The 114,249-nt window shown below is 36.6% G+C and overlaps 2 protein-coding genes and 1 pseudogene across 3 annotated transcripts; 1 reads left to right on the top strand and 2 right to left on the bottom strand.

Moving 5' to 3' along the window:
• Positions 1–19,536: 19,536 nt before the first annotated feature.
• Positions 19,537–57,128, bottom strand: DSC2 (desmocollin 2). Of its 2 annotated transcripts, XM_015121771.3 has the most exons (17): positions 56,570–57,128; positions 47,849–47,933; positions 46,372–46,571; positions 45,286–45,405; positions 43,709–43,864; positions 41,772–41,916; positions 40,681–40,847; positions 37,076–37,210; positions 36,314–36,499; positions 33,855–34,111; positions 33,606–33,748; positions 28,478–28,702; positions 25,457–25,693; positions 24,267–24,391; positions 22,431–22,688; positions 21,833–21,878; positions 19,537–21,746 (listed from the first exon to the last, which is right to left on the bottom strand). In XM_015121771.3, exons 1-16 carry the CDS (start codon positions 56,636–56,638, stop codon positions 21,843–21,845), a joined length of 2,544 nt encoding a protein of 847 aa, XP_014977257.3. In that variant the 5' UTR covers positions 56,639–57,128; the 3' UTR covers positions 19,537–21,746; positions 21,833–21,842. The 2 variants fall into 2 exon arrangements, with proteins under 2 accessions (XP_014977257.3, XP_001102096.4); XM_001102096.5 differs by lacking the exon at positions 21,833–21,878.
• Positions 26,341–26,453, top strand: LOC114673907 (small nucleolar RNA U13; annotated as a pseudogene).
• Positions 57,129–71,397: 14,269 nt separating the features above from the next.
• On the bottom strand, positions 71,398–97,102 carry DSC1 (desmocollin 1). Its single transcript, XM_077975098.1, has 16 exons — positions 97,094–97,102; positions 96,107–96,191; positions 94,144–94,346; positions 92,837–92,956; positions 91,573–91,728; positions 90,029–90,173; positions 87,138–87,304; positions 85,185–85,319; positions 83,554–83,739; positions 81,589–81,848; positions 81,296–81,438; positions 76,133–76,345; positions 75,441–75,680; positions 73,816–73,937; positions 72,844–73,092; positions 71,398–71,990 (listed from the first exon to the last, which is right to left on the bottom strand). The coding sequence occupies exons 1-16, from the start codon at positions 97,100–97,102 to the stop codon at positions 71,793–71,795; spliced, it is 2,631 nt and encodes an 876-aa protein (XP_077831224.1). The 3' UTR covers positions 71,398–71,792.
• Positions 97,103–114,249: the final 17,147 nt, after the last annotated feature.

Here is a 114,249-nt window from a genome sequence, read left to right as displayed (position 1 = left end):
TACAGAGGTCCTGCCTGAACATTTAAAAACTGAGGAGCTAGTAATAGTTCAAGTAGGTTTGTAGGCATGTATCAAAAAAGCTATTTTGTTCCCCTTTCTAGTAAGATTACAGTGTTCTTGACAAGTTCCATAAAATCTCCTGCTTAGAGACTAACTGAAGTTTTGAATTATTTGTTGACTTGTCTGATGTAGTTGCCTTGGTGTAGGTCCACGTGTTTTTCAAATCTCTGGCCTCTTAATCTTGTAAAACTGGATAATTTTGAAAATTATTTTTCCTTCTCCATTTGATCCAATTATGGTGATCCATACACCTATTCCCAGTCAGTTGGCCAAAGAATAATATTCCTGACCTTTCCTTCTTTCTTGAGTAATAATTTATATATAGTAAAATTCATAGGCCATAAATGTACAGTTCAATGAGTTTTGACAAACATATACCCCTATGTTACCATCATTCAGGTTAAAATATTTCCTTCACCCCAGTTCATACTCATCCCTACCCTGGGGCAACCAGTGTTCTGCTTTCTGTCACAAAAGAATAGTTTTGACTTCTCTAGAATTTCACATCAATGGAATCACACATTGAATTAGTTACCTATTGCTGCCTCGGTTTTTATCCACTAGACATCACTTGTGCATTACACCAAAACTTAGTGGCTTAGAGGAAGGACTTTTCTCACAGTTTCTGTGGAATCCAGGCATGGCTTAGCGAACCATATGTGGCTCAAAGGCTGTCATACAGGCTGCAATCAAAGTGGTTAGCTGGGGCTGCGCTCATCTCAACGCTGGATGAGAGAGAATCTGTTTCTAAGCTCACTCGTGTAGCAGTTGGCAGACCTCCAGTTCTTGATGATTGTTGACCAGAGACATCAGTTGCTTGTCCCAAGGGCCTCTCTAGGAGATCAAACAACGTGGATACCTGGCTTCCCTAAGAACATGTGAGAAAAATAGAGTTTCAAAAATGGAAGTCACAGTCTTTTTGTAACTCAGTATCAGAAATGACACCCTATCACCTCTGCTGACTTCTATTGGTAGAAGTAAATCACCAGGAACAGTCCACAGTTAAGGAAAGAGCATTACACAGGGAAGTGACATCCAGGAGGCAGAGATCATTGGACCCCATCTTCAAGGCTGAATGCCACATGGTATCGATGCTTTTGTGTCTGGTTTCTTTCATTCAACATCTTTTAAATTAATACAATATGTTTGAATATATTAGTAAGATATCAGTTTTCATTTCTTTTGTATTTATATCTACTTGTAGAAAATCCCAGTCAAAGGATAGATGCTGTACTCAACTTTATTAGAAACTACCAGACCAATTTCTCACTTCTTCCTTAGTAATATATGTGAATTTCAGTTGTTCTACATACTTGCCAGCAGATTTTTGTCAGTCTTATAATTTTAGCCATTGTGGGTATCTCATTGTGGTTTAAATTTGCATTTCCCTGGTGACATTATGTTTCATTGTGCTTGGAATTTTCTCTGATGGCTATTGATGTTGAGTAATATTTCCTATGCTTATTTGCCATTTGTAAGTACAATTGGGTTGTTTGTTTGTTCTTTATTGTTTTGTAACAAAAATGTTTATTAAATGTTAATGAAAATTTATTTGTTATGTATACATTATTTAAATGTTTATTAAAAGAAATTTCAGCATGGCCAACATGGTGAAAACCCATCTTTACTAAAAATACAAGAAATTAGCTGGGCTTGGTAGCGGGCACCTGTAATCCCAGCTACTTGGGAGGCTGAAGCAGGAGAATCACTTGAACCTGTTGGGGGGCAGAGGTTGCAGTGAGTTGAGAATGAGCCATTGCACTCCAGCCTGGGCAACAAGAGCAAAACTCTGTCTCAAAAAAACAAAAAAATTAAGTTTTGTGCACTTTGAATGGAATTATCTTTTATTTGTTAAAAACACAACTTGAATTTTTATTTCTATTCCTCCTTTTCATAAGAACTGTGAAAGTTCTTGTTTCACAGGGTGAATTTGTAGGTAGAAAGAAGAAGGCAAAATTATCTTCTCTAGAGCATTACTATCTAAACTTTTAAACCAAAAGACCCTTTAAAGTTTTGTTGTGGATGCCAAGATAAGATTTATTGTCATGAAAGACAAAGGCCCAGCTCTGCAAATGACTCAAAGGTGTGGGAAGTTTCAGCTGCACCTGGGTCAGAACTGACTATGGCCTGTTATGTCCACAAGTGAAGCTACACATTTAGGAGCATTATCATCAAGAGGAATATTTTTTAACTCTGGTTGCATGTTGGTGTCTCTAGGGAGCTTTTAATAAACACCAACCACCAGGCCCCACCTCAGAATCCGCCTCAAACCAATTACCTCAGAATCTTTGGGGATGGGGGCTCTATATTTTATGTTTTACATTATTTAAAAGCTTCCCTGGACACCCTAATGTGCAGGTCAGGGAGGCAATTCTTGCTCTAGATAAATTATTCTCAAAATGTGGTTCCTAACCATTAGCCTGTGCACCACTGGGAACCTGAAGGTTCTTCATTTCCTCTGAAATATGATGACAGAGATACAAACCCATGAAATGATGAGACCAATTTTGGAAGAATTCAGGTCTCTGGGTTTTTGTAAGAGGCAGTTTCTTAAATAACCCTTTAAAAAAACTGTTTTATTTTGACTTAGAAGTAACATCTCCATTCACCATTTCTTAGCCTTCTTTGCAGCACTTATATAATCTGTCTAATCTGTGTTTTAACGAGAAAGGCTTAGATCTACCTTTGCATATTTCATGAAGTTCTTTCATGGTAGGCATAACAAAATGTACTGCAGTTCTACCCCTTGTACTGCCTGGACTGTTGTTATCTGTACTCCATTATTCTTACTTGCAACATCTTTCCTTTGATTCAAGCAAGTTTCAGTAGAAACCTACATCAAGAAAGTATTTCTCCCACATAACCATTCATGTCCAGATCTTTCCTATCTTTAGTGAAATATTTATGGCTAGAAAGCTTTTAATGGTTCTCTTGCCTAGGTGAAGGAAAAGAGTATTTATTCTAATCCCTGCATCTTGATGTTTTATATGACTTCCAGATAGACTGTACTTGCCATTAAGATTTTCCTCTGCTTGCAGTAGACAAAACTCTCACAATTTACTTTGATGTCCACAGTCATTAGCAAGAAAAATATATCCCCACATTATTTTGGTATTCTTTTCTTACTTGGATAGCCAAAATGATTATCTAAGGCTTGAGTAAACATGGAACAAAGATAGGTGTTTTGACTGTCTTCATACTAAATGGGGCAATACAACACCTTATTAGTAAAAGGTTTATGCCAGTCTTGAAATCAAACCCTACTTCTCTTTGAAATAGTTCTATTCATCTCTACTTAGAGGTTATGGGGTTTTGTTTTTGTTTTGATTTGTCTTAATTTCTTTCTTTAGCTCAAGCTTTAATTACTTCTTTGTCTTTCTAGCTCACACTCTCAACTGGAACATTAATAATGTTCTCAGGCCACATGTAATTAACAATGATGACTGCATAATGCCTGAAACAACAATTGTCTGACACACCTCTTTTAGGAAATCCAAACAGCCCTGACAACTGAGCTAGTTTAAATAGCCTGAGAAATGGGTATTTTAGAGAGGTTTCCTGGGAAAGGTTTACTGAGATGTGAACTTTGGTTGGAGACTTGAATGATAGAAGAGATTGATGATCTGGAGTAAAAGTATTCTAGCCTGAAAGAACTGCAAATGTAAAAGCCCTGTCCAAATAGCTGGGTATGTTCAGGGAACACAGAGAAGCCCACAGATGCTGGAGCAGAATGAGGTAATGAGGGGTACTAGAACAAGAAGTAGAAAAAAAAAAAAAAAAGATAAAAAACAACTCAATGGCCTAAAGAGGTTAGGTTTTGTTTTAATCTCATGTGTTCTTAAAAGCGACTGAAGGATTCAGAGGATGGTATGATCTGATTTATACATTTTTAAAATCACTTATGGTTGTTGCAAGAACACAGGTTGTAGAGGGCAACAAATGGCAGATGAAGTAAAACTTGGATTTGTAATACAACATGAAGTTAGACCTCACAGGACTGGCTTATAGATTGGAGATGCATTGTGAGAAAAAGAGAAGACTAAGACTAAGGCTAAAGGGTGCCTTTCAAGGGTTTTGGACTAATTTTGTGAATAGAATGAGTATTAAATAGGGAATATTATGAGGGAAAATAATTTGGGCTAAGAATCGAGGGATTTTATTTGAACATATGAAATTTGAGATGCCTATTATTGATCCCAGTTGGCATGTATATTTTAAAACTTTGGGAGTGGAGGAGAAAAGCTAGGCAGTGAATGCAGATAGAGGTCATGGGTACTCCAACTCCTAGAGTCGGGAGGGCAAGAGGAACCAGCTCTACCTAGACTAAGGAGGAGCAGCCAGTGATTGTGGAGGAGCATCCTATGAACGTGGTGTCCCATAAGCCAGAGGACAGTTGGTCAACAAGAGAAAGTAATTACCTGACTTCAAACTATACTACAATGCTACAGTAACCAAAACAGCACGGTACTGGTACCAAAACAGAGATATAGACCAATGGAACAGAACAGAGCCCTAAGATATAATACCACACATCTACAGCCATCTGATCTTTGACAAACCTGAGAAAAACAAGAAATGGGGAAAGGATTTCCTATTTAATAAATGATGCTGGGAAAATTGGCTAGCCATAAGTAGAAAGCTGAAACTGGATCCTTTCCTTACTCCTTATACGAAAATTAATTCAAGATGGATTAGAGACTTAAATGTTAGACCTAATACCATAAAAACCCTAGAAGAAAATCTAGGTAATACCATTCAGGACATAGGCACGGGCAAGGACTTCATGTCTAAAACACCAAAAGCAACGGCAACAAAAGCCAAAATTGACAAATGGGATCTCATTAAACTAAAGAGCTTCTGCACAGCAAAAGAAACGACCATCAGAGTGAACAGGCAACCTACAGAATGGGAGAAAATTTTTGCAATCTACTCATCTGACAAAGGGCTAATATCCAGAACCTACAAAGAACTCAAACAAATTTATAAGAAAAAAACAAACAACCCCATCAAAAAGTGGGCAAAGGATATGAACAGACATTTCTCAAAAGAAGACATGCATACAGCCAACAGACACATGAAAAAATGCTCGTCATCACTGGCCATCAGAGAAATGCAAATCAAAACCACAATGAGATACCATCTCACACCGGTTAGAATGGCAATCATTAAAAAGTCAGGAAACAACAGGTGCTGGAGAGGATATGGAGAAACAGGAACACTTTTACACTGTTGGTGGGACTGTAAACTAGTTCAACCATTATGGAAAACAGTATGGCGATTCCTCAAGGATCTAGAACTAGAAGTACCATATGACCCAGCCATCCCATTACTGGGTATATACCCAAAGGATTATAAATCATGCTGCTATAAAGACACATGCACACGTATGTTCATTGCAGCACTATTCACAATAGCAAAGACTTGGAATCAACCCAAAAGTCCATCAGTGACAGACTGGATTAAGAAAATGTGGCACATATACACCATAGAATACTATGCAGCCATAAAAATGGATGAGTTCATGTCCTTTCTAGGGACATGGATGCAGCTGGAAACCATCATTCTCAGCAAACTATCGCAGAAACAGAAAACCAAACACCGCATGTTCTCTCTCATAGGTGGGAACTGAGCAATGAGATCACTTGGACTTGGGAAGGGGAACATCACACACCGGGGCCTATTATGGGGAGGGGGGAGGGGGGAGAGGAGAGGGAGGAGGGGGGAGGGGGGAGGGATTGCATTGGGAGTTATACCTGATATAAATGACGAGTTGATGGGTGCAGCACACCAACGTGGCACAAGTATACATATGTAACAAACCTGCATGTTATGCGCATGTACCCTAGAACTTAAAGTATAATAATAATAATAATAAAAAAAGAGGAAGTAATTAACTCTGGCACCATCTTTTGAGGAGTCAAGTGAGATTAGGGCTAAACACTGACCATTTGATTTGACATGAATAAAGTCATTGGTGATAACAAGAAATTAAGTTTTACTGGAGTGATGATGAGAAAAATGTGACTGTGGAGAGCCAAAGATAGACTAGGTAAAAGAATAAAGAAAAGAAGGCAGAGCCAGATGTTTCTCAGATCCTTATTCCCTCACGCCTGTCACATCTTGGTTCTCCTGAAAGCAGAACCTGAAACACAGATGTGAGTGATGCTATTCTATCAGGATATAAACCCAGAGGCAGAGGCAGAGAATGGGAAAATATAAAAATCAATAAAAGGTGTGTTATTGAGCTGATTTATGCAGTATAATCCTGTGGGCTATACCCTCTAAGATATGATGTAGAATCCACCTCAGAGTTATATTCTGAAACAAAAATTTTTTACTAAGTAACCCTAAGCTGCCAAAATCTTCTATATGTGAAACAGCACATATTTATTGTCCACAGTTTTTGTATAACAGAAGTCTAGGCATGGCAGAGCTGGGTCTTCGGCTTGAGAATCTCACCAGGCATTGGCTGGGCTGTGTTTTCATCAGGACGCTCAACTGGTGAAGGACTCACTTTCAAGCCCAGTCATGTTCTTGGCAGATTTCCTCTTGCTGTATAACCAAAGGCCGGCTTTCTGCAGGCTATTGGCTGGAGGCCACTGTTTAACTCTACAGGCCACCTGGAGTTTCTAGAGGATTTTACCACATGTACTTTCTTAACATGGCTATTACTTCCAAGCTAGCAAGGAAAACTTCTTCTTTAGTCTAAAATAGAGTCTTATAAAACACAGCCACAGGAATGACATCCTATTACCTTTGCCATGTTCTATTGATGAAAAGCAACTCATAAGTCCTACCAATGTTCCAGAGAAAGAAAATTACACAAAAGCATGGACACTAGAAAGCAGGAAACCACTGGGGGGTCTGCTCAACAAACTGAAACCTAGGACACATATTCATTGACTCCTGTTTCTCTTTGTTTGAGAATGGGGCCTGAGGAACAATAACTCTTCTGATCTCCAGGGCTGTACCTACACACAGACCAACAGACACTTCACAGGTGCTGTGGGTGAATGCTGGCAGCATAAAAGGAACCATCAGCCTCAGCTATGCCACAACCTGGTGAAGAGGGGTTGTGGTGTGCCACACAAAAGGCATTTGTGACAGTGTCATAAAGGGAACTGGAGAAAATTTAAAAATAACTGAAGGGCAACTTAGTAAAGAAGTTTTATTCATATGAAAGCAGCAAATTGCATAGTGGTTAAGAATTCAGACTCAGAAGCCAGACTGCCTAGTCAAATATTGATTCTGTCACATCAGAGTACTGTCACTCTGAGCTAGTTACCTAACCCTCTGTGCCTCAGTCCATAAAAGAGTAAGAAAAGGGCCGGGCGCGGTGGCTCAAGCCTGTAATCCCAGCACTTTGGGAGGCCGAGACGGGCGGATCACGAGGTCAGGAGATCGAGACCTGGTTAACACGGTGAAACCCCGTCTCTACTAAAAAATACAAAAAACTAGCTGGCCGAGGTGGTGGACGCCTGTAGTCCCAGCTACTCGGGAGGCGGAGGCAGGAGAATGGCGTGAACCCGGGAGGCGGAGCTTGCAGTGAGCTGAGATCCGGCCACTGCACTCCAGCCTGGGTGACAGCGCGAGACTCCGTCTCAAAAAAAAAAAAAGAGTAAGAAAAAGAATTCCTAATTTGAGTGAGAATAAAAATAAGTAACATGTGTAAAATTTTACTACAGGATACGGCACATAATAACTACTATGTACATGATACCTATCATTTTTATTAGACATTTCTGTTTATTAATGAGAATGATCCAGGCAAAAGTGAATAATTAACAATGTAGAAGACAGAGGTTTCATTTCATGAACAAAGGTCTCGAGGAAGCAAAAGTTCATAGAAACCAATGTAGTAATAGAGTGGCTGCCTTAAATAGGAAGAGAAGTTCATTCAAAAAGGATGTAAGTCAGTGTATATGGTACAGATGTTGATAGTCTAGTATTGTTGGTGGTGGAAAGTTAAGGGAGTTTTCTTCTCCTATTTTGTATGTGAAATCAGGTGTGAAGTGAGGAAGGTAGGTTAGAGATTTGAGAGAAGAGTAGTTGTAAAATAGAAAATTGACTAGGTCAGTGTTTTGAATTGTTGACTCTAATCCATTATAGGAAATATTTAGAATATTGTGAACTCTTCTGCAATTCATATATGCAATCTTGAACAAATGTTTTGTGAACAATACTTATCATTCCTATGTCTAATATACTCTGACAATTTCTGTTCTTGTCTTCTAATTCATTGATAATGCATGTTGTCACCTCTGAAATTAATCTTATGTCCCTCCACTGGGTTGTGTCTCACTGTTTGCAAAATCCCTGAACTTACATAACAGGGTACAATTGTGGGTCAGGAATGAGAGTTCCAGGGCCCCATGTTCCAGGGCTCAAGTAAAAATCACAAAGTAGGTAGAAAATGGCATTTATCGAGCAATGGGGTCTTGCCAAGTGATTACAAAGGAAGGAGAAGGGGGAGGGAATTGAGAGTTATGGGACAATGGACGAAAGCAATGAATAAGTAAATTTAAGCTGAGAAAGGAAGAAAATGAGATCAACGAGCCTATGAAGTGATAGAGCTTTCCAGTTTTGATAAATATTTGGAATAGAAGTGCTAGAGTAAGAGAACTAGAAAGCTAACAGGAAGTTTTTAGAGATAATGATGCTTGAAATTTCAATTTTGGATGTCGCACAGTTAGAGGTTATTGGAAAATCAAAACTATAGGCATGAGAATAGATAAATGAAGGGAGATGGTGCAAAAAGATCTTTGTAGTTGAGCTATCAGAGAATTTGGATGGTTATGTTTTGAAGAAAACAGAGTGGATTGGTGAATTAAATAAAAAATAGTGCACTAGGTGCTGAAATATTTAATGAATGAGGAGGAGTATCTTAATGTCTATTAATTTCTAGACACCAATAGGTGTCTGCAAGAAGTTATGATGGGTGTTGTGGTCTAGTGGCACTCACACCAAAGAATGTGAGACTACCTTTTTGGAGAGAAGGGAGGAGGAATGGTCTTCATTGCCAGTGACAATGATGAGGGAGGAAGACATCTACCTGTCCCAGGAATGTGGGAAGGAAAAATTGGCCACCACTTGATAGGTCTCTGGCGAAAGTCATACTCAGAGGGTAGCCTGAAGGTTTTTCACTCAAGAATAACAGTAACAAGGTGAAGAAAATGGTCAGAAAAGAGACTAAGGGTCTAGGGTGACTTTTTTGGATTCAGACTATGTATTTCAGAAGGCGGAAGGAAGCATATGAGGGCACAGAAATGGATGAAAGATTCCATCATAAATTTCAGTTTGTCCTACACAGTCGTGGCTTATTAATGTCATTCCAAGGTGTCTGTTTCTTAATAGCACCCTGTTTCATTCTAAAAAGTGTTCTACTTGGAAGTTAAATTATATAATTACCATACCTGAGAGAATAAGGATTTCAGACAATGGATAACCTGAGAAGTTTAGATTTTTGGTGGTACAAGTCATGACATGAGTAATGCTGAAGAGCTCTTAGAAAGTTTGAGAGTAATGTGTTCTAATGCCAGCCCTTTTCTTGGGGTTGGTCTCTTAGGCAGCTGTGAAGTGGTGATGGGAGATATGTGCTCCCTGATCTTGGTCTTTGCTCGTTGGCATTAACATAATAGAAGAGAGTAGACAAGCATTTTGTGTATTTAATCAATGTTCATGCCCCACCTACTTTTGAAAAAGAAGGTTTAGGAAATTTAAAAATATGAAGTAGATAAAAATAATAAGGTATCAGTAAGGCAACTGAGATACATTAATTGCTATCATTGAGTTTTGAATTTTGCTTATTATTTCTTGGCTATTCAGCCAAAGTAACATACTTTTAGTTTTAGAGCAACATCGTTGTCATTGTTAAATAAAAGAAAATATGAAAGTTCATCTATAGTGTTGTTTTATCTTAGCATTGTTTTAGAATGCTAAGAAGACAACTAGGTGCAACATAATGAATCTAGTTTTCCAGTCTGCTTTTTCAAAAGCTTTAGAACATTATTTAAATATGCTGTTCCAAGATGAAAGATATTTTAATGCAGAGGGCACAAATGCCTAATCCCCAATCCCTTTCTCTTAAAGAACATTTAGAAATGTTAATGTTTTAATAAAAAAAATGATTAAAACTGAAAGTGTTTCATTTTGTGTATTGGCAGGGTTTAAATTATTAATGTTATTCTTGCAAGAAATAGCATATCTAATTATAACTGTAGAAAATGAAGTGGTATCTGCAAGTTAAATCTTGCTCTGGTCTCCAAGAAAGCATCCAAATTATTTCATTGCTTTGACCTTATTTTTTACAGCCTTGTGAGACTATGAATCCATCAACCATATAGAGGGTCTCAGGATTATTTTTATTATGTAGAAGTGTTCTTATAATCATATATATCCTCATAAGATTTCTATGTGTTAGGCCACAAAGAGGAATTTAAATTAACCGATGATTATATAAAAATTTTGTGTGAGATAAGAATTGCGTTAGCATAACTGAAAATGACTGGTATTTGGGATTTCTGTTTCTTTCATTTTTGCAAAGAAACTTCAACCGCCATAATGAGGACAACTAAAATAGGAGATTATCTGTATTGCCCTCATTATAAGACAGTATCTATTGTTTCTGCTTCCTATTTCACTGTACACCTATCGAATCTGTAAACTTCTGATATTCTTCCAATACATTCTCTCACACTCCCAAGATAACCAAATTTGTCTTCTGTTGCCTTTCAGAAGCTTTGCTATGACATAAGTGTATTAACTTTGTGTTTTCCTGCTAGAAACACATTATTAACTCTGTGTTTTTCTGCTAGTTTTCTTACTAGAAGACATCTGGCAACGGCATCGTGTTTTTAAAACTTTTGGGTTTAGGTTTGTATTTCTTTCAGATATCACACCACACTGAGACTGACCTTCAAACTGGAATAAGTAGGACTTTGAACTTCACTAAACCTGAATCAGCTCTTCTAATAGGAAATTTTTACAGAAAGGGAGAGTTATAGTGGAAAAAATAAACATCTTATTGCCTTTAAAATGTTAATTTCATCTGCTGCAGTATTACTAGTATGGTAAAGATGGTTATTAACTACTAGAAGTATTGCCTGAAGTTCCTTTTCCAAGTGCTCACTTGTGTTAATCCTATAATTCAGATTCAGATGAAATAGGCTGTGTCCCATTCCCTGTGTGGAAGGATATTAGAGTGCTCTTAGACTGTCTAGGTATTCTAGATAGCCTGTCGTAGTTTTCTGCCTACACACCACTCTGATCTCTTCCTCCCTCTTGATTAGCTCAATTTTCTGCTACATATTCCTACAGAGCACTGCAGCACACTGCATCACCCCAAGTGTGAAATACAGCCTCCATTTCTTGTTTTCCACAGAAAGTCCCATGCACATAAGGCATCTCGGTGAGTAGCAAGCTTATTGAAGTTTGAGGCAGTGGAAAGGAAAGATTTTCCTCTGAAAACTCTGGACATTTGGTGGAGCCACCCCTTAGCGTAGGACATAAGTTAGCCCCAAAGTCTCCACCAAACCTGCCCTAAGAAAACTTAAGAAGCTTCAAAAGGACTCAATTTATTTATTTAATAAATAACTTAAGCTGCCTGCCAGAACAATGTTCAACAAGAAATGAAATGGATTTTGTTTATTATAATAAGGTAAATTCCCAATAAAAATTTGTTTATTATAATAAGGTAAATAACCTGTTTAAAATTTTAAAATGAGTAAGCTTTTAACAGCTTTCTTTCCTGAATGATAAGAGAAACTCACAGGATACCTGTCTCCCCACAGGAGGATACTTGCTGTTGATTCCAAAGGAATGCTGTAGTGATCAAAATGTGAAAGGATTGAGACTTCTCTTGCTAAAAAAGGATCACACACACACACACACACACGTGTGTGTGTGCACACTTAATATTTGTAAGAACATTCCATTACAGATTTCTTGTGGCACTTATTAATACATCTCTGTGAACATTTTGTATCATTTCTGGGACTACATATTTTTGAGAGCAGAGGCCATATCTAACAAATAGTAGATACCAAATAAATTTTAACACCTAACATTTACATAAAACTATGTTCTAGCAATTTTGTAAAGCAGATGAGAAAACTGAAGACTAGGGAGGTTCAGGTTACACAGATGGTTTGTGGTAGATCCCAGATCTGAACCTTGCCTGTTGGGTCCCAAGGGATCCAAAATTCAGGTTCCATCCCAGACTGCTATGTTATATTGCATAGAAATGCAATTCACTGTGCAAAGATTAACTTTAATTGTGTCTACTACAGGAGAAATGGGGAGCAGCTTAGCTTGCTAAAAAGTGAACATATTTAATTGGCTTTAAGTTGTTTCCATTAAGCAAACTTTGCTTGAAATATTTCATTTGACAATTCTAATAAATTAATACCTATTTTTAGTCTAGATAGTGCATAACAAATTACTGATGACAAATCCTAAGTGTGTTAAAGTAAAATTTTAAGACCAAAAGAACATGAATGTACTCAATTTTGATAATGTGAGATGACACAGTATTTTCTTTTTGCTTTCAATTTAATCATTTACTGTGAATATAATATGTTCAGTGTAAACTTTACTTATTAAAGCTAAGATGAGAAGTCTTTTCTTCACAGGTCTGTAAGCTCCCCAAATCCTAAAGCCTATGAGTTTTTTCTTGCCCTGTATTTCATTTATATGAACTTTTCCCTCAGTTTTATAAATAATAAATGCTTGTGGTAAAATGAAAACTTGGAAACACACAAATAATACATATTTCCTTCATCAAGGATTTATCATTCAGTATCTTAGTGTATTACAGATAGTCTCATATTTAATTAAATGTGAGATTATAATAATTTAATATAATATAATAATTATAATATCCCAGTTTTAAAATACTACTATATTTTATGTCTTTTCCCATTTAATTAAAGTGTTCAAAATAAAATGATTGCATGATATTCCATCATCATATCACAACAGTGATAGCTGCTGCTTATTGATATACTGATGAGTCAAGCAGTAAGCTAGGATCTTTATGTGAATTATATAATTTATTCCTAATTTGCCTTTATTTTATATGCTAGAAATTTGAGATTTCTGTGATTTCCCAAGGTAACACAGCAAAAACAAAGCTGAGATTTGGATCCACGTCTTTCTGACTAGGAAGTCTGTGTGATCGTTGTTTCCATTGTCCTCAATTATGGTACATGGTATCACAGTAATGTATCATACATCATTTAATTACTTCCCTGTCACGAGACATTTAGTTTATTTTCAATTATTCACATATTTAATGCCACTGAGACAAACATCCTTGCATGTGAGTAGAATCTTTATACTATTCTCTTACTTCTTTTGGATAAATCCCTTTTACCTGATTTCATTGGTAACTCTGCATCACATCTGTGTATATTGACACCCTCCACTCCTTTCATCTCTGGCTTTCTGAGCCTCTCATTCCCTATGAGTTATCTCACGTCCTTGGTGCCTGGGAGTTTTCCAATTGGCCCTGTTCCCAGGGGAACACTCCTTAAACTGAAAAGTCTCGTCTCTACCCTCATCCCCCATCCGTGATTCACAGGCCCCTCTGAAGCTCCTGGCCACCACAGTCAGTGAGCATGATCTGTTACCCAACCCGACACAGGTCCCACATAACAGCACAGTGATGCCAAACAGTTGCTGCCTTCTGGACAGTCACCTATTCCACCTGCTGTTGACCTTTCTAGCTCTATCTATGTCTGGAGATTTGACAATTCTGATTTTTAAAAATATATGCAACTTACTTTGCATACATCTTCTTGACTAGCAGCATTTATGTGGCAAAATTTGTTACTTTTTATTAAATGTTTTCTATGTGGCTTGATCCTACCTTAAGAGTATTTCTCTAGTTCACATCTATGTAGAGAATAGAAACCACGGGGAACAACGTACTTTCTGCAATGCTTAGTTTACAGACATTGTGGAGTTTTACTAATCAATGTGTTTCAACTCTTTGGTACATTTCTAGCATTTTGCTTAATGCTTTATATGAAAAAGCAAACTTAAAATACTTAAGTTTCATAAACCACCAAATAATCAATAAACCCAGTTATTAAAACCCTATCAATGATTGTCAAACTTTAGAGTATGAAAAAATGACCTAGGAAATGCATTAAAAAGTGAAGGCTTCTATACTTTTCCCCTACCAGCCTGTTACTCCTGTCACTCTGATTCATGAGGGGATCTCTATTTTCAGCAACACCAGGAGTGATTCTGATGCTGATGGTCAGTGAAACACACTCTAAAAATTATACAAGCAAATATATCAGCAAGTTTGCCTTAATATTTGTTAACCGAAAAGCAGTGAGTGTTCTGGTCTGTCCTCTCCCTTGAATCCTAACAAAATAAGTAAACAGAAGAGAGGTGGCTAGCAGAAACTCCACAATTCTAACCTCTCAGCTATGCCCAGATTTTCTGTAGGGATACAAAGGTACAGTCACAAAGGGAATAGAGAATGAAACAAAACAGCCCTTGTCATTTCCCATGCACCAACTATCACTCCATGTGGAGGCACATCAGTGAGTAATCTCTTCTTTAGTCTCACATATATCTAGAATTTAGGATAAACCAAATGGCTTGAGAAGTAAAGAATATGCTCCAAATCCATGACACAGTAAAATTCCTCTATAAAACAAGATTTAGGGTGTGTGTGTTTTTTAAAAATACGATCAAAGTGCTCTGTTTACCTAACTAGCTAGTTCAAAGCTCTAGCTTCCTTTTTGTTGCCTGTTTTTTAGCATTATGCTCTTTTGTTTTACCTTAAGACTCTATATTGCATGTCTTATTTGAAAATCTAAAGTTTAAAATGCAGCCTCATAATGTATCTATTTGCTTAATTTAAAACATTTAAGAAAAAGTGATAGATTCTGCTCCTTAGCTATTGATGGGGTAAAGAACACAGGGACAGGTGGGGAGAGAAGAGCTTCTTGGAGGGAAGATCAGATCCTACTTCTCAGGATTTCAGTCCTCAAACCTAGAAAACCAGAACTGGTGAAGAGGAAATAATAAAGGGAGGCATACAACTGATACCCTCTCCCCAGAAAGCAAAACACATAGGTTTGTCCTACGTGTCCTACATGAGACGAGCAGGGCTGGGAACTACCTCTTATGTGTTATCTTCCAAGTGACGTTATCAGCTCACAACAAATATAGGTGTTGCCTCTGAGGTTCATTGCTATGCATTTCTTTCCCTATTCTCTACTTCTTGTGTGAAGATTTTCTTCTCTCTCAGGGCACACATGAGCACGGTGGTTTCCTGTTACAGAATGTTCTCCCAGCCTAACATGGAAGAAGCTCATAGATGCATGCCACTCTCTTTGCTTTGTGGTTTCTCAAGATATTTTTTTGAGGGAAGGCCTGACTTATAACATTTTATAAATAACTAATGGGAATTTTGGCAAACTTATAAGAAGCATTTCTTGAATTTCTAAACATAAGTGGTTTTTAATTGCTTTTCCTCAGGTGGTTAGAGAGGAGCCTTTTGGTTAAAAAAAAAAAATCATTACAGTGTTTGAACTTGGCAGTGATGAAGTGACAGTCACAAATATAATTTTCACATTGGTTAAAAAGTTTCAAGTTGAGAAAAAGAATTCTTTAGGCAACACTGCAGTCTGATCTTATTCAGGTATCTAATACACATGTGCATTTATTCATTCATCCATTTATTCATCACACACCAAATATAATGTCTACTACTCTATATGTTAGGCACACAGTGGTCAAGAAGACAGATGAGAACCCTTGGGGGTTGCATTTCAATATGAGGCAATTATTGGTGGCTACAAGTGGGTTCATGCAATTATTGGTGGTAGGATTTGAGCTGGCCTGAAGCACAATACTCAGACCCTAGCCCTTCTGTCTGCCACTCTCACTATCCCAAGGGAGAAGAAGGGATTCCAAAACCTCAACACTTCATTTTCCTGTATTAAGTTGTGAATGCAAATGATTGATGTTCTAGTCACTCAATGTCTCATGAGAAAAAAAAGAATTCAGTGCAGAATCTAATATACATCATGTGTATAATGTAAAATTTATGCCACAGAAAACTAATATGTGCTGAGAATAAAAAACCTAACTTTTATTCTTTCTTTTTTCCTTTATGACCTGGGCAATACAATTTGATGAATCGAAATTTGGCTGGGCTCAGTGGCTTATGCCTGTAAACCCAGCACTTTGGGAGGCAGATAGATCACTTGAGGTCAGGAGTTCAAGACCAGCCTGGCCAACATAGTGAAACCCTGTCTCTGCTAAAAGTACAAAAATTAACCAGGCATGGTGGTTAACCAGGAGCCTGTAATCCTAGCTACTCAGGAGGCTGAGGCAGAAGAATCACTTGAGCCTGGGAGGCAGAGGTCGCAGTGAGCCATGATCGTGCCACTGCACTCCAGCCTAGGTGACAGAGTGAGATTCCGTCTCAAAAAAAAAGAAAAAAAAAATTAACGGCCAGAGTTGTATAGGCATGCAATTGTGAACACTTTTCTTGGTCCTTACTGTCCTACAAGACAGAAAAGAAACACACACACATAAACCTATAGATGAAAACTTGACAGCAATATGCTCTAGACACACAAATGTCTAGGAGGTAGTGTTTGTACTAGATCCTCAAAAAGTCATATTTTTACAAAGAAAGAGATAATGAGTAAAGACATCGTAAAAAGAGAACTAATCATGAGCAAGGCACAAATTGAGAAGTGAGGGATACAAGGAGATTGGGGAAATTAGTACAGAAGGCCCCCAACTTAACATGGTTTGATTTATGATATTTCAACTTTATGATGGTGTCAAAGAAATATGCATTCAGTGTGCTCCTACACTTATAAGATTACATCCCAATAAGCTTATTTTAAGTTGAAAATACGGCAAATGGAAAATGTTCTTTTGATTTATAGTATTTTCAATTTACCATGAGTTTATCAGGATGTAACCCCACCATAAGTCAAGAAGCATCTGTATTTAAATGTGATTTTTGTGTTTAGAATTTATCCTCTGAAACCATAGGAAGCTCTTAGGCAGAAGAATGGCATGATCACATCTGCTCTTTGGTGGCCCTTGAAAAGAGAGAAGAGGAAAGAAATTTCCCAGCACAAACACCACTGGAGCTAAGTGATGCTGAAGATTTAATCTGGGGTACTGGTGGGGGGAATATTGATCAGGGATGAAGTGAAGAGTGAGAACAGCTGACATAGGGTACACCTCAACCTCATGAACGCTTGGATTGGGAGTAGCAGAAGCAGAAGTACATTCACCAGTGTCCTGCAGTTCTTTCAAGTCATCTGAAGCTTTTTAAAAACATGCATTATGGGCCGGGCACGGTGGCTCAAGCCTGTAATCCCAGCACTTTGGGAGGCCGAGGCGGGAGGATCACGAGGTCAGGAGATTGAGACCATCCTGACTAACACGGTGAAACCCCGTCTCTACTAAAAATACACAAAAAATTAGCCGGGCGTGGTGGCGGGCGCCTGTAGTCACAGCTACTCGGGAGGCTGAGGCAGGAGAATGGCGCGAACCCAGGAGGCGGGGCTTGCAGTGCACTGAGATCGCGCCACTGCACTCCAGCCTGGGCAACGGGCAAGACTTCATCTCAAAAAAAAAAAAAAAAAAAAAAAAAAACATGCATTATGTACTTACTGTGTGCCGGGCATCGTGTGATGTGTTTTACAGGCATTAGCCCACTCCTTACGTCCACTGTGTCTTGACTTGCATTCAAGGGTGTGGGTGGGGAGAGTAGCTGATTCATCTTGCACTTTCTCATAGAAGCACAGTCCTTCTAGTCTCTGTTTTAAAAGGCTACATATGACTGCACTGGGAAGGCATCAAATGACTACAGTACAAACAAAGTATTTAATGAATGAAATTGTATTTACAATTCTCAAAAGTATGGCAGTTTTTGGCAACCAATAGAGGATGCTATGCAAAGAAGAGAGAGAAACCAAGGATTCTCTGTTTCAAGCCGAAGTAAGTAGAAGAAGGGCACCATTGTTTAAGTAACGCAGGAGAACCTGATTTGGTTTGGTAGTAAGTGTTTTTCTTTTTGCATGAGTTTAAAATGCTAGGTTAACAAGGAGCTCGCAGGAGAGCTGATATAAGAGCTGTAGGTTTATATGGGTATCAGGTAACTTCTTAGGACTTTGAGTATTTAAGGAGGTAGAAAACATGATGATTCTAGGCACAAAGAAGGGAAAGCATTTTATTTGGAGGATGGTACTAAAGGGGCTGACCAGAGCAAAGTCAGTGGTCAAGACTTCAATCTGGAGTCCAGGAATGGAGATGGAGACAAAAGGGAAGCCTGTAGTCAAAGTCAGTGGTCAAGACTTCAATCTGGAGTCCAGGAATGGAGATGGAGACAAAAGGGAAGCCTGTAGTCAAAGTCAGATTTGGCAAAACAGAACTGAGATCCAAGATAAAATGTCTTAAGATAGGAATAAAGAAAAAGTGATGATCACCAGGAGCCCCCAAACACACACTGCACGGAACAGAAGATCTTGTTGCTTTCCATTTGCTGAAGAAGCACCAGCCATTTCTTTGGGAAACTCTTTATTATTTTGCCTCCTTGAGCATTTTACTTGCCTTTTCAGTTAAGCATCAAGATTCATCACACTGACTTCTGGCTATGTAACTTCCTGAATACTACAAATGAGAGACCTGGAAGCTACTATGAGCCATGAAATTCCCAAAGGCCATCACTGGTGAAATACTGGTCAGGCTTCTGGGAAAGATGAATAAGAGCATCGTGGCAAGACGTCAGCAGTAAAGCAGAGTGGAGACTGAAGCTACAATTATTCCCAACTCAGGCATTTTCTTCTCATAGAACAATAGCAGTGGCTAAGGTACATGATTGAGTGCTAACTCTATGCCAACTCTTTTCATGGATTAACTCTGACCAAGCCCTGTCAAGTAGACTCCTCTACCCTCCTCAGTACAGGTCCTACAAGTAAGGAAACTAAGCACAGAAAGCTTGTGACTTCTCAAATCCCACAGCTGGTAACGATAGAGCCGGGATTTGCATCAAGATGCTTACTCGGAAGTCTTAGCACTTAGGGTTACTATGACGACTGCCAAACAGCCACGACCTCCCAGGCAAGTGACTGCTAATGTTTAGCTGGACAGCTAGGGAAGAAGCTGAGGAAGGGATTGACAGGGAGAATCTAAAATACACATAATTTTCACAGGGTGTTAGACTCAGTGCCCATTTTAAGAAGCAGATGTTCTGCTTTTCATCCAATTTGAACCTAATAGTTTCACAGTGTTTCAGCCTAGGCAATCCCATGCGAATGCCTTAGCAATCTTTGCACTACGTATTCTGGAAAACTGAACATCTAAGACCCAGTCATCAGGTGATCATTATGAAGAGACATGTTCTACGGTGAAAAGAAAAATCTTTTCAGTATCTTATTTTCTTAATTGACCTCTTGTTAACATGAAATGAGTTGTACATGTGACTTGTTTAAAATCATTTATTATTATCAGGAGTGCCTTTTAGGTGGACCACTCCGTATGACTCTCATGCTTCAAAACTATTTTTTATTCAAGTGACTTACAATGGCCCTAGGAAACAAGTTCTGCTATTATCCCCCATTTTAAAATGATGAAAATGGACAAAGAGAAAGCAGGCAACTTAACCAATACCCCATGGCATCACAGTCTTTAGAACAGTCATATTATATAAATATGGCAATAACAATGCACTGAAAACGTCTCCAAAACAAACTTTACATTTTAAAAAATGTATAACAGGAATCTAAGGAAGGAGTCTTACTTCTCTAACTCAGAAAGTGTAAAATCCCTTAAACTCATATCAGACCTGTGATTAACAAACTCACACTAAGTTTTAAAAACTGCTTAATTTACTTTATCATGACTAGCAATATATAAGAATTTTGTAAATAGTTTATTAAAAACAACTTTGGGAAACTATTTTTGCCTGATCAGCAATACAACTACTGATAAGATAAGCTGGTCATCAAATAATTACCCAATGTTAATCTTCCAAATAATTGTTATAACCCAATCTTGTGAACTCAAGACAGGCACATTATAGATAATCACAAATATTAGAAACACATTTAAAATGTCCATATGTTTAGTATACCTAGAAAATTCATTGACTAAAGTAAGTCATGAAACCTGGACTGGAATTTGTTGGGTATTAAGTTTCATTTTGTCTTACTGTTTTAAAATTTAAATAGTTTGGCTCATTTCTATATTTGTTAAAATTGTAATCTTAAAATATTAAAAAAATAACTTTTCACACACATAGATATGACTAGCCATTTTATCTAAGTTATAAAATAGTTACCCCAGGGAGCTTTCAAGATCCCTGTATTTTAAAGCTTATTTCAAAAACCATCACTACTTTGCATTTTTAAACTACATCCTTGCATTAAAGAACTGTAAATGTGTTGTCATACAGTAAATATCCACATTCCAATTCTAATTACACCATTCCTGTTGTTAATATAGAGCATTGCTTCTAATAAAAGCATGACGTAGTTCTACAGTTTCAATGGCAAAATTAAACGTTCTTTGTTGAAGAGATAATGAAGCAATCACCAAGATATTTGAAACAACAAAGTTAACATTACAATGATTTCAAGAAAAAACAGAATATATACACTTACATAAAACAAAAAAAGGAATAATTCACTTTATGAGAGAAGAGAGACAGATTTTTAAAATATTTGGATTCTTTAGCTCATATAGAAATCAAAAAAAAAAAAAAAAAACAGGAGAGAGAAACAGAACAAGAGAAAGAGAGAGATGCTACTTGACATTTTAAAGACCAAAAACTTGCAGTAGTAAAAATACATTCTGAAAGTATTTTAAAACTTACATTTCACTGGCAAAAGCAGGTAATGAGGAGACATAGATTCAGTGCAGGATTTTATATACAATAAAACCTAAAACTAAACTCCACCAAAATGAAATTGCAATAATAGTGCCTCGCTAGAAATCTCCCTTTGCACTATGAAAAAGGCCATAGTACAAGAATTAAATAATAGCAAGAATGCAGTCTACACACTTTAGATGTTTAGGAAAACAACAGTTTCCAAGCACCGCATGAACATGTAATTAACCGGAGAAAATGTTAAAGCAAGGTCTCTACAATTTTGCATTAGGTTGTGCTTCAAATAGTCTATAATATGGACTTGAATTAATTACATTTTATTGCACTATAAATTGGCTGTTGTCATTATACCCAAATGTAACAAATAAGGTACTTTATCTGTAGATCTCCTTGGATGGAAGATAATTTAAAAATACGTAAAAATTAAAAAATTTGTGTACTTGTTTATAGTGTCTCTCTGTAAATGTGCATTTGACCAAAGAGATTCTATCCAAATAATGAGAGAAAAATCCCCACAAATAGCATCTGCCGTTTTAACAAATTCTTGGTTTGTCATTTTTTAAAAAGTCACAAAGCCACTGGCTTTCATAGACTTATTAGGACACACTCATCTCTTCATGCATGCTTCTGCTAGTGTCCTAAATTTGGGCTCCAAATTATCCAAAAATTCAAGCCCATCTTCTTCTTGTCGTTCACTGCAACACCCTACAGACCCAGCCACCGATCCTCTTCCTTCATAGTTGTAGGTCAGGACGTAGTCTTGGGCATGCTTGTGATTTTCATCTTGATTACACAGATACACTTTCTGCCAAGGGGAAAAACACAACGTTTTTATTATTATTATTTTAAACACCAAAACGTACTAACATAAAAGTAATTGCTTTGATTTACCTTTCATTGTTTAATTTTTAATCAGAGTGTGTCCTCTAACGGATTCCTACACATAAAAAATGCACATGATTGGTCTGTTTCATACATCACACTATAAATTCAGTATAGCATGTTTCTAAAAGTCACGCATGTGGCAGCTAGTATACAGGTGTTCATTTTACATAGTCATTATTTTCCCTTTCAACATTTTAGCTGAAAGTGACATGCATCCATTAAACTGAAGACAAATTGATGTGGGCTCAGATCTTCCCAGACAGACACAGTGATGGTACATGCTGGTCTTGCTGGTACCACATTTTTGGTTTCTAAGGCACAAGTTGTCAGATGGGAAATATTAGGACAAAGCCATGAGACAGTAATTTAAATATCATCACACACTATTTAAGTAATTCTTTCAATTAAAAAAAAAATACGAGGGAAAGTAAATAACCACTTAAATCTGAATATAACTAAATCAAAATTGAGGAAAAATAATAGCTTTCAATTAGTAGAATTAGTAGATTCATAATTAATTGAAAATTATGGTCAGCATCCAGTTAGTTATTTATAAAGTTTAAAAGAAATTAAAATAGATTGTAGGCCACTTAGGAAAACTCACTTCACCGAGACGGGGCTGAGTGAAACTGTGCCACTCCGAGTAAGTGTATCTGCAGTTGTCCACCTCCGTGTGTCCTCCCTTGCAGGAGTCCAGGGTGTGATGGTGCCCAGCCCCCCGGCAGGATTCCAAGGTCTGATGTCCTCCTTTCACCATTTCGATGGTCTCCTGACCTCCATTTTTGACTCCTGATCCCATGGTGCCACAAACTCCCTGAGCAGAAGCACCCACAGTTTGGGTTGTGAAGCCATTCGCAGAATACTGAAATGAAAACAATTTACATTAGGGATAATACAGAGAGAAACAAAAAATTATGAAAAAGAACAACATCAAGCGGATAATGCCATTTTTGTGTGTGTGTGCTAGAAGATAAGCTCTCTGAGAGCAGGAACTAAATCTATTTTGTCAATCCTGTGTACCCAACTATGGAAATCCCGTAATTTAATGTAGTAGCCACACAAGCAAACTGTCAAGTGGTTGGTACCTGGAGATAAATTAAGAAGCTTGATGTATATTCCTTCTTTAAAAATCTCTTAGAATACCTGCCCAGTGTGGTGGCTTATGCCTGTAATTCCAGCACTTTGGGAGGCCGAGGCGGGCAGATCACTTGAAAACAGGAATTCAAGACCAGCCTTGCCAACATGGTGGAACTCCGTCTCTACTAAAAATAAAAAAATCAGCTGGGCATGGCAGTAGGCACCTGTAATCCCAGCTACTCGGGAGGCTAAGCCACAAGAATCGCTTGAACCTGGAAGGCAGAGTTTGCAGTGAGCTGTGATTGTGCCACTGCACTCCAGCCTTGGCGACAGAGTCAGACCTTGTCTCAAAAAAAAAAAAAAAAAAAGCCTCTTAGAAAACTGTACAACTTTAATTCTTCAATCCTTCTACATCTCACACCTCAAAATAAACACTGTTGTCTCACATATACTTACTCCGCTTAGTTTAAATTAATTCCTTTTTACCTGACTAAAGCAGAAACAGAAGTAATGATCAATATTTCCATTTAGTATCTAGTCCAGTTACACTTCAACTACATCAAAAAGAATAAAACTATAATTGCCACAAAAATCTTGACTGCAATAATAAACCCTTGCCATCTAAATATATATGAATAAACTAGGCAGGGAAAATAACGAGAACACTAAAGCTTTGGCCACTAGTTATTTACATTGTGTTTCTGGAAACTCTAACATTATTTGAATTTTTGTTTTTCAGTACCTTCCTGGATACTGTCATGCTTTTGTTTTTTAAATCTTTCTTGCCCTAGTCATCAATTATACTTCTTATAGGGTATTTACTTGTTCCTCTTCCACATACTGAGGTAGAAAGCAAAGTTGGAGAAATGGCCACTTGCTAGCATTGCTATTTCATATATTTGGCCTCAGGCTCTTTCCTAACCCATATTAGAGCCAGAAAGAATCTATTAAAGTTCTTCCCACGATGATCAAAGCTTGTAGTGATTTTATTGTTGCCAGAAAAAGTGTAAAACCATGTTGGTGAACCGTGAATAATTAAAAGCAGCATTTTTACAGCACAAACAGCAGTTGAAATACATACAAAAGACGAGGCTTAAAGTTGAAACCATGAATCATTTGAAGTAGAAATAACAATGACATATTAAAGCATTTTCACCATTTAGTAACACACTATGGTCAAATTTAAATACCATATATCGCCATGTAAATCAAAGTCATTTTATCTGTTTCAGGGGACCCATGACATTCTATGGTAAATTGCCTGATACCAAAAGAACTTTTCTGAGAAAAGATAAGTTTAGAAGGAATATGCATTATAAGCAAATTCATCCTTTGTATTTATTTAAAAACCCAGATTACTTACCACTTTGTCATCTCCAGGAGCTTCTGTGTTTGATACAATTAGGTTCTGCTGGGCTAAATCATCAGGAATTACTTTCGGTTGTTTAGATATCCCAGAAGCCCCACAGACTAGCGTAAACAGGATGCCTGGAGGAAGAAAGAAATATACGTGAGTTTATCATAAAATAAACTTATGTTATGTACAATGGTTAATACACAGATAAATCATAAATTTAAAAGTGCATATTAAAAGGAGACAGCTTGGCCGGGCGCGGTGGCTCAAGCCTGTAATCCCAGCACTTTGGGAGGCCGAGACGGGCGGATCACGAGGTCAGGAGTTCGAGACCATCCTGGCTAACACGGTGAAACCCCGTCTCTACTAAAAAATACAAAAAAAAAAAACTAGCCAGGCGAGGTGGCGGGCGCCTGTAGTCCCGGCTACTCGGGAGGCTGAGGCAGGAGAATGGCGTAAAAACCCGGGAGGCAGAGCTTGCAGTGAGCTGAGATCCGGCCACTGCACTCCAGCCTGGGCGACACAGCGAGACTCCGTCTCAAAAAAAAAAAAAAAAAAAAAAAAAAAAAAAAAAAGGAGACAGCTTTCCTGGGATTGCTTATGTCAAAGCAGTATACAATAGAAAAGTTTAAATAGATATGCTATTTAAACTTTTAAACAGATATGCTATAATTATGTTACATGTTCTGTTTCTGCATTGAATTTTATGTCTATGATAACTGGGAAGACACTAGAACTATACATAAATGCACTTAAAATATGTAAATTAAATATATTTATATATTAAATAAAAATGCAGCTACATGCAAATGATCAGCTATAGGAAATAGCACTGATTCTTAGAATGTGTCTTGAAAGTTGCCAGGCATGCTGGTTCACGCCTGTAATCCCAGCACTTTGAGAGGCTGAGGTGGGCGGATCACCTGAGGCCAGGAGTTAGAAACTGGCCTGGCCAACACAGTGAAATCCATCTCTACTAAAAGTAGAAAAAATGAGCTGGGCATGGTGGCGCACACCTGTAATCCCAGCTACTCAGGAAGCTGAGGCATGAGAATCACTGAAATCTGGAGGCGGAGGGTGCAGTGAGTTGAGATCACACCACTGCACTCCAGCCTGGACTCTGTCTCAAAAAACAAAAAGTGTCTTCAAAGTTACTTTAAAGGGTATTGTTTGAATTTAAGAAAAGACTTAGGACTTACAAAAGAGCAATGCTATGCCCAACAATATTGCAAGGATGGCCCACTTTCCAAGTTGTACTCCTCCACCGCCAATCCTTGGATCTGCACGATGTGTGCAGTCATTTTCGGTAATGCAGTCACACAGTACAACATCCAATGAAGTGACACTAGACATGCCAAGTCTATCTCTCACTGTTATAGGTACTACATATGAGCCAAATGCAGGGTCATTCTGATAGGAAAGACGTGCTGCTGTATCTGAAAACATAAATAAATAAAACCAAGCATTATACAATGTCACTGATTTCTTCTGAGCATAAATAACTCATTATCTGATAGTTATCATGTTTTCCTAGAAACAGATATTCCTGATGGGATGGCACAGCTACTAGAAGATGCTAAATGTGAATGGATAGAGTAGTTCCAATCTATACCCATTGCAAATATATTGCATATAAAAATTTGTCTATGCTGCCTCTTAAAGTCTTTTGGCTCTTGTAATAATATATTTTATTTGTCTGTAAACAAATCCTTCCTTTCGTAACTAATAGACTTATTAATAGTTTCTACCATATCTTGAATATATTTAATTAAAGCAGTGAGTGTACATTTGCTTTTACACATGCTTCATTGAAGTAATAATCTGAAATTCTGGATGTTTTCCTTTACTTTGTTTTCAAAAATTGTGCCAAATAAACATAAATCCTTGTGACTTACTGTCAGAGACTGATTCTGACAACTTAGAACACCCCTGACAGTGACTACATTAGCAGGTCATGAGTCACACAGCTGGAGCTGTATCTCCTGGTCCTAAAGGATGAAGGGACCAACCGCACATGTCTTAGTTTTGATGTAGTTTTCTTAGATAAAGGCTAGAAAATATCTAGAACCAAAAGCTCATACCGATTCTTTTATGGCTTTTATGGTGCATAAGCATGATGATAGGGTTTTTACGCTCATGTGTTAGACGCACCTCTCTCAAACCTTATTACAACATCAGTACATTACCTGTATGACATGAATTTAGAAGAAGAAAAAAATAATAAAAACTAAAAAAATTTTAGAAGTCAACACAATCTTGGTTTTGGAGACTAGATATACTACTACTCTAAATGCAGATACCTGGTGCCATAGAATAATCCCTCTCTCACATAACTTCCCAGCATGACATTCTTATTTTCTGCATAGTATTTGAAGCTCTAAATACAAATTTGAGTGCCTGGGTAAAAACACATTGAATTAAGTCAATTTTAAGAGAAGCCACAGTTAACCCATTAAGTCTATTGTGTAAGAAATTATAATGAGACTAGCAAAACCAAAACTTATAATTCCTAATGTGCCATGATGTATTACATGCATTATCTCATTTACTCCTCCAAATAATCCCTTTTGAGTAAATTGATGCTCAAAGACAAAAGATAGCATGGTCAGATTTACATAACTAACAAACAGTGGAGAGCCAGCATTTGACACTAAGCTTATCTGACTTCAAAGCCTCTCTGGGGTATGTTCTTCTTAAAAGTTGGGTGTTTCCCAAGCTTACAAATGATTACCCAGACAAGTAAATCTTTAAAATAAGAAAGATTTTGACAAACATACAGCTGCCAAAGTTTTATTTTGCTAAGTAAGACTATTGGGAAAAAAGTGTCCACCTTCTATCAACACTATTTAAAAATGAATATCATGACATAAGTAGAAAAGAAAAAAAAAAAATCTAAGAATAAAGTTAATTCTTCCTCCCAACCCCAAAATAAACTGATAACCCCCCTGAGACACACACACACACAAACACACACACACACACACCCCAGAATATTGTTTAAAAAGCTGAAAATCCTGTTAGTTCACAGAGCAGGATCCAAGACATAGTAGCTTAGCTTATTTCTACAAGTCTTCATTTTTCTTTCCTCATCCTGTTCTCCCTTTACGTTCCCTCCCAACCTTTCTTTTCTAATTTGTCATAACAGGAAATTGAGGGATATTCACTCAAAGCATGGGGCTGAAAAACATTCAAGGGCATTTGAAAAGCAAGCCCCATTCAGTGGTTCTACAGTCACGAAAGCTGGTAGACCATGATGCCACGGTCCATAGGCAGTGTGAGCGGGAGATGGGGAACATGCTGAAGAGTTAAGGGACGACTAGGGAGTGAGGCAGTGGTGATAATGTAGACAGGTTGCCTTCATTTTTGCCATACTTATCACTGTAGATCCTTCTGGGCTAAAGACAAAAGTACAGATGGGGAACCAAGTTAGGGGAGAATCCCAAGGAGAATACAATAGATACGAAATAGTCAGAAGTCAATACAGTGGCAGAGAGGAGAGAGAATGTGGTGGACACTGTGGGGTATATCAGATCCCTTTTCAATGAAGGACTTACATCCCAGCTGCTTGGGAGGCCATCAGCACCTTCCGTGATTGTGCCTTTTTGCCATGGGCAGCCCACATACAGTGATGGAGCAATAAGAGAGAATAGGGGACCGATTCAGCACCACTCTGAAGGCCCATTTAGCTCAGACATCCCCTGGGGTTCACCAAGGTTGTCATTTGGCTTGTGCTGCAGCTCAACTTCTCTTTTTGTCTAATCCTACTTCTCCTCCTTTCAAAACTACTGATCCCAAGCAAATTCCTTAGTCATCATTCTGCTTGAGATGCCCTGTCTCAGGGTCTGCTTTCTGGAGAGCCAACCAGTAACATCTGAGGACTCCCTTATGACCTAGGAAACTATAAAGAAACCTATGCCAATGGGAGGTACACAAGTTAGGAAGTGATTGCATTAGACCCAGTCTAAGAGAGAGAGTGTGTGTGAGTGTGTGTGTGTGTCTGTGTGTGTTTGGAGTGGGAGTGAGAATTCACAACACATCTAAGGGAATCTCAGCATAGGATTAGAGACACACTAGAGAGACCTACTCCCAACACACAAAAACTGAGAAACTTTCATTGGTGGTTCCCACATGGTGAATTTTCTCCTATTTCATACAAAAAAAAATAGTATTGCAGACACCCTGATGTTGAAAAGGACAAAGCAATTTTCAAAAATATATACCATTAATTTTGTTCAGTCTCCACATTCTCTGTACGTCTGAAGTAGAACTCTCCAGACTAAAGTCAAAAGGTGGGCCATTGATGGGCTCATCAGGATCAACCGCAACAATCTCCGCAGATGACATGGTGGGTTTGCAGATGATCACTGTCTTCTTAGGTATGAATGGGCCGTTATCATTCACGTCTTGAAGTATAATGCCCAGTGTCCCTGTACATGTTCTCCCTGCTAGATAAATGAAAATAAAAATACTTTTTTTATGTTTTGAGTTTTCACCACAAAATTATGCACTGAAAACATTGAAAAATATGTATTAAGCACCTATGATGTATAAGTTACAATGATAAGCAGTCACAAGCTATGTCCTCGGGGAATACTAAAGGAAAAATATTATTACTTTCATATGGGTTGCACAATGACTGCTATTAAGATGTGTTTATTCATTCGCTAAATTATTACTGCATTTTATTAGAGGCAAGTTTTGGCTGATTTGTGAGAAGAGGAAGGAAGAGAGTATGAACGAGGACACTTCTGACATATTTAAAAGCACAAGGAAATTCAAGGACATGGAAACGCACGTTAAACACACCCATGATCTGGAGACAATGACAGGAAAGGTAGACCAGTGGAAGCTGACACGGAGCAGGAGCTAAGGGTCTTTGAAAGCCAGACTAGGGAGCTTAGAGTTTGTTGGATAAATAGGTAGCACTTAGGTTTTGGAGCAAAGAAATTAAAGTTATATATTTGAAAGATTGTAACAAAAATAGTACATGGGAATATTCGAAGGGTGGAAGACTCTAGGAGAAGAAAATTACTTGAAAACTGAAATAATCACTGTGGGGTATAGCCTAAGTAATTCATCTATCTGTATATTCAATAGAAACTTACAGGATAGGTGGGGCGTGGTGACTCACGCCTGTAATCCCAGCACTTTGGGAAGCCGAGGCGGGCAGATCACCTGAGGTCGGGAGTTCGAAACCAGCCTGACCAACATGGAGAAACCACCATCTCTACTAAAAAGACAAAATTAGCCAGGCATGGTGGCACATGCCTATAATCTCAGCTACTCGGGAGGTTGAGGCAGGAGAATCGCTTGAACCAGGAGGCGGAGGTTGCCGTGAGCAGAGATCATGACATTGCACTCCAGCCTGGGCAAGAGAAGTGAAACTCTGTCTCAAAACAAAAAAAAAGAAAAGAAAAGAGAAAAGAAAGAAAGAAACTTACAGGATAACTACTTTATATAAAGAACTGCATTGGAAAATCTGGGGGATTCAAAGATGAAACAGCCATGGAGCCATGCCACTAATTAGTAATGCAGTTATGAAGTCTGAGGCCGAACACAAGCCCAGGAGTTCTGTCTCTAAATCACTCATTCTTTCTGTTTCAAAAGAAGGCTTTCGACACTACAGGTGGAAAAGAGAATTAAAAAACCCCGCGCCACCCACTGCCTGGGCTGTGTCTTATATGAAGCTGCCAACCTCGGGAAGCTCAGAGATCTGAGCACAGCCCTGAAGTCACAACCTCAGCCAGAGCACCTGCAGCACAGCGATTAGATTCATGATACAGCCAGCGTCATCACGGGTCAGGAACACTAGGCCACCAAGTTAAGAACTGGTTCTAAACCATGGGCCACAGAAAAAGAGCAGGTGAAGGCAACTAAAGGACTAGTAGTTAATAAGGGCAAAGTGGGAGAGAGGGAAAAAACAAAAACGGAAAGCAAAGCAAACACTTCTCATTTAATATAAGCCTGCAAACTAAAATTCCCAGATATTCAAGATTAACAGGAAGAAGGAAAGCCAACAAAAGCACCAGTCAAAAGATTAATTTATTCTATGCAAGACATCTCTGAAACAGGTATGTTTAGAATCTTCAAAGACATAAAGAGGGGTAACCAATTAAACAAGAATGAAATTACAGCTCAAATTCCAGCAGAAAATAAACAGCAACATTCACCTACCAGGGATTCTAGAAAAGAGAATAGACAGAATGGCAGAGAAGCAATATTTAAAGAGATGAATAGCTGAGAATACTCCAAAATTAAAGAAAAACATGGCTGTTCAGATTGAAAGTTTTCTGACTGCAGAACTAGACAAATACAAATAATTCCACGGCATACACTTTGTACTAACACTGTAGAACTCAACTTATGGTCCTATAAGAGCTACCTAAATATATTACCTACAAAAGGACAATCGCTAATTGACAGAACAAGAAGCATCAGCAAGAAGAGATGCCAGAAGATAATGGGTTAATAGCTGCGCAGTGCCATGGGAAAGAAGCTGTTGACTCAGAATCTTAAACCAAGTCAAAGTATCACTTAAGTATGAGGCCAATATTAAAATATTTTTCAGAACAACAAAACTGAGAGCGTTTAAAATTCACATTCCACAATTGCAAAAAAAAAAAAAAAAAAAAGTAAAGGACGTACTTCAGCAAGAAGAAAAAAGAACTAGGAGAGAAAACAATGAGAAGCAGGAAACAATGCAACTACCTTCCATTTTTGGACAACTTCAAAAAAGAGTATTTACATTAGGAAAAGGAAGCAGGTAGATATATATTTCATCTATCTGGCATATGTTTCTATTTACTAGAGCAGAATAATTTCGTCTCTCAGCTTCTCCTGTTCTCATGTTAGGTGGTGCTACCTTGCTCTCTCTGAAAATTGGGACTGCTGGTTGTCTTGAACATTTCTTTCCCTTTGAGTCCACACACACAATTGAGAGCACATGCCTTACCTATTGAAACTGGTTAATTGTGCTATCTTTAAAAATTGAAGTCTATAGTGCTTGCTCTTCTACAACTGGGATAAATGCTTCAATTTCCTTCCAGCAGATGTTTACAGCTGCTCACTGATTAAACTCCAATTTTTTTTTTTGCACATTGTGATTAATACTGACATAGAAGAACATTTAAGACCTCAGATATCTAATCCACTATTTCATAGCTGTTTTTCGTCTGTTGATGAGTTACATACTGTTTTATTCGTTGGAATGTCAGCATAAAATGCTCATCTTCTAGTACTAACATAATTCTATATGGGCAAATGCTAATTCCAAACATGAAGTCACATGAGATGCACTATCCATGGTTTCACACTTTATGTGCATGACACTCTTCGGTCAAATGTTTTAAAACAGTTGCAAGTAACCGTATTCTAACAGCTGGAATAATACAATAGAAACATTAATCTCAAGCTCAACTAGATAAAGGTGATTCCTGGGTGAAACTGCCAACAGAATTTAGATTAAGAAGTTAAGAAGAAAAGATAAATTGAATTTAAAGCTTAAGAAATATATATGTTTAGGAGAGGGGAAGGCAGTTAAGACCAGAAAGCATGCAGGAACGTGTGGGCAAGTTTAGACATGGAAGCCTTGAGAGAGTTTTAAAAAGAGGAAGCAATTGCTGTGGAGATGTAGGAGGGCAGGAAGTGAGCACCAGCCCAAGAGAGCAGTATCCATGAGGAGAGGTTTCCATTAGGGAGTGGCAGGGAGAACCCAAATGAAATTAGCCAGTATAGATTTTAGAAAAAGGTTTTTCAAAAAATGACACACTTTTGTATGATCTCAGTTCATTCCATTTGCAAAGTAAAAAGATGTGGAATTACTGATTCACAATTCCCTCACAGACAGTAACACAGTGACGCCCACCCTCCTCAAAAGAGATGGAGGGCAACAGCCTCATTACACATTTATTCTATATCACAGTGATGATGAGCAGTGCCCCATCTCAATTCCCTAACAAATACTTGATTTCTCAATCATTTGAACTCCTCTGCAACAGAGGAGAAGGTAGAATAAAATTATAGGCAAAATTTCTAATTTCAGACAGCAATTTTTATCTCAACTGTCAATAAACTATTTCCCAAGTGCCGTTAAAAAAATAATGGATTTGAGTTTCATGTTATTTTGTTTTTCTTTTCATTTGCCTTTGACCAACAAGTATTTCTTGGCAAAAAGACATGAGAATCTGAGGACAGTCTTTAACTAGTTAAAGATAAATCAATAATGATTACAACTTTAGCAATTTAGCAAACTGAGTCATTTCTCATTAATTTACAGAGAACTGGAATACGTAAATCATCTTCCAAAATCACTTCTAAATTCTAATTTTGCAAGTTATAGTATAATAACTTATGTTTGTTATAGTTCGCATATTTATTTTACAAAGACACGAAGTCCACATTCATGTTATAGAAATTATATTTTATGCACCAAACGCATCTCATATATAATCATCATACTTATATTTCTCTCAATTTTATAGAATGCACAGAACATAATTTTACATTTTATATGATTATATGAATTCATAGTGTTTGTCTCTCTAATTTTATAATATACTATTTATTTACCATGATCATAAATATACCATGAATTGTTTTAATATAATGTCTTTAATCAGAATTCTAACCCCCAAGTAAATTGTCAACTTTCTGTAAAAAGTTATAGCTATTTTCCAGGACTGTACTATGTAAGTATGTTCTCCCTGTAATGAACTTTCCTACCAAAGTGAACACTTTAAGCAAAATAAGTAGATACACTGAAACAATTTTTTTTTTTTTTTTTTGAGACAGAGTCTCACTCTCGTACAGGCTGGAGTGCAGTGGCGTGATCTTGGCTCACTGCAACCTCCACCTCCCGGGTTCAAGTGATTCTCCTGCCTCAGCCTCCCAAGTAGCTGGGATTACAGGTGTGTGCCACCACACTCAGATAATTTTTAGTATTTTTGGTAGAGACAGAATTTCACCATGTTGGCCAGGCTGGTCTCGAACTCCTGACCTCAAGTGATCCCCAGCCTTGGCCTCCCAAAGTGCTGGGATTACAGGTGTGTGCCACCACACCTGGCAGAAACAAGTTTTACTAAAATAATTTTCTCAATTTTTAATAATTTTAACTTTAATAAATTATGGTCTCAAGTTTTCTATGAGTAAATTATTTTATAATTACATCTAAAATTGAGAAGGCTATTAGAAAGCAGACATGAGTTAACAAATTATAGTAAACTTCTTACTCAGTGAGAGATATGAAAACTGAATGCATGTACCCAGCTTTAAAATGTATACTGTTGGCTTAAACACTGAAGATGTATGTAGCTGAGGAAGTATGTAGCTGGCTTAAAGACAAATTCTTACCTTGGTCTGATGCAAGGACTGTAATATTATATATGCCATTTCTGATGGTCTCTGCCTCTCTATCCAGGCTTCTGAAAACTCTGATTGATCCTGTATTTTCATCAATGGTGACCCACCCTGTTGGATCAGTTAATTTCTTATACCTGTTGGTAATGATGAATTAAAATAATAAAATTTATCATATGCTAAATTATAACAATGTAACAAAATAAGCTATAAATTTTAAAACTCAAATAGAATGGTAAGTACCTTATGCCACTGCTACTTCTTGTTTCTGGGTCATATGCTTTATATCCATTGCTTGTTGTTCCCACTGCTGCATTTTCACTCATGCGAACAGTCTGTATTGGAGGGTTACACTCAGGGCCCTCATCCTGATCCCGTACATTAACAGTAACTGTTGCTGTGCTCATGGCTGATCTTGAACTAGCCTCTCTGGAAAATGGAGCTTCATTAACTACACCAATTTGCAGGATCACCTGTTGCTTTTCTTCATAATTCAATGGCTACAAAAGCAAATGTATTGAAAAATCAGATGAACTCATTTAATATTTGGCAATGCTAACGAGTATATATAATGTTACATTTGGAAATATGTAAGTGCTGTGTTGGGAATAACCACGAGAATATGAAACACATATCCAGTGATATGGTTTGGCTCTGTGTCCCCACCCACATCTCATATCGAATTGTAATTCCCAATGTTGGGGGAGGGACCTGATGGAAGGTGATTGGATCACGGCAGTCGATTTCCCCATTGCTGTTCTCATGATAGTGAGTGAGTTCTCACATGATCTGATTGTTCAAAAGTGTGTAGCACATTCCCCTTTGTTATCTCTCTCCTGTTGCCATGTGAAGATGTGCTTGCTTCCCCTTTGCCTTCTGCCATGACTGTAAGTTTCCTGAGGCCTACCTAGCCATGCCTCCTATACAGCCTGTGGAACGGTGAGTCAATTAAACCTGTTTTCCTTATAAACTATCCAGTCTCAGGTAGTTCTTTATAACAATATAAGAACAGACTAATACACCCAGAAATCCAGTGGCAGTGGAAAGAGAGGAGTCCTCCCACTGATTCAGTACTTGGGTAAAGCTGGCAAAAAAAAAAGGACAGAAAATTGTTCTTCAATGGCAAATTTAAGATAAGTAGTATAACAGGTATTGATGAAGATTTCAGAGAGTATTTTTTTTTTTTTTTTGAGACGGAGTCTAGCTCTGTCTCCCAGGCTGGAGTGCAGTGGCGCCATCTTGGCTCACTGCAAGCACTGCCTCCCGGGTTCACGCCATTCTCCTGCCTCAGCCTCCCGAGTAGCTGGGATTACAGGCGCCCACCACCACACCCGGCTAATTTTTTGTATCTTTAGTAGAGACAGGGTTTCATCATGTTAGCCAGGATGGTCTCAATCTCCTGACCTCGTGATCCACCCACCTCGGTCTCCCAGAGTACTGGGATTACAGGCATGAGCCACCACGCCTGGCATTTCAGAGAGTATTTAATGAGGGTTCCTGGATGTTAATACATAAGATACTTCTTTAGGGGATTCATATTATAACCAATAGTTATTTGCTACACCATAAATTTTAGGACAGCTTGTCCTACCCTCCTAAGATGAATAAAATTATTTGTACCTGGTTTGAGGAAGAGAAAAAAATGGGTAAATTTTTAAAAAATGTTTTTAGAGGAGAGAGACAAGAAAATACAAAGCTTATGGGCATCATATTTTCTTTTTTTATGTGTGTCTTCCATTCCAGTTCCTGTCTTAAAGACAGGAACACATTTAATAAAAGGTTTTATTTTATCTTGCCTGATACGTAGTTGTAATGAGAATTAGTGAAACCATGTCCCAGAAGACAGAAATTTTTTCAGGTCTTGGACTTCACACAGATAAATTTCCTTCTGAGAATACCAAGGATTGGAGGAGGGGTTAGGTGAAGAAAGAGGCAAGATTTAAAAGAAATTTCTTTGCTATTTTAAAATAGAGAAAATAATATAAAAACATCAGCTGATTTTCATCATTGTAAGGAAAATGGATTCATCATTTTTTAATCCATGCTCCTTGTGAATATATACAAAAGGAAAATGGCATAGACCCACTGTAAAACCATGTTCTAGTTAAAGATGCAGCAGAAATAAGTCTATAAATTTGTCCAAGGCCAAAGGAGCTCAGATTGCTTTATGCACTAACTCTGGCTCCTGGAATAGTATTAGAAAGAAGTTTTAGAAGTGTTTTCATCTTTGAATGATTGAGGATTTTCATTCTGAACCTGTATGCTAAGGATGTAATATATACTGAACATGATGAACAAACCTACGAATAACCTCTCCATGGGGCTGACCAAGAATAACTCTTCGTTTGGGAAATTCAGTAAGTAAGTGAAGCCTCCTTGGCCCAAACACAGAAAAACTGGGCTAGGAAAAGTCCGGAACTGTCCCAGTGGCATCAAAGCTGTGCTAGTTTTTGAACTGTTTAAAGATATTAGTTACAAAATAGATATTGTATTATATGGACTTTTAAAAAAAATCATGCCTGAACAAAAGATTATCAAAAACTAATATATTCTTTCCATTATATATGAAGAACAGAGCATTTACATTTACTTATATATCTATTTTATTCCTACATTTATCAGAATTCCTTTCTTTCCATTAAATTCTAGTATGCTATTCTATAATATTATAAACTACAAATAATGTTCTAATTTATTCTTACCTTAACTACACAGAGAATTCCTTCATTGGTTTTGGCATCTGTTACAATTTTAAAATTTCCATTTTCATTGCCCTTTAAAATGGTATAATTAGCTCTCCAATTAGCAGTATTCACTAAGTCCTTATCCTCAACAGTAACTCGTAAAATTTCCACATCAACTGTATTTTCTTCCACTGATGCCACATACTAAAATAATAAAAGCAAACAAAAAAATTCATTAGTAACTCTCACAAAAATAGAACACCATGTGAAGTAAATCCTATTCTTCTAATTTCCAAAGTACTATGTTTACATGATTAAAAACCCTAGCACTATACAACTTTTAATGTCATTGGGGTACTTCATTTGAAATCACGAGGGGTGGATGGGGATGTGCATTTTTTTTCTTTTTCTTTTTCTTTTTTTTTTTTTTGAGATGGAGCCTCACTGTGTCACCCAGGCCGGAGTGCAATGGCCCAATCTCAGCTCACTGCAACCTCCGCCTTCCATGTTCCGGCGATTCTCCAGCCTCAGCCTCCAGAGTAGCTGGGATTACAGGTGCCTGTCACCATACCCAGCTAATTTTTGTATTTTCTGTAGAGAGAGGATTTCACCATGTTGGCTAGGCTGGTCTCAAACTCCTGACCTCAGGTGATCCACCTGCCTTGGCCTTCCAAAGTGCTGGGATTACAGGCGTGAGCCACTGCGCCAGGCCAGAGATGTGCATATTAAACAATTAAAACTGGTCTATACATTTTTCTTTAATTAATATCATACACTTACAGAAGTACGAGTAAATGTTGGCAAGTGGTCATTTACATCATCAATATTAATGATACAAGTTGAAGTTGTCTGTAGACCAAAATATTGACCGTCCATGTCTTGTACTTTTATTTTCAACTGGTATTTGTCAATTAACTGAAAACAAAAAAAGAATTTAATTATTAAGTGAAAGCACCAACATTATAATTGAAATCTTACTTTACACTCCGTAATTTTTTTGCACTAAGAATTTAAGAAGTACATTATTACATTTCACAGCATTCATGTATTAGAAGAATTTTCTCTCACTAGTAATTTTTCTTTTCTTTTCTCTCTCTTTTTTTTTTTTTTTTCTGAGACGAAGTCTCACTCTCTTGCACAGGCTGGAGTGCAGTAGTGCGATCTTGGCTCACTGCAACCTCTGCCTCCTGGGTTCAAGTGAGGCAGGAGAATTACATTAGGAATTTTTAATCAACTTATGAAAATTGAATAGTTTCTCAAATTTCTAGTGCTATTAACTTACAGAATATAGAATCAGTTGGTTTTGTCTTTATTCAACAGAAAAAGAAGAGCTATTTTGCCATAAGTGCATTTAAAACTGCCTGGTAATTAATCAAAACCTTTCTCTCATAGCCAAAGTACATCCTTATGTTCAAAAATATAGATAGCAATGACTCTTATAATGGTCTTTTAATAAAACAATAAAATGAAATTTCTTCCTGCAAAAAATATAGATTTTAAGGGTTTATGTTACATTTATTAAGAGATCATTTAAATTGATATGAAGATAAAGGTCTGGGGCTATGTAGTTTTTTTCTTTCTGTGGAAAATAGAATCTGGCTCTTAAGGCTTTCAATTTATCAGATACTGTTGAAAACGCATCACTACCTTAAAAAATGTTTTTAAACATCTAAAGCATTTAAATATTTTAAAGTGTTTCTCTTTATAACTTTCATTTATCATAAGTGATTGAGATATGGGAGGATTAAAAACAATACAGTAATAATTCTTTCCGGACTGAGCATTAGGAGACTTGGGTTCTATTTCCAACTCCAAAAATAAGAGACACAATCTTGGGCAATTGGAAAATTCACTTTGTCTAGGTTTCTTCTTCTATAAGATGGTAGTGCTTACCTTTCCCACCTAGTTTATCTCTTTTCATAAGACAAAATAGTATGTTAAAATCTATCCTCACCTTCTACCTAGAATGTTCAGCCTTCTCTTACAAAGATTCCTCACTTAATTCCATCACCTCTGAAACTTTCCTTTCCTCAGGCATTATCTAAAATAAAACCAAATTTTCTCTTGATCTTCCTGCTTTTTACACACGTAATTTTCCAAATTTACTCCTCCCTCATAACCAATCACATGTGTAGACTTGAAAAATAGTGGCCTTATTTCAACTGAAAAATTTTAAGACATCATGCTACTGTACTTTCAAGAAGGAATACATATTTTGTTTTTAGTGAACTAAAATTTACTGGAAATAATTAACAGGCTAATGAAACAAGGAAATGAAGTTTGATACCCTAAGTATTAACTTGTGTATCTTCAGATGGAAGATAAATTCTGATGTTTAAAGGGACTAAAAGGTTGTAGGCAACTGAAGAAAACCGGAATCCTGAAGTCAAAAAGTTACTAGAGAGCACCACTGGGTAAACTCCTTCATTGGACAAGTGTTTTCAACTGATTCTTTCAGAAGAATCTATTCAAAGAAAAGCACTTCTGTGGTTGTTTGGTTTGGGAGCTGAACAAGCTGTTGAGTTGTTTCCCCTGCTCCCTCCCGCCCGCATAGAACACTGTTTTCACATAGACATCTATGGCTATTCAGACTATAGTTTTATGAAGGCATTTTGTAAAACATAAAGTTAATCTGTCACTTCAGGGAAAACAACTATTTGTTGCCAATGATAAATTGGAGTTTTCAAACAAAAATGAGAATCTTGGAAAACCTTTATCAACCAATGTGATATCAATGGAAGTAAAGAGGTGATCTTTTTGATATTATTTAATGGAATGTGTCAATATTTGGAAGCTCTGGATTACTTAATGAACCAATATTTTCCAAATGACCAATGCACAATATAGAATACATTGGTAAAATGGTCGCTCACAGCGTAAGATAGAGCAATGGATTTAAATGTAATAAAGTACAAAAGGCCATTGGTGAGGCTTCAGAGTCCACATTACCAAAAACATTTAGGAAACTAGCTACTCCTTGTCAAGTTTTCATGTAGTATCAAAGAATAATATCCACAATGATCTGTAATTATCATTAAAATACTCCTCTCTTTTCTAACTTTATATCATGTCAGATTGCCTTTATGTATGCTTCAGCTAAAACTACATATTGTAACAGACTAAATGCAGAAGGAGAAATGAGAATCCATCTGTCTTCAGCAAAATATTAAAAACATTTGGGAAAATGCATAACAATGTCACTCTTCCCACTAAATTGTACTATTTTGGAAAATGTACTTATTTTGTAAGTACAAAAAGAAAAATAAGTGTAACAATTTTTACTGTTATAAGAATTTTAACTGTTAACATGTAATTTATTGTTATTTTTAATATTTAAATTAATGTATAATTTAAACTTTCCTTAGTTTTAAACGTTAATGAGGTAATATAGATAAATACAACTAGATAAATAAAAGATCTTTGGGATTTTCAACAATATTTAACATTGTTAAGGGATCTTGAGATTAAAGCTTTTGAGAACCACTACCCTAATCCATGAGGGATAGAGGAAGGAAGAGAAAATTAATCTGAAGATTTAAGATTGAAGAATCAAATAAAATACCTGATAAACATCTATTACTGTATTTTAAGATTAAGGATTATAAATATAGTAAATAAGGATACGGAAATTGCTATAAGAATTTAGATGAATAATGCTTCATGGAGGAGGTAATAGTTGAATAACTAAGTGAATGAATTACTAAGCTAGGGTATTGCAGTAGAAAGAGACAGAATATAGATATAAAACAATCTAGGAGGTAAAAACATGCTTTGGGAAGTGATGTGATTCATGTGGGCCAAGAGACATCAAATACAATTTGGAGACCATGACTCCAAGGTGACAATAGAAAATGATTAATAGAGAAAGAATATACAAATGTCTTTTTAACTAGAAAACATAGAAAGGAAAATATGTTTAGAAGAAAGAAGACAAGTTAAATTTTAGATTTATTACATCTTAGGTACCCGTCAGACATCCAAATCAAGATTTCTAGCAGTTGATTGAAAATGGGAAACCAGAGATTAGAGAGACATAAACTGTCCTTTCATCTATGTAAGTGGTAGAATGTAAATGAGATTGTTGAAAAGATGATAACAAATTTCTGCATATATTTAAAAGGTTCACTTTTCATATTTGACATTTTGTTTTGATACTGTAAATACGTTTATATTAGGAAATTTGATTGTATGAAACATACAATTCATAAAAGAATGAATTAGCAGTTCAAAACCAGCATACTCCAAGGTTATTTAGTGATCTCTATTAACCTACATAAAATAATAATGTTTCTAAAACAAGATTCACAACATACTTTTCAAAAACACATCTACAGGTACTATTGAATAGCCACGTCATAATCAGGTTTTATTAATGTTTACGTTACCTCTCTGTCTAGCTGAGATGATGTTGTGGTGATCACACCTGTAGTTGGATGCATAGAAAATAGGGTGGGTGATGGTGGCACCTGCCCAATGATGGAGTACTTCAGGCGTGTGTGCATCGTGTCAGGCTCATCTTTGTCAGTTGCACACACTTGTCCCACAGTAGTGCCTACAGAAGAAAAGTCCTTTTTAATCTCCAAAACATTCGCATGTTCTATGATCCCTTTATTTCATTCCTCTTCACCCACCTCAAAAAAGCTCTGGACCACATTATTACATAGGAAAGTCATCGCTTTTATAAATTTACAGACCTCTCCTTACAGTAACACTTCCTTTCAAATATTCTGGCATATTAGCATTTTCGAATTGGGTGATCATATTCATATTTACTGTATTTAATGTATGATTTTATAAATGTTGGTACTGTCCCTCCACGTATTTTCAGGCTAAACAATTCTGGTTATTCTATAACCTTTCTCTGTTTGTAAGCCTGTGCATAGATTGATCATAGGAGTCAGTTTTCTCTAAAACTGCATGGTTCACTTAGACCTTTCTAGAGAAAATCTCCAAAACTGTATTCTGACTTTTAGCTAAAACAGACCATTTTCACAGGACTGAGAAAATGCTTGTATTATTCTCAGTGACTTTAATAATCACGCCCAGAATACTGGCCATCATTTAATCCTAGAGAACATCCATACATATCTTTAAGACTACATCTCCAATTAATGAAAGACTTATTCTTTTTGGGCTGTGTTCTCTTACACCCATCCTTCCATAGGACAACAGCGTAACATTTATTCACTCCTATTTGATAGACACTGTGCTTGGCATTCGCTGTGTATTGAGCTTCCCTTAATCTTCTTAACAATCTGGCATACTGATAACCCATTTTACAGATGAAGAAATTAGACTTGCCAAGATTAGGAAATTTGCCCAGGGTCACACAGCTAGTGAAACGCAGAGTAAAATTCCACCCAGAGTCCATTATTCTTGCCGCTGGCATATGCTGCTTCCCAATGGACATAGTGAAACTAAATGTATGAATTGAAACACAGTTAATTTGCCATATATTGTTTAAGGAGGCACTCACCCACTCTGCAATTTTCAAAAATTGTAAAAGTATAAGTTTCTTCTGTAAAAATTGGGTAGTTATCATTTTCATCCTCTATTTTGATTATTAGGGGCAATGGGAGTTCTGGAGTATACCCATCTGGAGTTGTTGCAAAGGCAATTATCTGTGAAAAGAGTAAAATAAGGAGAAAAATGAAAATAATCTTTAAAATGAGGTATGCTTCAAATTCACTTTGGCTTTAATTTGGAGACTGTTCAGAATTACAGTGTGAGTCTCACCATTTGTTATTGTTTTGGGATATGGATATAATTTTAATGCCAAAGAGGTGCCTAATTTCATGATTTAATATAGCATTTTATGTTTAAATTTACCTGTTTAAATTTATCAAAGATAATTTTAGTTTCTTCATTATTGCTATGCTGTTGTTCATGAGTGTAACAATTTTTACTGTTATTTTCCCAAACAGCCTTGAAGACTTTTTTGTTTTGCTTTGTTTGAAAGGTTCAGGTGCATGGATTTTAAATACAACTTTCTGGATCCTTCTGAACTTGGGATCCTGTAGGATCCCAATATAACGGGGATATTATCCTATTTTCAACTAATGAGGACTGTAGGCATATCAATGGTTACATTTGGGTAGGTCTTTTCAAAAGAATTTTTAATTTAAAAAGTGTGAATCAGAAATGAAGCAAATGAATGGTGGTAAATTGTGGTGGAATACAGTTTAATTTTTTTGTTTTTACAATATGAATTTCAATACCGATTTTCTCATAACAGCTATCATAAAAAGGCCAGAACATCCTAGGTACTTAGAAGGCCAGGCCATGGCAATTCTAAACCTAAATACTTTATTCAAAGTTTGCCTATCTTATTTGATTGATTTGTTCTTCTAATGAATAATTAATTCATCCAAAATAGAAATAAAATAATTAAAACCAACTTAAGCAAAATGACCAAGTCCTGTTGGGAAATCAAACCAGCATTAGGTTAAATTTTTTCATATTAACTCGCTTTCCAGCAAAGGAAGTTAACCAGATGATTAAAGGACTGAGTAAGCTTAGGTAAGCACTGTCACACTCCCTACCTGCTCCCCATAAACTAACGTTCTCCCTTTGCCAAGGTACTGAGGTTTACTTAATGACTGAGCCTCATTTACCTCCTATGGTATCTCCATACTATAAAGAGGTTCACAGATTTTTGTGTGCCAACTAAGTAACTGTTCTTGGCTGGGCACGGTGGCTCAGGCCTGTAACCCCAGCATTTTGGGAGGCCGACATGGGCAGATCACCTGAGGTCAAGAGTTTGAGACCAGCCTGGCCAACATGGTGAAACCCCATCTCTACTAAAAATACAAAAAGTTAGCTGGGCATCATGGCGCACGCCTGTGATCCCAGATACTCAGGAGGCTAAGGTGGGAGGATCACTTGAACCCAGGAGCCAGCGATTGCAGTGAGCAGAGATTACACCACTGCACTTCAGCCTGGGTGACTAAGGCAGACTCTGTCTCAAAAAAAAAAAAAAAAAAAAAAAAAAAACTGTTCTTCAAAGTGGTACTTTTGTGGGGGAAAAAATAAATAGTAAAACCATAATACCAGGAACAATCTAATGGAATGTAATATTATTTATTCCATAAAAATATTTTTTGTTTCAAGTCAATTCTGTGCTATTAGGGAGTAGCCAGAGCACTGGTGATAAACTCAGAAAACAGAAAAGGTTAAATGAATTGCAAATGAGAGATAAAATGGCCAAGCATCATCATTACTAATACAGGACACACGCGGGCGCCTGTAGTCCCAGCCATTCGGGAGGCTGAGGCAGGAGAATGGCGTGAACCTAGGAGGCGGAGCTTGCAATAAGCTGAGATCGCGCCACTGCATTCCAGCCTGGGGGACAGAGCAAGACTCCGTCTCAAAAAAAAAAAAAAAAAAATACAGTACACACATTGTAGACTTTACCTCAAAAGATTCATACTGCTCACGATCTACAGCACGAGTACAATACAAGTTTCCGGTGTCTCTCTCCACATAAAATAAATTCCGAGGTTCTTGGTCAACTCCAGGACCTCTTATGGAATAGTATATGGTATAGTTTTGGGCTGTGTCAGATTGAACCTAGAAAGTAGATAATATATACATGAGACAAATCTTTACTTCAGCAGAACTTTCATCTATATATTTATGAAATCTCATTGCCATTTTATTAGTTTAAATAATTGCCCTTATTATTATTATGTATATATTTAAAAAAAAAACAGAATAAGAAAGTCCAATTGAGAAATTTTAAGAGCAAGGCATGAGTAAAATAATGTAGTGCATCTTAGTTCTCCAGAATAACTAAGGGAATATTTGACAGGATAGATGGTGTCTATACATGGAAAAAACACTTGAGACTTTTCCTGTCTTAGAAAGCAAAGTATTCTGAGCATGGAAAATTATTCTGTTGTCAATGTTTTAAAAAACTGAGTTTTTATTATATGTAACGTAACATTTAAGAATAGAGTTTAAAGTGTACTGTCTGCAGGGCAAAAATGTGGACAATAATTTCCTTAATGAGTTTTTTGTTCTTTGCCAACATCTTCCTTATAGGAACTGAGTGGAAAAAAAAATATGAGTGAGAATAGAAATGGAATAATATTTTGGAATGTGTAATATTCTGATTTTTGATTCAAAAAGCAAATTTCCTCCAAGCTGTGTTCATCCACTCAGTAACATCCTGACTATCTTTATATCAGGATAACAGACACAACTGTTTTCTAAAGATTTCTCAATTTTAATATGCTCTTCTCTCAGCTGTATTAAACTTATTGGTGGGGTATAAAAAGGATTCTCCCTTGGTATGTCAAGAACTGAGGGAAAACAAACCAAAGTCATAGACTGAATGTAGTAGCCACTAGTAGTGGAAGAAGACAAGAAGGCTTGCTGGAGTTTCTACTGAAAATTTTAAAAAGACAGAGAAAAAGAGCCAGGCATGCTTAGTTCATGCTTGTAATCCTGGCATTTTGGGAGGTTGAGATGGGAGAATCATTTCAGCCTAGAAGTTCAAAACCAGCCTAAGCAATATAGTGAGATCTCATCACTACAAAAAAAATAAGAGAGAGAGAGAGAAAGAAAAAAATGTAGATCCAGTGTGATTTCAGATGAAGATTCAAGAACAAGAAATAGAAAGATAGAAGGGCCTATGTGTCTTCCTCCTTCGTGGCATTTGTACTTTCATCCAATTTTCTCCTTTATTATGAAAGAGTTTTGGGTTTTCTAGGCTATTCCTAGGCTTGGCGATACCCTTGCTGATATGATAATTCATTAAGGAACCATGTGTTTGAGTGCTACAGTTTTATGATGGCCTTTGCAAGCTGAACAAAAGTATATGCAAGTATAAAGAGATATATTTATACCCTTGTATGGAAACATATTATACACGTACTCATTCACTCATATATTTATACACAACTATTATAAATAACTTCATACTCAGTGTCATAATGGTAAGTGATGGAAACTATAGACTTCCACAGCAGAAAGAAAGAAAACTGTACCTGTTGAAGGAAAAGTGGAAAAGGACCCAAGGAGTTTTCTAGCATCGAACAAGGAATGGGAGCCCATCTTCTCTTGGCGCGCCTTAGAACTGTTTCTTTAGTTTGTCTTTTCTTTAGGACCTCAATTCATAAGACAGGAAAAAAATAATAAAGTCAATGACTACTTTATTCTCAAACATTAAACAATGACACATCTTTCTCCTCTCATGAGGATTAGCTGGGGAGGGGTGAGACCGTGGGAGTGTTTGAAAACCAAACTAAACATCAACACTGCAAAAAGATAATGAAGAAGTAACTGTCCTAACTGTTATCACAACAATCCTCTTGGGAAAATGATTTGGTGGAAATATGGAAGAAAGAGAGATGGAACTGGAAGCCTAGAAGCAAAACTGAAAAAAAAATTACTGTTGCCACAATGCCATGCAAACACAGGGGAGAGAGATATGCAAAGAAAATAAGTGTGTATGCGCCCTTCTAAATTTAGCACAAGCAACTTCCACTCACCAGCAACTAGGCAGAGCCAGGGAACCAACAGAGAGATCTGTGTCAGAATGAGGAGAGAAACACGGTGACAACTCTCAAACTGCTGCAGTGAGGAATGGCTAATGGTTGAATAAAAATTATTTTGATCTTGGGTGTCACAACACAATAGCATGCATGTGGTCCAAACCTCCTCCTAAAATAATCATCATGTTTTAAGACCACAGGTTATGCTAAAATGAATGCAAAAAAAAAAAAAAGAAAATCTTTTCTTTTCTTTATCCAGAGTTTCAAAACTTGTTGTTAGAAATCCATTCTACGGTAAAGCTCAAAAAAAAAAAAATGCGCTTTGTGTCTAATCTCACATTCCCATGCTGTACCTTATCCCAATTTCTCATTTTATGTCCCAAAAGAAAAGGAATGACAACCCGAATGAACCATGTTGCACAGCCCTTTTCCTTTTAAACACCGTGAAGCTGACTCATGGTTTTCATTCTTTTTGAAGCCAAACTATACCATATCCTTTCTGATTTCATATCTTCCCTGGCAATGTCAATTATGTCTGAAGAAAAGACATCATTTCTTCATTTATGTAGCCTTGTATACCTTTGTTTGATGCTCCAAAAAGACAAATATTTTCTTCTTTTCTTGGTTCTCAGTGTTGGAAAGTAATATGGTAAAACTTCTCTTCTCCGAGGACAATAGAATAGAATTTGTTGTATAGACTGAACCATCTTCCAAAATTTGGAAGTCAGGATCACTTGAATGAATTTGATTTGCAGCTGTAAAGCACTCTTTCAGGTTAACTGTAGAAAATATGCACAGCAATCATTTTTAAAGTAAAACATAGGATATAGTTTTAACAGTAATGTATGCATGTGGGGAGAGCCAAAAACTTAAAATTAATTATACTGGCACTTGTAAATTTTTGCAAGGACACATAAAACTGTATGGTGTATTAAGTTGTGCTTAAACACGTACAGCACTTCTAATACCTACTTAACATTCTCTTAAAGAAGAGACATTTGCTCTGAAGTAAACATATGTGAAGTCCAGTGTTTGAATATTTAAATCAAAACCAAAAAAGTGTTTTCTTTATCAACAGAAATCAGCCATAGAGTAATACCTAAGTACACCTGAAGTTACACAGAATCTGGCAGCTAAAATCTGCATTTACTAAACGGAACTATTACTAAATTCTTTACATCTATTGCCAAGCAGTCATCACATTTTATGCTATCATTGGTTTGATCTTTTCTCACAGTTATGTGAAATAATTTAATTGATAAAAAATAATATGTGAAAGTAAGTACAATACAGAGTGAAATCTTTAAGAATAAAAATCCAAAAACAGTACCTTTAAACTAAAAAAAATATTTTCAATACTATTTGCCAATTTTTTAGAGGCATGTTAAATGTCTTTATCTTTCCTCTAATGTAAATGTTAATAATTATTACTCAAGTGAAATATTTTTATCAACTTCGTATAATCATGTTTTCCAAAAATAACAATATTCCTTTCATTAGAATGACACCACATGTATTACAAATGATAATATACTACGTTAGTTTTATCTACTAGTTCCAGCGGAGTTATCATTCTAAAAATTACACTAATTTTAAAATATCACAGCGAATCAGGGTTTATTTTGTGTGTGAGTGTTTTTATTTTATTTTGAGTTCCAGGGTACATGTGCAGGATGTGCAGGTTTGTTACATAGGTAAACACGTGCCACGTTGGTTTGCTGCACCTATGAACCCATCATCTAGGTATTAAACCCAGCATGCATTAGCTATTTCTCCTGATGCTCTCACTCTCCCAGAACCCCAAACAAGCCCCAGTGTGTGTTGTTCCCCACCCTGTGTCTACATGTTCACATTGCTCAGCTGCCACTTATAAGTGAGAACATGCAGTGTTTGATTTTCTGATCCTGTGTTAGTTTGCTGAGGATCATTGCTTCCAGCTCCATCCACATCCCTGCAAAGGACAAGATCTCGTTCCTTTTTATGGCTGCATAGTATTCCATGGTGTATATTTACCAGAGCAAATCAGGATTTATTACAAATTTTAGGGCTTCCTTACCTCTACCAATAAGTTTCTCAGCATCTAGTTTGGAGGGAACATACAATGTCACATTTTTGCAGGCATCACTGGCAAATATTAAAATCTAAAAAATGAAAAAAATCAAATATGCATAAAAAGAAACCTTTAATGTGTATGCCATTTATATAAATTATAAATTTATATATTATATACACAAAAAAGCATGTAATACTTATATAAATGTTAATTATATTACAATTGATTGACTACACTAATTAAATATTAATTTTAAAATATTTAATTAAACAGAAATACATGAATTTATTTTTTTTGTAGTCTTTTTTAAAATTATACTTTAAGTTCTAGGGTACATGTGCACAACGTGCAGGTTTGTTACATATGTATACTTGTGCCATGTTGGTGTGCTGCACCCATCAACTTGTCAGCACCCATCAACTCATCATTTACCTCAGGTATAACTCCCAATGCCATCCCTCCCTCCTGCCCCCTCCCCGCAATAGGCCCCGGTGTGTGATGTTCCCCTTCCCATGTCCAAGTGATCTCATTGTTCAATTCCCACCTATGAGTGAGAATATGCGGTGTTTGGTTTTCTGTTCCTGCGATAGTTTGCTGAGAATGATGGTTTCCAGCTGCATCCATGTCCCTACAAAGGACACGAACTCATCCTTTTTTATGGCTGCATAGTATTCCATGGTGTATATGTGCCACATTTTCTTAATCCGGTCTGTCACTGATGGACATTTGGGTTGATTCCAAGTCTTTGTTATTGTGAATAGTGCTGCAATAAACATACGTGTGCATATGTCTTTATAGCAGCATGATTTATAATCCTTTGGGTATATACCCAGTAATGGGATGGCTGGGTCATAGGGTATTTCTAGTTCTATAATTATATGTGATTTATATAATTATAAATCACTTTATATAATTATCAAAATAAAAACATTTTGGAGAAAGAAATCAAGACAAAAGTATATCAAGGGGAAGAATAAAAAAACATACTGAGTTCTAGCTTCCTCCTGCAAAAAGCTTGTAAACTCAAAGAATTATGTATGCTCTTCAGCTTTGTTTCCTATACTGTAAAATGGATGTAATAATAACTTCACTGATTAGCTCAGTGCATACGGTGACGATCCAACAACAGCCTATGCGAGAGAGTGTTGAAAACTATCAGGAAGGCAGCACAGGTAGATCCATAGGAAAAAGAAAACCAAATTTACTGAGGCAGCAAACTGTTTCAAACTGTTTAAAGACAAACATTAACTTGTTGCCATGAAGTGATGATGGAGAGTATTTATGTGTTACTCCACACGATAGGCACATAACTTTGAAATATACAATTATTTTGAAGGTGTATCTTCTCATAAATAAAAGTTAAGTTCATTTTACAAAATAATTTACTTAAATTTTTTTAATGGTTTAGTGATTCATGGTGAACCAAGTCCAATGCAACGTATACATAAACACACTGAAATTTAATTTTGTTCTGACTGAAACTTTACAATGGATGTTTCTCAAAGATTCACATTCTTTTTTTCTAGTTTTACAAACATCTTTGACCAAAAGCAAGACAGTTAACTAGCATTTACACTGTTACTTACAAAGTTTATAAACATAAACTAAAATCATCAAAATTTGGATGGAAATGTTTATTTTTAATATATATTAAAGACCCTTTGATTATCCAGTTTTAATTACACTTGAAGGATCGAATAAAGCAGAGGTTGTGTTTCATTTGGAGTGTTGGGAGAGACACAATAAAGACATTCATTTTGAACTGGAAATTAAATGATATGAAGAATTTTCACTGGCTGCATAGCCAAGAGAGAATAGGAGTAGAATCAGATGATTCTGAAGATTCCAGCTAAAGGTGATTGGAAGAATACATTCACTTATTCATTCAACCAACATTTACTGGTTGCTTCCTAAGTGCTAAACAGATTCAATGGCGAAAGCCGTGAACAAAGCCAAGTCCTTGCCTCAGAAAGATTACATGATAATAAGCAAAAGAAATACACAAATGCACAAATGTCACACAATGCCAAGGCAGCAAGAGATAAATGTCATGACAAAAATAAAGCAGGGAGAGAGGGTGACAACAAGAATACCTGAGTGTATATGAAGTGAGGAACTAGGAAAGAGTCTTCCAGGTGGGGCAAGAACCAGAGTAAAGACCCTGGAAGGAGACTTGTGTATTGCAGGAACAAGGTGGTCACAGTAGCAGAGCACAGTGAGGGAAGAGTGATAGGAGAAGAAAACAAAAGGACAGTCAAGGGCATATGATGTAGGGTCGAAAAGGTCATGGTAAGGAGTACAGATTTTGTTCTGAGTGCAAAGAGAGGCAACAGCATGATGAAGCTGTGGACTCGCATAAACTGTATTTATACAGAATCACTCTACTAGTTATGTGGAAAATAGGTTATAGAAGAGTAAGAGTGGAAGCCAGGAGACTGATGGGGAGACTACAGCAGGAATCTAAGACTGGGGTAATTGTTACTTGGGCTAAGGTAATAATGATGGAGAAGATGAAAAATGGTTGGATTACGACAATTCTTTGAATAACAGTATCTTGGACACCCATCCATTCATGCATGAATTCAACAAATACTTATTGAATGTGTATTATGTACCACATACAGAGCAGTAAACATGGTGCTCATGAAACATTCAGTCTAAGAGTAAGACATATTTGTAATTTCAACAAAGTAAGACGAATGTAATGATAAGGAAGTACAGGGAGCTACAGGAGAGCAGAGGAAATAGTGATGTCTAAAAGCCGGGTGAGGTCACCTGAAGAGCGGCTACAAGCGAGATAGGCTAAGAGGAGGCAGAGCTTAAATGCTGCAAACAAAAGAATGGCATATGTGAAGGCCCAGAGATGGCACAGACCTGAAGAAGAAATCGGGAATGGTTGATATGTGTACCAGAGCGGGGGCAGAAGTTTAACATGGGCTCAAAGAAGTGGGTGTGGGCCAAATTTTGAACGGCATTAGCAAAGTACATGGATCTTTTTTCCCAATGATAATAAGAAACAAAGACTTACTTTAAGCAAATAAATTAAGTAAGCAGCTTTATGTTTGAATGTGATAGATCTGTCCAATGTGGAGAATGGAAATAACTGTCATTTCCAACAATAACAGGTTAGGTAATTAAGAAAAACCTATGCCAAAACTGATTAAAAATGATGCATAACATTTTTCAAACATCCTAAAGCATCAAAGAGCTACTACAATAGCAAGCAACTGCTAGGCCAAAAACTGAAGATAAAGCTGGAACACAGAGTGGTAAGAGGAACTCAGGAACAACTTCTGATCTGCAAAGATCTGACTCTGCTTTGTTGGCCTCTGGAGAGGAGAATGAAATCAAAGCACAGGGCCCACCTAAAATCTAAGAGGATCCACTCTACATTAATCTGGGACCCTAATGCTAAATCCTCATTACAAATTTGAGCCAGAAGTAAACTGGCCCTTGCGTGGATCTGTGATCCACACTCACATCTTTTGCTTGGTCCAGAAACTTCAAGCCATGAATTTAAAGAAGGCTTGACATGTGATCACCATCATAGATGTGGAAAGGCACTTGACCAAATTCAATAACCATTCTTATTTTTTTTAGTCTCAAAAAATAAGAATTGATAAGTACTTTTGCAATGCGATCTTTATAAATTATAACAACACAAATGGGAAAGCACTAGAAGCATCCAATTAAACTCAGAAACAAGATAGGCTTTCCAAGGTCACCATATATAGTTTACATTATATTAAAGGTATATTTGCAAGAGAAGGATATTAGATAGGAAGATGTAAAAAAAAAAAAAAAAAAAAAACTCTGCATTTGATATGACTGTTTACCTGGAAAACCCAAGCAAATCAACCAATACATTACTATAAAACAAGAAGAGACTTAAGTAAGGAAGCAGAAATAACCATGAAAATATGGCAATCATTAGTCTTCATACCCATAAACAAAACCAGTCAGATAATATAAGAAATCATTTTCCACTTTGGGAGGCCGAGGCAGGAAAATCACGAGGTCAGGAGATCGAGACCATCCTGGCTAACACGGTGAAACCCTGTCTCTACTAAAAATCCCTATACGAAAAAAAAAAAAAAAGACATTAGCCAGGCATGGTGGCAGGCACCTGTAGTCCCAGCTACTCGGGAGGCTGAGGCAGGAGAACGGTGTGAACCCAGAAGGTGGAGCTTGCAGTGAACAGAGATTGGGCCACTGCACTCTAGCCTGGGCAACAGAGCAAGACTCAGTCTCAAAAAAAAAGAAATCATTTTCAAAAGCAATTAAAAGTTGAAATGCCAAGAGTAAATTTAACAAGAAACATGTAAAGCCTATTTGAAGGAAACCTGAAAACATTTCTGCAGGGCAGAAAAGTACACTTGCAAAAAAAGAAAGACAAAAATCAATAGCGTATCTATATCAATTCTTGCTAAGTTAAATTACAAATTTTTGATACTAATAAAAACCTCAATAAAATTTTCTCTGGAACTAAACAAGCTGATTTAAAAAGCCATAAGGAAAAAATAAAAAATTAAGATAGGAAAATTATTTTTTGAAAAGCAATGAAAGGCTATCAACCCTAGCAGATATTACAAATCATAAAATCTCAACAATTAAATGAATATGGTACTGGCATATGAATAGAACGATATTTGAAGCACAGGTATTAGAAAAGAGGTAAAACAATTTGTATTTGCATTCTATATGACTGCATAAAGTCCCGAAAAGTTGTAACCTTTTATTACACCCACCAACAATTTATGAGTCAACCACATTCTTGCCTACATAGCATGTTGTTGAACTTTTGGGTGTTTGCCAAGTGTGAAATGGCATTTCAATGCAATTTTTATTCATATTTTATTATGAGTGAGGTTGACATATTTTTATAACTTAAGAGCCATTTTACTACTTTATGGATACTGTTACATCTATGTTGCACTTTTTCTTCTTGAGTTACAAGAGCTCTTTATGTATTAGATTAACCTTTTAAATATGACTTAAGAATATTTTTTCCAGTTTATCAATCACCTTTTGACTTTGCTTGTGGTGTTTTTGGTTGGTTAGAGTTGTTTTTTCGCCATGAAGAAGTATGTATATATGTACTCTCATATAATTGATTTTCTCAATTGTGATAAATTGGCTTTCGAAATCTAAGTCATAACTAGGCCTCGTGGGCTCCAAATTTATGTAACAATTTATTATGTTTTCTTCTATTATCTGTAGGGAATCATATTTTACATTTAAATCTTTCATCTCTGGAATTTTCTGTGGTGTTCTGAATGAAGCATAGATTCAATTTATCTTTACACACATATATATATATATATATCCTCGATCATGTGACATCTATCATAAAATAGTTTTCTGTCAAGTAATATACAACATTTACGGAGAGAAGGACAAAATCTAACAAAATTAAGCACTTTTTTTTTTTTTGACAGAGTGCAGTGGTGCGATCTCACTGAAACCTCCACCTCCTGGGTTCAAGTGATCCTCCCACCTCAGCCTCCCAAGTAGATGGGATTATAGGCATGCACCACCATGCCTGGCTAATTTTTGTATTTTTTGTAGAGAGGAGTTTTTGCCATGTTGCCCAGTCTGGTCTTGAACTCCTGAGCTCAAGTGATCCTCCCACCTCAGGCTCCCAAAGTGCTGAGATTTACAGACGTGAGCTACTGCACCTGGCCTAATTTACACTTTTATTTGTAAATCCCATTATTGGTAATCTGTCCTACCGATACACCTGCCCATATATGAAATGACATACATTCAAATTTATTCATTGTGACATTATTTGTAATAGCAGAAGTGACAGATACAAGTGAATAGACCCATGAGCTGTCTTTGAATGTAGATTTAATGGAACTTGATGGATTAAGGAAGGGGAGCTGTGAGAAAGAAAAAACAAACAGCTTTCAGACTTCCTACTTGAGGAACAGGCATATGGTACTGACACATATTGAAATACAGGACACTAAAAGAAAAACAACATTGTTTGGGAAGATAAAAAATGTGTCACACATCACAGTCAGTAGAGTGATACAAAGGACTATTGTTCAACGAAGACATCTGAACTAGCAATATTAATTTAGTGTATGTTGGCAACTGTGTGATATTTTAAGCTATAAAAGTGGATTAAATGCCCTAGGGAAAGACGGTAGATTCCAAAGGACAAGGCCTAGAACAGAGCATCAAGAGACACCAGCATTTAAGAGTGGAGGAAAAAGCAGTCAAACTCATAGAAGCAGAAAACAGAATGGTGGTTGCCAGGTGACGGAGGGTAGGGGAAACAGGGATTTGCTGTTCAATGGATATAAAAGTGTGGTTATGGAAAATGAAAAAGTTTTAGAGATCTGCTATATGACATTGTGCTTATAATTAACAATACAATACACTTAGAAATGCGTTAAGAGGGTAAATCTCAGGTTATATCATTTTTACCAAACCAAAAAAAGAAAAAAAAATAGACAAGACAAAAAAGAAGAAAAAGACAAGACACTAGGTAGAGAGTCAGACCCTGAGTGGTCAGAAAGATTAAAAAAAAAAGGAGAGTGAGTGTCAAGAATAAGGGCAAAAGCTACAAGGTGGAACCATATAAAGAATGAGTCATTTGGATTTAGCACAGGAGAGCCAGTGATCTCAGAGAGAGAGAAGCTTTATTATGTGGTTAGCAGAAGACAGAGTTCAAGTGGCTAAGCCAGGTGTGGTTTGAAGAAACATTAGGAAGTGAGGAGAAGCTGATTTGTGGAATGATGAAGGATTACTTGGATATATGGGAAGGAGGTAATGTAAAGAATCCTACCCCCCTCCCAAAGTCATTTCTCCCCAATTTTTGAGACAGGATTTCACTCTGTCACCAAGGCTGGGATGCATTGGCATGACCAGGGCTCACTGCAGCCTGGACTTCCCAAGTTCAAGCGATCCTCCCATCTTAGCCTCTCTCCAGTGGCTTGGACCACAGGCGCACACCCCATGCCCAGCTAAAATCATTCTTGCTTAATAATTTCTTACACTTAGTATTTACACATTTCTCACACTTGAGACTCACAACCACAACAGCCACGTTGAGGTTGGCAGGAGTTTGCACAGACGTGCACAGAGCAAAAACCAGCAGAATGAGAGTGTAGCCAGGGCCAGCACACTTCCTACCCCACTCACTGATACCCCACCTTCTCCTAAACAGAATCTGAGATGACACACAGAAAGCTCTATCTGCAGGTATATGCAGGGCGATGCTACTACGCATTGCCAGTGTCTGTGCATGCCTTTTCCTTTCAAGAATAACGGCCAGTGGTTTTAAAAGAAATCGCAATTTTATTAGGAGTCCAATGAAAATTTCTTTCTTACTCATCAACATATGTTCTTACCGTTATTTATTCCATTCTTAGTTTCCTCATCTGTAAAATGTTAACTGGCTGTGTACTTGGCCCTTTCTATATTATTAATATGCCCTGGGAATTTAGTTAAGGGTTTGAAGTCCATTCAGCTCTTCGAGAAAGACATTCTAATAGTCGTAACAATTACCAATTCGTGATTTTAAAATGTGGAACTCTACTGCGAAATGAGACCCGAAGAGAAGGGGAAAGTATACGAATATTTCAGCCCCCAGTTCCCTTCTCCCAGTGGGAATTAGCCTTCCGGGTTCCTCCCTCTTTCCTTCAAGGTTGATTGGCACCCAATGCCTTTTGCTTAAGGCAAGGAGCACTTTTCCACACCTGTCGAATTGCTTCGTCTTCCAGGAAGCCAGGAAAAGTCCAATCAGACTTTTTATATCCCACATTCCCCAGAGGCTGCTCCCGGCATTGGCTTTCTGTGTCTTCAGGCCTCCAACCAGATCCTATCTGTCCAGCCTGGGAGTGGGGCTGTCCCGCCCCAAATAAGGCCAAACACTTAGGCTCCCAGCTCTGGGAAGGGGTAGGGTCATTGCTGTAGTGCTCTTTAAAGGGGGAAAGAATCTGGGGCAAGGGGTGGTGGCGCGGGGAGCCAGTGGTGAGCAGAAAAATCGAGTCGCCTCTGGGGACAAGAAATCAGAAAGACCCTTCCTTCCTCCAAAGATTTAGGGAACGGAAGCCTCGCACGTTAAGAAACCACTGAAACTGTACAAATGTTCACCTACTACAGCCCGCCCGTCCACAGTCTTCAGGAGCAGAGGGTCAAGATCCCCTCCCCCATCCGCCAATTCCCCCCGCCCTTCTCCCAGAGTAAGCAATTCCCAGAAAGGCAAGCAGTTCCCTTTTTCACCCAAGGACACTCGCGCTCCGTCCCGGCCGCCCAGCGATTCCCCTTTCCGTGGCCTGGGCAGGCGCTGAGGCAGGGGGGGCCGCACATTCCCGGAGAATGTGCCAGAGGCGCAGCTGGACCGCTCCGGCGCACTTCGGCTCCGGCGCACCCCCGCCCCGGCGCACCCCCAGCCCCGGCGCACCCAGCTCCCCGGCGCGTACCCAGGGGCCACGGTTTTGCCTGGGCGAAGGCGGCCCGCTCCCGCCTGAGTGCGCTGATTACATCTACTGGAGACACCTTCCCTCCCCTTGGGGATCCAACTCCCAGGTCGGGATCCTCTTCCTATCTGCCCTTCCCCACCCCCGCCAACTCCATTTTCTAGCCACCCAGAGGCCCCTTCACCCCAGCTTTTCCCCGCCACCCCCAACTATCCCCGTTCCCCTAGTTTTCCTCCGTACCCCAGGCGATCACCCCCTTCCCCGGAGCGGTGACCGCTGCTGCACTCACCGCGAGGGTCAGCAGGAGCAGCCGGCAGAGGGCTCCGCTCCAGGAGCCGGAGGGGCGGGCTGCCGCCATGTAGAGGGTTCGGGACAGATCGCGGGCCGAGCGTCGGGCCGGGGTAGGAGGGCTCGGCGGGGCGAGGACCGCGGCCGGGGCACAGGCTGGGCCCGCTGCTCAGGAGGAGCGCGAGGCGGAGGAGGTGGCGCGCGCGGAGACGCGCTTTTCTCAGCTTCTCTGAAGCGCCTGCCTCTCATCCAAGGGGCTTTTCCTTTGGCGGAGGGTGGGGCTCCTGGCGCGTCCAAAAGACACCGAACGGCCCCTCCTTGTTGCCTGTTTAAGACTTAAGACTTCATTTCTCTAAGAAAGCCATGGGTGGGAACTCCCTCTCGCCGCCACCCTTTTACCTGCGCAAGGTGTTTCTCACCAGCGGACGCCACCTATAAGGGCCATCTCCCCCCCCACCACGCCCCGGTGTCCGCCAGGCGAGATTAACAGCCTGCCCTGCCCAGCAGAAGCCCTGACTGCACAAAGACTCACTCCTGAGCGCGCGCTCGGCCCCGGCTCCGCCCTGCCCCCTGCCCTCCGCGCCGGCCGTGGTCCCTGCCCTGGGGTCAATTACAGAGCGAGGTCTGAGCTGCAGAGGCTGGGTTTTAGGTCACAGCTGCCTGAGGCCCACCTGATAGAAAGTTGACTCCAAGGAGACTGTTACATGCTCTACTGGAGTGAATTTCCTACACACACCCACAAGCAGTTCAGACATCATAGTCATCTGAGGCACCATTCTTTGGGGTCTTGTGTTTTTAGGAATTTACTGGCATGACAATGATACAAGACAATCGCCATAATTTAGAGACAAAAATACATATATACGTACATACATACGTAAAGTTAGGGAATCAAGGCGACTGCAAAATAATAAAATCGAGGGTGAATTACTATGGGAAATGCATCCATTGAGGTCCTAGGCGTGGGCTACACGTATGTTACTGATTTTCTCCAAGAACATCCCTGATCACAAATAAAGTTATAACTTATTTCCTATACCGGACTCCTGAACATCTAGTGGAGAGTTCTCACCTTCTTTACTACCATGAAAACCAGAGTTCATGGTGAGAAATGAATAAGAATGGGATAATTTACATTTTTATTTGAAGTCCACTTAAACTAAACGAATTATTGCAGAACATAATCTGGAAGATTAAGATATAAACGCTGTGTTCTTTTGGCTCTTCAGAAAGCAATGACAAGGCATCTGACTCATCCTCCTGCACCTCTTTTCAATTACTGACTTAAACCAGGTAAGCCTGACCACAAAAGGAGAAACTTGTCTATTCCCTTTTGTTTGGTTTAAGTTTCCTCAGGGATGTCCTGAGAATCCTATTTGCAAAGCCAACTGTGACACTCACACCATTTCAATTCTTGAAAACGTTCACCATCTTAATACCATTATACGCCAAGCCAGAATTATTGCAATACTGAGCGTATATTTAAATTAAAAATTAATGTCAAACAGCACATGCCTTACATTCTGTGTGTCTGTCCCATGCTCTATTTTATTAATGAATGCCACTAATCAGCTGTTCTGTCTCCATATCCATAAAATTATCATTGACCCTTTGCTAGTAAAATAAGCCTGAGTCATCAGCATGAGGCATGAGACTATAGTTGACATCCTTCCATTTCCATATTTTTTAACACTCATGGTTTTCCATCAACGATACCATAAGCACACCTCATCCTATTAATGATGACGTCATGATCTCTAGCACAAAGCTTTTTCAGAGGACAAAAAGAAAGCTAATTTCAGGTTCTGGAGATCTACTCAGACTATCATCATAGGCTTTGACTACAGGACATTTCCAAACTCTTGCCTACTCTTTAACCTCTGATGCCTTAAGGGCAGCTCATGTTTTTCCTCATTCCAGGAAAGGGTGGAAGAGCAATTTGACCAGAATTCATCTTAGATATTTCTTTTCCTCTTTCACATTGATTGATAGAGGCTATTAAAATGGTGATTTGTTTGTTTTATCACCAAAAAAAACTTTAAACAAAAGAATGGAATATAAAGTACTTTCTCTGAACAAGTACCCAATTTATTTAATGTATTTAGGTTAGGCTATATGGTCACTGAAATAGATCCCTCTAGAACATAGGTTTGAAACAAAGGGCATATATTTAAAAATGCAATGGAATGTGAGTAGATGTGATTTAAAAAAAAAAAAAGAATGACTTTTGTTTATGAATATGATTCTGCTGCATGAACTAGTTTCCCAATAAAAATATACTTTTTATAGTAAAAAGTACACCAGAGCAAAAGAAGCAACTTCCTTTGTGTTGCTTAAGTAATAATCTCTCAGGTATCAACACTCCCATTTGTCCATCTGTTAAGTGAGATAGTCAATAATAATAAGGTAATACCGGAGGCTATCTATGGTACTTTCTACATCTAAAATTAAACTATTTAGACTGCTTATGACAGATTTTTGAGAAGCTTGGCTGGAAATGGGTGTTCATTTCAGAGATAACATAGAAAGTCAGGGCCAGAGCAGTCCTTAAAGAAGTGAACAATTTGCAATCCAAAGCCCACAGGCCAAATCTATCCAGCCTAACTTCACAATTTTAATTTCAGAGACCAGAAACTATTAAGGGCAGCAACAACCAAAAAAATCCCACTTACTCACTGATGAGCAAATAGAGACGCTCTCCATGAGCTTTGTGAATCCTGCTAGTTCCTCCCCTGCCAGCACCAGAGGATGAGTGATCCACAGGGACAGATGTCATCTTCAGGGCGAAACCATCTCAGCATGGCATATGACATAGAATGGAATTCAAAAGCAAGGGAAACACAAACCTAACAGGCAAAAAAGCAAGATTAAAGGACATTGCCTAGTTGCTTCATAGGTTGGAGCATAAAGGGAGCATCTGCTAATCACAATAAAATGAGCACAATTTTTTAACCTCTCAGAGTTGTTGCAAGAATTAAATGATATCGAGGCACTCAGAACAAGGCCTGGCACATTCTAAGTGCTCCCTCAGTGTCAGTTATTATGAACATCCATCTTCCCTGCCATTGTACTACCACAGCTCTCTGATCCATTCACTTCCTCCTCATGACAGCTCCCTATTTCCTATCCTTCCAGTACCTCTCCTCAGAGAGTTCTCTGTCCTGGTCTAGGGCTGAACCCTAGTGCTAATTCATTCACCTTCAACCCCCTCTCTTCAACACTAACCCCAGATCTTGTCTGTTAATAAATGAATTAACAATGTAATACTAAGATGAGCTGTGCAGTTTGCATCAGTTGTATACTCTTTGAAAATTTGAACCAATTCTTTAAAAAGAATCCTTCTCAATTTAAGAAAAAGTTTTAAAGTTCTGTGTTTTCCAACAAATGCTATCTTTACTTTTTAATGCTATGTATATTTCTTGGAACTTCACTTTTCAGAATTGATCTCAGTGAAACATAGTATACTAATCAAGTTCAATTTCTATTACATTTCAAAGTTTTTGTTTGTTTGTTTGTTTGTTTTATGGAGTCTCGCTGTGTCGCCCAGGCTGGAGTGCAGTGGCGCGATCTCCGCTCACTGCAAGCTCAGCCTCCCGGGTTCAAGTAATCACTTTTCTGCCTCAGCCTCCTGAGTAACTAGGACTATAGGTGCCCACCACCATGCCCAGCTAATTTTTTTTTTTTTTTTTTTTTGTAGTTTTAGTAGAGACAGGGTTTTGCCATGTTGGCCAGGCTGGTCTCAAACTTCTGACCTCCGGTGATCTGTCTGCCTCGGCTCCCAAACTGCTGGGATTGCAGGCATGAGCCACCGCACCCGGCCTGCCTCTATATATTGCTGTGTACAAATACATCTGCATTGTTTCAAACCCTTGCACTCACAAGGCTCCGTCTGCTATAAGTACTTTGTACACGCCCTTTCCTCTTTCCTAGAACCTTCTTCTATCTCTCTGGCCTAGTTAACTCCCATTCACCCTACAAATCTCAGCTTTTATTTTCTTCCTCACCCAGTCAAACCTTCCACATTAAACCACTGCCTCTCATGGAGAGCACTTGTCACAATTGCAGTGTTAAATTTGTTCAAATAATTATTTGATTAATACTTGCTTCTCACCAAAGACTACATTTCCATGATTGTAGTAATCCTTTTTATGTTCACCCTTGTATTATCAGCATTACCATGACTCCTGATTCATAGTAGACACTTAATAAATATTTGCTGAATGAGTGAGCAAATGAATAAATAAATGACAAATGAGCATTTCTGACAAGCAATTCTTTGTTTTCCTTTTTCTATTCTAGTGTTTATTGGCATATTAAAGTGATGTCTTGGGCCACATTTGATAGGGTGGGAGTTCCTAGTCTAATCTCAAATATGCTGGACATATGTTATAGTAGCATATTAATAAAATATGAGATGGGCCTACTAAACATTTCTAGTATGGCTTTTGCACAAGAACACACAAATATGCTTATGAATTTTAACTTAGAACTCCAAAGAGACCTGTGTATAAATGGATACTTAATATATGATAAAAGTGGCAGCAGATAGCATGAAGAAAATAAGGAATTATTTAGTGGTGGCATTGGGAAAACATTCATTATTGGAGAAGAATAAAATTGGTCCCCTACACAACCAATTTTATATTTATACATATGCTGTGGTGGAAGACACACAAAGTTAATGAAAAATAATACATGAGAACATCAGTGTTACCCAGAGGCAGGAAAAGAGTTTTGAACTAAAACCTAAAAAGCATATACCATATAGGAATAAAAAAATATATACTTGATTACATTAAAATGCAGGCTTTCATTTGACAGAGGACACATAAATAAAGTTGATAAACAGATGATGGATTGGGAGAAGACGTTTTTCATGACTAAAACAGATGAGAGAATAATATCTAGAAAATACAAGGATCTCCTCCATGTCAACTAGAATGTGGCAGAACCATAACAGAAAAAGATAGGCAAAGAGTATTACGAGGCATACTGTTACAACAGAGGAATCTGAAGCCTACCAAGTATATTTTAAGAAATCTGCCGGGCGCGGTGGCTCAAGCCTGTAATCCCAGCACTTTGGGAGGCCGAGACGGGCGGATCACAAGGTCAGGAGATCGAGACCATCCTGGCTAACACGGTGAAACCCCGTCTCTACTAAAAAATACAAAAAACTAGCCGGGCGAGGTGGCGGGCGCCTGTAGTCCCAGCTACTCTGGAGGCTGAGGCAGGAGAATGGCGTGAACCCGGGAGGCGGAGCTTGCAGTGAGCTGAGATCCGGCCACTGCACTCCAGCCTGGGCGACAGAGCGAGACTCCGTCTCAAAAAAAAAAAAAAAAAAAAAAAAGAAATTTGAGAAAGGCACATCAAAGTCATAAAATATCTTTCTATACTTATTTGGCAAAAACTAGGAAGCTAATAGTAAATGTTAATAGGAATGTGGATGTTTGGTGCATTGTTGGTAGAATTATAAATCTGATCAAACGTTCAGGACAGTAGCCTAACAATGATTGTTCAACGTAATATATTAAACCCTATAGCCCAGCAATTTATCTCTTGGCTAATAACCCAGAAGAATTCTCACTGAAGTCTATGAAGGGATGCTTTGCTGTCGAGGGAGCTGGGAGCAATCTGGGTTACCATCCTTGGAAAGAAGAAAAATTATGGTGGCAGATCCACCCCATGGATCACTGTGCAAAGTTAGAACCAATAGGCTACCTACATATGGCAATATGAATGGATCTTAAAAACATAGAACCCAGTGAAATAACTAAAAATAGAGTATTTCTACATTCAATATAAATTTAAAAAGACAAAAAATCATTACACTGAACAGCAGCATTTTAATAAAAATTATATAAACAAAAACACACATTCTAAACACATTCAACTAATTTTTATGGAGGTAGAAAAGAATGAGTATGAGAAGCAAAGGTTGTGAAGGGTTAATAAGAAGAAAATATATCACAATATGTTTAAATCTCATTTATTTTAGTAAGTGGAAGAGGAAGAAATTTAATAGTATTTTGTTTTTTCCTATTAGTTACATGTCTGCTAATTAAGTATTGGTATATATAATACTTGTTTCTATCTTATAATCAGGAAGCAATAATGCAAGGAATTACTAATAAACCAAATGAGTAGAGAAATTAACATTGTTCCCAAAACAGGAAGGACTATAAAACCTGGTGGTCACATATAACCGGATAATCACCAGTGGTAAACATGTATTGCTGTTATTCAGTTTGTCCCACACAATCACCAAATAAAAGGAGGGTTTGGAGTGCATTCCAATATGATAAATGAACCAAATATTCTCTGGAGGAGTGTTAACTACACAGATTCAATCCCTCATCATCTGTTAACAGGAGATGAGTATTTTAGGTAGCCTATAATTGTAATAGAAACTAATGAGAAAGCAAGCGTTAAGTTATGTTACCAACCAAATCAATAGATTTATAATGATGAGTTAATGGGTTTTGCCACACATCTATGTGAGGTACGCAAAAAACAATATTTTGGGGAAGACATCTGGTTGCAAATAATAAATACTATGTAACAAGAGTGAACATAAAACATTTTATTTACTAAGCAGCTGTATTTTAATTATAGAAGGAAACTAATTCTGCTGATTAGTGCCTGAAGTGTTTATCACCTTGAGGAAAGCAACTAAATCTTGTGCTCCAATCAAAAATCAATTGACCCACATTCTCTAACCTCTGAAAGTCAGAGATGGTATTCCTCTTCTTTAGGACCTCCTAAGAGTATTGTCAGTCCTTGGCCGGGCGCGGTAGCTCAAGCCTGTGATCCCAGCACTTTGGGAGGCCGAGACCGGCGGATCACGAGGTCAGGAGATCGACACCATCCTGGCTAACACCGTGAAACCCCGTCTCTCCTAAAAAATACAAAAAAACTAGCCGGGCGAGGTGGCGGGCGCCTGTAGTCCCAGCTACTCGGGAGGCTGAGGCAGGAGAATGGCGTAAACCCGGGAGGCGGAGCTTGCAGTGAGCTGAGATCCTGCCACTGCACTCCAGCCTGGGCGACAGAGTGAGACTCCGTCTCAAAAAAAAAAAAAAAAAAAAAAAAAAAGAGAGTATTGTCAGTCCCAAAGTATTCAAAATAATATGAAATTCTAAGAAGATTATAAAATAAATATATCTGTAATCCCAGAAAAGTTTAAAGAAATGCAGAACTGGTGAAGAAATAAATTAACCCCTGTTGATATTCTAGAAAAACATGATAATGGGTTTTGAAATAATTTTATTTATGTCTCTCTCTCTCATGTTTAAGATATTGAAGTATTCAAAATAACCAGCAGTCTGATTGCAGTCTATGTTGTTTCAATTATCTTAGTCAACTTTATAAAGAATTTTTAAATGCTCAAGAAAAATTGTTCTTTGAAATGTTATGAATAAAATGTAGTATACATAGCTGTGACATTAGAAAGGAAAGTGTAAGAACTGTCAACAGCAGTTGGGCTTTAGGACAGTTTGATGGGGCATATGAGAGATGGAAGGGACAGAGTTTTCAGGAGCAGCTGCTTTTATGCCTAGAAGATATTAAGAATCAAAAGTGGGGAGAAACGGGAGACAAATTGTTAACTATTTAACTGTACATTTAACGTTTATTCTTCCTTTTGAAGTTTCTCAAGTTGTGAATAAAGATTTGAAACTATATCAAGTATATTTTTGTGTAGGACTTTTTTGGGAGAGCTTTGTATATGATGTTTTAAAAATATAGTTCTGTATTCAACATTGATCATATGACTGCTTGATTTTATATAGTTTATATAAGCTATAGTTACTGCTTTTCTTAGTCATTTTCTTGGTCTTCCTCCTTGTCATTTGAATACATAACATCTGCCTCTAAGATCTAAACTGGAAAAAAAAATTGATTTGAGTAGACCCTAGCCTTCTTTCTAGGAGCTTTCAGGCATTCATCTAACTACACTTTCCTAGAGAGTGGACAACATTTTCCTTCCCTTATTGCCTGATTGGCCTTTGAAACTAAAGGCAATATCTAGAGCATGTGTAACTCTAACACCCTTTTGGTGCCTTCTACAGTAATTTGTGTGGGGATCACACTTCCTAGATCACAATGTGCCACTGCTGAGTCTACTTCCTATTGTGGAGTTAGCAGTCATTAAAGACTTGTAGTAGGATAAAGACTAGTAAGATGGGGTCAGAGGAAATAGGACTTTTGCTGTCTCAAAGGAATATCTGATCAATATTGTCCTCAATGGTTTATATGAAGGAACCATTTTTTCTCTAAAATTGAAGTAACAATGAGCTGCTTCAAAAAATTTTAGTGAGATTAAATATATATATAATATGTAGCATTTATATTTATTTACATATATTTATGTATTTATGACAGTGCCTATAACATAGTAAGCATTCAATAATAATTAGCTAATCTGTATTAGCATGTATAGAACCTATAATTATTTCTAATGTGTATCAGGCAGTCATCTTACCAAGCTTAATATATCTCTACTGTCCTTCATCATCAGGGTTCAAGTGGGAACCCTATAGATGGAGAAAGGCAACCACTTTACCTGTTCCATATCTCCAACAGGAGTCAAAAGAGAGCCTCAGAAATTTCCGAACCTTTGACAAGACCTTTCTTCTCTCACCCAGCCCAGCCCTCATTGTGTCTCACTGTTATACATTTAAAGGTTATAGGACTAATCTCCGTAGGGTATTTATCCTATTTATCTCAGCCCCCAGAAGAAGTTCTGGTTCCCCAGGCATCCCTCTTCCCCTGGAATATAATTCCCTTAAGGCTCCAGACATACCCTTTGCTGACCCCACCCCAAATCTCAAAACTCTATTGACTCTTGAAGTCAGCAGCATCTCCAGCCTGGGTGACAGTGCGAGACTCTGTCTCAAAATAAAATAAAATAAAATAAATAAAAAATGAAACTTTACCTTGTTTAAGCCACTCTTATTTCTGTTATCAGCAGACTAATACAAGTCCTGGCTGATTCACTGAGATTATTTAAAAAAAATAAACAAAAAGACCACAACTTTTTATATAGCCTACAATGTGGAACAGCAGAATTTCACCTCAGTCAATTCAAACACGGAATCACCATTTGTCATATACAGCAAAATCATAAAATTATCTTTGTTCATGCTGAGCGCTCCACGATTTTCTGTTTAAACTCATCTTCACTCATTCTGAAGTCTATTCGAGTAGAGACATTAAGACAGCTTTGAACTGTGATGAACATTGATTGAATTAATTCATGGGAGAAAAGTTTTACTTATTTTTATTTGCCTTTATTTTCATTAGCTGAACAATGAGAACATATCTCAGGATACTAGAATGCAACAAAATATTAACTCTCTCAGACTTAAGGAATCACATCTACTAGATCATTTTTGTGTAGGAACACAAAACAGAAGGGTAAAAATGGAGTGCTTCATTTAAACATGCGTATATTTAGGGAAGGTATTTTTATTTAAAATTTTAATTAGTGCAACAACTAAATATTAAATCCCATAACAAACAAAACACCTGTCAAGCACAGTTATAAGGGAGAATACAATGGTGAATACAACATCATCTCTACCTTAAAGAACATAGTTTGGTTTATAAAATCAATAAACAAAATTCTTTGTAGAGTTGAAAAATTGTGGTAAATGAGTGACTTAATAAAGATCACACAGCAAGTTAACAGAAGGATCACAGTCTCCTCACTCCTAAATCGGTGGCTTTCTACACAGTCAGGCTTCTGACTTTAATTTTTTAAATTTTTAATTGAGATAGGGTCTCACTCTGTCACCCAGGCTGGAGTGCAGTAGTACAATCATAGCTCACTGTAACCTCAAATTCCTCAAGGGATTGTCCCTGCTCAGTCCCCTGAATAGCAAAGACTACAGGCACGGTACAGCTAACATTTGTAAAGATGAGGTTTCACTATATTGCCCAGGCTGGTCTCAAATTTCTGGCCTCAAGCAGTCTTCCCACTTTGGCCTCCCAAAGTGCTGAGACTACAAATGTGAGCCACTGAAGGCTTTTGACTTTAGAAAGGATGGAAGATATTATCTTCAAATGACACATTATTGTACCTTTTTTTATTTCCATGAAGTAATACTCCCTTTTCTTCTGAGGCTTTTCAGAGAACACTGGAATATCTTCAAGTCTCACCATATTTGGACTCTTCATTTATTTATTTATTTATTATTTTTTTTGAGACAGAGTCTTGCTCTGTTGCCAGGTTGCTGGAGTGCAGTGGTGTGATCTTGGCTCACTACAACCTCTGCCTCCGGAGTTCAAATGATTCTCTTGCCTCAGCCTCCCAAGCAGCTAGGACTACAGGTGTATGTCACCATGCCCAGCTAATTTTTGTATTTTTAGTAGAGATGGGGTTTCACTATATTGGCCAGGATGGTCTCGATCTCTTGACCTCTTGTTCTCCTTCCCTCGGCCTCCCAAAGTGCTGGGATTACAAGTGTGAGCCACCGCACCTGGCCCATATTTGAACTCTTAACCAAAAGAAAGTGAGTTTTCAAAGTACAGAAGGTTACCTGCTACTTTCACTGACTTATGACTTGGGTAAAACAATTATTTACATCCAATCTTTGTCCTTTCCCCATATCAGATTACATTCAACTACATATAACAGAAAACCTAAAGTTGTATGGCTTAAACACAAAAAGGTTTACTCACACACATGACCAAGTTTAGAGGCAGGAAGACTAAAGCAGATTAGAGGCTCTACAATTTATCAGGGATCCAACCTCTGTTAATCTTTTTGCTCCACTATTCTGAGTACATGGCTTCCATTCTGAAGCTCACAAAATGGCTGCCTGAGCACCAGGCATCACATCTATGTTCTAGATGGTATCTAAATAATATCTAATTATCTAGACGTTAACTAATATCATGAACCTACTGCCTGAGGTTACCTGTATTGCTTACTCCACTAAACTAATCATGTTTTTCACCCATTCGTTTTTGCTGTCTTTTTCTCTCACCTAATCACTTTTGTAGTGCTTATCCTAGTTTTATGTGCTTACAGATCTCCTGGAGATCTCGTGAAAATGCAGACTCTGATTCAATAGGTCTGAGGTGGGGGCTGAGAATCTATTTGTCTAACAAACTCTCAGGCAATGCCAATGCTGTTGGTCCACAGACCACACTGAGTATCAGAGAGCTAGCGCTGAGGTGAGGAATAGAACGACAGACATTCTCAACCTTGACAGTACATCAGAAAGGCCTGGGGAGTCTGTTAACCTACTCTATAGGTGGGTCTCATTCTCAGTGTTTCCTATATGGTAGATCTGGGCTAAGGACCAAAGTATTTGCATTTCTAGTAAGTTTCCAGGTGATGCTGAGCCCGCTAATCCAGGAATTACACTTCAAGAACGAGCAACCTTGAATTTTAGTATGGATCTCAAAGAGGTGGAAAATATGGTGGGTGTAGGACAGTAGCACATCCCTCTTGCAGGACACCTACTATGGATGGATGATCTTTAGAAACTTGGGTTTTAAGAGAGATTTTGAACTATGTAAATGTCATCCACCACTCAGTACCAAATATTCTACATCTTTTAGGGGAGGCAAAGCCAAGTAAGGAAATCCTTTCATTTCCACTTTTGATTAGAGGGCTTCTTTTAGTTTTTCTTGAACTTTACCTGGTAGAAAATAACATTAATTTTAGGTAAATTAAAACTTCACGTATCTCAAATGAAGCCTTGAGTTTTTTTAGTATTAATAATTCCACAGTATATCATTTAGAAGTCTCTAAACATAGACAAATAAAATTCCACGGTTACAGGTATCAAATTGTTGCACACCGAAAACCCAATTTTTAAAATGTTGAAATCCTATGTATTCTCAGGCAAATGCAGACCACAGGAAAACCACACTTGTCTTTCATTGTTTTTTTTTTTTTCTCTAAAGTTAGGGAATAAACAACTGCTAACTCTGTATATTGATTTATGACAGGATATTTATTTCCATCAATCAAAAAACTTACTCTAAGAAGTGAATATCTTAAAATAGTAAAAGACTTAGCTTCATAAAATACGTATTATAAATGTACTTCACACATTTGTTTTTATAATCCTTCTAATACACTTAAATTAGTCTATTTAAAATAGCTATTTAAAAAAGTTATTTTGGTTTTGGTAGTAAGGATTTGAAGTAATATATATGTGATTTTTATTTTTTATGTAAACATTATTTTTTCGAAGAGTTTTGAAAAACTCTGCTAACTTAATTTTATTGGGCCCTATAAAATACGCAAGAATCTATCCATTCTTAGTAATGTTTTCTCCTGCTATGCTTCTTTTTTCTTTTTTTCTACAAAAACAGAAAGACAAATGCAATGTCTAGTCAAATGCAACGCTCCTTCAGATTTATTAGAAAAGCAGATAAGAGAGTAGAAAAATGCAGCAATATATATTGTTTCATTGCCCTAATTTCATTTAGGTTTTTCAACTAATACAGAACTTTCATAACTAACATCCAATAAAAAGGGAGTTAGCTTTTCTGCGATAATAAAAATCTTTGACTCTAAAACATCTATTTTGAGCATTTTCTAAATAACACAGCATATGACATTTTCTGAAAGTAAAGATATGCATAGATGTCAAGTTTTATGAAATACTTTTAATAAGCACAGGAGTAAGCAGAAGTTCAGTAAAATTAGGACATGTCTAATGAAGCTCACTTATAAAATTACATTGATTTTCATCTATCTTGGTGTTCTCATGAAATTTTTTCACATGAAATATTTGAGATCTGAAACAAGATAAGAAAATTTAACTGTATATCTTCCTCAATACTGATTTAATTCTAGAAAAACCATTCATAACTATTAACTTATTAGTTGACAATTAACTGACAAGTTATATTAAATAAATTCATGAAATACAATATTTTATTAACAAATGAAATTTGTAAGCATTCTGATAGAGTGTCACACATTTTATCAATCACACAATTAACATTTAATTTTGGGAGTAAACAGAATGATTTTGAATTGCCTAACTAAACCAAAAGTCAAAGTTTCTCTGAGCTAAACTCTAACGATATTTTGAAAATATTTTAAATAGCCAAAACTGGTTAATACAAATTTATTTCCCAAATTTCTAATAATTTTTCTAATGCTTTTAAAGTATCTTCTCTTGCTAAGATATCTACCTGTGGACATTAATTATTACATTTTTGAGTGTAGGTACAAATTGTTCTTGGAGCAATTAAAAATCATTGGCTGAAATTTAATTTACATATGTTCGGTTGTCTTCATATTTCTTTTCACTTGCTTAATTATGGAAAAGAAAATTTATATCTGAACATAAAAGTACATTTAAAGTTAAGGTTCAGTTAATGATTTTTCATTGCTCCAAGAACATTTTGTACCTACATTCAAGAATGTAACTTATGATAAATGTCCAAATTTATATTTTAAAATTTTAGAACTGATATTATCATCAGAGCAAACTGTGCATCAGAAAACGAAAATTGCATGACCATAGAAATATTTTATAATGATTATACAAATTGTATATTATGGATACCCTGTAAAATAAAACCTGATTTATTAAAATCACTTTTTCTTTTGATCCAATATCCAGTTTCATATCAAGAAGCACCTTTAATTTGGAACTGAGAATAAGAAGACTAGTCCCAACATTTTTTTAAAAGCCACTCATTTTTAAAAATAGTTAACTAGTTAATAGATTTTTTTAAGTCTTTGTGTTTTCTGGATGAGAAATTTCCATACTGTTATTGTTTATAGATTTATAGAGTTTGCCACAAATGGCTATGAAAATGCTATTTAAATATATAGTTTCTTTTTAGATTAATAAAATATACTATCCTGTTAAAATGTTTTACATTCAAAATTATTTCTGAATGTGTGCATTCATTTTTTCATTATTCCACAAATGTTTGGTAAGTGTTGCAGTAATAGATTTCATTTTTTCTCTTTTTTTTTTGAGACAGAGTTTTGTTCTTGTTGCCCGGGCTGGAGTACAATGGCACAATCTCAGCTCACCGCAACCTCCGCCTCCCAGGTTCAAGCGATTCTCCTGCCTCAGCCTCCCGAGTAGCTGGGATTACAGTCATGCACCACCACGTCCGGCTAATTTCTTGTATTTTTAGTAGAGACGGGGTTTCTCATAAACATTCTAGTCCCTAATTCTGACTGCCCATTTTCTTAAAGTAACTATAAATTTAGGTTGAGTCTTAACTATTAATACAGATGGTAATTCAATTTTGGGCATATTCAAGGTGCTAATCTCTGTATATCAGAGTTGCAGCCTAATGCCATCAGGGCTAGTTGTCCAAATGCTTGGAGATGGCAGGTGGCAACTACAGATAAGGTGGGCCTATGCCAAACTCAAGAGTGAATGTTTTTGCTAACGTATTTATGTTTTTAAAATGTTAGTAGTAAGCCATATTGAGCAAATGAAACATATTTGTGAGCCTAAGTCAACCCAGGAACCTCGGGGTTGTAATTCTTTCATGGAAATCTTTTCAGGTAATCTTCGTAAAATCTCTGCCCCTCAAGTTTGCTGTGAGCTTGTTCTGGTCCTTATCTTTCCAATAATCCCAGAAGTTGAAGGGACCTGATAACAAATCCACATGGGCAGAGGTCCAAGGACCGAGCTCTGAAGGATCCTGAAAGAAAACAATGCTGGGAGCACTGCTCTGAGGAGTACAAAAGTGTAAAAGAGAAATGAGCTTAATCACCAAACTGAAGACTGCACTGACGAATACTTAAAAGTCCTTTTTAAACCACTCAGGTGGAGAGAATGCAATTATCTGGCCCCAAAGAAAATATTTCTAAGAACATAATTCTCCCCAAGATTTTGAAGAAAATATTTAATTCATACATCTACAACACAAATTCATCTTTCATTGGCCTCTATAATACCCGGCTTTCCCAAATGTTCTTCCACAGCACAAAAAGTAACATCAGTTTTCAAATACAAGGTGCAAGAAAGTATACAGTACAGTCATGACTAGGGCAATATATACATGCACCTAAAAGAGAATTAACAAACAAAACCTTGATTTCTAGAGAACACGGAAGTTATACCAGACAAGGAGAATGTAGGGGAATCTCATATTTATAGTACCCTTACCTATACATGATGAAGTTTACCTCCATAAACAAAAACATTAGCAGATGCTGCTAACATTCTGCATGTAATAAACTCCTACTTATGCATCTGTGGATATTACACTGTTAAAAGGCACATTTATTTCTTGACGCATGTCTTTGCTAATGTCCTAAATTTGGGTTCCAGTTGATCTAGAAACTCCAGTCCCTCTTCTTCCTGCCGGTCGCTGCAGCACCCTACTGAGCCGGCCAGAGAACCTTTGCCTTCATAGTTATACGAACGAACGTAGTCTTCACAATGTTTATGCTCCTCATCTTGTCCACACAAATACACCTTCTGTATCAAAAAAGAGCACATTTTATTATTTTTTTAAAAAACACCTAAACATATTAGCAGAAAAATGATGTCTTTGATTTACCTTTTACTGTTTAATTTTTAATCAGAGTGTGTCCTCTAATCGATTCCTATATATAAAAAATGCACAGGATTGGTCTGTATTATAGTCACTCTTAAAATATAGCAAATAAATAAATGCTTCTAGTGAGCACATTTAGAAAAATTAAGACTACACGTATATCACACAACTCATTTATAATTTTCCATTTGAACATAAAACATGTATATTTGAAATTTATCTTTGTAGCTTCTTCACATATTTGAAGAAAACCAATATAGGCTATGATTCCTATGTTTATACACTACTATATAACTGTGATAGTGTAATATATTAAACTGGCTAACATCAAACCTATACTGATTAATCTGAACATAAAACAAAACAAGGAACTAAAACTCAAAATAAAAGCTCAACAATTTATCTGGTTGATTTTGATAGCCAGGACTTCATAACCACACAAAGAACTCAAGCACACTGAGAAATGTTTGTAATTTATGATCCATTCATTCCTATATAATAAATATTTCACTCTAGGTGGTTTTTCTGTTAATTTTTAGGGAAGAAGCTGTCAACTTTTTATCCTTTGTAAACACATCTACATATGGCACTCCTAGATAAACTTTCGTAAACTGTTTCTCTTTGGGTTTAAACCAGACATCCACATCTATGATAATCCAACATTTAAAAGATGTTGACTTCCAGGTATATGAGGAGTAAAACTTTTGGGAAATTCTGATTTATAACTAGCATTTAACTTCCATGTAATATGACCTCGAAGACAGTGGCACTTACTTCGCCAAGCCGAGGTTGGGTGAAACTCTGCCAGTCTGTGTATGCGTATCTGCCAGTATCTCCCTGCCCCACTCCCTTGACAGACTCCAAGGTCTGATGTCCACCTCCTTTGCTGGAATCCAAAGTGTAGCCTCCTTTGACCATCTCAAAACTTTGCTGTGTTTTGATTCCCTGGCCACCAACAGTACCAACAGACATGCTTGTGTCACAAATGTTGGATGTCTGCATGGGGAGTCTAATATTTGCTTCCTGAAAGTAAAATTAGAGTGATAAAGTGAATTTGAAAAATGCAAACTAACCACTCATTTTCATTTTTTTCACCATAGGCAAATCACTTGCCTGCTGTGCCTCTCTGTTCCTCACACATAAAATCAGAATAATAGTATCACAGGTGTGATGGGTTGAACTGAGTCCCCTAAAAATTCATATGTCCTAACCCTCAGTGACTCAGAATGTGAACTTATTTGGAAATAGGGTCATTGTAGATGCAATTAGTTAAGATGAGGTTATATGGGATTAGAGTAGGTCCCTAAGTTAATACGACCAGTATCCTTATAAAAAGGGGACATTTGGACACAGACATGTACACAGGGAGAACACCATATGAAGATCTAATTTACACTGCCATAAGCCAGGGAATTGGCAGAAGCTAGGAAAGGGTCCTGGAACAGATCTCTCCCCAGTTCCTTCAGAGGGAGCATGGACCTGCCAACACCTTGATCTCTGATTTCTAGTCTCCGGATCTGTGAAACAATCCTTTTCTCTTGTTTAAGTCACTCAGTTTGTTGTGACAACCCTAGCCCTGTAGAATTGGGAGGTTTAAATGATTTAAAACATTGAGGACACTTGAAATTCTGCTTAGCATAGTAAGTGCTCAATAAACATTAGTGATATTATCACTGACATTGTTGTATAATAATCTGTCATCATTTGTTCACCATACAATTCAAAGGGATGTGAAATCTGATTTACCGTTACTTCTTCTCCAGGTCCTTCAGTATTTGATACAATTAAATTTTGCTGGGCTATGTCTTCTGGAAAACATTTCTTGACTGTTCTCTTAGCAGTGACACAGAAACATGTAAACAGAATACCTAAAAAGCAAAAAAGATCAAAGTAAAACACAGACATTAAATCATTTGATTACATGATTTTTTAAAAGTCTTCTTGCATATGTCTCAAAAAATTCATTCCACAAATTGAGTTCTTTAGGTCACAAGATTTAAAAACAGAATATTTTTAAAATGTATTTATACTATTTGTAGCTTAAAGAGATAAATAGTACTCTCTTTCCAGGTCCAGAATTAACTTATGTGTGTCTTTTATTTCTTCTACATTGAAATGGTAACTTCATCTAACTGAAGTTTAAGATAGCATCATTAGTAGTTAAAATCACACAGAACACACTTAAAGGGCTTAGAATAACAAGACGAAGAACATTAGGCATAAATACAAACAAGAAAGGCAATTACATAAAATTGGTGTCCAGTTTCAAAAGTGTACATCAACTAATAAAGTGCTAAGAGGAATATCCAGTTTAATCTGAAACTCAGATCAATGAATTAGGATACAGTAAAGATTATAGGAAAAGTTCGTAAATGCAAACGGGTTCTTTAGAGTCAGAGGAGAGAGTAAGAAAAAGAAAAGGAAAGGAAGAAAGAAACAGAAAGAAAGAGAGAGAAAAAGGCAGACTTAATTAAGCGTGGACAATATTTCTATTACTTTTGTACCTCCAAATAACAGTTTGCAAAATCTTAGCATCCTTTGCCTGTATTGCTTTTCCTCAGTGGCTCACGTGACCATTTTCCACTCATGGAAGTCTTACGATGATGCTAAATCACTTCATTAATAATATGGAACATAAATATCTGAGTAAATTTTGGAATAGCTCTGTTTTCACAAATTCTTTTTCTATGTGTGTATTCCCTACATAAACATGGCCGGTTCAAAGACTATATTATTTTATATGGATGGAATCTTAATAGTTTTATCCAGCTTCTTCATTTTACACATGGAAAAATGAGTTCAAAAAAGAGGAAATAATTTACCCACTGTCTCACAGATAATTATTGAAGAACTAAGGCTACCACCTCTGAAACTTACTTTAAATTTAATCTGCTGTTACTGATATGTTTCTTCTATCACTCAAAGCGCCAAGACATAATATAGATACAATTTTTTTTTTTTTTTTTTTCTGAGACGGAGTCTCGCTCTGTCGCCCAGGTTGGAGTGCAGTGGCCGGATCTCAGCTCACTGCAAGCTCCGCCTCCCGGGTTTACGCCATTCTCCTGCCTCAGCCTCCCGAGTAGCTGGGACTACAGGCGCCCGCCACCTCGCCCGGCTAGTTTTTCTGTATTTTTTAGTAGAGACGGGGTTTCACCGTGTTAGCCAGGATGGTCTCGATCTCCTGACCTCGTGATCCGCCCGTCTCGGCCTCCCAAAGTGTTGGGATTACAGGCTTGAGCCACCGCGCCCGGCCTACAGTATTTTTAAAAGAACACATTTCCCAGAGGCTATTAATATAAAAAACTTCCATGTTTTAAAAATATTAGATAAAATTTTAGCTAACACATTCTAGATAATGATAATATACTTACATAATAACAATACAGAACCCAACACCATAGCAAGAATAGCCCATCTTCCAAGTATTACATTTGGTCTAACATCTCTTGCACTTTTATCGTTCATTCTACACTCAGATGGAGTTGAACAGTCACATACTCTCACTGTTAACACATGTGTTGCAACTAAACCGTGCCTGTCTTTTATTTGAATAGGCACAGAATAAGAGTTATAATCAAGATTTTGTCGTTGGCGAAGAATGGCTGTTTTACCTAGGGAAAAAAAGAGAGAATATATACAGATAGGATGTTTAGATAGCAATATTATTCTTACTTGATGTTCTCAGTGGACGGGAATCAATTTAGAATATAAACCCTAATTTTTCGTTTTTTTTTTTTTAATTTTTGATTTCTCAGAAGAGCCAGAAAAGTAATTTATGTTGCTTTATGCTGATATTAAACTAATCTATACTTAATATGCTGCTCAAATGTTAATTAGAAAGGGACTTACATGTTTTCTTAAAGGATATTCAGAACAAGAGTCTAAGCTCACCATAATGGCATCAATTTTTTTTTTTTTTTTTGAAAAACAAGGTATTGTTGTTTTTAGGGTTAATAAAATAATTTCCTTAAATAAATGTATATTTATTATGATAAACTAAGGTGAAAGGACCATCACCAATCTGAAGTCCCTACTGACTATAACATTTAGCATAATTACATACCATCCTTTTGTTCTAGATTCCAGTTTTTACTGGCAGAGTTATTCAGAAAGAATTGAAAAGGTGGTCCATTTTCAGGTCCATCTGGATCTACAGGTTCCAGAACAGCAAAATCCTTATTATTCTGACAAATGGTCACTTCTTTATCAATTTGAGGTGGGTGATCATTGTAATCATCCAAATGAACTACTAATGTTCCAGTGCAAGATCGGCCAACTAAGATAAATTAAAAATAGGTTATTTCTTCACATGAAAATGCATTTATTTTCAACAATTTATAAAATACACAGTTGACATCTGCTTTCTACTAGCTGTCTGAGCTTGAGTTTGTATACATGCTTCCCGGATTTCAAACATCAAGGCTACAAAATAGGGACACGTCATTTTTCTTTGAAGACTAGGGCTGAATCAGGTAATTTCTTCAGGTACTTTTCAGAATTAAAAGGTATGAGATTATGAAGAAGGTCACTACAGAATGACCTGTTGAAAATCAAATGGATGTCTTAAATCCTTCTTTATGCGGCGTATGTATTCATCCTTTTACATTTGGTTATCAATCACTTTCTCGGCTTCCTCATTGCATCATATACTTTTTGCCCAAACCTTGAAAACGTCTTTAGAAATGCACTAGGTGTTTCCCTTCCTGTCTGCTTTGTAGGTTGCCACTCCTAGGAATACTTTTCTCCTCTTCTTTGCCAGGGAACACACTATTATCTTCAAGAATCTACTCAAATGTCACCTCCTCATGAAACTTGTGACTTCCACAGACAATGGCAGCCATATTCCAGTGCTTCCTCAGAACCCTTTGCTAATACCTTGGCTCACACACTGAACTGCAAAAATAGCATAGTAAGTTGTATTCACCTTGAGAGCCTAGTGATTTGCCCAGTACTTCCCAGCTAACTATAACTTTATACTAACACATTGAACATAATGCAGTTCCTATTTTAACTTTATACTAACACATTGAACATAATGCAGTTCCTATTTTTATACTTGAAAACGTTGAATTGAATAAGCCAGAAAAATAAGTTTTCATCTCTGCCCTAATGCCATTCATATGTTCTTGACAACAGGAACTGTCTCATACTCACCTGTTGATTGCCACTATTAATGGCCTAAGACTTCACACATAGTATTTTTAGTTAAAATAGTGCCCATTATATGTGTTTAAGAGATAATGAAATTCAGAAACATGTCAAATCCCACCATTTGTCAAAGGATAATAAACTATAATAAATGATAAGATATCAAAATTGAAATAAACAGAAAGGTAATTGATGCAGTTTTTCATGTTTTTGCTTTAAATATTGGTCCACATTCTGAAACACGTCTGTTGAATTTATCATAAAGACTACTATAACTCCCATGCAAATATAATTTATTTTTCTTTTTAATTTGAAATAACCCTGAGTCATATCATGTAGTGTATTTCAGGAAAATTTTTTTCTGGTGAATAACTACAAAATTAATTTATTCAGTGATTTTTAAACTAATTGTTTAAATAAACTAACTACTATTTATGCTTATTTTAAAACTATCTGAACAAGTTTAAAAATATCCAGAAATAAAACAGAGATATAGCTATTAGGAGAAGAAATGTACAATAGCATATAAATACTTTGAGACTGCCAGAAAACAGCAAATAAATTTGAATATAAGTAACAACTTTAAAATCAGCAAACTAACAAAGAAATGAATAATGTGAAAAAGAGGGCTTTATAAAGTAAAAAATTTAGTTACATGCACTACAGATGAGTTGATATATATAGTATAATTTCACCTTTTAAAATTTAAGCAGAAAGCCTTTCTCTTTGTAGAAAAATGGTGAGAAAACACACTTTAAAAATCCAATAAAATGTGGTAATTATAGGAATATAAATCAAGATTTATTTAATCACATATTCAACCAACATTTATCCCATAACTTACTCTTTTCTATTGCAGTCTCTGTTTTAAGCATGTTGATAAAAACAGAGTGAAAGATGCTTGAAACTATTTACATGGAAGGCAATCAAAGCTAAAGCTGAGAAGGTCTTAGAACAGGGGTGTCCAAAATTTTGGCTTCTCTGGGCCACACTGAAAACAGAATTGTCTTGGGCCACACATAAAATACACTAACACCAATGATAGCTGATGAGCTAAAAAATATATGTTGCAAGCAAATCTTATAATGTTTCAAGAAAGCTTGTGAATTTTTGTTGGGTCACATTCAAAGCCATGCTGCGCTGCATGCTGCCTGCAGGCCACAGGTTGGACAAGCTTGTCTTAGAAGATATCAAAAATTATAAGAGGTTGATGGTTAGTTTTTATTTTACCCCTGGGAAGAGCTAAACAGCCAAAAATAAGTAATTACTGATAATAGCTGAGCATGGTGAAAGGTCATTGGGTGCGTTTATTACTTCTAAAACTTACCATAAATTAAGCACATAAGCAAATGCCAAGTATAAATAAGTAAGAAACATCACAAACACAGAGCTAGAAAGTACACCTTGGGTTAACTAAAAATCTTCATAACACTTCAACAGCAATTCTGAAAAGCAGTAGTTTTTTCATTGCTACTCAAATGTTTCAGTAACTAGAATCACTACATTATAAATCAGCCTATTCTATAAATTTTAAAATTGTTAAAATATTTAAATTTTTACTTACTAAGCTACAATATGCCTCCTAATAATTTCCTATAATTTGCTCATGTTCTTTTTGGACTATCCATGCAAAACGTTTGCCACTTCTACATGACAACCCTTAAATATTTGTTATCTTAAGAAAATCCTTTCTGCAGAAGGGAAGAATAAAGAAGCACTTAGTAAATGTTTAATCTCAATTTTCTACATTAAAACCAGTTTTTCCAAGTGCTAATTATGTCCCTAGAATTGTAAAGCTTTTTGTAGTGAAATTTATAACCTGGAGATTCATAGGACTCTCAAACAACAAAGGAATGACAAATATCAGCACCTGCACTGTGTGTACGTATACCACATTTTCTGCCAGATACTTGGAAAGGGATGGTTTACAAAGAAAAACAGTCTTTCTACAAAATTGAACTCATAATTAATCTCGTTAAGAGAACAGGATATACATGAGAAACAATGAAAGCAGCCTTTTCTACAGAAGCTACACCATATATGATAATTGTTATTCCCAGGTCAAAAGGTGTTTAGAGAAGAACTGAATCCAGACTAATGGAAACAATCAAAAACCTTGTCATTGCCATTTATTTGAAGAAGTTAAGGGACCTGAATTTCAGACAGGAGGAGCAATGCTACTCTAGGTGGAAGGCATGTAAAACAGTGCTTTCTCGACTGACAGCCTGACTGACAGAGGATTGACACAAGAAAGAAAGTTGGATTCTAAGAAAAGTAGAAGAATACCTAGATTATCATCCAGGAATATTCATGAGCATCAGAGCAAAGTGTGTGTGTGTGTGTGTGTGTGTGTATTAAAGTTCAAAGAAACAAAATCCTTCATATCACTATATGGTTTTTCACTAAAATGTGTAACATCCTTATCTTTACTTTTTCTTAAGCACACCCAGGTTATCTTATAGCCATGGAATATAAATTTGTTAAAGTTTGCTTTTTATTTTCTTACACTATGATGACTGTGCTTATAGACATTGTCTTTTAGCACCAAAAAACAAAATTAATTTTTAAATACTGTGTTCTCCATAATTTTCTCTGCTTCAGACATTATTTTATTTTTAAAAAATTACACCTCTGCATTTCTGTAATCTCTTCTCTTTCATCCTTAATCTGAGCAGCTCTTAACTGATCTCCACTTCTGATAATATCCGTACATTCTTTATGAGGAAAGTTCTCACACCATAGAATCTCTTGTGAAAATATAATAATTCTATAGTTGATATCATGTAAGAATTTGGCCTTATCTTAACATTCTTAATTTCCATGTCAGCTTGTCTAATACTTAGAACTTAATAGACAAACCAACAGTTGCGGAATAAATGAGTAAACATAAAGTATTCTTTGCAATCATAGAAAAAAATAGGGTATAATATCTGAGAACACATTGTTTGCATTTTGTTATAAAAAAAGTCAAAAGGACAAATAAATAAGCATGAACATTTTCACTACTGCCAACTTGTGTTAATTACCATGGAATTTGATATGTATTTATTAATACATTCACCCATTCCTTCTAAAGAAATGCAATAGATGCAGTAAAAAAAACTATAGCATTGCTGTTTCAGCTAGTTTGTGTCGAACATCCAGCATATGCAGATAAAAAGAGTGGAAACCTTCTTGGATTAGGCACGTAGTCAAAAGAATAGGCTACGTTATAAAAGCCCAAGTTCATTTATCTTTATTATTTATGGCAATTCGCCACAATTTATGGTAAATTTGTCATCAATATGATAAAATGAAACAGTGTAGCTTCTACTTATATTTTTATCATCCTTTTAATATGTTTCCCATATTTTTATGATGTATACATTAATAGAGTAGAACATGTACATAAATACATATGATAGCAAATATTTAAAAACATTCATAAATATATATTTAAACATACTAACAAGTGGTTTACTGATAGAAATGTGTATGTTCAAAAGAAGTTCCAGATCACTACTTTACTATATTTGGAGGACATTCTTTACAGAATTGATTCTAAAATTGACCTTGGTAAAAGATTGTAAACCACCACAAAAGACTTAAGTCATTGTTTGACCATTCCTTTATAAAATAGGATAAATGATTCGTTCTCCATTAAGAGAAGCTCAGAACAAACTTACTTTGAACCCACCTGTTTTAGGTGTGTTGAACCCTTTCAGCAAGCTCAAATCATAACGTATCTAAACCTGTACTTCTGAAAAAAACGGTGATCCTTGAGTATGCCACCATTTCCTCAGCAGAAATTAATAATATAGATCATCTTTTAAATCTTAGACCTTAATTTTAATTGTGATGCAATTACATTTAAATTTATTGTGATATAATTAAGCCTTAAGCTTTGGTCATTCACTACCTCATAGCTTTGCATTATAGATGCACTGGAGCCAAAACTGGGTGATCTCCAATAACATGAATAATAATAATGCAAACACTGTTTGAATTATGTTTTGTCTAGAAATAAACAGATTTCACCCAAGGTTTCCTTAAAAACATATTCTATATTTATACTTTGTCTGTAGAAAATGGCACTCACCTGCATCCACTGCAACAACTGAAATATTGTATTGGTTGTTTTTTACAAATTTGGATTCTCTATCTAGTACTTTTAAAGTTCTCAAGTCGCCAGTGTGTTCATTAATTTCAAACCAGTGATCTTCATCCCCTAACTTCTGATACCTAATTTTTAGAAATCAAATATAAATGGTCAAATCAAAGAAGGGACATGATCTTAAAATCTGTCATTTTGAAAATACAAGAAACATTCCTAATTTTAAAATCAATTTACATAACAATTAAAACTAAGGAGCTTTTTGAAAAGTACATCACCTTAAGCCTTCACCACTGGCTGCTTCCGGGTCCAGCGCTTTGTATCCAAGGAGTTCTTGGCCAGCTGGGAAGCCATCTTGACTCTGAATAACTTTCACTGGAGGGTGGCATTCAGGGCCCTCATCATTGTCTATAATTTTAACGGTGACAGTTGTAGTGCACATTGTAGGAGTTTGTGAGTTCGCTGCTTTAGAGAATTGTGCCTCGTTAACTACACCAACTTTCAAAATAACTTGGCGATTGACTTCATAGTTCAATGGCTGTTAAATAAGCATACCTTAATAAGTCAATATATAACATTATATATAAGGCTTCTAATTTCAAATTTTTCTACAAAGAAATATCATTTTTACATTTAAAATGTAACCCAAAGTTAGGGCTAACACAGTTAAAGACTAATAATTAGCTTCCTAAAGTGACAAACATTGCCAAATGCAAAATTGTTGATTCTTGGATTCAACCCATTTTTCTTCTCATTTTTCTTTTGGAAGATCTTGCCTTCAGCCTTTTTGATTTTAAGTTTAAATATTAACAGAAATGCAAGATAAGTGTATGAAAAAAGTCAGATGATTTCATTGCTTATTATATGGGATAACAGTGACTACTAAATTGTCTTCAAACTAAGTATATAAAATAATTAGATAGAAAGTTGGCTATAATACAGCAGTTACTCTATGCCTGAGTCAAAAGATAGAATGATATTTAACAGCACCTTTTCAAAGCACATTAGATTTCAGGCTGTTCAGTTCCTGATGAAAGCGCTTGGTCCTTAATGTGATTGGCTGTGTCCCCACCCAAATCTCAACCAGATTTGTATCTCCCAGAATTCCCACCTGTTGTGGGAGGGACCCAGGGCAAAGCAGTTGAATCATGGGAGCCAGTCTTTCCTGTGCTATTCTTGTGATAGTGAATAAGTCTCACAAGAGCTGATGGGTTTATCAGGGGTTTCTGCTTTTGCTTCTGCCTCATTTTTCTCTTGCTGCTGCCATGTGAGAAGTGCCTTTTGCCTCCCGCCATGATTCTGAGGCCTTCCCAGCCATGTGAAACTGTAAGTCCAATTAAACCTCTCTTTGTTCCCAGTTTCAGGTTTGTCTTTATCAGCCACATGAAAACAAACTAATACAGTCCTAAACTGAATAATTAGAAATAATCCTAAAACAACATTTAAAGGGTGAAAAAAATAAATAAGTAAAGGGGGAAAAAACCTGCAACCAGAAAAGGAAAAGAAATAAAGAAAGAAAAAGTAGATAGTAAAATAATTAAAGAATATTTTCTAAAAATCTTATCAGGAGAACACAATGTCTGCCTGAACCTTCTGAGGACTTACATTGTCTCTAAGAAATTAATGAAGGAAGCTATGTAAGAAGTTAGTGAGAGCTATGGATAGATGGACTAAAAAAAAAATTAGGTCCAGTTAAAGTAATCATCCTAGAAACCAGTAATTGCAATTAAATTTTTAAAATCCAAAGCAATGGCTACCTGGAATACAGGGGGATTAATGGGAAAAGTTGCTGAATATTTAGTGCAATAGTCTCTCTTGCAGAATACATCATAGAAAGGCAAAAATAAAATATAATATGAACATGAAAGGAGTTGAATAGTTGAGGCTTGATTTCAAATGTGATTCTTCCATTTTATTCTTTTGTGTGTTCTTATAAAATACAAATTTGGACAAGTGAGTGTCTAAGACCCCTTCTAAAGCAAATAACTGGTTCAGTATTGAATATTTCTCTGTCTTGGTTTTCTTCATATAAAGAACAATGAGTTTTGTACCTGACATGACTTTCTTCTACAAGAGAAAATTAGGGTAAGAGAATAAGAAAAAAAAAAATTTATATAAACCAATATAAATCATTTGGCCTTGCATTGCAGTATTCTAGTCATATACACATAAGAATTATCTCTTAAAATCAGTGCATGAGTTAGGATATTTTAAAGCATAGCGTGATTATTTTATTTGTTTACCTTGACAACACACAACACTCCTTCATTTGTATTTGGATCTGTGCTAATTTTGAAGTTTCCATTTTCATTTCCTTGTAGGATTGTGTATACAGCCTTTGAGTGAGGAGTGTTTGGCAAATCCTGGTCCTGTACCTTCATTCTTAAAATCTCCACGTCAATTCTGTTTTCTTCTACTTCTGTAATATACTGAAAGAATTGTCCCTTATTATTATCAATTTACAACTTTGACAATGTGGCTTTATATTCTAAAACATCTATTTAAAGAAAAAATAAAGCGATGTGAAAAGCTGCCCTCAATATATTGGGAAACATTTTACAAATTGAATGCGTAGCTTAGTTCTTTCCTCCTATTCATATCTTTTCCATTCTTCAAAGGCTACTCCAAGTCTTACCTTCTGAACTTCTCTGAGATAATTTTCCTAATCATTCTAGAACTCAGATTTGTCCCTTCTCTGAACCTCCACAATATTTACAGTCTATCGTCTTCCATGTTTACACAGTAAGCACTTAATAAATGTTTTACGCTAATATATTAAACACTGAGTACTTGTAGGTAATTATAACATATGTTGGCTTCTAATTTCTGGAAGAATTGTTTTCACACCAATCTTTCCAAATGTACTTTTGATTCACTTGCAAATCTTTAGCAGAAAAGTTTTCCCTTTTTTTTTGAGACATTAAACAATAGCCCTCCACAAAAAATATCTTACAAAATCGTAAGATATTAAAGACTGAAAGAAGTAGTAAATTGAATCTGTTAGAGATAGAAGGTGAATTCATATAGAAGGATGACAGACACTGGAACGTAATAGACCTAGATTTGAATCCTGGTTATTCCTTGTATATGGTTTATTAGTATGAGATCTTGACTTAACAGACTTTCTATTTCCTCATATGAAACATGGGTTAAAATATATCCTCATATATTGTAGGGATTCATATAATAAATTACATGAATATGTCTATCACTGTGCTTGCAAGTTTTTCCTTCTCTGACTTGTGTTCTGGAATAGATTAATGACAAAATGAAAGTTTCTTTATCAAAAGTTCAGAAAAGGAGAACCATTTCCCAAAACTATGGTCATAAAATATAAACATATATATGTACACATGTACACACACACATCTATTTTTATATATATCTTATTGTTTACTGCCTAAGGAAAAGTTTGTTCACAGTACAGGAAGAGCTTGTTTGGAGTTGTGAGCCAGCCTGTACTACTGTCTCCATAGGCTAGTTCCTTATTCATCTTAAGAAGTTGAAATGTAAAGGACACCAGAGAGAGAGCCTCTCCTCCTTCACCCTACATAAAAAATTTAATGCCAAGGCATCTGATAGCCGAGCTTAACACCAAAAAAAAAAAAAAAAGAAAGAAAAAAAAGTTGAACACATGAACACATCTAGGGCTAAGAAGAAGCTCTTCAGTAGCCAAGAGCATGGTTATTTCCCTAGCATCCAGAAATAACTAGTACTTCAATTATTTGTACAGAAATCATATTTTCTCCCTATGTTATTTGTAAGTAGCAGTTATTTAAATCAAACTGTGTGATCTCACAGAGCTACCAAATTCTAGATATGGTTTTTGAAAAAGTAGATAAATCTAGATTAATGAATAGAGAGGTATACTCACAGAAGTTTCTGTGAAAGATGGTGGATTGTCATTTTCATCCTCAAGTGAAATAGTAATTGTTCCTGTATTAAATAAACCGAAAGGCTGACCACCCATGTCTCGCACTTCCATTATTAACTGGTAAGTATCACATTTCTGGAAAAAAAAGAAAAAGTACATTAATGAACACTTTTATTTCCTATAACTTGCAATTCTCACAACCACTGTTTAGATATGATTATTGTACAAATATTCATATATGTGTGTGTGTTTGTGTGTGTGTGTGTGTGTGTGTGTGTGTGTGTATTATATATTTGAGATGGCGTCTCGCTCCGTCACCCAGGCTGGAGTGCAGTGGCATGATCTTGGCTCACTGCTACCTCTGCCTCCCAGGTTCAAGCGATTCTCCTGCCTCAGCCTCCAGAGTAGCTGCGATTACAGGCGCCCGCCACCACACCCAGGTAATCTTTGTATTTTTCATAGAGACAGGGTTTTACTGTGTTGCCCAGGCTGGTCACGAATTCCTGAGCTTAGGCAATCTGCCTGCCTTGGCCTGCCAAAGTGCTGGTATTACAGGCGTGAGCCACTGTGCCTGGCCCAAATCTTCTTTTTTACATATAATTTTGTTTAAAAAGAACATAAATAAAAGTACAGAACAAGATATTGGCTGATTGGTACAATGGAAAGGTGATGTGTCTAATATAACATTTTAAAATTTAAAGCTGCTTTATTTATAATTGCCAAAACTTGAAAGCAACCAAGATGTCCTTCAGTAGGTAAATGGGTACATAAACTGGTACATCCAGACAATGAAATATTATTCAGTGCTAAAAAGAAAAGAGCTATCAAGACTTAAAAATACATGAAAGAAATTTAAAAGCATATTACTAAATGAAAGAAGCCAATCTTAAAAGGCTACATACTATATTATTTCAACTATATAACGTTCTAAAAAAGGGCAAAAGTATAGACAGTAAAAATATCAGTGGTTGTCAGGAATTAAAGAGGTAAGAAGCCATCAATAGGAGAAGTACTACAGAAGCACAATAATCCTCAACAGGATTTTAGGGCAGTGAAACCACTCTGGATGATACTATAATGACGGATGCACGTCTTTATACATTTGTTCAAACTCATAGAATATATAGCACCAAGAGTGAACCACAATGTGAGAACTATGGACTTTAGGTAATAATGATGTGTCAACATAAGTGTATCAGTTGTACCAAATATACCACTGTGGGGCAGGATGTTGATAGCAGGGAAGGCTACGTGTGGTTGGGGGGGATAGGGAGTATATGGGAACTGTCTGTATTTTCTTTATTTTGAGACGGAGTCTCGCTCTGTCTCCCAGGCTGGAGTGCAGTGGCGCGATCTCGGCTCACTGCAAGCTCCGCCTCCCGGGTTTACGCCATTCTCCTGCCTCAGCCTCCCGAGTAACTGGGACCACAGGCGCCCACCACTGCGCCCGGCTAATTTTTTTGTGTTTCTAGTAGAGACGGGGTTTCACCGTGTTAGCCAGGATGATCTCCATCTCCTGACCTCGTGATCCGCCCGCTTCAGCCTCCCAGAGTGCTGGGATTACAGGCGTGAGCCACCACGCCCAGCCTCCGTCGGTACTTTCTACTAAATTACGCTGTGAACCCAAAGCTGCTACACCAAAGTTTATTAATTTAAAAAGTTAAGCATATTGGAGTCAGATAAAATAGTTTTTTAAAAACAAAAATAAAATAAATGTAAAGCAATTTTATCATCAACAGATCAAATCAGATTACTGATTTCAAGAGAGACCCTGTCTAATATATGGTACTTTCCCAACATCTCTGTAAGGACAGAGGACATCTCCAGATAAGTCCTAACCACAGCCTACAGAAGCATGCTGAGACAGGAGGCCAGAGTGGCCATACTGCAACATTCTCTCATTCTCAGTTTAAATGTAGTTGAATGACTGGAAAGTTAATTAATCATCATTACTTCTCTATCCAGAAAAGGTGTAGTTGTGGTGATGACACCGGTATCTGGATGTATGGAGAAATGCTTTGGATGGTCTGGGATTTGTTGTAAGATTTTATATTTCAGACGAGTATGGAGAGTGTCAGGTTCATCGAGATCTGTGGCAGTCACTTGTCCCACTGAAGTTCCTGTTTAGAAAAATCCAAAAGTGATAAAAATTTCCACTCATATAACTGAATCATAAACAAAATAAAATCAAAGCATTGCTGTAGCAAATTCTGCCCAAAACCACAAGTAGATTAGTTTTACTGTTAAGTTGAAGAATGTGAAACTGTTCTAAATGTCTCCAAGCCTCCCTTACTCAGGAACTTCAGTTAGGTAGCTCCTGTGAATAACATGATTTGTATTCTACGTATATGAGAACAGTTCCCACAGTACCTTTAGAAACAGTAGTTCTGAAATTCTTTCTCTCCAAGTTCATGGGCTATTTTTAAATTTAACTTAATTTAATTTTCGATTTGGGGGTACACATGCAGGTTTGTTACAGGGGTATATTGTGCGATACTGAGGTTTGGGTTTCTAAGGATCCCATCACCAGCGTAGTGAATGTGGTACCAAATATGTAGTTTTTCAGCCCCTTCCCTCCTCCTTCCCTCCTACCTTTTGGAATCCCCATTGTTTATTGTTTCCATCTTTGTGTCTATGTGTACCCAATGTTCAACTCTCACTTATAAGTGAGAACATGTGGTATTTAGCTTTCTGTTTCTGTGTTAATTTGCTTCAAATAATGGCCTCCGGCTGCATCTCTGTTGATGCAAAAGACATGATTTTATTATTTTTTATGGCTGCATAGTATGCCATGGCCTTTGTGTACTACATTTTCTTTATCCAGTCCACCATTGAAGGGCACGTGGATTGATTTCATGTCTTTGCTATTGTGAATGGTGCTGCAATAAACATACAAGTGCAAGTGTCTTTTGGTAGCATGATTTGTTTTCCTTTGGGCATATACCTAGTAATGGCATTGCTGGCTCAAATAGTAGCTCTGTTTTTAGTTCTTTGAGCAATCTCCAAACTGCTTTCCACAGGGGATGAACTAATTTATATTCTCACCAATGGCATATAAGTGTTCGTGGACCATTTTTGAATGGGACCTTCTCTGTATACCTTGTCTCTTTTATAACCCAACTTGATAATGTTAATTAGAGAAATACCACATCTTTTCACGTAATAACAAATATTTTATCCTTTTATACTTCAATAAATGTGATGCATTATTGATGTATACAAATAATTATTAATATATGCAAGACAAAATCATACACAGCAGTCTGTATATCATTTAGACAAGCTTCATAGTCCAGACATGAGAGTGTTAGACACATTGCATTAGCATTGTGAAACAGCAGTATTATACACACATATGTACATGGAAACAGAATGGAGGAGGCCACAGGAAATAACAACTGCTCTTGCAACATTTGAAAATAAACTAGTCAGTCTTGTTACACCCCTTAGTAGTCTTGGGTCACAGTCTGGCTGCACATAGCATCAAATCAGTTTAAATTTTTTTTTCATTTTGCTGGGAAGATATGCCAAAAAAGGCAATGTTTATGTTTTATATATCAGATCACTATTTCCATGCCATGATATATTTCTGGTTCCTTGAAAATGTATTGAAACTTTATAAAGATTCAAATTATGTACAGTTTCATAAATGCACCTGTGACACATATGTACTTGCTAAAAATATAAAATATCTTTATATTTAATATGAATTGCATTTGTCTGTTGCACATTCAGATCTGTTGTGTGCTAATCTAACCAGTTAGTTACTTTATGTATCAATTAGCTACCTTCTATATGTGGGTAGCAAGATGAGCACAGAAAGGTTTTCCTTTGAGAAGTACATGATCTCATAAAACTAGAACGTTTTATGTAGTATATCCCTGAAAGTCAAACATTTTAAAATGTTCTACATAATTGTGTTTAAAATATTAATAAGGAATTCAATGGAAGCAAAAATCTAGTGTTTTCCTAAAATTGCCATCATCCTAAGCACTGGTTACAAAACTAGACTAAAATGAAAGCTAATACCCAACAGTCATTTAATAAAAAGAATTCAGGAAAACACTGATAGTATAAGATTTTAATATAAACCGGTACTACACATACATAGCCTACAAAAGTCAAATCCTTCGAATTTCAAATGTCTGTTAAAAAATATTCCTTGACACCATAAAATAGACATTCCTGTATGTTTGGTTACATCACTATTTTTGAGTATTTTTCTTGCTTAGAAGGAAAAGTTGAATTTTCCTACGTTTAGACTTCTACATATCCTTAAGTGACAGTTGTTTAAAAACCACTGAATGAATGAATGAATGAATGAATGAATGAATGAAAAAATAACATCTTATTTTGTTGGAAGAAAAAATGATCCCTGGTCCATGTGTAAATCCCCTGTAATATTCTCTATGAATTTCTGGGTGTAGTCCGTTTTATACTGAACTACGACTTTTCCCAGTGGCAAAACTGAGCAACATTTCCTTCACTGCAGACTTTCTAAGCATGCATTGGTAAACCAAACACCAACTTCAGCAACAACCCCACCCTGGAGAGAACTGAGTCAAATAAATGCTACCAGAATTATAAAATCATGATATAAAAGAGAAAATGTGTAATATTTTATCTTATGCATCTGCTTAAATTTAAGAAAGTTTGCTCAGAGTCATTTACGGCCCTTAATACAAATGTCACATAACAACAATTCCTCATGGGAAAAAGTATGTGTAATCAGAAATACCAGAAAAAGTATAAAATGCAATGATAAAAGGTAAACATCTTTAATTATAATACTTATGAAATGTCAAATAATCTTCTTATCATGCTACTATAAAATGTGAACTTACCGGATCGGCAATTTTCAGGCACAGTAAAGATAGTCATTTTGTGTTCAAAATATGGGGCGTTATCATTATCATCTTCAATTTTGATGATCAAGGGGAGTGGGTATTCTGGTGCATAGCCATCTGCGGTTGTTGCATAGCCATATAACTGAAAGAAGGGAAAATATCATCAATGTATTCTCAAATGACAAATTATGCACAAAAGTGAGCCTAGCAGTGGGGGACAATGCAACATTAAAAAAAAAAAATCATTCCCAAAGACCCGTAACTAAGAAATGATGCAATGGAGAGATAACCCACAGATGCAGTGTCTGCCTGCCATGTGGTTTCAATCCCCTCTCGGTGTTATTGCTCATTATTCTCCCACTCTGAACACCACGCACTACAGGTGTTCTCTGAATTAACTGTACGCTGTTTTACTTGTTAGAATGCATGCAGATTTCCCCCAGTTATGTTATTAACACGTGTTTTTAAAGTTTATAAAAATACAATTCTATTATGTATAGATTTACATATACAGACAAATAAATGGACATCACAGCTATTTCAGGATAATTCAATTGTAAGTTCTTTACCTATATTTTCTCATTTTTCTATTGTAAGTATGTATTTCTTCACAATAAAAATGTTAATAAAAGCATATACATATCAGAAATTTCCTTTCAAAATGAATGCCTTGTCCGCAACAGCCAGTATGTATTTAATGTCCTTTCCCTCTAAACTCCAAATTATTCCTACACCCTCCTTACGTGGTTTGTGCATAGTAAGTGTTCAGTAAATAGTTGATGAATGGATTTTCATCACTCATGGAACCAGCTAAACCTACCCAAACTGAATTCTGCATTAACTCAGTTTTTTACCACAACTAGCTCTTCTAATTTTCCCTACTGTAACCATTTCTAAATGAACTAGGATTAAAATTCCAGGCACTAAACTCCTCCCTCTCTCTCATAAATCTTCATAATCAGTTGCCAAGTTCTAGAGATTATGGCATTTTTGTGTTTCTCATGCATGTTCTCTTTTCTATTCCCATTGCCATCATTTTCATGTGACTCCAAATGCATTCTACATGTTGACCCACCAACTTTGCTGCAGTTGTTCTGACATTCCCTGTTCCAATCGATGTAACCTCAGAAGTCAGATTTTATTGAGTTTTACAATTTTAACCACAATACTCACTAATTAAACTCTTCAGTCACGAGGACTTATAATGTACAAACATGGTTGAGAGTAATTGAACTATTTTATTATAGATAACTTTAAATTCAGTAAAATTCTTTGTTATTTATCCAGGATTATAGACCAAAATATATCCTTTAAAATTCTATCATTATATTTTCTATACCTTCCCCCCCCAACTTCCCTTATTATATCCACTGTTTTTCCTCATCAATGGTAAATAGAAATTTAAAGTTTATATTGCATATTAATATCTTGAATATTAAATCAAATAATTGATTCTTATAATATGTGAACAAGCATACTTGAAAATATTAGTAAGTCGGTAATAAAGATATAATTCCCAGGAAATATTTCAATAATCCTACCGCAAACTGTTCATATTTCTCACGGTCAATGCTCCTTGTACAAAAGATATCTCCGGTGTCTTTCTCTATGTAAAACAAATTGAAGGGTTCTTTGTCCACGCCTGGTCCACTTATGGAATAAAAGATGGTGTAATTCTGTGCAGCATCAGATTGGATCTGCAGTAATAATTTAGGAATAGAACAAATATGTCATCATGAATATTTTCAACCTAACCTCTTGTGACGGTTTATTTTTTACCACTAGCCCTCTTTCCTACTCTCCTATTCTTTCTTTCTTCTGCTTAGGTGCCCATTATCTGCCAAGTTTTCCAAATTTTTATCTGCATTTTGCATTGTGCAAAGCCAGAAATTCTGTCACTTATTTGATCTCAACTTTTTTGTCATTTGTATATCTATAACATTTGTAGAGTGATACACCTTTTCAATTGTTATTTACTTATTCTTATCTTCATTTAAATAATAGTAACAGTTTCAGTGATTTTTGAATTCTTTGGAATTGAAGATTATTTGATTAATAAAGCTAGAAGTAACGCAACTTTTCTTCCACAATTAATTCCTCAAGAATTAGAAAATTTTGACCGGGCACAGTGGCTCACGCCTGTAATCCCAGCCATTTGGGAGGCCTAGGCAGGTGAATCACCTGAGATCAGGAGTCTGAGACCAAACTGGCCAACATGGCGAAACCCTGTCTCTACTAAAAATGCAAAAATTAGCCGGGCATGGTGGTGGGTGTCTGTAATCCCAGATACTCGGGAGGCTGAGGCAGAAGAATCGCTTGAACCCGGGAGGCGGAGGTTGCAGTGAGCTGAGTTCATGCCACTATATTTCAAAATTTCAAAACTGTTCTATGTTTGCATTCTAGCTATGTAGCAGTGAGGCAATCTTACTTAGTAAGCAGAAATACAGGCCATTTTTATAAAAGATGAGTGCTAGTTTAAGCAAGAGTTGAACTATGCAAAACGTGTAGGTGTGCCTTCTGTACATTAGTGTTAACAAGTCTACCATAGTATTTTGGGGAATTTAGACATAGACCTAAGAGCATCAGAAACTCCAAATATAAAACTTGTTTCTAAATGTCTAAATATGATACATGTAAGAAAGTAATAAGATATGCTGCATCACTTCTATGGGACCCTAATTCTGGTGAATAGATGATCATTACTTGTACCATTAAAGCTCTGATTCAATATGCTGTGCAATTCAAATGAAAAGTTTAAGAACCAAAAATTTGGACACGTATAAAATCAAATAAGGTGAAATGCACCTGCTGAACGTGTTGTGGAAATGGACCCAATGAGTTCTCCATCAATGAAGCTGGAATAGGAGCCCATCGTCTCTTGCTGCGCTTGAGGGCTGTGTCTTTGGTATGTCTCTTCTTAGGAGCCTACATTTGACAAGAAACAAAGAAATGTAGCATTGCTTATCATTTTTGGAACTGTGATTTTTTACACATACATCAACAAACAGATGTAAGGGTTATACATTACAATCCCATGGCTAATCAGCAAAGTATTTCTGTTGATAAGACACACACACACCTCAGACTGCATTACGTTCCCCTGTTCTACCTATTTCTCTATTTACTCAGTTAACCACCAGGAAATGTATAGGACATTTGGAAAGACGCCACCTTGAAAAGTTATAAACCCCCCTAAAATAGACAATTTATTAATAAATATTTAACGATCAACTTCATTCCACTAGGAGTGGTACAACCAAAATCTGTTAAAACCCTCACTCTACAATACAGTCATTTATACATCTATATAGACACAGGTGAGCATTTTCGGAAGTATACTTGATTTTATATAATGTGGGGATTTTACAATGTGGATACAAAATAACATTTTTTAAGTCTTAAGCATATCAAGAGGAGTTCATGTAATCAAAAAGAATTTAGTTGGGAAGTCCTCTCATAAATAGAATCATTCAAGGTTTTATAAGACGAAATTTATTGTGGTGAATTTGCTGAAAATGAGATGTGAATTCCAGCAACTTTCTCCTTCCTGCTTTCTGAACTGATCTCTACCACTCACTGCAAGAAAATGAGCCTAGAGTCAAATATTCAAACCAGTCCTGTGGATTGGCCACACCTCCACTCTCTGAAGAGAGGGGCTCCCCTATAGAATTTTCTAGTAAGATGGGAGTAAGATTTAGACAATCTCTTCTCCTCTTTAAAGAGAGACTCAAACCTGCAATCAGTAAGAAGAGAGCCGCACTGGGTGGAGCCCACATCTCCAGCCTGAATCACATTTCGCTGAGTTTTAGACCCGCCCTTGTCTTGTCCTTGCTCCTCAGGTTGGTTTGTTCTTATTGCCAAACTTGAAATCACTATTAGAAAACTTTGATATTCTTACTTTGCTCCCCGTCTACAGAGTCATTCATCTTTATAAAAGTTTATAAATGGCTCTGCCACTCCTTAAAAGTCTAGCCTTTATTTACACTAATTGTAAGTGGAAAAGACAAACTTGTCATTCAATAGCATGGATTTTAACGTGAAAGGAGTATATAACACAAAGGACTCCCATAAGCAGATTACTGTGCTAGGCTGCTTAAGCCCTTGCCTTATACCTTGTTTTCTCTTGCTGACAGTACAACTTTTATCTCTTGTTGTTCATGTCTCTCACTACCTGAAAGGAAAATGGAAAAACTTTTCCTTTCAGAAGACAAAATGAGGTCACGTGTTGTGTAAATTGAGCCATCTTCTAGAATTCTGAAGGCAGGGTCACTGGACTGGATTAGGCTGGGCGACTTGATACACTCCTCCAGATTCACTGCAGGGAAGAAGTGTCATAGCAGTTTGTCAGATGAAACAGGAGTGGAACAAGTTTTACAGGAATGACAGCCGTGAGTTAGTGCATGAGAAGCAGAAAAAGGGAGGTTACATTTGGAATGTGCTCAGCTCCTACTACTCTAAAACGTGGGGGCCATGAAAATTAAATAATTAAATTAATGGAATCACATTTTCCACTACCTTCGTCATACATTAATTTAAGAAATAAAATATTTTCCTAGTGTCACAGATTTTATTCTCTTTCCTTTGAACTCTTAATTATCGTGTGTGTGTATAAATGTATATGTGTACAAACTTGAATTTTTTATGTCATAAATGGTATAACTGTATGATGTCAGTAGATTTTGAACTTTTTGCAATAGCTTGATAGTTAAAACTATCTTGCCAAAAATAAGAAAACTAGGTGGCTCACGCCTGTAATCCCAGCACTTTGGGAGGCCAAGGTAGGAGGATCACGAGGTCAGGAGTTCTAGACCAGCCTGGCCAATATGGTGAAACTCCATCTCTACTAAAAATACAAAAATTATCCAAGCATGGCGGTGTGCACCTGTAATTCCAGCTACTCAGGAGGCTGAGTCAGGAGAATTGTTTGAACCTGAGAGGTGAAGGTTGTAGTGAGCAGAGATAGCACCACTGCACTTCAGCCCAGGCAACAGAGCAAGACTTTGTCTCAAAATAAATAAATAAATAAATAAATAAATAAATAAATAAGAAGAAAACTAGTTTATTCTTAAGTAATATTTCCCAGTAATGTTGCAAGTAATTCCACCTACTCAGGAGGCTGAGTCAGGAGAATTGCTTGAACCTGAGAGGTGAAGGTTGCAGTGAGCAGAGATAGCACCAGTGCACTTCAGCCTGGGCAACAGAGCAAGGCTTTGTCTCAAAATAAATAAATAAATAAATAAGAAGAAAACTAGTCTATTCTTAAGTAATATTTCCCAGTAATATTGCAAGTAATCTTTCTGTAATACCTTTTGAGGTTTAGTAAACCCAATGCATTGTAGTTATTATCAAATTACCTCCTTTACAGATTCATATTTAACACATTTAATGTATTTACTATGTGTCTTTAGAGTGTGGACTGTTGATTAATTTAAAAACTTAAAGCACTGGGCAAAACAACATCTGACTTGGAAAGGATACCATTTCTGTATTCAGTGTGTAATTTTTTACATGTGAACTCAAAGCCAATGAAAACTCTTGATGAAAAAATCTTTACCTTTGGACTCAGAACAACCAACTGGCTATGGTACTAAGACCCACCAAAACTTTATTTGATTTTCACAAGCTATTCTGTGAAATATGTCACGTTTATTCTTGGTGGATACTTGTTCATTGTAATCAACCTCAAGTACAAATTTTATTGGAAGCATTTAAATGTTGAGACATCCATTTCGTGTCTAATCAATTAAAGAATCTTGGCTTTGAAATTTTGGCAGCAGATTAGTTTATACAAATTAGAATGTGTTCATGGTTTTGGTGCCTTGCTTTGTTTGATGTAATCCAAGAGAATTCAGCCTTCTGATGTTTGCTAATACTTTGGCAAGAGAAGTATACAACTAACTGAGATATTTTAATTATTCCTAACCATTACCAAAAAACAAGTAGCCTATCTTTTATTGTACATCCAATGTTAACGTCAAGTAGCTACCATGTAGCTTTTAACCCAAACTTTACAAGAGCAGTCTGAAGCTAAATGTGGCAAGTTACAACTACGAAATTGTTAAAAGAGTTTCTCACCTTTGCCTACAAGTGTTTCAGCCTGAAGATGAGAAGGAACTCGAAGATAAATTTTCTGACAAGCATCGCAAAGTAATATTAAAACCTCAAAAAAAAATAAAAGAAAAAATATCAGGAATTAAATTTGATCACAAATTTTCACATTATAACTTTTTCTTATTGATAAAAATATTGTCAGTTTTGGAAACAAACTGATCATTTAATTCTTTAAATTTTTAATACTCACTTTAAAAGGAACCAGCAAAGAGAACAGCTTTAGGAATAACACTGTCATTTATTTATCAATGAAAAAATTAAGTGAATAGTAGTTCTTACAACCTAAATCATATTGTGTCAGTGCAAGAAAATATTTCACAAGCCATTGACTTTATATAGCAGTTTTACATCTCTAAGACCACTCATAAATGCCATTCTGATTTTTAGCATGAAGAAAATACTTAACTCTGAAATGCGTAATTACATATATGTCCTAATTCTCTAATCATCATTTTTACTATTTGAAGTTATAGTTAATGAAGTCTAGAAAATAGTTAAGGACTTTTTTAACCTCACAAAAAAACAATGCTCCCCAGAAATCATTGTTCTCAAATCAATTTTCAGACTGACTTGGCCAAAACTTCAAAGTCTAAACGATCTCAAATTACATGACTAATCTAAAAAGAATATATGTCAAAATATGGAGAGTATCCTTCAAATGGGTAAAGATTTTTAATTAAATTCAAGACCCAGCTATAGTTTTTAAAAACTAGGTAGTTCAAAGACATAGATACTATCTGAAAAACAAAAGAAAAGCTATCATTTCAAAAATGTCTGTAGGTTCAAAATGTATTTTGCTTCTTTTTCTCTGCATTTTCTGTTTGTTTCTTTTTACCACAATAACTGCTTTATTATTATTTAAATATAAGATAGAGTAGAGCTAGGTTTTCCGGAAACATGTAGGTTAATTTTATGATCAGCTTTCAGCTTTTCTCTGAATTCTAGAATTACGGGACCCATTATTTGTGAGGAGGAAAGAGAATGGATTAACATTCATATTAAGGATGTGCACTTCTTTTCCAGCTCAACTCAAGTCTATAAGATATATTGTAGCAGTCTAAATAGTTTGTAATTTTACAAATCTATGTTAGGCAGAAATCTGGAATTAAATGGCCACATTTTTATTTAGTTCTAATTTTAAAACCACTTTTTAAAACATGAGACATTCGTATTTATTTAACTTTTTAAGTATGTTCATCCCGAATGCCAAGGAACATACTAAATAACACTTAAAGAACTTTCTAAGCATAAACCATACTGTTAATAGTTGTCTAAGTATATGATGTGGAAAGAGCATTTTGTTATTAGGACATACACACACACAAACACATACATATGTGCACATATATATGCATATACCTGTACATATACCTATATATGTATATGTATGTGTGTATATATACACATAGTCATATATTGCTTACATTGTAAGAAATGCAACTTTAAGTGATTTCATTATTGTGCAGACATCACAGAGTGTACTTACACACACTTAGAGGATATAGTCTGCTACACATCTAGGTTATACCTACATGATATACACCACGGTGTATATATGTTTATCCCATGGTATGCATCATGGTACAGCCTAGGTGTATAGTATATAGTATAGCTTATTGTTCCTAAGCTACAAACCTGTACAGCATGTTCCTCTACTGAATACTGTAGGCAATTGTAAGTATTTGTGTTACTAAACATTTTTAGACATAGAAAAAGTACATTAAAATACAATATAAAAGATAAAAAGTGGTTCACCTATACAGACTAGCTCCATTATAATCTATGAGACTACTCATATGTGTAGTCCATCATTGACTGAAGCATTGTTATGCAGAGCATGACTGTATATGTGTGTGTATATATATAGAGAGGTGCACATATATATATATATAAATATATGAGACATTCTTATAGGTTATATCCATACTTCCACTCCCACCCCCATCTTCTTTCCTTCTTGTCCTAGGATTCCATGTTGACGGTCCTCCCTCTGCAGGCAGAGCCACTGAAGGTTTCCATTCATTAAACACTATTCCCATCTTCAGGTTAAATCACTGACTAAGTGGCTTAGTGACACCCTTTTAGTCAGTTTCAGGTCAGAAATAAGTGAGCAGGAGATGAATTTTCCAAAGATATTAGACAGTACAGGGATCAGAAACAAAAGAAATGTGGGTAGAATTCTTTGGAAAATTTTTACCACATTTTACCAAACTTGTACTAACTCAAGATGGTATCTGAGTTATCTTCTCCCTAAGCAGTTACAAGATGAGAAGGTGACCATCAACCCTGCATTGTATATTATTTACATGGAGAACATGTTTGTCCCCATACCTGCCATTTCTAAAAATATAATTTGAAACTAAAATATTTTGCTTAAATGAAGAAAAAGGAAATTCGCACCTCAGAAATGATGGATGGATGTGTGAAATAACCCCCCTCTCTTCCCTCACCACCAAAGAAAAAATAGCACCTTACACAGTTACAAAGCTATTAAAAACCCAAGTGGAAGCCAAGTTAAGGGTATTTTCAATGACAGTCACATTTCTGTTATTTTTCTTAAACTATTCTTTGCTTAAACTGCTTCATGAGTAAAATTCAAAAAGTCCTGGATAATTTGCATATTCACCCAGAATCCTTTCTCCTTTTTTTGCAGCTCAGTAGTACTCAGCATGTTAAATAACATGAGTTTATGTAATCACTGGTAGCAAAAGCAAACCTCAGAAACTTCTGGGCCAAATACCTAAGGAGTGAATTCGTTTCTCTACTCCTTAGAAAAACACCACAGCAGGATGGAAGAGGGATTTCCTTGAAAAATTTTAACACTCTGGCAGTGGGTGCTTGAGAAATAAGCTGAACACTTTCCATCCTGGATCCCAAGTCTCTCAGCTCTTCCCTGAATCTTCCTCAGATCTGTTTTTCTTTTCCCCAGTCCCCCTTCTCTGCCTCCCATCTGCACTCCTAGTCTCTTTCAAGCCCGAACTGCAGAGAGGAAGCAGGTAGTAACATGCCTGAATTCCCTAATCCTTTGGTTGTTACTCACCAGGAGAGAGAAAAGGAGCTGCTTACAGAAGATGCTCCCTGGGGCAGCGGAGGCCACAGCCATCAGAAGCAGTCCCAATGGCCAGGGACGGTGGCCAGATAACAGGGCAGCCTGGGATGCACAGGGCTGCTAAGAAGACGCTGGCACTTGCACAGGGTATTCTGCTGCTACCCTGATGCAGCTGAGCTTGGTTTGGAAGACAGTCAGGAGGCAAGTGATAAAGAGGAGGAGGAGCAACGGGAGAATTTCTTTCCCCCTATTCCCCGGCCAGTCTGCTTCCTTCCAGTTCAATTATGTCTAAATGCAAAGAGGCTTCCCTACAAGTGAGGAGGGTGGGGTACAAAACACCCCAAAACCCAGTCAGTAGCTCCTCCTCACAGCAGCTTTCAAAATTTATCTTGCCACTTAACACATAGGCAGAAGGAGGAGGGAACACCCTTCATCCTCAGCCCTCCTCCCTTTCCCCCAGGTTGATGCTGTGAAGTCCTCCCCAGTTATTACCCACTCCCACAGCCTCCCCTCCTTCTTGGCCTTATTAACCTGTCTTGCCCCAGGGTACTAACATAAATCGTGCACAAACGCCATGCAAGTAAGTGATGCCTCCTCAACTGCCATTGGCAAATCAGAGGACCTAAGCGTGTGTAATCAGACTCATCAGAAGTTATCTCCCATCTAAGCATTCAGGTGCTGTTGGTCCTGTAGAACAGTGCAGTTCTGCTAGAGAGCTGGCATTCCAGTTTAAAGCAGCAACTTCATAAAGGCATCGTATCTACTTCCTGTTATTGACTATTCACTGTGGTTGGCCCTCTAGATGTCACAAGGAACTTACCAGAGTGTAAAGACTTCATAAAAGAAAGAGCATAAAGAAATACTAGAATATAATCTTTCTTGTGGCTTTCCTTGTATTGTACATGAGCCATTGCTTTTTACCCTTATATTTTTTCAAGGACAACTACAATCTTTGAGACCCAGTCTCTCTAAAATCACTCCATTCACCCTAATTACTTGTACTTTACACATGGGATATCCTAGCCTAATGGTACAATGAGGCCATCAAGTGTAGGTTTTTTTAAACCCTAATGATTCTTCTAATAAGAGCTTTAGCATCCTTATTCCTGTCCCAAATTAGTGAGCTCAGTGGTATCAATTGCACTCAACGGCAGTGACGGAAGTTAGGAGAGGAGGATAAATATTTTCAAACGTTAAGGTAGAGCCCAACACCCATGCTGCTGAGAAGTGAGGAATGAAAGATTTTCTTCAGTTTATTTGACAATGGGAAAAATTTCTTCTTGTGTGTAGAGACAGAAATAAATGCAACTGCTCCATTAGAATTAGAAGCTAGGAAAATTTGGAAAATGAATGACCCACGAGAAAAAAGCTAAAAGATATCTTGTAGTATTTTATTGCTAGTGGTATACCCATTAACAAATATATTTTGTGACTGCATTGGAATTTGATTTCTCAATCAGAAAATACATTCACTTTAATGGAATATTTTTATATCTGGCATTTTGGGAGAAAAGAATGGGAATATAGAAGTAGAAAAATTACTTAGATGTATGTGTGTAAAGCCAAGTGTAATTCTGTGCATGTTTTAGCACAATCATCTAAGTATATATTTAGATAGATAGACAGACAGACAAATAGTCACATAGCTTAAATAATTCAAAGACAAATTCTCCAATCCTAGAAAGTAGAAACACATTTTTTCAGCCGGGCACGGTGGCTCAAGCCTGTAATCCCAGCACTTTGGGAGGCTGAGACGGGCGGATCACAAGGTCAGGAGATCGAGACCATCCTGGCTAACACGGTGAAACCCCGTCTCTACTAAAAAATACAAAAAACTAGCCGGGCGAGGTGGCGGGCGCCTGTGGTCCCAGCTACTCCGGAGGCTGAGGCAGGAGAATGGCGTAAACCCGGGAGGCGGAGCTTGCAGTGCGCTGAGATCCGGCCACTGCACTCCAGCCTGGGCAACAGAGCCAGACTCAGTCTCAAAAAAAAAACAAAAAAAAAAAAAACAAAAAAACAAACAAACAAACAAACAAAAAAAGAAACACATTTTTTCAGCTAATGAAGTTATCATTACCTCTTTCTATAACATGATATTCTCCATTAACTAGGAAAATATAGAAGAGCAAAATTAAATTGGTGTTACTGAACAAAATGGCATATATTGGTTGGATGAAGAGATTCCATGCACTGCTAAATTCAAGTGAATCCAGAATACTGTCCACAGTTCTGGGAAATTGATGTTCTGATCCTACTTCTTTTGGCCTACCTTCTGCATGCTCTCTTTTCCCATTATCTATCTTTCTCAAAGGTAATAGAAAAACTTGTGTAAAAGCTAACCCCAAATTATTGGTTTGCAAATCTGTTACATTACTATTTCTCCCATATTTTGTACTTGCACACAAAGTTTTCCTAAAAATAAAATATAGGCACTTTATAGGAAAAAATAATTTATTATCACAAATTATTGACTCTTCCTTAAAAGTGAATCTACCTTAAAATTAAATGAAAACAAGATATATTTCTTCTAATTTTCTGCCATCAGGTTATTCAGTAAAAGCTCTGTCTTAGTCTGTTTTCTGTTGCTATAAAGAAATACCTCAGAGTGGGTAATTTATTAAAAAAACAACAACAAAACAAAAACGAAACAAAACAAAAAATAGAAGTTTTTGGTTCATGCTTCAGGAGACTGTGAAGTCCAAGAGCATGACATGGGCATCTGATGAGGGTCATCCCATGATGGAAGACAGAAGACAGAAGCCAGGCACAAGACGGACAGGGAAGTGGCCAAACTTACCCAGTTATCAGAAGCCCACTCTCATGATAACTAACCCACTCCTGAGGGTGGAGACTCATGGCATAACTTTTAAAGGTCCCACCTCTTAACACCATTACAATGGCAACCAAATTTCAACATGACTTTTGGCAGGGACATTCAAACCACTGCAAGCTCTATTTTATTTTTATTTCTATCTGTATGTTTCTTTGTTTTAATCTATGCCTAAATTAATAAGCTTAAGCAAAAGATTGATAGTGTTGTGTGGTGGTTAAGAACTTGGACTTAGAAGCTTGACTGCCTGAGTTCAAATCCTCGCTTTACTACTTATTAGTAATATAACCCCTAGGCAAGTTAGTTAACTCTTCTGTGCCTCAATCTCTTTATCTATAACATAGGGACAATAATAGTGGCTAATTCATAGGTTGTTATGAAGATTAAATGTGATATTATAAAGAAAATACTTCCAACAGTGTCTGGCTCAGAGCAAGCACTAATGTTTTACAACATATAATTGCCTAGTCATGCAATAAAAAGTTGAAGAGACTGAACTTCAAATGAAACAAACACAATGTTATTGCAAATCCAAGGTCTCTTATGTAGAGGCTACCTAAAGATGCATGAATAGGTTTATTCATCGAACAAACAGTTAAGGGGTTACATACTGGGCTCTGACCTTTACTAGGAGAGAAGCATCATATAGGGAGAAAAAAAGAAGACAGAAATCTTATGATGTTACAATAAAGGCACACTTTATGGTGAAGAACATACAATTATCTTTCCAGTTCAAAAGATAGGATAAAAAGAGTGACTGTAGCAAATATTAAATATATTAGCCACTTAAAGAGAAATTAAGAACAATGATTAAATGTTGAGAAACCCCTATAGAATAAAATATTTTATTTTAAATACATAAATACTGCATAATCTGTTTTCTACCACACATTTATGGTCATACAGAGAAAGATTTAAATATAAAGATCCTCATGACTCTTGTATTTCTTTAGTTTTTTTTTTAACCTTAAGGCACATCAAGGAAAAACACCTTTTTATAAATTTAAATAATATATTTTATGGAAATACAGTGACAAATTTCATTAGAGATGTTTATGTATGACCAACTTACAGAAAGCATTCATTATGAATAAATTCAGGGCCTCAAAAAAGCCATTTACAGATAGAACCATTATCTCTGTAAGATGACCTAATTTATTGTAAAAGATTCCTAGGCTGGTAGGAATGCTGTACACATTGATGAAGCCATTACAAGGTACTTTGGGTTATGTATGAATGACTAAATATGTAGTTTAGTAAATATAATAAACTATAGGTGTAAAAAGAGAGTTTGTGAGTTTGGTATGGGCGAAGTGTATGAACAAAGAAAAAGAAGCATTAGCTATTAAAAAAAATAAATAAAAATTAAAAAGCTTGGCTCCCATGAGTTCAATGCACTGCAGTGGAAACTCCTTCAATCTCACTAGACTCACAGTCTTTTACCTGGGTAAAGGACTATTAAACATTAGAAGTAACTTAACTTGTGTGCACTAATAGTTACTAACAATGATTTCTCAAGGCTGTTTGCGTAGAACAGTGATTAATTTTATATAAAATAATCACTCCCCATTATTATCGAAACTGTTGACAAACCTATGAAAAGAAATGTTAGCACACATCTCTGGGTAGTTCAGAACTCTTTCTATTCAGCCCACACACCTAACTCAAACTGGCTTAAGAGAAAACAAAACAAAATTGTTGAGCACAAAAGGATTTGCTAGGTCATGTAACTGGAAGGCTGGGGATAACCTAACTAAGATTTAAGCATAAATTCTCTCCATCTCTTAGTTCTGCCTTTTTTTGTGTTGGTTTCATTATTTCAGTTTTCCCAGTGTGGAGGCGAAGATGACCACCAGAAGCTCCAGGATTTCAACAGTGACTAGTTTAGCAAGTCATTGTTGAAAGAACATGCCTTGTTCCCAATAGTTTGAACAAAACACAGTCCTTCTGGCCTGAATCTTATACATAAACCTAAAGTCAAGTGGTGGGCCTGACCACATGGACAAAAAAATGTTGGAGAAGTGATTGCCCAAAAATGACACTAGGCTAGACAGAAAAAAAGGATAAACAGTAACTAGACAGGCAAATCAACAGATGTCCACTAAACTTACTGTTTCTAATTGTTATTTCAATAATACTAGTTAGTTATTCATCATTTATTAACACCTTCTGTATGCTGAGTACTACCAGTGGGGCTGATGATACAAAGCTGAAGAAGACATGATATCTGCCCTCATGGAGCTTACACTTTACTATATGTTTTGAAAATTACAGTAGTTTCCAAGATGGTCAGGATGAAAATCCTGGTGAAATGAATATAACAAATACTTTAGATTTTTATTTATTTATTGCTCTTTTCTCCAATTATTATATCCTTTGGTGGCCTTCAAAGCTACACGTTTGAAAGGAAATTTTTAATGTGGATAGAATCTTACTATCAATTACTTATATATTAAGAATCATATTATTAAATGTTCATTTTAAGCATGGTAATATATACTCACTAAGCGCGGTGGCTCAAGCCTGTAATCCCAGCACTTTGGGAGGCTGAGACGGGCGGATCACGAGGTCAGGAGATCGAGACCATCCTGGCTAACACGGTGAAACCCCGTCTCTATTAAGAAATACAAAAAAACTAGCCGGGCGAGGTGGCGGGCGCCTGTAGTCCCAGCTACTCGGGAGGCTGAGGCCGGAGAATGGCGTGAACCCGGGAGGCGGAGCTTGCAGTGAGCTGAGATCCGGCCACTGCACTCCAGCCTGGGCGACAGAGCGAGACTCCGTCTCCAAAAAAAAAAAAAAAAAAGATAATCTTTTTATATACATGTTTCCAGTCCAGTTTCTGTGTGTAGAATTTTTAACATTGTTATACTTATACCGTGAACATAAGTTTGTAGCATGCTTTCTCCTAGTTATAACATAAAATCTGTCCTACGTCATGACAATTCTATATAGCTACCATGTTAATGACTGTAATAAATTCCTTCAAATAACTATATCACAACTGATTTAACCAGTTCCTAATATTGATCATTTAAATTGTTTTCAATTTTTCATTATTGTAAAACCACCCTAATACGTAAAGCTTTTTTCTGAACTCAGGATTATTTCTTGAGATGTAGACCCACAAACAGAAGTTCTAGGTCAAAATATAAGGAATATAATGGTTTTTGGTATATAAAGCTAACTTGCAACACCAAAGCAGAGTACGAATATACCTTCTTACTGTCAATGAATACAACAGTAAATATCAGAGTAAGAATTGAATATAATCATTTCATTCTTTAAAATCTTGCTGTGTCGATGAGAAAGAAATTATAGACACTATTTGCATTTTAATCATTTGCCTATTCATAATGTTGAGTACTTTTTCATGACTTCCAAGCAGTTGCATTTTCTCTTATGATGCATATGCAATTTTTTTTTTTTTTTTTTTTTTTTTGAGACCGAGTTTCACTCTTTGGGCCAGGCTAGAGCGAAGTGGCAGGATCTTGGCTCACTGCAACCTCTGACCCCACTCCCACCCGGGTTCAAGCGATTCTCCTTCCTCAGCCTCCCCAGCAGCTGGGATTACAGACTTCCGCCACCACACCCAGCTAGTTTTTGTATTTTTAGTAGAGACAGAGTTTCACCATGTTGGCCAGGCTGGTCTCAAGCTCCTGACCTCAGGTGATCCAGGCTTCAGCCTCCCAAAGTGCTGGGATTGCAGGTGTGAGCCACAGTACCTGGCCTATATGCACTTTTAATATCTCAGCAGGTATTTGGAACTATGAGAAAATTATCCCATTTAAAATAAACCAAAGAAGTTAACAAGTAAATCTCTCTCTTAAATGGGGTTTTCTTTGAGATGAGAAAGTTGTTACTCCTTTTAATACCTAGCCTTTTATTGCGTTTGTGATTGAATCTGATGACAGTGAAATCGAACTTTTGTTTTACAAGTTGGTTGAAAACCTAATCTTCCCCGAGAAACTATTGGCATTTTTAGAACTAACAACCACAAAACTCACCCAGAGCATTAGAAATTGATTTGTTGGCTGGATTGAAACACAGGTGTTGTTACTTCTATAGCAAATGTGATGCATACTCAAAGAAACTATTTCTATTTCTTTGCTATTGAACTAAATATAAAACCCATTCCTCAAGGTTTCTGCACCTTGTTTTGGATGTAACAGAAATGAATGTCTATTGATTGGTTAATAGTGTTTCATAAAATGCCCTTAAGAATTTATCTTACCTAAGGTTAATCGAACAAACAAACAAACCATAAACTCAATGGCTCAGATGCTTGTGGGTCCAAAGGTGAAGATGAAGGATTAAATTGCTGGTCTTTCCAATGGTCACTATAAACTGCTGCTATTTCTATGTGCTGAAAAATTAGAAAGATGAAAATGGAAGACTGAAACTGTTTTATGTGGTCAAATATAACACTTTCTCCTCTAGGGATGTGGATAGAGAAGATGACAGATTGTACTATCTTTTGGTAAAAGTTTGCTTTTCCCCAGAGTAATTTGAACTAGAATATTTCTGAGAATTATTTCCTGTACCTTGGAGATGTTTGTGACTGCCTGCAAGCTTGTCTTTCTCCTAAGACAAATCCAAGGTCTCAGGTACTGAGTTTTACCTCAGTTTAACTTGAGCTACTTGCTATTTAGCGACTATTCTGAAAGGTACGTTACAGTACTTTTTGTCAAAGCTCTAGTGGTGCTATCTTAGATGAAATAATTTAATTTTTAAAGAACGTATTGTTATACCACTGTATCCTATAGATTTTTCTAGTGGAAGGGAAGGAGGGTGGAGATTAGGTTGTCCTCATTACTTGTGATTAGGAGATAAAGTTTTCCTAGTGAGGCAGAAGCATGTACAGATTCACACCATGAACAACTGAAGACAGGATACTGGCCAAAGCTAGAAAGTAGAGAGGCTGGGCATGGTGGCTCATGCCTGTAATCCCAACACTTTGGGAGGCCAGGGTGGGCGGATCACTAGAATTCAGGAGTTTGACACCAGTCTGGACAACATAGGGAAACCCTGTCTCTACCAAAAAAATACAAATATTAGCCGGCCATGATGGTGCATGCCGGCTACTCAAGAGGCTGAGATAAGAGGATGGATTGGGAGCTGTGGCTCCAGCCAGTTGTCCTGGTGCGCAAAGAGGAGAGGCTATGTGTTCGAGGCCAACCTGGGCAAAATTGAAAAACAAATAAATAAATAAATAATTGCCGGGCGCAGTGGCTCACGCCTGTAATCCCAGCACTTTGGGAGGCCAAGGCGGGCAGATCACAAGTTCAGGAGATCGAGACCATCCTGCCTAATATGGTGAAACCCCATCTCTACTAAAAATACAAAAAATTAGCCAGGCGTGGTGGTGGGCACCTGTAGTCCCAGCTACCCAGGAGGCTGAGGCGGGAGAATCGCTTGAACCCAGGAGACGGAGGTTGCAGTGAGCCGAGATCGCGCCACTGCACTCCAGCCTGGAGACAGAGCGGAGGAAAAAAAAAAAAAAAAAAAAAAAAGAGGATCGATTGAGCCCAGGAGGTGAAGGCTGAAGTGAGCAGTGATTATGCCCTCCACTCCAGCCTGGGCGATGGAATGAGACCCTGTGTTAAAAGAAAAAGGAAAGTAGAAAGGATCTATAAGGTGTTTTTTATGACATTTTATTTTATTTTATTGTGCTTGGACTTGGGAGTAATTTTCATGTAAATTTCAGTGTTTGTTTTGTTTTTAGTTTTCCCTATGTTGCAAAAAAAAAGAAAGTATTTGTATGTGTAAGTGTACAGAGAGAGAGAGAGGAGACCGCCAACCCAAGGCTAGTGAGACAATTACAGGAGGAAGGAACCAAGTCACAGAAAAGAGGCGTCTACAACTTACATTGGTTCTTGAGTAGCCTAGAAAGCACTCTGTTTACTAGGCTGTACTAGAAAATGGAGATATATGATATAATCTGAAGGAATAGTTGGGTCGTACCACTAAAAACAAATAAAATGTAAAGCATTTTATAATAATATTTTTTAAGATAAATAGTTGTATACATGTCACTGAACAAATAGAACAGTTAAAATTACAGCACTGAAGATTATTTAATGTTGTGACACAAAATTAGAGAATGTAGTGATAATAAACTAGTTAATGGAAAACACCCAAAGTTATACATTTTAAATAATATGCTTGATTAAAATATAACCAATGAATAAAAAAGAAGAAAAGACTGGGGCGAGAAAAAGAGAGAGAAGGCGTGAAAAAAAATGGAGCAGATGAAGGAGGATGGAAGAAGAAAATGAATTAATTCAACTGGTTTTACCAAGTGGTTATTATGTGTTATGCACTACGTCAGGATCTGCTTAAATCAAGGTGAAAAGTGACATTATCACAGTAAGTTCAGGGTATGATGGCAGCGAATTGGGGTGACAAACAACTCAGAGGAGACAGGGCAGGGAGATCTTTCCAGAAATTTGATATATGAAGTGATGTGCAGCAATTTGTCAAGCAAAAAGGAAGGAGAAAAAGGCATCCCATGTTGACAGAGCGACAAACACTGCACAAAGAAGGCAGAGAGCAAGATTTACATGATTAAAGCAGCTCTGTGTGGCTAGAAAAAGGGAAACAATTAAAATGATGTTAGTTTTAGAGCTGATTAAGTAAAACACCATAAATCAACTTCAAATCATCTGTCTGAACTATGAAACTTAACAGGTGTCTTGACTTACATGAGAAAGCCTAAACAAACACAAAATTTCCTTTAATTAGAAGTACCAGAAACTGTGTTAAATTGATTTTCTAGGTCCCTGAAGCAAAAGACCCTAAAGAATGGTGTTTCTAAGGTTATTAGTTATTTCAGTTTTACTCTTTTTTTTTTCAAATTTTAAAATTTGAAATAAATTTAATCTTAAAAATAATAAAATAATGTACTATAGTTTCATATGTATATCTCATTTAGTCCTCCATTTTCCAAATGAGAAAACTCAGAAAGGAAAAGGATTTGCCCCAGGTCACACCATTAATCTTGCATAGAGCCCGGATTTAGGTCTTTGCTGGCAAATCTGTGGATGTGGGTTACTGGTTTGAGTGGATAATTAGAGAAAAATGAAAAATCAAAGCTATAAGATAAGAGTTATCAGAATTGGATGCTGGGGCATCTGTGAATTTCAGTTAAAAGAAATGGCAAACCTTGGGAAAATCTTTAATACTGTCAGTTGTACCATACAACAAATAGACAAAACACACATTAAAAAGAAATATTTTCTCAGGTATCCATATTTCTATTTCATTAATAAAGTATATAAGAACTTTTAATTTTCAGTTATAGTGTATAATGGATACAATGGATATAGGATGGAAAAAGAAAGAGAAGATAGTAGCCCATGAATATTTTTAGATTAAACTACATTAAGATTACACTTATCCACTTTACATTTGTGTTAACTGTGGTTTTGTTTATGTAAATGGAGTAGGAGCAATTAACATTAAACAAAAGAAACTACACCCTTTAAAGCATACTCCCTTTATGAAATGGCCTCAATTAGCCACTGGGCTTAAATTATTATTGCGTTATACTGCTTCTGCAATCACCTGGTAACAGACAATACCCTTACAGTCGGATAATTCAAAGAAAATGAGTTTAGAAAATGCTGAGTTTAGGAACTTCCTAATTTCACTCTTAGAGTTTGGATTCAGATTGAGATGGGCTCAATATTTTGCCAGACCTCCAGATAGTGCTGCTCCAGAATAAGTTCACTATTTATTAGTAAGTGCCTTTTATGTGTCTACTACACTGCTGACAGTATGAGAAAAGCAAAATGAATAGGGGAAATCAATTGTGCCCTAAAAATGCATCACATCACATCAAGGGTACATGCTATCAAGGGTACATTACACTTGTTTTGAAACATGTTAAGAAGAAGAAACGCATTCAAAGGAAAGTAACTAGAAAGAAATATTTAAATGCATTATTAAGAAAGAGTCAGGATTAGGGGGATGAAATTACTTGACTGAATTCACATGGCTTGTAAGTAGACAGGCCAAGACTCAAATCCAATTGTTCTGAATTCAAATTTATTATTTCTTTTTCCACTTCATTGGATTATAATGGATATTTAATGAGGTACTGTCTTAATGTTCCCACCAGTGGAGTGCTGAAACTCCTTGTCCTGGTTCACTAAAGTTGACTGTGCATGTCTTTCAAAATCTGTAGCTTGAAATCAGCTATGGTGGGAGTATTTACATCACAAAAATCATCAAATGTCATAAGTTAATGTTTTCTCTAATTTTTTTCTGGAAAAATGCTGGTTGTTAAACATTGACCAAAAAAACATCAGTTGTCTGTTTTATTTGTTTTGTTTTGTTTTAGACCTGAATAATTTTATGCTATCCCCTATGTGTGTGTATACATACATATACACACGCATATATGTGTGTGTGTGTATATATACACACATAGGTGTGTATATACATATGTGTGTGTGTATATATACACATATATGTACATATATGTATATACATATATATGTTTCTTATTCTTGTAGAATAATTAAAACAAAGTAAACTTATTAAGCCTAAGAAGTAAAAACTCTATCTGCAGAAAGTTTGGAGATCTAAGTAAAAACTCCCTATAGTAAAAATGAAAGAATATAGTGAAGAAGGAAAATAAGGAAAAAGAATCCCATGAGTTATTGTCACAAAATGTTATTTTGTTGTTGTTGTTGATGATGATGATGTTTTATTCACTGTTGCTTGTTTTGTTTGCTTGTTAAATGTGAAAAGTCTACTATGTCTTGAGCAGCAACTAGATATTTACCTTATTAATACAGGTTGCAAAAAGAAATGTGCATTTCTAGAACCTCATGCTGATTTGTGAAGTACATATGTAACAGCTACTGTAAATTAGAATGCTTCATGTAATCTTCATTGTGTGTGTTTTTTTTTTTTACTTTTTATTTTTTTTAAACATGGAGTCTTGTTCTGCTGCCTAGGCTGGAGTACAGTGGTGCAATCTAGTTCACTGCAGCCTCAAACTCCTGGGATTAAGCAATCCTCCCACTTTAGCCTCCCAAGTAGTTGAAGTTCCAAGTAGGGACTACAGGCATGCACCACCAGCCCAGGTAGGTTTATTTATTTATTTATTTATTTATTTATTTATTTATTTATTGTAGACACCGGGTTACATGTAATACATAAACTTTGAATACATAGGAGTTCCTTCTTCCTTATCCCACCCATTAGTTAAAGTTAGGGTTAGGGTAGGAAAGGGAGGGAGGAACTCCATCTATATTTTGATCCCTTGTTGGACGACACCTGTGTAAAAAGAAGTAGTTTTGTGTGAAGTCTCATTGGGTGACCTCACTTGAAAAGGCCAAGCAAAATGGAACACTCTTTCCACCCCCATTAACTCCACATGAGGATGAGGATGAGGTGTTTTGGCAGCAGAGACTTGAAGGAAACAAGAAAATACGCTTGATTATCTGGCATTCTGTACCCAGTAGTGTCAGACTCTAAGAACGTCCATTATGAATCCGAAATTCATTTGAATAGAAGATGGTAATTTCGAATTTAGTGAGGAAAGAAGCATCTAATTATAAAGAAAGAGCTGCTTCCCCAAAGAAAGACGTCATTTGAAAAGGACTTTTTAGTGTTTACAGTGATTAAATATACACAGGTATTTTACCACTACTTAGTTTACTGTTTTTATATTTTGTGTATGTATTTTACACACACATACACACATGTATGTGTATATATAAAAGTATACATATAATCTCAAATTGGTTCTTAAATGCTGTGAAAGGGGTTAATGGAAAAACCAAATACATAAACAATATAAACAATCACAGACAGGAAACGTAAATGTTACTTTTTTTACAGTAAAAGTAAATGTTAAAAGGACATTTTTTCCAGCAACAGGTAGCACTAAGGTGAGTTTGAGGAAATTTTGTCACAAAACACGAAACAGACCGGTCTAGCTTGTCTTGCATTTTCAGTATGTGTCCCGAACTAGTGTTTCCTAACCTTGGCCAATTATCAGAATACTGCCTAGGTCAGGGGTTCTCAGGCTTGGCTGCACATTTTAATTGGATGTAGAGTTTTGTTTTGGTTTTTTTTTTTTTTAATATTCATGTCTGGGCCCCACCCTAGACCAATTAAGCCAGAAACTTTGGGATTGGAGCTTAGGTACATGTGTTTAAAAAATGATTACAGGTGATTTTAATGTGCTACCAAGATTGAGATCTACTGGTTTAGATCAATAATGTGCTAAAATAATACCACTGTGAAACAGGAACCAATAAAATCATAATGAGTGCATCTTCAATTTGTTAATCACTATAGAAATTTACAAGAAAAAGTAGAATATTTGAGACATTTCTAGATGTTTTCATGACTACAAATGGGTAAATCTATTCCTTCTGCTTGCCATTTCATGTATTTATTTTGGAATAGGTAGAGAAGGAGAAGGAATGGAAGAAACAACAAGGATATTCTGAGTATTTAAAATTTCCAAAGGCATTTCACCTATTCCCCTGACAATTAAACTTGAGCTTATTCTATGTGTATAAATATGTACTTGTTATTTAAGACTTTCCTTAAAACCTTTTTATTGATACATACTGTATATGTTTATGAAGTATATGTGATATTTTGATACCTGCATACAAGGTTTAATGACCAAATCAGAGTATCCATTACCTCAAACATTTATTATTTCTTTGTGTTGAGAATATTCCAAATCTTCTCTTTAACAACTTCTTTATTTTCATTATCCAGTCTTTATAGAGAAAATGTAGTTCTTACATTTGAATAAATTAATAGTGATGAATAAATAAAAGATGACTAGCATTATGATTGTCTGAAAAATATTATGTTTTAAATGTTATATTTTGTTTTCTGTTTAGATTAAGTGTAAATACCATTATTATTTATTCAAGAAAATATGTAATTAATGTAACTATCAAGAACAATTTACAAAGTTGGCATATTTATCTTTATTTTTTTTCTTGTTTTGAACAGACAGGTGAAATGCTTTGCTTTGTACTTACTGAATTAGAAAGATTTATTTTGCTTTCACATACTCTGTGGTATATTCTAATTTATAGGCCCCAAGAAAGAAAGTATATCCATTTTGTTTGAAGTTTTTTGTTTGTTTTTAGGATGCATTAAGAAGTTACAGGCAAATTGTGTGTGTTCATTTCATTTAATACTATATTATGGGTATTTACGAGTTTATGTTTATATTCGTTTGCTAGGTCTCCCAGATAAAATACCACAAACTGGGCCACTTAAACAACAAAAATTTATTGTCTCACAAATCTGGAGGCCAGAAAATCAGGGTGTGGATACTCTTCATCTATAAGTCAAAGCCCTTCAAAGCCCTTCTGAGGGCTATGAGGGAAAGATCTGTTCCAGGCATCTCTCTTTCACTTGTAGATGGCCATCTTCTCACCATGTCTCATCATATCTTCTTCAGTCTGTGTGTCTCTACCTCTGTGTCCAAATTTCCCCTTTATATAAGGACATTAGTCCTATGAGATTGGGGCCCACCATTAAAGACTCCATCTTAACTAATTACTTCTACAATAACCTTGTTTCCAAAAGAGGTCATATTTTGAGATCTTCAGGATTAGGGCTTCAACATACAAACTTGGTGGGGCATGCAATTCAACTCATAACACTGTTGAAGTCATCTACTCAACTCTTTCTATCCAACTCAAAAAGACAATAATAAGCCCCTGTATGTTCTTGCTGTATGGGTTACATCTGCTTAGGCACTGTCTGTTTAAGTAAACCTTTCCTGATTCTGTCACTCCTACCCAAATTGGGATTAGGTGCTCTTCTTATATAAAGCCTCTCCACTCCACTTGGTTATCTCCAGTTGACTTCCAAGTTTTCTTTCCTAGACCGTAAGCTCTTTGTGTTCAAAGAGTGTATTTCCTAGTGGCTGGAATTATGCCTCCCACACACAAGAAACCAAATAAATATTTGAAAATAAAAAATAATAGGATTAGTTATTGAGAGGTATTTGTCCACACCAGACTAGACACTTTGGTAGTCATTCTTGCCAACCAAAGAATGACTGGGCCACTTCGAGTCTCTCTGTCTGGAATGCTCTCTCCCCAGCTAGCATGTGATGAGCTCATTCTCATCTGCCACAAATCAGCCTCAACCTTGTCTCTTCAAAGAGGTTCTCCCGGCCACCCAATTTAAAGTAGTCCCTATGGTTCCCATCATTTTTTCTGCCGGTCCCTT

The sequence above is a fragment of the Macaca mulatta genome, chromosome 18, assembly GCF_049350105.2.
Source record: "Macaca mulatta isolate MMU2019108-1 chromosome 18, T2T-MMU8v2.0, whole genome shotgun sequence".
NCBI lineage: Eukaryota > Metazoa > Chordata > Mammalia > Primates > Cercopithecidae > Macaca > Macaca mulatta.
This window is presented reverse-complemented; position numbering and strand designations above follow the sequence as displayed.

Excerpts from the sequence above, each read along its gene's own strand:
- DSC2 (XM_001102096.5), bottom strand. The coding sequence starts at position 56,638 with ATGGCGGCAGCCCGCCCCTCCGGCTCCTGGAGCGGAGCCCTCTGCCGG. Across the intron at positions 47,934-56,569 it reads TGCTCCTGCTGACCCTCGCG|ATTTTAATATTTGCCAGTGA; the intron begins GTGAGTGCAGCA and ends TTCATTTTTTAG. Across the intron at positions 28,703-33,605 it reads AGTCCTTGCATCAGACCAAG|CAGGGAGAACATGTACAGGG; the intron begins GTAAGAATTTGT and ends TCATTTATCTAG.
- DSC1 (XM_077975098.1), bottom strand. Across the intron at positions 87,305-90,028 it reads GCCTGAAAATTGCCGATCCG|GAACTTCAGTGGGACAAGTG; the intron begins GTAAGTTCACAT and ends TTTTCTAAACAG. Across the intron at positions 83,740-85,184 it reads CATCTTTCACAGAAACTTCT|TATATTACAGAAGTAGAAGA; the intron begins GTGAGTATACCT and ends CAATTCTTTCAG.